General features: G+C 40.4%; 8 protein-coding genes and 3 long non-coding RNA genes across 18 annotated transcripts; 5 read left to right on the forward strand and 6 right to left on the reverse strand.

Moving 5' to 3' along the window:
* The first annotated feature begins 13,800 nt into the window (after positions 1-13,800).
* LOC122042186 (vegetative cell wall protein gp1-like) lies at positions 13,801-14,295 on the forward strand. The gene has a single exon (XM_042602179.1). It carries the CDS (start codon positions 13,801-13,803, stop codon positions 14,293-14,295), a length of 495 nt encoding a protein of 164 aa, XP_042458113.1.
* A 1,727-nt stretch (positions 14,296-16,022) lies between these two features.
* Positions 16,023-18,652, reverse strand: LOC121979446. Of its 4 annotated transcripts, none has more exons than XR_006111400.1 (4): positions 18,476-18,652; positions 17,367-17,513; positions 16,212-16,488; positions 16,023-16,122 (listed from the first exon to the last, which is right to left on the reverse strand). It is a non-coding gene; the product is annotated as an uncharacterized LOC121979446 (long non-coding RNA). The 4 variants fall into 4 exon arrangements; XR_006111403.1 differs by having other exon boundaries at positions 16,212-16,491; XR_006111395.1 differs by having other exon boundaries at positions 17,364-17,513.
* Positions 18,653-50,135: 31,483 nt separating this feature from the next.
* LOC122042194 (sulfated surface glycoprotein 185-like) lies at positions 50,136-50,624 on the forward strand. The gene has a single exon (XM_042602189.1). The coding sequence runs from the start codon at positions 50,136-50,138 to the stop codon at positions 50,622-50,624; it is 489 nt and encodes a 162-aa protein (XP_042458123.1).
* Positions 50,625-52,488: 1,864 nt separating this feature from the next.
* LOC121979458 lies at positions 52,489-59,703 on the reverse strand. The gene is made up of 7 exons (XM_042531452.1): positions 59,396-59,703; positions 55,063-55,131; positions 54,744-54,982; positions 54,465-54,683; positions 54,269-54,361; positions 53,918-54,013; positions 52,489-52,926 (listed from the first exon to the last, which is right to left on the reverse strand). Exons 1-7 carry the CDS (start codon positions 59,487-59,489, stop codon positions 52,615-52,617), a joined length of 1,122 nt encoding a protein of 373 aa, XP_042387386.1. The 5' UTR covers positions 59,490-59,703; the 3' UTR covers positions 52,489-52,614.
* Positions 59,704-62,970: 3,267 nt separating this feature from the next.
* On the forward strand, positions 62,971-64,421 carry LOC121979469 (2-methyl-6-phytyl-1,4-hydroquinone methyltransferase 2, chloroplastic-like). Its single transcript, XM_042531462.1, has 4 exons — positions 62,971-63,059; positions 63,165-63,569; positions 63,649-63,955; positions 64,018-64,421. The coding sequence occupies exons 2-4, from the start codon at positions 63,169-63,171 to the stop codon at positions 64,171-64,173; spliced, it is 864 nt and encodes a 287-aa protein (XP_042387396.1). The 5' UTR covers positions 62,971-63,059; positions 63,165-63,168; the 3' UTR covers positions 64,174-64,421.
* A 9,044-nt stretch (positions 64,422-73,465) lies between these two features.
* On the forward strand, positions 73,466-75,707 carry LOC121979486 (perakine reductase-like). Of its 4 annotated transcripts, none has more exons than XM_042531481.1 (8): positions 73,466-73,649; positions 73,750-73,917; positions 73,993-74,196; positions 74,652-74,824; positions 74,917-75,013; positions 75,093-75,246; positions 75,346-75,541; positions 75,631-75,707. In XM_042531481.1, exons 1-8 carry the CDS (start codon positions 73,482-73,484, stop codon positions 75,674-75,676), a joined length of 1,206 nt encoding a protein of 401 aa, XP_042387415.1. In that variant the 5' UTR covers positions 73,466-73,481; the 3' UTR covers positions 75,677-75,707. The 4 variants fall into 4 exon arrangements, with proteins under 4 accessions (XP_042387415.1, XP_042387422.1, XP_042387410.1 ...); XM_042531488.1 differs by having other exon boundaries at positions 73,467-73,676; positions 75,346-75,593; positions 75,682-75,707; XM_042531476.1 differs by having other exon boundaries at positions 73,467-73,676.
* On the reverse strand, positions 74,979-75,656 carry LOC121979509. Its single transcript, XR_006111408.1, has 2 exons — positions 75,514-75,656; positions 74,979-75,243 (listed from the first exon to the last, which is right to left on the reverse strand). It is a non-coding gene; the product is annotated as an uncharacterized LOC121979509 (long non-coding RNA).
* A 1,890-nt stretch (positions 75,708-77,597) lies between the features above and the next one.
* On the reverse strand, positions 77,598-83,029 carry LOC121979478 (ETO1-like protein 1). Its single transcript, XM_042531468.1, has 5 exons — positions 82,114-83,029; positions 80,290-81,999; positions 79,866-80,157; positions 79,429-79,738; positions 77,598-78,060 (listed from the first exon to the last, which is right to left on the reverse strand). The coding sequence occupies exons 1-5, from the start codon at positions 82,236-82,238 to the stop codon at positions 77,840-77,842; spliced, it is 2,658 nt and encodes an 885-aa protein (XP_042387402.1). The 5' UTR covers positions 82,239-83,029; the 3' UTR covers positions 77,598-77,839.
* A 10,478-nt stretch (positions 83,030-93,507) lies between these two features.
* LOC121979514 (VAN3-binding protein-like) lies at positions 93,508-96,606 on the reverse strand. Its single transcript, XM_042531509.1, has 7 exons — positions 96,245-96,606; positions 95,807-95,920; positions 94,657-95,050; positions 94,333-94,581; positions 94,201-94,250; positions 94,062-94,119; positions 93,508-93,988 (listed from the first exon to the last, which is right to left on the reverse strand). Exons 1-7 carry the CDS (start codon positions 96,521-96,523, stop codon positions 93,780-93,782), a joined length of 1,353 nt encoding a protein of 450 aa, XP_042387443.1. The 5' UTR covers positions 96,524-96,606; the 3' UTR covers positions 93,508-93,779.
* A 34,461-nt stretch (positions 96,607-131,067) lies between these two features.
* LOC121979524 lies at positions 131,068-135,340 on the reverse strand. The gene is made up of 2 exons (XR_006111409.1): positions 135,103-135,340; positions 131,068-131,456 (listed from the first exon to the last, which is right to left on the reverse strand). It is a non-coding gene; the product is annotated as an uncharacterized LOC121979524 (long non-coding RNA).
* Positions 135,341-137,146: 1,806 nt separating this feature from the next.
* LOC121979529 (type IV inositol polyphosphate 5-phosphatase 7-like) lies at positions 137,147-142,167 on the forward strand. Of its 2 annotated transcripts, XM_042531521.1 has the most exons (15): positions 137,147-137,261; positions 137,380-138,157; positions 138,246-138,333; positions 138,686-138,751; positions 138,835-138,919; positions 139,017-139,121; positions 139,228-139,731; positions 139,819-139,960; positions 140,150-140,343; positions 140,436-140,544; positions 140,801-140,949; positions 141,063-141,295; positions 141,411-141,484; positions 141,633-141,675; positions 141,779-142,167. In XM_042531521.1, the coding sequence occupies exons 2-12, from the start codon at positions 138,128-138,130 to the stop codon at positions 141,277-141,279; spliced, it is 1,689 nt and encodes a 562-aa protein (XP_042387455.1). In that variant the 5' UTR covers positions 137,147-137,261; positions 137,380-138,127; the 3' UTR covers positions 141,280-141,295; positions 141,411-141,484; positions 141,633-141,675; positions 141,779-142,167. The 2 variants fall into 2 exon arrangements, with proteins under 2 accessions (XP_042387455.1, XP_042387462.1); XM_042531528.1 differs by lacking the exon at positions 137,147-137,261 and having other exon boundaries at positions 137,344-138,157; positions 141,636-141,675.
* The last annotated feature ends 2,012 nt before the right edge of the window (positions 142,168-144,179 follow it).

Here is a 144,179-nt window from a genome sequence, read left to right on the forward strand (position 1 = left end):
TATATTTTTTTACATTTTTTAAATTTTATTTTTTATTTATTTATTTTATTTTTAAAATTTTAAAATTTTTTTTTTTAAAATTTATATATTTTTAAAAAATTTTATTTTTTAAATTATTTATTTTTAAAATTTTTAAACATTTTTTTATTTTTTTTTACATTTTTTAATTTTTTTTACATTTTTTCTCTTTTTTCCATGTTTTTTCTTATCGGAGGGTATTTTTTAAAAAAAAAAAATCATTAACCCCGGAATCAAGAAAAACCTTAGTTTTCTGAAGTTTTCCGATTCTGGGCTGCATGACCCTTTTGCTGACGTGTCGGGCATGGAACATTACTCGGGAATCATTGAATACCTAAACCAAACAAAGTTTTTGTTGATAATCTTGGTTGGATAACTAAGGTTATCAAGAATAACCCCGAACCAAACGTACCCTTATAGGCATCTTGGTATGCTCCAATTCTGCACGTAATTTCGTTAGATATTAAACTTAAAATTAAACTTATTATCTTTGTGTTTGATTCTGTGTCTTGAGTGGATCGCCTCGGTGTTATGACGCAATCGAAGTCATTCATCATTACGAAGCATTCCATTTGATGCTTCCATACTCTATAGTAGTCCATTTCGTATAGAGGTGGTTCGTTGACATTTCGCCTAATCGTCTCTTTGTGCTCTGATTCGGCGGTAAGAATAGGGGACCCCCTTTCCGAGAAGTCAACACCACGTGGAGGTCAAAAGGTTAAAAGGATTATCGGAGAAGGGTGGGCCAACCGACCGACCGGAAAAGGTGTTGGACCAACCGGCCGACCGGAGTCTAACTGAAAGCAAAGGCACCCTAACGGGAGTCGGGGTTCCGACGCTCATATTGAACAAGGTCGTATGGCCGAGCGGGTGGCTCGCTCGGCCGAAGGCATAAAGTAGCAATACTGCCAATAGTCCACGGAGCACACTACTGGGATTCTCCCGAGCGGACTAACCGGCCGGACGTGATGGAATTGCCGACCGGCCGGACGCTCGGCATGAGGTGAAAAGAGACAAAAGGACAAGGGGACATCTTCTAACAGCGGGTATGTTCGACGAGCAGGCCATACGCAGGATCTTATGACAGAGGGTTCCGATGTCCCATCAAAGACGTGCTCGGACTGTAGCAGTATGGCGTCAGGTAAGCTTTTCTGACAAGCCCATACGGAGGTATGGGCTGAGGACACGTATTAGCCTCGGTGTGTGTGCGTGAGCCCCTTCCCAACTCTATATAAGGAGCCTCACACTTCGCCGGAGGTACGCATTCTAGCATATTCGGAGCCACCTCTTTGTTGTCTAATTACCTGACTTGAGCGTCGGAGGGTCGTCGCCAGGAACCCCTTCCCGGCCCGACTTCTGTGCAGGTTTACTGGAGCTCTATACGACTGGTCGGAGATCTACGTCAGCAACTAGGAGAGCGCCACGTGCCCAGCATCCGTTGACTCATCGATTCGGACAGGATCAATTTGGCGCCGTCTGTGGGAACGCTCCTGCATCCGATCGGAATCAATGGACGAAGTTGGACGACCGCATTCGGTGATGCTCTCCACAGAGGAGCTCGACGCTCTGATCGAGACAAGAGCAGCTAAGCTTGTGGAACAACAGAGACAGAAGTCGCAAGCCGATCGGATTGAGCAGCAGGCGACATCAGTATCAGGGGGCCGAGCGGAAGCACCTCAGGCCACGGTTCCATTTCATCGGGCCTTATTCCGCACACCTCCTGAATCCGCAGCAGTTAATGGGGATCGAGGATCTTCATCAGACGAAGTGCCAATATGAGACAACAGAAAAGGCAAGGCCCCCCGAGCGGACGCTTCTCCCGAGCGGATCAATCGGCAATTCTCAGAGGCCATCTTGCGAGACCCTCTACCAAAGCACTATGTGCCCCTGGCGATCAGTGAATACAATGGAACCACCGACCCGGACGATCATTTGGGTAAGTTCGACAACACAGCTACCCTTCATCAATACATAGATGGAGTGAAGTGTCGGGTTTTCCTAACCACCCTCTCGGGATCGGCTCAACGGTGGTTTCGGAGGTTGTCGGACGGATCCATCACCAGTTTCAAAGACTTCCGCACAGCCTTCCTCCACCACTTTGCAAGCAATCGGCGTTATCAGAAGACAAGCGTCAGCCTGTTCGCCATCAAACAAGAAGCCCGCGAATCGCTCCGAGCCTATATCCAGCGGTTCAACAAGGTGGCTATGGATATTCCAACGGCCACCTCGGAAACCATGATGAATGCCTTCACTCAGGGCTTGGTGGATGGCGACTTCTTCCAATCGCTCATTCGGAAGCCGCCCCGAGATTACGATCATATGCTACACCGGGCCAATGAATACATCAACGTGGAGGAAGCCCAAGCGGCCCGAAGAAAAGAAGGCACAACAGACCGGCCAGCACCTGCCGAGCGGAAGCCTGTCACTCATCCGGAGCCGCCCAGAGGACCGCGGGCCGAAGCAATCCGCTCTCACCATGCGAGGTCCCATGTCCAAGAGGTAGCTGCCGAGCGGCCCAAACCAAAGAAGAAGGTGTGGACCCCTATGTTCTGCTCTTTTCATCGGACCGACATGCACAACACAAGAGATTGCCGAAGCCTCCCTCTGATCGCCCACCCCGTGCCCCGGGGCGGCCAACGCCGATCGCCATCCTCCGACAGACGACAGCGACCTCGGGAGGCCGATCGAATGATATCTGACAGGCGACAGAGACAGACTCCAGAGCGGCATCACACTCCGAGGCGTGAAGACAATCCCCGGATGTCTAAGGAGCGACTCCGACCGTCCGCTCGGGAGGAAGAAAATAGAAGTAACACTTCCCGAGGCGAAATCAACATTATAGCTGGCGGGCCGACCGGAGGTGACTCTAACCGAGCAAGGAAGGCGAGCGTCAGGCAGCTGCAAATCCACGCGATCGGCTGTAGCCAAGAAAGGGCGAGCGGACCCGAAATCAGCTTCGGGCCCAAGGACTTGGAAGGAGTTGAAGTGCCTCATGATGACGCCCTTCTCATCAAAGCGGTAATACCCAACTACACTATTCACCGTGTTTTCATTGATACAGGAAGCTCGGTCAATATTATATTCAAAAAGGCCTTCGACCAACTGCAAATTGAGCGAGCCGAGCTGCTGCCCATGACAACCCCCCTCTATGGGTTTACGGGCAATGAAGTTCTGTCGGTCGGACAGATCCGGCTAGCCATTTCGCTGGGAGAGGAGCCGCTCAAAAGGACGCGGACTGCAAACTTCTTGGTGGTAGACTCTCCATCAGCATACAACGTCATCTTGGGATGACCGGCTCTCAGCGAATTCCGAGCGGCTGTCTCCACCTTTCACCAGAAAATCAAGTTCCCAGTGGAAGATAAAGTGGGAGAAGTACGAGGAGATCAACTGGCGGCTCGGCGATGCTATGTCGAGATGGTCCGTGCTGAAGCTAATGCCGCGCGGAAGACGCCACGGATCGAGGTGAACGCTATAACTGAAAAACCACCCTCTTTGATTTATGAGGAGAAAGAGGAAGTGCAGATTCACCCAACCCGATCGAAGGCCACCACATTCATCGCGGCCGATCTGGAGGTGAGCCATAAGGAGGAAGTGATCAAATGCCTCCAGAAAAACTGTGATGTCTTCGTTTGGTCGACTCATGAGCTGCCCGGAATTTCGCCGAGTATAGCGCAGCACGAGCTCCACGTCCGACCGAACGCTTGGCCCGTGAAGCAAAGGAAGAGGGACTTCAGCGCCAAACAAAATGTCATTATCCGAGCAGAGGTCGAGAGGCTCCTGGAGGCCGGCCACATACGCGATGTCCAGTTCCCGAGCTGGCTGGCGAACGTGGTACTAGTCTCTAAGCCGGGCAACAAGTGGAGAGTGTGCATCGATTTCCGGGATCTCAATAAAGCGTGCCCAAAGGATTTTTATCCTCTACCCCGGATCGATCAACTGGTGGACTCCACAGCCGGCTACGAGCTGATATGCATGCTTGACGCCTATCAGGGCTACCATCAAGTGTCGCTCGCCCGAGAAGATCAAGAAAAGGTTAGCTTCGTTACCGCCGACGGCACATACTGCTACAATGTGATGTCGTTCGGACTGAAGAACGCGGGGGCAACCTACCAACGCTTGATGAACAAGGTTTTCAAGGAGCAGATCGGACGAAATTTGGAAGTGTACGTGGATGATATTCTCATCAAGTCTGTCCGAGCTGCTGATCTCTTAAAAAACATGGAAGAGACTTTCCAAACACTGAGGCAGTATGGAGTTAAGCTGAACCCTCAGAAGTGTCTGTTCGGGGCAAAAGGCGGACGTTTCTTGGGCTATATAGTGATCGAGCGGGGCATCGAAGCAAATCCCAGCAAGGTGAAAGCACTTCAAGATATGCCGCCTCCAATAAATCTGAGGGAAGTACAGCGCTTGACCGGTCGGATAACAGCATTGTCCAGGTTCATTTCGAAGACGGCTAATCGGAGTCTCCCGTTTTTCAAAATCTTGCGTAAGGCTACCAAGTTTCATTGGGATGAAGAATGCGATCGGGCGTTCGAAGAGCTGAAGACGTACTTGAACTCTCTGCCTGTGCTAGCCAAGCCAGCTGTGGGTGAGCCACTCTGTATTTACTTGTCTTCAACTGATCAAGCAGTGGGTTCGGCATTAGTGAAGGCGAGCCGAGAAGAACCTGTATATTTCTTAAATCATATTTTAAAGGACGCTGAATCTCGCTACACTGGGCTTGAGAAGCTGGCTTTTGCTTTGGTCCTCTCCGCTCGGAGACTTCGCCCCTATTTCTTGGCACATACTATCATTGTCCGGACAAATAGCCCCTTGGGAAGAGTGCTGCTGAATCCAGAAGCATCCGGACGGCTCATCAAATGGACCACGGAGTTGAGCGAATTCGACATTCAGTATCAACCCCGTTCGGCGATAAAGGTGCAGTCCTTGGCCGATTTAGTCACTGAAGTACAGAGGCCAGAGCCCGAAGCTATGTGAAAAATATTTGTGGACGGATCGTCCACTCGACTCGGGAGCGGAATTGGCTTACTATTTCTCTCTCCCCATGAAGAAAGGATGCATTTATCCGTCCGGCTGGATTACAGGGCTACAAACAACGAAGCTGAGTACGAGGCCCTTATAGCCGGCTTACAAGCCGCCCGGCATGTGGGCGCCGGTCTGGTGACGCTGCATTCGGATTCTCAGTTGGCCGCGCAGCAGCTCTCTGGCATTTTCGAGATTAACAACGCTCGGCTCAAACTTTACACTGAAGCATTCGAAAAACTCAAGGCCAACTTCAGAGAGGTCATTATCCAGAAGATACCCCGAGCGGAGAACCAGGCTGCGGATGAGTTAGCCAAACTTGCAAGTTCAATATCTCCGGTCGTCATCCAGCAGTCAATTGAACAAGTATCTTTGGTGGCGCACGTCGACCGGATAGAGGGCCTCGCGTTTCCGAGCGATTGGAGGACACCCATTATGGAGTTTCTCCACTCGGGTGTTACACCTTCCGATCGGGATGAAGCCCAGATACTGAGGAGGAGAGCCGGTCGGTTCACGCTCATTGGAGACCAACTCTACAAGAAGGCTTTCTCCCGCCCGCTTTTGAAGTGCGTGAGATCGGAAGATACGGCGTACATCCTCCAAGAAGTGCATCAAGGATCATGCGAAGGGCATCCGGGCAGACAATCGTTGGCTAAGAAAATCCTGTTGGCTGGATACTTTTGGCCAACCCTGCAAGCAGACGCCGCTCGGACCGTCGCGACGTGCCTTTCCTGTCAGAAGTATCATAACTTCTCCCACCGACCGACGGAGGAAATGAAAGCAGCTACCGTGTCCTGTCCATTCGACCAATGGGGAATGGATATTGTGGGCCCGTTTCCTATGGCAACCGGGCAGCGGAAATTTCTACTGGTGGCGGTCGATTATTTTTCCAAATGGGTAGAGGCCGAGCCACTAGCCAAGATCACCGAGCAGATGGTCAAGAAGTTTACCTGGCAACATATCATCTGCCGATTCGGCATCCCCCGTCGACTTGTTTCCGATAACGGGCGGTAGTTCGCGGGAAAGTTGCTCGAAGATTGGTGCAAAAGCTATGGCATCGAGCAGCACTTCACGTCCGTGGCGTACTCCCAAAGCAATGGTCAAGCCGAAGTAGCCAACCGAGAAATTCTTCGCATTCTGCGTGCTCGGCTCGATCATTTGGGAGGAAGCTGGGTGGATGAAGTGTCGGGCGTCCTATGGGTCATCCGAACGACCCCGAAGGAGGGAACGGGCGTGACGCCATTCCACTTGGTATATGGCGGCGAAGCGGTGATCCCGGTTGAAGTTGGTGTCGAGTCCGACCGGATCCAAAATTATGATGACGATAATGCCCAGCGGAGGAACATGGAGCTGGATTTGGTCGACGAGGAGCGAGACAAGGCGTTTATCCGGCTGATGGCGTACCGGCAAAGAATGAAGCAGAACTACAACCGGCGCGTGATCCCTAGAGCATTCCAAGTTGCCGACCTTGTCTGGAAGAAAGTAAATCCGGTCGGCGACGTCGGCAAGCTGGAGGCTCCTTGGGCGGGCCCCTTCAAAGTCATCGAAAAGCTCCGCTCAGGTGCTTATTATTTGGAGGACGAAGACAGACGGCAGCTAGATCGGCCATGGAGCGCGAATCATCTCCAGCCGTACCGAGCTGGGTGAGAGGTGCGCTGATGTAATTTTACATATGTTTTGGTCGCCTATGTCCTTGTAATGCAGGAAGCAAAATGATAAAGGATGGCAAATAGCTTCGCCGAACGGCAGTGTTAAAATTAGCCTTGAAGACCGTCGAGCTCCGACGTTAAAAATCTAGAGACGAGCCGGCGTCTATAAACCCCCCGAGCGGAAGACCGTCGAGCTCCGACGTTAAAAATCGAGAGACGAGCCAGCGTCTATAAAACCTCTGAGCGGAAGACCGTCGAGCTCCGACGTTAAAAATCGAGAGATGAGCCGGCGTCTATAAACCCTCCGAGCGGAAGACCGTCGAGCTTCGACATTAAAAATCGAGAGACGAGCCGGCGTCTATAAACCCTCCGAGCGGAAGACCGTCGAGCTCCGACGTTAAAAATCGAGAGACGAGCCAGCGTCTATAAACCCTCCGAGCGGAAGACCGTCTAGCTCCGACGTTAAAAATCGAGAGACGAGCCGGCGTCTATAAACCCTCCGGCCGGACGGAGGCAATAAAGAGGACTTGGGAGCAAGTACCCAAGGTATTCGCCGCCAATATCGTTCGACCGCCTCTACGTTCCACTCGGTCCAGTAACCAAAGGTACTTAATCAACATCCAGCGAACAACCTCTTCTGTCGAAACAGGACATATTCCCCCAAGCGGAAAAGTTACGCAAAATACTTTTCGATCACAAGGGGTGTGATAAGAGGCGAGCGGACAACACACATATTAACTAACAAAAGGACAAAACAAGCGAAAGGATATCATATTAAAGAGACTATGGCCGAGTGGCCAAATTACAAAAAAAGAGTGTCTTTGGCCGAGCGACCGAATTACATGTGAAACTCCTACTCCAGGTAATCATAGAGGTCCTTCGGGATGTTGTCGAGGAGCGCCACTTGATCTGCTGCCGGGATGACGGCGGACTCAGGAAGTTGTCCCTTGGACTTCAAGTATGTGGTGGTGGCGGCCATGGCAAGGTCAAACGCAGTATACATCCGCTCACAAACTTTCTCCAAAAATTGGGGTGAGCGGATATAATTCTGTCTCAGGGCAGCTACCCGGCTTGGTTCGGCCTCCTGGTACTCTTTAAAGGCTGCTCGGGAAGCATCGGCAGCTGCCTTGTGTTCTTGTAAAGCAGCTTCGAGCTTTGCCACCTCGTCCGTTCGAGCAACCTTCTCGTTGGCCAGTTGGTCCATCAGCTCTTTAACTTTCTCCTCCAGGCCCCGAGCCTCAACATTCTTCTTCTCCAGGTCGGAGATAGCCGTGTTCTTCCGCTCGGTCGCCAGGCTTATCTTGCGATCCAGAGATTTATTCACGTGCTCGAACTCGGCTAAAGCGTGGGCTTGATCGGCCATCTTCTGCTCGGCCGCCAACAAGTCTTGGGCCTTCTTCAGCTCCTTCTGCAGTTCGGCATATGAAGGACCTTGGGAGCCGGACGGACTGCTTGCCGCCTTCAGTTGTCTTAATTCCTCATCCACCATCGCCAGGCGATTGGAGACAGCTATCTCCTCTACTCATCTCTGCAATTAACAAAATCATTAATAGGCCGATCGGAAAGAATGCATAAAAAACTTGCAAGGAAACGAACTTACCCCCGTGGCCTCTTGCATGTGGCTGTTGACCAAATTGCGAAGGGGGATCATCGCGGTGCGCGCTCGAGCGTCGGCCCACATCTCAGCTAGGGGCCCCTTCATGGTGATTGCCTGCTCGGGCGCGGTAGGTCGCTCGGACTCGGGTAGAAGCTCCTCGGTGGGTAGATGCAAGGTAGCTCTAACAGTACGGCCATGGCGGGAGGTCGTCCGAGCGGAGGATGGAAGAGGATCGGAGGCCGGCGCCGAAAATTGGGATAAAATGGCTGAGCGTTGGACTTGGCGGGAAGCGGGCGGAAGGACGCTAACTGGAACGACCTCAAGAGGGTCCGCTGGCGCGTCCAAGTGAGAGGGGGTCCGGTCGGATGAAATAGCCTCAACCTCTGGAGCCTTGCCGAGAAGTCAACGCCACGTGGAGGTCAAAAGGTTAAAAGGATTATCGGAGAAGGGTGGGCCGACCGACCGACCGGAAAAGGTGTTGGACCAACCGGCCGACCGGAGTCTAACTGAAAGCAAAGGCACCCCAGCGGGAGTTGGGGTTCCGACGCTCATATTGAACAAGGTCATATGGCTGAGCGGGTGGCTCGCTCGGCCGAAGGCATAAAGTAGCAATACTGCCAATAGTCCACGGAGCACACTACTGGGATTCTCCCGAGCGGACTGACCGGCCGGACGTGATGGAACTGCCGACCGGCCGGACGCTCGGCATGTGGTGAAAAGAGACAAAAGGACAAGGAGACATCTTCTGACAGTAGGTATGTTCGACGAGCAGGCCATACGCAGGATCTATGACAGAGGGTTCCAATGTCCCATCAAAGATGTGCTCGGACTATAGCAGTATGGCGTCAGGTAAGCTTTTCTGACAAGCCCATACGGAGGTATGGGCTTAGGACACGTATTAGCCTCGGTGTGTGTGCGTGAGCCCCTTCCCAGCTCTATATAAAGAGCCTCACACTTCGCCGGAGGTACGCATTCTAGCATATTCGGAGCCACCTCTTTGTTGTCCAATTACCTGACTTGAGCGTCGGAGGGTCGTCGCCGGGAACCCCTTCCCGGCCTGACTTCTGTGCAGGTTTCCTGGAGCTCTATACGACCGGTCGGAGATCTACGTCAGCAACTAGGAGAGCGCCACGTGCCCAACGTCCATTGACTCATCGATTCAGACAGGATCATGCTCCATTTTTCTTTCACAACACAATTAAAAATAAATTTCAAGACTAGGTCTTGGGATAAGTAGTGTGGGAGGATGATAAGTATAAAAAGAAATTGGATTGGTGTTGCACCAATTTAGAGTATTTTGCAAGGCAAAAAGCTTGTCCAAAAGAGATGATTGTAACAATTTGAACTAGGTCAAAAATCTTAAAATTGAATGAGAAAAAAAGAGAAAAAACAAGAGAACTCCCTTTTGCTTGATTGATTGTTGCAACAATTCAGAGCGGTATCTCGCTCTGATACTACTTGTAGGATCGTAAAGACGCTAGAGGGGGGTGAATAGCATTTTTTGCTTTTTTAAAAATAACGATAATACACAGTGAAAAACAAACAAACTCAACATACTAACACAATAGTTTTTACTTAGTTCGAAGCCTTCGACAACTCTTACTCCAAAGTTTGCACTCACTGAGTGCTTTCGCTGGATAATCACTATAATCAAGAAGCAATTACAGAATTTAAGTACAATTGTAGGAATTAAATTATACCGACAATACAACTTTAAAAACTTGAGCGTGGATTGTCGATGCAACTTTTAGGTATCCCGGAGACCTTTCGGAGCAGGGCGTGAGTACGAAAGTTGTAGCAATTGATGTGTTTAAGTTGCTGGTCGAAGCCTCCTTTTATAGCTCCGTCCAGACGTCTGGATCCTCTCCTGGGTGTCTGGATTGCGCTGACATGGAGAGCTCTCGTCGAAACTTCATCCTCAAAGTTTATCCACCTCCGGGTGTCCGAACCCCCTTCAGGCGCCTGGACTGTTGATGTGGGTTCTGCTAGTCGTCGCACTCTAACTCAGCTTCTGGATGTGTTTTGCTGATCTGGGCGCCTGGAGCATCTCCGAGCTCCCGGACCACAGGGTGTCTGGCCAGGCACCCGCCTATCCCTCATCAAAACTAGTTTGAGCACCCGGAACAACTCTAGGCGCTCGGACTCCGAGGCGCCTAGACCACAATTTCTCGCTTTTCTCTTTCCTGCAAAAAAGAGTTAGTTTAGGTAACCATAATATATTTATCCTGTAAAATAAAGTTAGCATATTAAGAATATAATTAGTTTATGACTTAAATCCTATCTTCCCAAGACCAGGATCTAGTCATGGTTTCAGCTTAGATTTCTCAAATGGCTCTAAGGTGGACTGCACCTATAGTCCCACCGGGACTCGTCCTCACTGGACCTCTCTCCTCCAGTGACTTACCTCACTTACCATTTGTAGACTTTCTTGATGTCAGGTCTCTTGACCCACTAGGACTTCCTGTCAGATTTCAAACAATCTGGATTTCTTCCTATCAGATCTCAATCGATCTAGACTTCGTGCAAGCAATCAACCTAGTTGAACTTTCTTCTGCCAAATCTCAACTAATCTAGACTTCGTGTCAGCTATTAACCTAGCTGAACTTCAGCCTGGTGTTCCGGTCCTCTAGACCTATCAAGTCCTGCACAATTGGTAAAAATTAGATAAAAACACATTTAACTTCAACTTATTTGTCATACATCAAAACATAATTATCAGTACAACATGCACTAACAGAAATATACACCTTGTAAAAGTAATTACATCGAGAACCACTCCCCCCAAGATTCCCAAGATTAAGTTCAAAGACTGAACTTTCTTAGATTCAATAATGAGCTTCTCCTTAACTAAATAAAAAAATAGAACCGAGATCTGTCAAAAATATTCATGGTTACATTAAAGCTTAATATCTAAATTAGAAAAAATAGTAAAATTTTAATAAGCAAAGCATATTAGCATACATAAATTAATTGACGCTATTAATCCAAATCCAAAATCTATTTAAAAGAATATTACAAACGGAGAGGGAGATCAGTTTCTAATCTAACAAGACTCAAAATCTAAAAAACAAGATAAAAAAAATATAGAACTATATAATAAGATAATATCGGGAAAATACCATCTGTTTAAGTAAAATTATAAAATATTTTTACAAGATAGGAAATATGAAAAGAAAAAAAATCTATTTGAGATTTGAAGATGGAACTGATGAAGAAATGAGATTACTCTTTTTGTGTAACGGTAAGTATTATGAAGAGAAAAATGAATTTTCCAGTAACAAGATGAGATAATAGATGAAGAAATGAGATTACTCTTTTTGTGTAACGGTAAGTATTATGAAGAGAGAAATGAATTTTCCAGTAACAAGATGGAACTGATGAAGAAATGAGATTACTCTTTTTGTGTAACGGTAAGTATTATGAAGAGAAAAATGAATTTTCCAGTAACAAGATGAGATAATAGATGAAGAAATGAGATTACTCTTTTTGTGTAACGGTAAGTATTATGAAGAGAGAAATGAATTTTCCAGTAACAAGATGAGATAATAGAGGATAAAGAGCAGTAGAATGAATTAGGGAGAAAAAAAAAGACGTTTAAAGAAATAGGAATAAATTCTAAAATTATCATTTTAATTAGATTTTATCCTTTTTCAAATTATTTAAGAATAATTTTAAAATTATTATTTTCAAACTCATTAACTAAATATTTTATATTTTTATTATGATCCATTCCCTCATTCTGATTTCTAATACCCTAAACTAAAACGTTACCTTAGTATTTGTGATAGAGTTTGCGTGAAAATGTTATTAAATTTTCAACTTCTTTATTATTATAATATATTTATTTTAGTGGATATGCTTTGTGGTAAAAATTTATGATGGTTTTAATTTTCAATTGAATTATACCGTATTTCAGATATTAGTTCGAAGTTTTGGACAGAAATTTTATTACTATTCCTCGTGAGTTGGACAACAGGAGATACATTTGTGCATCTCTGGCCATAGGGCATAGGCCCTATTTGCGATTCTTTCAAAGAGGCAAAAAGACACTGATCTCTAGCGTCCGTCATTCCAGTGGTACGATCGGCTCATGGCCCATAGCCTATTCGCCATGGCGATTGTGAGGAGTTGTGTTTTCTATTTATGTGGTAAAAAATAGTTCATTTATTTTAGTTTTATTTAATTTATCCATAAATCAATACAGAAAAAAAAATAAATCAATAAATAATAGATAATTATTAGTCATTAGTACGAATAATTAAGACATACAGAAAAGTATATTCGAATCGTCGAATTTCGATTCCAAGATTTAATATGATAATATTTCATATTTTAATTATCGCATCGTTCAGTTGAAAGTCTTAAGGAGAATATACCCTATTTTATAGGTAATTCATCCCCCTTTTATCGGCCCCACTGCTCCAACAAGTGGTATCAGAGTCTGACCGTCTCAGAAGGACTAACCGTCAACTGAAGCACAAAGATCAAGACAATAGCCGGAGCGAACATTCATCCCTCGAAGCTAAGTTCGACGGAGACTTCTCTACGTAGAAACGTAAAATGGATGTATTTTTCAAAACATAGTTTGATATTCTTCTTATTATGAAATATGATTTTGCAACACCTAAAGACAAGGAAAAATACAACTGGACGAAGAAAAAGCAAGTAGATTTTGTGACCAACGGAAAGGCGGAATTCCACCTGCTCAGCGTTCTGCCGCCCTAGGAGGTAAGTCGGACCGAAAACTACGACTCCGCCAAAGATCTCTAGGAAAAATTTCTGAAACTTCACGAAGGTACCTCAGAAGCAAAATTGGCAAGGCGGGACATCCTCCGGACTCAGCTAACGAACCTCCGGATAAATAATGGTGAGAAGGTAGTGCAACTTCAAGCGAGGATTAAGGAGCTAATAAATCAACTCAGTAATAACTTCCTAGCAACTTCTATGCTCTCTTATTGTGTAAAAGACTTCTCCGCATTTAGAGAAGGAGACTTTTCTAGTGTGTTTTCCCACCGCCTTAGATTAACAATCCCTGGGTTGTAACCAAGTTAATTGTCAATCCCCCTTTTATTTCTTGTTATTTCTTTTATTATTGTTATTATCTTTTTGAGATAAAAATCTTGAGGAGGATATATACTGTTTTACATACAATTCACCCCGCTGCTCTAACAAGATCAGGTTATGTTTACTAAAGAATTACGATAGAAAAGAAGATAAAACTCGAAAGTTAAGTAAAAATTAATAGAAAAATTAATTTTAAAAAATAATAATCTAGTAATAATATTTCCCTTTGAAAAGGCAAAATGAAATACAAGCAAAAAAAAATCAAGAATTTTAAAAAATAAAAAAATATATATAGAACTTCAAAATAATAATTAATAGTTTTTGTACTCGTGTCTTTTCAGACGCTCAGATAGTCACACGTTTCACAACAACTCTTCCTACGTGTCAGCATGCGCTAACCGACTACGCGCACTTAAAACTATCCAGATATAACCGTCGAATCAAACGGCGATGGCTTCCTGCGCAGCCCACCTTCTCAAGACCTCCACCGTCTCCCTCCGTCTCTGCCGCCGCTCCCCCACCATCACCACCGGAAGGACAACTCATGTGAAACAGCATCACTCTCGAGCCGCCGCGCCACTCCTCTTCTCCTTTGCACCAAAATGCGCAGGCATTCCGCCGGAGGTCCCTCGGCCTCCGCCGCAGGAGCTGCCTCCGTACCCGCCCGACGACCTGCCGGGGATTGACATTCCCCCAGAGATCATCCCACCACCTCCGGCTCAGCCTCCGCTACCTAGAACTCCTCAGCCGGGACCGGATTTACCGCGGCCGCCCATGCCTTCCCCGCCTGATCGTCCCGAGGTGCCGATCCCCAATCCTCATGGGCCGGAGGTACCAACGCCACTGCCGACCATGTTACTAAGGCATCCCTCGCCGGAGGTTGTGCCAGTGACGCCGCAGGAGGTTTGGCCGCCCAGTGCAGTCTCCTTCCCGCACTATCTATAACAATTAATGTCGTTGGCACGGTGACAGAAAATAAATCTTATTTTCGCGAGATAAATAAATTGACTAAGAACATAAAATTGATAAACTGTAAAAACGCAGCAACTAACGAAATTGAACAGTCAAATAAATTAATAAAAAAGTTAGTTTTCATGGAACTTGACGAGATCGGGAAGAAGGCAACACGTGCAATCTTATCTCCAAGCGTAAGTAGGTGTTGAGCCGTCTGTCATTGTAAAATCTGAAGTTCGAATTTAGTTTGAAATTCGAATTTTGATATAGTTAAAGTAAATATTTTTTTTTTTACTGTGTCAATCATTATTCTAAAAATTAATAATTATTCATGATGATTTATCTGTTGATAGAAATATCTTTTACTGATTAATATCGTGCACTGATTGAGATATGAGATGTTATCACTTGAATTTTTGATCAAAACTTAGTGCATATACCTACACAAATGATTAATAGTATTTACTTCCTCTGAGCGAATTATTTTATTTTATTTATTTATTTGACCGTGAGTAGGTGTCGAGCATTTAAAGGGCATGATTTATATTGTAATATGAATATATATTATATATTCCATCGATTTAAATGGGTTATCTATCAATATCAATAAGCTGATTGATTTGCCGGCGATGGCGCAACTACCTTTGTTTTTTTTTTAACTTTAATCATAATTTTAATGAATTCCCAATTTATTTTAAAGGCCGCTCATCTTCGAAATTAATAGGCATAGCAGATAAGGAAATAAGCATTAATAAGAAAAAAGCTGATTAATTGATTAGGTTCGAATTAATTAAATTATATTTTCTACAAATGAGGGTGACAGTGACAAAATAAGCTGGTTGATTAGGTTCAAATTAATTAAATTCGATTTCCTACAAATGAGGGCGACAGGAGATTCTATCAACCTCCACAATTTATTTCACTAATTTCTCAAACTATTTCAAACATCTTTATAAATAGTCTCATAAAATTCATCTTTTAGTAATATTGACTCTGATCTGATGGTAAGGACAGAGGATCCTCATGGGCGCAAGATTAATGACACGTGGAGGTCAAAGGTTAAGAGATTCAACCCTGAGATCCGACCGACCGGACGGAGATGGCCGACCGGCCAAGAATCCCCCGAGCCGAATGAAAGGCAACCCAACTAGAGGTCGGGTTTCCGATGCTCAAGGTAACACTACAAGAAAAAAGCTAATAGACAACGCTTTTAAAGCGTTGTCTTTGTGCCTGAAAAAGCGTTGTTAAAGGCACTGTTGTTAAAAGTCTGTTCAACGACAACACTTTTAAAGCGTTGTCGTTTGTAGCAAAGACAACGCTTTAAAAGCGTTGTGTATTTTTTGCAAAAACATCATTATTACAACGCTTTAAAAGCGTTGTTGTTTTTGGCAAAGACAACACTTATGCAACGCTTTAAAAGCGTTGTCTTTTTGAAAAAAAAATTTAAAAAAAATCTATTTACAAAATCATTTTTTTATATTTACAAAAATATTAATTTTCTTTTACCATGTCCAAATTCGAATTTGACATATAAAATAACATTAATTAGCTCAGCTAATGATTTCAAACTCGTACCAAACAATAGAATTCAACTACAAAGTATTAGTATTTACAGGAAAATTCAACTATACATAAAGACTGAATATTTCTGTTTCAAAGTAGATAGTAACATTCAAATTTAAAACAAAAAAAACACAAAATAGCTAGCTGGCCTCGAAGACAATGATCTGCATGTTTATTTCTACTAGATATATTGATCAAAATGGATTGACGGCTTCACCCTGGTTGCCCAATCCATTACAGGTCTTGTGTTCTTCCCTGAAAATGCAGAGATAAATCAAACAGATCCATTGGTTTTCAATAAAAAAAATGGTAAGACTACTTCAATAAATAAATAATAATTGTACCATGAAGATGAGATTCAAGTGTTCCATTGGGCACAAAATCATACACAAGCAGCCTTTGATCGTATGATATGCAATACCCTACAAGAGAAACCAAATGGCGATGGTGCACACGGCTGATAATCTCCACTTCAGATTTGAACTCACGGTCACCTTGCCTACTTTCAATTTTTAATTGCTTCACGGCCACTTCTCTTCCATCAGGTAAGCACCCTTTGTAAACAGAACAAAATCCACCCTCTCCCAATATATTTTGAGGTGAGAAACACCTATACATGTGCTACTTTGTTTCCACCATGGAAATATAGAAAAAAGAATAGTATAATTGGAGATGCTAGGGAAACCACTGTGAGATGTAAATACATAATTAGAGATGCAGTGCAAAAAGAACAGCATATATTTCATTTGAATTCTTACACATGAACTAAAGTCGAAATCAACATATGTTCTGGTTTCTTTGGTTTGCAGAACTTGTAGCTTTATCAAACACAATTTGACTTGAAATTTTCCAATAGCAAATGTAGTTTTCCGATGTACTAAACTATTCATATAAAATATGGCTTTGATTCTAGAGTGCAAAGAAAGGATTTAAAAATTCAACATGTCAATATGAAGGTAGCAAAAAATCATTTTTGAACCAGTAAACATGGTATTTTCTACAAAATATTACCATGTTTACTGCTATAGCCAATAGTTAGATATGGTTGGTAAGATTTTGACTCTGTATCATAGCCATCCAAAATATAAAAGCAGTGTCGTTAATTTTCATCATGATTATGGTATTGTCTATGGTTAATAAGTAAAGTTATGAATGTAGTACTAATATTTGGATTCGTATTTGATTGAAAACCATTTCTTATCCAACCCACTATCTCCTTTTCCATCAAATCACTAGAAGGAAGTTGATTAACATGCAATTCGGGCCGCAGCCTTGAACAAATTGAAAATCTTAATTATTACTTGAAACTCATGATTCTTTTGCACAAAACAACGTCCATATGCTTGATAAGATGTCGTTCTTCCTTCTTTACACATCAGTACAGCAACCATTTTTGAACCAGTAAACATGGTATTTTTGAACCAGTAAACATGTTAACCGTAGTAAATCATGTGAAATATGATATTATTACCACCTATATACTATTAAATACTCACAACCTTCAGAATTGCCATAGTAGCCCTTTTCAATCTTCAGAATATAAGGTCACCAATGGCGGAAATGACTTGTGCCAATCCTAAGCCATCAGCGGATGCGTGGTTGAACCTTACACCAATGAGGAACCCACCACATGTGAACTTAGTAACCTGTTGTTTTAATGCAAGCACCAAAGTTACTTAGGAGTAGATAACCGCAACATTGCAACATTCAATTGATCCTATTATTCTCTATGATGACGCAGAAGTCATGCTTAAAGCTAAGAGAGCTAGTTACACAAATGGTAATCTCCATGATTGAGGCATAAATAAATTAATGTAAGCATGGTCTGATTTCTTTTCTAGCATCAATGTGGATTCTTGTTGAAGAAGATAAGCATAAATTGGAGACAAGAACAAGACATGAGTTTCAACTACTCGAGCCTGCAATGTTAGTTGGAAATACTCTAGCTCTTGTTCTGGCAAAGAGAATGTCTGAATTTGAATGCAGAAACTAAGTTGATTTAGAGCTAATGTTATTTTTTTCTCTTTTCTAAAAACAAAATTCCAAAACAGGATATATTTATGAGTAAATCTTGATGATAAATTAGAGAAGTTGGATGATTTGGATAATCTCTCAATTAAGACTACAAGGTTGAACTTAGATGGTTCGTTCAACAGAACTAATGGTTCGTTGAAGAAGAAAAGAACAAGCTAGTCATCAAACCAGCTGGGTTCCACTGTTCTTATCATTTCTTCAAAAACCTTACTGCTACAGTTTCAATGTTCAAGCGGTGGATAACCACTATTTCAGTAGATTATCATTAAGGATAAACAATGTAACTTAGATTGAAATTTAGGATGAGTTATGAACTTTGACCCAATCGAAGTCCTTCTTGCTTCCAGATCTAGAACTAAAGATCCAGGGGTTTGAATCTTTCTAGCAACAGATCGATTTGAGAAGCAAACTAGTAATAGATCTGGAGCATTCAAGTGAATCAAACAAAGATTTCAGGTTATTCAATTTCTATTCCGCTTGATCTAGCAAGAATGAAGTAGCGGGTTTGTACAGTCCTAAATTGCATTGGCTCTCTGTTTTTTTTTTCATTTCTAAATACAGTAAAATTGCTTACCTGAATCATCATCAAGGTATTGGCAGGACTGGTCTCGAGTTCGGTGTAGGGTAGGATGTCGTTCTGCTCGAGCATTATGGGGCGCTCCAGATAGTTGACGTCGGCGAGGCTGTAGTTGGCGAAGGCGGCCACGAACCAGACGCCCTCCCCGGTGCACTCGATCCGGGGCTCGCAGCCTTCCATTTGCACGATCCGGCCGGCGATCGGGTAGTACGGGACCAGGGCCTGGGCTAGCGCCTCGCAGATGACCTCGGCGGGGTTCTGGCCGTGCTTGTAAATGTGGAGGGAGTCGACGAGGCGGCGGTGGGTCGGGTATCGTCTGATCCAGTCGAGCGTCAGCGATCCCGAAGGTGTCATCTCCGCCGGCTGGACGTAGCCCTCAGAAGTCTTCGTGACGGTGAAGGTCATGTGCTCCGCCGCGGGCTCTCCGACCTCGGCCATCCCCGCGACCGTGATGGAGAAAGCCCCCTCACAACCTCCTCCCTTAGCACCGAGAAGAATCCTTGCTTCTTCTCCCCGCGACCGTGACTAGGGCATTTGCGTGAAGGAATTCAGAGGAGAGGAGGTTCGCGGAGAGGAGTTCGCCGGAGAGGGGTTTGCTGGAGAGGACGTGAGAGGAGGAGTTGGAAGGAGAGGGCGTGAGAGGGGTTTGGGAAGATAGGCATGAGATGAGGAGTTGTGAGAGGGGTTCGGGAAGATAAGGAGGAGTTGTGAGAGTAAAACCTAAGGGTACTTGATCCAACGGTTTGTATTATCCCAGATTTAGATGAGGGTTTAACAATACACAACGCTTTTTAAAAATCGTTGTCGTAGACGCTAAAAAAAATACTAATAGACAACGCTTTTCAAAAAGCGTTGTGTTTGACCCATAAAAATCACTAATAGACAACGGTTTTTAAAAAAACGTTGTCTATTAGTAAGAAAATAAAGAAATAGACAACGCTTTTCACTAAAAGCGTTGTTAAAAAGAAAAAGACAACGCTTTTTGAAAAAAGCGTTGTCTTTTAAGTGTTGTAAAATCCCAATTTTCTTGTAGTGTAAAAAGGTTTCAAGGCCGAGCGGGATGTCCGTTCGACCGGGACACAAGGCAACAAAGACAGACAGGAGCAATCTCATCCGAGCATACGACCGGGAGTCCTCCCAGTCGGACTGATACCTACAACCGGGGGCAGAAGTGATATGTCTGCCGAGCGGCCGAACCGCTCAGCCCTGGAACAGACAGAGAATGTAAGAGGACAAAGGAGACAAGGGATAACATCATCCTAGAGACATCTGCCGCCTACAGAGAGCAAGGTTGGCGGCCGAGCCGTACGCAGGATCGTACGGCGGAAGCTTCCACCGTCACATCCGGGATATGCTCGAACGATTGCGGAATAGCGTCAGAGGTGCTTTTCTGACATGGGCTCGTTAAGGTATGTTTGGGGAAGCGTGCACGCATAAAAAAGCGTGCCCGCGCCTCCACGGGATCCTATATAAGGGCCCCCAGACGTCGACGAAGGTATGCGCAATCCTCACTGTAGCCACAGTTACGCTGTCTCTCTCATTTCTCATTGCCTGACTTGAGCGTCGGAGGGCCGTCGTCGGGAAACCCCTCCCGACTCGGCTTCTTTGCAGGTCCGTCGGAGATATTCATCGCCGACCAGAGACAGCGGAGCGTGCCACGTCCCCAGCATCCGTCGACTCAGCCCTCTGACAGGATCAAATTGGCGTCGTCTGTGGGAACGCACGAATCCAAGAGGAGACGATGGAAGAAGCTGGACGCCAACTCATGGTGACGCTCTCCCCAGAAGAACTCGACACACTCATCCAAGCGCGAGCAGCAAAAATCGTGGAGCAGCAGCAGAAAGCTCAGGTTGAGCGGGCAGCGTAGCAGGCAACATCAGCATCGAGGGGCCGAGCGGCACCCGAAGAGCGGCCGGAGCAGCTCTCAATGTGGGGGCAAAATAAGGGGCCGACCGGCACCCAGGTGGGGGCGCCGCCCGCCCCGATACCGTTTCATCGGGCTCTATTCCAGACGCCCTCGGAGGTCGCGCAAGCTAATCAGGACAAAGGATCTTCATCGGACGAACCACCCGTCCGAGACGTCAGAAAAGGAAAAGCACCCCGAACGAACGCGTCACCCGAGCGGATCAACCGGCAGTTCTCAGATGCCATCATGCGTGATCCACTGTCGAAGCATTATGTGCCCCCGGCGATCGGGGAATACAACGGGACAACCGACCCAGACGACCATTTGGGTAAGTTCGACAGCACATCCACTCTACATCAATACACAGATGGTGTGAAGTGCCGAGTGTTCCTCACCACCCTTTCGTGATCGGCGCATTGGTGGTTCAGGAGATTGCCGGACGGATCTATCACAAGTTTCAAAGAATTCCGAACGGCGTTCCTCCATCATTTTGCGAGCAACAGGCGCCACCAGAAGACCAGCGTCAATCTGTTCGCCATCAAGCAAGGCTCGAGGGAGTCGCTCCGAGCTTACATCCAACGCTTCAACCAGGTGGCCATGGACATTTCAACGGTCACCTCGGAAACAATGATGAACGCGTTCACGCAAGGGCTCGTGGACGGTGATTTCTGCAGCTCGCTAATCCGGAAGCCGCCCCCGGGACTACGACCACATGTTGCATAAGGCCAACGAGTACATCAATGTGGAGGAAGCCCAGGCGGTGAGAAGAAAGGAAGCCCTGACTAACCAACTAGCTTCCGCCGAGCGGAAGCAGCCCATCAGTCACCAGCCCCCCAGAGGACCGCGAGCCGAAGCAACCCGTTCTCATCAGGATACTCGGTCGCACGCCGTCCAACAAGTCGCGGCCGATCGGTCCAAGCCCAAGCCCAAGGGGAAGGTATAGACCCCGATGTTTTGTTCACTCCATCAGTCAGCTACTCACAACACCCGCGACTGTCGGAGCCTCCCCCCCATCACTCATCCTGCGCCAAAGAGCTACCGTCGCCGATCACCTTCACCAGACCGGCGACATCGACAACGGAGCCCCGTTCAAAGAATAGAAAGGAGATCCCCCGAGCGGCAGCACCGTCAGCAGCCCGGAGCCCACAATCGGGCGTCGCATGAACGACCTCGACCATCCGCTCGAGAGGAGGAGAATATGGGCAACGCATCTCGAGGCGAGATCAACATCATCGCCGGAGGCCCGACCGGAGGAGACTCCAATAGAGCCAGAAAGGCACACGCAAGGCAGCTGAGGATACATGCGGTCGGCTGTAGCCAGGAGAGGGCGAGCGGACCCGAGTTCAGCTTCGGGCCTAGGGACCTCGAGGGAGTCGAAGTCCCACACGATGACGCCCTGATCATTCGAGTGATAATAGCTAACTACATTATTCACCGCATTTTCATTGACACAGGCAGCTCGGTCAACATAATATTCAAGAAGGCCTTCGATCAACTGCAAATCGACCGAGCTGAACTACTGCCAATGACAACCCCCCTCTACGGGTTCACTGGGAACGAAGTCTTACCGGTCGGCCAGGTCTGGCTGGCTATCTCGTTGGGAGAGGAGCCGCTCAGAAGAACAAGGACCACCAGCTTCATTGTGGTTGATGCTCCTTCTGCGTACAACGTTATCTTGGGACGACCTGCTCTCAACGAGTTCCGGACGGTCGTCTCTACCTTCTGCCAGAAGATCAAGTTCCCAGTGGAAGATCAAGTAGGGGAGGTGCGGGGAGACCAGCTGGCAGCTCGAAGATGCTATGTGGAGATGGTCCGAGCCGAAGCCAAGTCCGCTCGGAAAGTGCCGCGAGTCAAGGTAAATGCTATAACTGAAAAATCACCTTCTTTGGTTTACGAAGAAAATGAGGAGGTGCAGATTGACTCTTCCCGACCGGAGGCCACCACCTTCATAGCATCCGACCTGGAGGAGAATCAGAAGGAAAAACTTATCAAATGCCTCCAGTGAAACCGCGACGTCTTCGCTTGGTCGACCCATGAGCTACCAGGGGTCTCGTCAAGCATAGCGCAGCACGAGCTTCACGTTCGACCAGACGCTCGGCCGGTGAAGCAAAAGAAGAGAGACTTTAGCCCTGAGCAGAATGTAATCATCTGGGCGGAGGTAGAGAAGCTTCTGGAGGCCGACCACATAAGGGAAGTGCAATTCCTAAGTTGGCTCGCAAATGTAGTACCGGTCCCCAAGCCGGGCAACAAGTGGAAAGTCTGCATCGATTTCTGGGACCTGAACAAGGCATGCCCGAAGGACTTCTACCCCCTACCCCGGATCGATCAACTGGTAGACTCCATGGCCAGGTGCGAGCTGATATGCATGCTGGATGCATACCAAGGCTACCGTGAAGTGTCGCTCGCCCGAGAAGACCAGCAGAAGGTCAGCTTCGTCACGGCAGACGACACCTACTGCTACAACGTAATGTCGTTCGGGCTGATGAATGCAGGAGCTACCTACCAGCGTCTGATGAACAAGGTATTCAAAGAGCAGATCGGACGCAACTTGGAAGTGTATGTGGATGACATACTTATCAAGTCCTTCCGAGCGGCAGATCTCTATGCGGATATGGAGGAGACTTTCCAAACATTAAGAAGATATGGAGTCAAGCTTAACCCTCAGAAGTGCCTATTCGGAGCAAAAGGCGGGCGCTTCCTGGGTTACATCGTAACCGAGCGGGGCATAGAGGCGAACCCCAGCAAGATAAAGGCATTACAAGACATGTCGCCTCCCAGAAATCTTCGAGAGGTACAGCGCCTCACTGGTCAGATAACGGCGTTGTCAAGGTTTATCTCTAAGACCGCCGACCGGAGCCTGCCGTTCTTCAAGATTCTGTGTAAAGCTACCAAATTTCAATGGGACGAGGAGTGCGATCGGGCATTCGAGGAACTGAAGACTTACCTGAATTCCTTACCTGTGTTGGCAAAACCAGCCGTAGGCGAGCCACTCCGCATTTATTTATCTTCAACTGAGTAGGCTGTGGGCTCGGCATTAGTAAGGTCGAACGGCGAAGAACATCCTGTGTACTTCTTAAGTCATATCTTAAAGGATGTTGAGTCTCGCTACACCGGTCTCGAGAAGTTGGCCTTCACCTTGGTCCTTGCCGCTCGGAGGTTGCGCCCTTACTTTTTGGCGCACACCATTATTGTGATGACGAACAGCCCGTTAGGAAGGGTACTCCTAAACTCTGAAGCATCCGAACGGCTCATCAAGTGGACGACGAAGCTAAGCTAATTTGACATCCAATACCAACCTCGCTCGGCGATCAAGGCACAGTCCTTGGCAGATTTCGTGACGGAGGTACAAAAGCTCGAGCCCGAAGCTACATGGAAAGTATATGTGGATGGATCATCCACTCGGCTCGGAAGCGGAATTGGGATCCTGCTACTTTCGCCTCAGGAAGAGCGGATGCATTTGTCCGTCCGGCTGGACTATCGGACAACAAATAATGAGGCAGAATACGAAGCCCTCATAGCCGAACTGCAGGCCGCACGACATGTTGGAGCTAGCCGGGTGGTGCTCCATTCGGATTTCCAGCTAGCCGCTCAACAACTCTCGGGCGCCTTTGAGATAAACAGCGCAAGACTCAGGCTGTACGCGGAGACCTTTGAAAAACTCAAGACCAGCTTCACCGAGGTGGTGGTCCAGAAGATACCCCGAACGGAGAACCAAGCGGCAGATGAATTAGCCAAGCTCGCAAGTTCGATATCGCCGGTCATCATCCAGCAACCAATCGAGCAAGTATCCTTGGTAGCGCACGTGGACCGGATGGAAGGCCTCACATTCCCGAGCGATTGGAGAATAGCCATCATGGAGTTTCTGTGCTCAGGGGTCATGCCGTCCGATCGGGAGAAAGCCCAACTACTGAGGAGGAGAGCCGGCCGGTTCACGCTCATCAGAGATCAGCTTTACAAAAAGGCATTCTCCCGACCTCTGCTGAAGTGTGTCAGTTCGGAAGACGCCGAGTACATTCTCCAGGAGGTACACCAAGGATCTTGCGGAGGTCATCCGGGCGGCCGTTCTTTGGCTAGGAAGATCCTGCTGGCCGGATACTTCTGGCCAACTCTACACGAGGACGCCGCTCGGACCGTCGCAACATGCCTTTCTTGTCAGAAGTACCACAGTTTCTCTCATAAGCCGACGGAGGAAATGAAAGCGTCCACAGTGTCCTGCCCGTTCGACCAGTGGGGCATGGACATCGTAGGACCTTTCCCTATGGCGACCGGACAACGGAGGTTCCTATTGGTGGCAATCGATTACTTCTCCAAGTGGGTGGCCCGAGACCCGTGGAGGTCAAAGGTTAAGAGATTCAACCCTGAGACCCGACCGACCAGACGGAGATGGCCGACCGGCTAGGAATCCCCCGAGCCGAATGAAAGGCAACCCGACTAGGGGTCGGGTTTCCGATGCTCAAGGTAAAAAGGTTTCAGAGCCGAGCGGGATGTCCGTTCGGCCGGGGCACAAGGCAACAAAGACAGGCAGGAGCAATCTCATCCGAGCATACGACCGAGAGTCCTCCCAATCGGACCGATATTTACAACCGGGGGTAGAAGTGATATGTCTGCCGAGCGGCCGAACCGCTCAGCCCTGGAACAGACAGAGAACGCAAGAGGACAAAGGAGACAGGGGATAACATCATCCTCGAGACATCTGCCGTCGACAGAGAGCAGGGTTGGCGGTCGAGCCGTACGCAGGATCGTACGGTGGAAGCTTCCACCGTCACATCCGGGATATGCTCGGACGATTGCGGAATGACGTCAGAGGTGCTTTTCTAACATGGGCTCGTTAAGGTATGTTTGGGGAAGCGTGCACGCATCAAGAAACGTGCCCGCACCTCCCCGGGGTCCTATATAAGGGCCCCCAGACGTCGACGAAGGTATGCGCAATCCTCACTGTAGTCACAGTTACGCTGCCTCTCTCATTTCTCATTGCCTGACTTGATCGTCGGAGGGCCGTCGTCGGAAAACCCCTCCCGACTCAGCTTCTTTGCAAGTCCGTCGGAGATATTCATCGCCGACCAGAGACAATGGAGCATGCCACGTCTCCAATATCCATCGACTTAGTGTTTGGACAGGATCAGACTCAAAATTTATCTCTAACCTTCATAAAATTGCAAAAACTGGTTTTTACCAGCAAAAGTTTTACTTCTTACAATTTTTGAAAATTTATTTCTATTCTATATGTAATTTTTTTTTAAAAAAACACTATTTCATTCCCTTTTGACCTTTAAGTTCACTCAAAATGAGTTCACTTTTTTGTATCTTCTGCTTTTTTTTTTTTTTAAACTCGCGTTAAAATTTAAGCATTTTATAAAAGCTTTTATTTCAATCTTAGAAGTTTGGTAGAATTTTTTTCTGATAAAAACTTGCTAATTCATCAGGAACTTCAACAAGTGTTTTTCACTTCAGCTTAAAAGTTTGAACTTTGAAATGGATCAGCGAGATCTCAACTATTACAAAATTTCGATATTTAAAAATCAAAGAGATCATTCAGAAGGCTACTCCGAGAAGACAAGTAATAATTGTTCGATCGGCTAATAAATGTCATCCGTGCATTTAAATAAATCAATAAAAAAGATAGTTTTCAAGCGTGAGTAGGTGTCGAGCATTTAAAGGGTATAATTTATATTGTACTATGAATATATTATATATTCCATCGATTTAAATGGGGTTTTCGGACATTTAAAAGTGAATCTTAATTTTAATGAATTAACGAATTGACATAAGAACGATGGTTTATTTTGCTGGCTAGATTGATGATTTATTTTTTGGAAAAATTTGTATACCGTTCTCAATCACAATTTATTTTTTAAAAAAAACAAAAATTATTTCCACTCTCTAACCAACCAAATATAATGAATATCAATTTACCTAATTACCTTTTATATTTTTTAAGGTATAAACAATTTAAAAAATAAGTATAATTCCTCTTAAATTTAATACATTAAATTAGAAGCTAATATATTTTCTATTAAATTAAGCGCGATTCTTTTTCCACCTCAATTAGATAAAAAAAAATATACTAGATTCTCTTCAAATAATGCTCAATTGGATGAAAAATATGTTAGAATCATTTTAAATGGTGTTGAATTTTGGAGGAACTATATTAAAGGAAAAAATTACTCAATTTTACACTTCCTAATCAAACATAATGGATACCAATTTACCTAATGCCCCCTCATATTTTTTAGGTATAAAAAGTCCAAAATGAGTATAATTTCTCTTAAATTTAGCACATTAAACTGGAATTCTAGTATATTTTCTATCAAATTAAGTAATACTCTTTTTATATCTTAATTGGATGAAAAATATACTAGATCAATTGGATGAAAAATATACTAAATTCTCTTTAAATGGTGCTGAATTTAGGAGGAATTATCCTAAGCAGAAGAAAATCATGCTCAATTTCATAAAAAAATATACTATATTCTAGTTTAAAGTGTTGAATTTAAAAGAAATTATACTCATTTTTAGACTTTTGTATTTAAAAAAATGAGGAGTAATTAGGTAACGATGTTTACATGAAGGAGTTGAAACAAATAAAATTTTACATGAAGAGAGTGGAAAAAAAAATCTATTTATTTGTGTGATCAATAAAAAATTATGATCTTGGTGCTCGATAAAGGATAAAAACTATTATCTGGGTGGTCGATAAAGATAAAAATGTTGGGTTTTTTGGATCGCAAAAACCGCTTTTTGCGTTGCGGAAACCCCGAAAACCCCATACCACGGATCCGTGCGAAGTAAAAAGCGATAAAACTTCGAATATGAGTTTTCTAACCTAGATCTACACTAGATCTACGAAGGAGAAGAGTTTACCATTGATGCGATGCCCTTCGCAATCTCGCTCGTCCAAGGTTCACCGGATCTCGAGAGTATCAAAGTAGATACTCCTCTATGTGTATCCACACAAGCAAGAGATGGAGAGGCCAAACAAAAAGGTGTGCTAGCACCTTAGAAGGGTTCGGCCAAGGGAGGAGAGGGAGAAGAAAATTGAGAGCTAGAGGAAGAAGATGAAATCAATTAGCATGAATGAAAAATGAATTCATTCCCCACTAAAAGTGGCCGGCCACTTCAAGGCTTGTAACCCCCATGGAATATCAAGAGTCACCACTCTTGGTAACTCCCATGAGGTGGCATTTGGTCAAGTCAAACTTGACCAAATGAAGAAGCCTTGATGATGTGGCATTGGTCAAGTCAAAACTTGACTCTTCATCTTCCTACTTATGTCAAGTCAAGCTTGACCACTTCTCTCCCTTGGTTGATCTAATCTAACCATTGGTTCAAGTCAATTTTAATTTAATGAATCTCTATTCATTGAATTAAATTAATTAAATGAGTAAGTCCAAATTAGACTCACTTAATACATGAACCAAATTGAGTCCAACTCAATTAGCACAATTTGGATTACTCTTAATCCAATTTGGTTGATCACATGAACCTAATCCTTTAGGTTCATCAAATGAACCTAATCTCCATCTGTGTGACCCTATAGGTTCTTATAACGTTGGCAATGCTCCTAAACCTATTTAGAAGCATAAGTAATGAGCGGTATCTAACAACACATCATTACTACCCAAGTTATAAGAATGTTGAGATCCAACATCACTTTGTGATTACTAATTGTGACTCCTCACAATATATGACATTGTCCTTCTATCCTAGACATCTAGATTGATCAATATGAGGCATAGACCGTGTCATCCTCTAATCAATCTAAATCTTGAATCTCAAGTAGACTCACTCAATCAAATGAGCTCAATATCTCATATTGACTCATTTGGGCATGACCATGCACTTAGTGGTCTCACTCTATCAAGAATATCGATGTCGCTCCCGTCATATAGGAGGGATAGATCCCATCTACATCACTCACATCCCTCCGCATAATTTGTTACATACCCAGTAATCGCATTTATAGTCCACCTAGTTACGGGTGACGTTTGACGAAGCCAAAGTACGTAACTCCTTATGTAGGGAATCATGGTGACTTTAGGTCCAAGGACTAGTAGTCATACTAATAGCCACATGAGAAAGTATATGACACTCATATAACGATCCATGATACTTTCTCATGGCGGGTCATTCAATATACATTCTCCAATGCATATCCATGTGTCAACTTGATATCTCTATATTCATGACTTGTGAGATCAAGTCATCGAGTTGACCTACATGCTAGTCTTGTCGCATTAACATTATCCCTGAATGTTAATACTCGACTAGGAATGATTAAGAGTAGTGTTCCCTATATTATCTCACTATCGATTCAACTAACCGATTGATATAGGTAAGAACCTTCTACTTAAGGACGCTATTATACTTAGTTATTTGGCACCAATACAAGTAAGTATAATAACCAAAACAAATGCCTTTATTTATATACAAGAATATGATACAATGAGTCCATACAACAATCATCAAATGATTGGCTCTAGGGCTCTAACTAACAATCTCCCACTAGCACTAGTGTCAATCAGTGTAGGCTCTAAGGTCTAATGACCTAGTATAACCATCATGCTTTCTCTTGCTCCTTGCACCATCGGAAGACTCAACTTGCACCGGCTACTTCATGCATGTTCCATTGCACGACCGTCAACATTGCTACTTCTAAATAAGTCCTCTCGATGGAACCTTCATCTCCGACGATCACCGCCCCTGTAGAGGACGTTGTTCTGGTGGATCTTCTGTCACGCATAACCATCTCACCTAGCGTAGAATATACACATGCTCGGCAAGGTCGCCTGATTCCATCGCCGACAACCCCGCCCCGATTATCGCTCCACTTCTCTCTTCTGACGTATCCATCCCGGGAGCCCCCGAACGACCAAGTCAACGTCATCTTTCACAGATCATTAGACCTCCTCATGCAGGAGCAAGCATAGGAAAGGGAAGCACGGGTGATGTTGGCGCAAGTGGCAGCCGATTACGTGGAGCATGCTAACCTAGACTTTATCGCACAAGTATTCTGCTGGCACACCTCCTTCTCCATCCGCCGGGTACCCAAGATGGATGTTGTTTCAATGGAGTTATCTTCCACCATTTTTGTCCGCACAAATTATTCGGCCACCATTAGCCTCCTGAACATCAGTGACAATGACGACGACGATGACGACTATGACGATGATGACAACGACGACGATGATGACGATGAGGACAATGACATCGATGATGATGAGGATGATGACGATGAGGATTGTTGGTGCAACATCCCTCAGGTCAAGGTTGACCTGGTTAACCAAGCTGAGTCTTGGTTTGGGTTTAGATGTTTGACAATAAGATATTGATCGAAGAAGAGTCAAGTAGGTCAAGGTTGACCGGATACTTGACTGGGAAGTCCTAGTGAGTGAAGCTAGGCAGAAGGAAATCCTAGTGAGTGAAGCTAGGTGAAAGTCCTGGTGAGTGAAGCCAGGTGAAAGTCCTAGTGAGTGAAGCTAGGCAGAAGGAAATCCTAGTGAGTGAAGCTAGGTGAAAGTCCTGGTGAGTGAAGCCAGGTGAAAGTCCTAGTGAGTGAAACTAGGCAGATGGAAAACCCTAGTGAGTGAAGCTAGGTGAAAGTCCTGGTGAGTGAAGCCAGGCAAGGAAGGAAATCCAGATGGATCAAGGATGATCGGACATCTGGTGTTGGGAAGTCCAAGTAGGTCAAAGGATTGACTGGATACTTGGCAAGGAAGGAAATCCAGATGGATCAAGGATGATCGGACATCTGGTGTTGGGAAGTCCAAGTAGGTCAAGGGAGTGACCGGATACTTGGCACGACGAGTAAAAGTCCAAGTGGGTCAAAGGGATTGACCGGACACTGGTGAGGAAGGCAGGTCAAGGGAGTGACCGATGCCAGGCATGATGTACCAACAGTTCAAGTTTGACCGGATGTTTGTCAGGGTGTTTTTGGACTTGCTTTTGGGCAAAACCAAGTCTGGATCGATCCGTGGATCGATTCAGCTCGATCGATCGGTGGATCGATCCGGATTCTTCCAATCGACAGAGCTCGGATCGATCCGTGGATCGATCCAGAGGTCGCGATCGATCAGTCGATCGATTCGCTGCTTCGCGCGATAAGCGCCGGATCGATCCGTGGATCGATCCAGCGCTTTCCGCGATAAGCGCTCGATCGATCCGTGGATCGATCAAGCCTCCGATCGATTCGGAACATTTGAATCGATCGGGATCCGACCGTTGGCGTCGTTAAAGGGGCGTGCGATGGCTGCGAGCATCTCTCAACCGATTCATTCCAGCTCTTCATCAGCTTCTCCACAGCTCTCTACAAGCACGTGATCGCCAGTTCTTGAAGGTTCTTGGAGGCTTTCCAAGTCAAGAGGCGGATCCATTGCAAGAGGAAGAAGTTAGGGTTAGGGTTTTCACTGCATTTCTTGTAAGCTTGTACTTAATCTTTACTACCCTTTCTTCTTCTTGTACTGAGAGTCTTGTAGGGCTTATCCGCCCTCGGTAGTTACCGAAAAGGAGTGTTTCATAGTGGAGGGTGCGTGCGTGGTGTGGATCCTTGGACTAGTCACCTCCTTTGGAGGTGGATACCAAGTAAAATCCTAGTGTTAGCGTGGTTGTATTTGTTTCTTTATTTTCCGCTGCACATCCAAGAAGAAACAAGCAACGCCAAGCAACGAAGCGCACCAAGCGAACGCGACGAGCTATTCACCCCCCCCTCTAGCTACTTTTGGTCCTAACAAGTGGTATCAGAGCGAGGCCGCTCTTCACCGGAATCATCGCCGGAAGGGTCAAGCATAACAAGAAAAGTTAGAGGGTGAAGAAGTTGAAGCAAATTCTTCAAGTTTAAGATTTTATCAAGCTCAACTTCAAGATGCAATTCCAAGATGGACTTGGATTTGACACAAGGGTGGCTCCACCATACACCTCTACAAGCTTCGATTCTTGGAAATCAAGAATCGAAAACTTTCTTATGATGGAGATAGAGCAATGGTTTGCTCTTACGGAAGGCTTCAAAGCTCCAACAAATTCCAAGGGCAAAGCTCTAAAGAAAAGCAAATGGAGCCCGGAGCAAGTCCAAAGGTGCAAGGCCAATGACAAAGTGACCAAGCTTTTGGTCAACTTATTGCCTAGCCACATCTTGGCTCAAGTTGGAGAATTCGAAGATGCCAAGGAGCTTTGGAGCAAATTGGCCAAGCTTCATGAAGAGATCCCCTCCACTGTACGAGATCAAGAAGAATCCAGAGAGGGTGACTCTTTGGAGCAAGACCAAGAGGAGGATTCCGAGGTTGAGAGATGCTCAACCTCCGAAGAAGAGGAAATCCAAGAAGCTTCATCCTCAAGGGAATGCAACGAAGGGAACAAGGAGGGAGCATACTCCTTGTTTCATATTCAAGATGATGAAGCCTCCACCTCTAGGATTGAGGGGGAGCAATCCTTGGTGACACCGGATCAAGAAGAAGAGGAGGAAGAAGCTTCTACCTCCACAAGTCAAGAAAAATCAAATGGAGGAGAATCAAGGTCCGATCAAGAGGAAGCTTCTACCTCCGGATCCAAAGAAAAAGATGCCGCTCCTATGAGCAAAGGTATAAATATTTCAATTAATAATAAAAATCATATTATATGCTTTGAATGTAGGGAACATGGGCACTACAAGAGCAAGTGCCCTAAATTAGCCAAGAAAAAGGGCCAAGTGGCACAAAAGGGCAAGGTGAAGCCCAAGGAGACCATCCCCAACACAAAGAAGAGCAAGGAGCATATTATATGCTTCTCTTGCAATCAAAAGGGGCATTATCGCAGTCAATGCCCCAAGGGGAAGAAGATGGTCAAGGTTCGAGGAGGCACTAGTCAAGGGGGAGCCTCCAAGGTAAAGAAGAAGGTATCTTTTATTGAGCCTAATCCTTTACATTATGGTAAAAAGCATGCTAGTTCTAACTTATATCATTTTAATGCAATTTACCATAAGAATAGAAAGCATGAGAGCTTTAAGGAAAAGCATGTGGCCCTACATGCTAAGACTACCACACCTAAGGTTAGGGAGGTAGATAGAAATCTAGGCAATCACACTAAGGATTGTAGTTATAAGCCTAGAAACAAAAATGCTCATGGGTGTAATGGAAAATCAAAATCTAAGGATTTAATGATAGAAAATCAAGTCTTGAGATCAAGACTTGATAAAATGGAAAAGACCCTAAAAAGGATGGAAAATATCCTATTAGGGCAAAATGAGCATAACCTAGGTTTAGGGGTACAAAAGCCATCAAATGGCCATAGAGGTTTGGGATACAAACCAAAGGCTAAGAAGGATGTGCCCTCTTACCATAGAGTTTCATATAGTTATGGAACAAACCCTAGGTCTAGTGGTCAAGCCAAAAATACTAGGGAAGTCATCCCTAAGAGTATTTTTGCAATAAATGTGACTAAGGCTTCTAAGAAGTCTAAGAAAGTCACAAACAAGGTCACAAGGGAGGCTATCCCTAGAGTTGACCTAGAAAGTGTGACCAAGGCCTCCAAGAAGCCAAACAAGGTCACTAGGAAGGTATCTAGGGAAGTTATCCCTAGTGAATACCTAGAGCATCCAAGGAGCACCAATAGGTGTTGGGTTCCTAGGAGCATCTTCTCTACCCCATAGATGGGTTAGAGAGTGTCAACTCCGATTAGAAGGGTAGTTAACCCAACTTTGAGGAAATTGACACTCAAGGAGCATTTTCAAGGTTTTTGTTAACCTTTGAAAATGAAATGGAATCATTATTTACTCCTTGAAAGAGTAAAATGTGCCTAATGGTGGAAAATTGATTTTATCTTAAAAAGGCATAAATTGGGAAAATCTAGAGAAATACCAAGTTGGGATTTTGGTATGTTCTTAGGAAATTTAAGGCAATCCGGGCCTTAATTTAAAAGTGCTACTCTTGTGGAAAAATGAAATATGCCAACATTTGAGGATATGCTTACTTTCAATTGGCATACATTAATCAAGGGAATTAGAAATGCCAATTTAGGCTTTGGCATTTTCTTTAAGCACTTTAGGGCAATCTAGGTTTAAGTTTTAGGATTAGCTAAGATTAACGATACTTAGATAGGTAATCTAGGTATATCTTATTTATGCTAAACCTTGCCATGATTGATTGCTCAAAATATGCCATGACATCATATTTTATCTTATGTCTACTTTTGCATTCATGACTTATTATGAAAAATACAAAAATACCATGTCATGACATTCATACATCATGTAGTTATAGGATATTTTCTTTTGAAAATTATTTCCTTTTGATGTATGCCATAACATTATCATGCATTAAGTTTAATTCCTTGTAATCAAGGACAAAAGGCATTTAACAACACTTATTAACAAGTGACATCCTAGGTGGGTGTCTAATATCTCCAAAATGCCTAGATAGTATGCATGATCCCTAGATTAGGGCAAAACCAATCTCTACATCTCACAAAGACCTATAAGATGACTTGTATGTGTTTTAGTGCACATTAGATACAAGTGAGATGTTAGGATGATGAACAAAACTCAAGATGTTGATTTAGTGCATTCTTTTGAGTTTAGTTTCATCAAAACACATAGATATGTGTTTTCCCATCATTGGGAAAGCTAATGTACAAGTCATGTGCATTAAGCCCAAGGAATATGGTGGGATATTGGTTTGAAAAAGTTTTCAAAATGATTTTGGAAAACCTTGGTGAAGGCTATCTTTTGATAGTAATCACCATTGAATAGTTAGACACAAACTTGAAGAAAACACTAAAGTTTTTGCAAGTTTTCAAGTTTGTGTCAATCTTTGAAAATATGATGTATTTTCATAGAAAACTATTTTTCCTTGATAATATATGCCCTAAACAATGTCTACACGAAATTTCATAATTTTTGAATTTTTGTAGAATTTTCTAGGGGTTTCTGAAGTTGACTGAAATGGAATTTCAGCAACTATCAGAGCTCCGATCGATCCATGGATCGATTGGAGTGCCTGAATCGATCCATGGATCGATTCAGAAGGCAAATCTCGCGAGCAGTAGCTCGCTGGATCGATCAGCCGATCGATCCAGGTAGTCTGAATCGATCAGTGGATCGATTCAGAAAGGTTCAATCGATTGGAACCCAACTCCAATCGATCCAGGACGCTGATTTTGGCTGGGAATGTCTGATTTCAGCACTCTAAACCTATTTTAGTCTAGGTAACCATTCCAAACCCTTAAAATATATTTGTATACATAAAAAGGGTGTTTTCGTGTTGAAAACGAGGATGGAATGGTTAAGGAAGACTTCATTGAAGTTTAGGTTGAGGTTTGTTTCAAATTTTGAACATTTGAACCTCAAAACTTCTAAATCTGGGTTTCCTAAAGGTTTAGGGATTCCAAGTCATTGTTGGTGCAATGACAGAAGTTTACCACCATGTCTTTAGGGGGAGGGACTCTTTAAAGGCATGAAAATTATTTTTTTCATGAACCTTGAAAGGTGGTTAACCTTCTTTAAAGAAAATGCTCATGGACGAGCTTTTGAACTTGAAATGGGGAGTGGATATCCTCATTATTTCAAGTGGAAACTCAAGTGGTTAGAAAATGCTCAAGGTTGGGTATTTGTCTACATTGAGGGAGAAGTTAAGGATAAATGAAGGGTATGGGACCTTCATTGTCGTGTTGATCACAACGAGTGATGTTGTGAACAACGATGAGCAACTCTTCAGGGGGAGAGTTTTTCAACAATGGATTTGTTGAAGTGTGCCCAAAATTGGAGCATCGGTTGATGTGTGTCCAAAGATGGGTTGATGTGTTTTATTAGTAAGGGGTTGATGTGTGCCAATAGGGGGAGAATGAAAGGGCTTGTGAAAGGGAGTAAGTTAGGCTTTCATTACCTAGAGGGAGTTTGCCCTCTTAGGGGGAGAATGAAGAGCTTAACTTATGCTTTCATTACCTAGTGGCATGAAGAATGAGGCTATGGGATTAGCCTAACTTACATGTGGTATTGTAAGTATTATTGTGGTATTGTCAAACATCAAAAAGGGGGAGATTGTTGGTGCAACATCCCTCAGGTCAAGGTTGACCTGGTTAACCAAGCTGAGTCTTGGTTTGGGTTTAGATGTTTGACAATAAGATATTGATCGAAGAAGAGTCAAGTAGGTCAAGGTTGACCGGATACTTGACTGGGAAGTCCTAGTGAGTGAAGCTAGGCAGAAGGAAATCCTAGTGAGTGAAGCTAGGTGAAAGTCCTGGTGAGTGAAGCCAGGTGAAAGTCCTAGTGAGTGAAGCTAGGCAGAAGGAAATCCTAGTGAGTGAAGCTAGGTGAAAGTCCTGGTGAGTGAAGCCAGGTGAAAGTCCTAGTGAGTGAAACTAGGCAGATGGAAAACCCTAGTGAGTGAAGCTAGGTGAAAGTCCTGGTGAGTGAAGCCAGGCAAGGAAGGAAATCCAGATGGATCAAGGATGATCGGACATCTGGTGTTGGGAAGTCCAAGTAGGTCAAAGGATTGGCTGGATACTTGGCAAGGAAGGAAATCCAGATGGATCAAGGATGATCGGACATCTGGTGTTGGGAAGTCCAAGTAGGTCAAGGGAGTGACCGGATACTTGGCACGACGAGTAAAAGTCCAAGTGGGTCAAAGGGATTGACCGGACACTTGGTGGGGAGTCCTGGCAGGTCAAGGGAGTGACCAGATGCGAGGCATGATGTACCAACAGGTCAAGGTTGACCGGATGTTGGTTAGGGAGGTTTGGGACTTGGTTTTGGGCAAAAACCAAGTGCTGGATCGATCCGTGGATCGATCCAGGCTGTGGATCGATCAGTGGATCGATCCAGATTCTTCCCAGCGAACAGAGAGCTTCTGGATCGATCCGTGGATCGATCCAGAGGTCCTGATCGATCAGCCGATCGATCGGGACGATGCTGCTTCGCGCGATAAGCGCTGGATCGATCCGTGGATCGATCCAGGCGCGTTTCCAGAGCACAGAGGCGCTCTGGATCGATCCGTGGATCGATCCAAAGCCTCCCCGATCGATCGGGATCCGACCGTTGGCGTCGTTTAAAGCCGCAGGCGAGCGTGGTCTTCGGCATCTCTTCACGAGCTCTTCTCAGATTCATTCCAGCTCCTCCACAGCTCTCTACAAGCACGTGATCGCCAGTTCTTGAAGGTTCTTGGAGGCTTTCCAAGTCAAGAGGCGGATCTATTGCAAGAGGAAGAAGTTAGGGTTAGGGTTTTCACTGCATTTCTTGTAAGCTTGTACTTAATCTTTACTACCCTTTCTTCTTCTTGTACTGAGAGTCTTGTAGGGCTTCTCCGCCCTCGGTAGTTACCGAAAAGGAGTGTTTCATAGTGGAGGGTGCGTGCGTGGTGTGGATCCTTGGACTAGTCACCTCCTTTGGAGGTGGATACCAAGTAAAATCCTAGTGTTAGCGTGGTTGTATTTGTTTCTTTATTTTCCGCTGCACATCCAAGAAGAAACAAGCAACGCCAAGCAACGAAGCGCACCAAGCGAACGCGACGAGCTATTCACCCCCCCCCCCTCTAGCTACTTTTGGTCCTAACAAGGATAACTACATCGACTTAGTCGTCAACGATGACAACTTCGACTTAGTCGTGGACGATGGCTATCGTACCTACTTCGACAGAGGTTCCAGGCCAGCATCTGCAGCGGCGGTGGAGGGCCTCAAGATGATCACCGCTGAGGAACCGGACTCTTGTTCCATATGTCTGGAGGATTTTGGAATGACGGCTCGAGTGTTGGCGATGCCTTGTAGCCATCTCTTCCATCCGGGATGTCTAAAGAATTGGTTGGAACGAAGCTGTTCATGCCCTCTCTGCCGCTTCTCGCTTCCTTAAGAACAGTGGTAGCTTGACAGCTTAATGATCTGCAATTCCTCATCGTTCATTTATCTCATATTCATTCTTCCATTTGCTTTCTTCTGCTTTAGACTCTAGATGCTCTATTTAATTAGGGTTTCATGTGCTCCAATTATGATTAAGAGCATATTGACATTAGGTATGGTGCGAGTATTTTTTACTTCGTGACTAATTAGTAAATTCTTTGTAAAATATGATCTGTTGGATTTTACTCATGGACATGCCAAACTGCATTAATGTCCTGTTGTCGTTTCTTTTCTTCTTTTTTTTGCATATGCTTTATTTCAACTCGAATAATATAAAATTAGATTGAATGCTTCGCGCTTCGTAAGAAAGGGGTGGTGTATGCGCTTTGCCTGTGAAAGATGAAATAATTGAATTAACACTATAAAAAAAATCCCGTTTCAGGATTTCCTGATGGAAATTGAGTTTTCGTATGGAAAATACGGCTAAAATAAAAAAATCAGAGTATTATCGACAGAATCTTGAATCCTCAATACTTCCCACTTATTATCGATGGAATCATGTGATTCCATCGGTATTATGTTAGATTACCAATGGTGATTCTATTGGTAATACAAGATTACCGATAGAATTAAAATTTTGTCAGGAATCCTGAAAATGCACTTCTCTTACTCACGCATACGTGTTTCTAGTCTTCGACGATTCTCTCATTTCCAATGATCTTGGGATAAGTTCTCTCCTTCCCCACTCTTTTCTCCCCTTCCCGATCTCCGTCGGTCGCCAACACCGAGCTGCCGTCTTTGATAGTCGCTAGCACGTGGTTGGCGGCTTTGCCAGCCGCCAGCACGCGACTAGAGGTTTTTATGCTCGCCAGCATGCGGCTGATGGCCAACCACGTGCTGTCAGCTTCCTCGGCCGCTAGTACGTGACTGGCGGCTTTTCATGCAGCCAACCTTGTGCCGGCGGCTTTTCATGCAGCCAACCTTGTGCCGGCGGCTTTTCAGACAGCCAACCTTGTGTTGGCGGCATTGCATGCCACTAACCGCATGCTGGCGGCTTTGTCAGCCGCTAGCATGAGATCAGCGGTTGTGCTGGCCGCCAGCAAACGGTCGACAACTTTGCCGACTGCTGGCAGCGGATGCTTGTAGCATGTTTGGTTGTCAGCTCACAGCCGGTTGCTTGGCCGGTCGTTAGCCGGCAGCGGGGCTAGCTGCAAGCTTAGCAAGACAATATTTTCATCTTGTCCTATCACAAGCTTGCGGCTATGTACAAGCTTGATTCGTCGCATACTCTTTTGTTAAATTTGTTTGTGATAAAATTTCACTAATATTTTTGTTGTAGTATACTGCATTCGTTGCTCTTCTCCGGCTAGACTACTCTTCTTAGGTATAATTTAATAAATAATAAATATGTGATATTTTACATGGTTGAATTTAGATGTAGTCATTTGGTAGTTTTTGTGTTGATATATTTATATTTATGTTAATTTTAAAGCTCATTATCTTTTGGTTGGATCCAAAAAGATAGCATTGTTTGTTGTTTGTTTGATATGAAATCTTGTTTTTTATTATTTAGGTTGACAGATACCACAAGTTTAATATATAAAAAAATAATCTAGGTTTCTTTTGATTCACTAAATTGAATGTTCAATAGAAAGTAAACATTATGTCCGATCTAATCTATTAGATTGTTAAATTGTTTTGTACTGTTTTGCTTTGTAGATTTGATGAATGCCTACAAACACTAATTGAAAGAACGAAAAAAAAAAGAGTTTAATTATTGTATTTACGTTATCAAAGATTATTGATGATGCTTCTATTTGTTCGAGTTTTTTGTTCTTTCTATTTTTAGGTCTACACGAAGAATCAATGTTTAGACATCCAAAATTAAAACAGAGTTCCTAGCTGATCATTTGAGATAAAAAGTTGATGTATAAAATCATAACATATGATTAATTCTTTAGGAAAGCTCGACAAAGTAGATGCCATAGAGGTTGTTAAACAGAGTTCCTGTCAACATGGAACAAAATATTTGTTGAGATTTTTTTTTTTTATGTTTTAAAGTTTTTACACATTTAGTAAACTGATGTCTGTTAAATTTTTTAGGATATTGAAATCTGATTACCGTTAAAATTCTTTAACTACAGCTGTCTTTTTCTAATTATACGGAAGATAGGAATCCAACGGTCAATAGAATTCAGCACAGAAATGATTTCATTTGATTTCGTCACGTGACACTAGACCTAGCCTTATATACATCGCACAAACCCGCCGATCGATAACTCGATCATTCGTCACTTGTCTCAGAGCTTTCCACCGCTTCTTGCGTCTTCTTCTTCTTCATGGATCCTTTCGCTTGGAGCATCAACGCAGACAGCTCCGACCCGTCGACGGTGATTCCCGGGTGGGAAGCCGACGCAGGCGGCGTTATTCTTAGCATTGAGGCGCGGGTGGTGTTACGACTCTTGGAGGGTGACCAAGACATGATGCCGCCCCAATTGATCTCACACTTTTGCCGGCGGAGGATTCCTTCTTCCGACGACGTCGCCGCCGAGCACTCCCACTTCACCATCCCCCAGCCCTACTACCACATCAACAATGAGCCCGCCTGGGAGGTGCAGACGCAGGGGATGCTCTACCGCGTCGCGGCGAATCACGTGCGCCCTGCCGACCTCGACCTTCTCGCTCGTGCTTTCCGCACATACACCTACGCGGTGCTCGACCTATTTCCGATCACGGATTTGGTCGTTATGGAGTTCTTCTCCGTCATTGAAATCCCCGACGCTCCTTCCTCTTCTGACAGCCACCTTCGCTATTTGATTCCTCTGGAGACCTATGAATACTTTTTCGAGGACGACGACGATGTCGACGTCGTCCAGTTCGGCAGAGGGCCGTGGCAGGCGTCCGCAGAGGCGGTGGAGGGGCTTCGGATGGTGACTACGACGAGAGAAGATACCTCGTGTCCCATATGCCTCGATGACTTGGAGGAGATGAGTCAGGTTCTGGCGATGCCTTGCGGCCATCCGTTTCACGAAGGGTGTCTGCTGGAGTGGCTGAAGCGTAGCAGTTCTTGCCCCCTCTGCAGATTCTCGCTTCCGGACCCGGAGTAGTCTCTGGATCTATTGCAATTGAGGAAAGAAATTTCTGATCAATTCAACTATTTGTTGGTTTGATGAGGATTGTAGTTATGTTCTGCTTTAGATTACTATATGATTGTTGTTGTTTGTTTGATCACCAAGACGGTCAATTTGATCATGTAAATGTCAACTATATTTTTTGATCGATCAGTAAATTCTTAGTTACAATTTGATTAAATTTATAAATTAGTTTAATTGATGAAAAATTAATAATGTATTCTCATTTAAATCTAATCGTTTGAGTGTTTTAAAGCTCGAAAGAAAAAACTTGACCTAATAAATTAACAATGGATTTTGTGGACTAAATGTATATATGATGTACGATCATTTATTATATAAAAATACACTAATTCTAAATACGCCTATTTGACTTATTTATCCGATTTAGTTTAATTACCTAATTTGATTATTGACAACATTTAGCATGTTAAATTTTATTTTAATCAGTAAAGTTACCTAATTCGGTTACTGATAACATAATTATTTTGTTGACCAAACAATAATCAGTAACTGAATCATCATGATAATGTATAATTTGTCACAATCTAATCAATATATCTTATTTAATTTCGAAGTTAAAGTTGTTGAAAAATTATCGGAAAAATAGATGGAAGAACAAAAATTTTATTTAAATAAAATGAATTTAACGGTTTAATCGAAAATATCACAGATTAATTGTTTATATATATATATATATATATATATATATATATAATACCACCGGAAGATTGAACTTGCACCGGCTACTTCATGCATGTTCCATTGCACGACCGTCAACATTGCTGCTTCTAATCTGTCCTCCCGATGGAACCTTCTTCTTCGACAGTCGCCGCCCCTGTAGAGGACATTGTTCTGGTGGATCTTCTGTCACGCATAACCATCTTACGGAGCGTAGAACATACACATGCTCTGCAAGGTCGCTTGATTCCAACGCCGACAACCCCGCCCCGATTATCCATCCACTTCTCTCTTCTGACGTATCCATCTCAGGAGCCTCCGAACGACCAAGCCAATGTCACCTTTCATAGATCATTCGACCTCCTCATGCAGGAGCAGGCATGGGAAAGGGAAGCACAGGCGATGTTGGCTCATGTGGCAGCCGATTACGTAGAGCCTGTCAACCTAGACTTTATCGCACAAGTATTCTGTTGGTACACCACCTTCTCTGTCCGTCGGCTACGCATGACGGATGTTGTTTCGATGGAGGTATCTTCCATCATTTTTGTCCGCACAAATTATCCGGCTACCATTGGTCCCCTGAACATCAGTGACGACGACTATGATGATGACGACGAAGACGATGACGACGACGACGACGATGATGAGGACAATGACGACGATGATGATGAGGACGATGACGATGAGGATGATTACTTCGACTTAGTTGTCGACGATGACAACTTTGACTTAGTCGTGGACGATGACTATCATGCCTACTTCGACAGAGGTTCCAGGCCAGCATCTGCAGTAGCGGTGGAGGGCCTCGAGATGGTCACTGCTGAGGAATCGGACTCTTGTTCCATATGTCTGGAGGATTTGGGGATGATGGCTCCAGTGTTGGCGATGCCTTGCAGTCATCTCTTCCATCCGAGATGTCTAAAGAAATGGCTGGAACGGAGTTGTTCATGCCCTCTCTGCCGCTTCTCGCTTCCTCAAGAAAAGTGGTAGCTTGACAGCTCAAAGATCTACAATTCCTCATCGTTCATTTATCTCATATTCATTCTTCCATTTGCATTCTTCTGCTTTAGACTCTAGATGCTCTGTTTAATTAGGGTTTCATGTGCTCCAATTATGATTGAGAGCATATTGATATTAGGTATGGTGCAAAAAAATTTTACTTCGTGACTAATTAGTAAATTCTTTGTAAAATATGATCTGTTGGATTTTACTCATAGTCATGTCAAACTACTTTAATTTCCTGTTGTGGTTTCATTTTTTCTTTTTTGCATATGCTTTATTTCAACTCGAATAACATAAAATTAGATTAAATGCTTCGCGCTTCGCAAGAAAGGGGTGGTGCATGCACTGTGTCCGTGAAAAATGAAATAATTGAATTAACACTATAAAAAAAAACCTCGTTTTAGAATTTCCAGATGGAAATTGAGTTTTCGTTTTGAAAATACGGTTAAAATAAAAAAAAATTAGAGTATTATCGACAGAATTTTGAATCCTCGATAATTCCCACTTATTATCGATGGAATGACGTGATTCAATCGGTAATATGTTAGATTACCAATGGTGATTCTATTGGTAATACAAGATTACCGATAGAATTAAGATTCCGTCAGGAATTTTGAAAATAATTATGGCATGAACCTGTGCACTTCTCCTCCTCGTGCGTGTTTCTGGTCTTCGGCGATTCTCTCATTTCCAGCGATCTTCGCGTAAGTTCTCTCCTTCCCCACTCTTTTCTCCCATTCCCGATCTCCGCCGGTCGCCATCACCGAGTTGCCGGCTTTGCTAGCCGCTAGCACGCGGTTGGTGGCTTTGCCAGCCTCTAGCACGTGGATCTATTTTAAAATTTTAATTTTAAACCAAATTAACTTTTTTCCTTTCTTTAATTTCACCCAAATAAACATAGCATTGTTCCCAACAAGTTGATCTGTACTTCGCTAGCTAAACAGTAGACTTATTTATTGAACCAAACTTGTTGAAAACTTTCAACTAAATTCATTTAAAAAATTTGCAAAATGGAGTTAAATTGATATATTTTTATAAAGATAACAAAAAATCAAAAGTACATCATAAATTACATAAATACTTTTTTTTTTCAAAAAAATCAAAAGGATATTCAATTATATTATTTATCTTGAAAATATCCTTATTTCTAGTATTATTATAACAACAATGATAAGTTGTTAAAATATGTAGCAACTACTATATAATTATTACAATATATTAATCCAACACTAATAGTACGGTAAATCTAAGATTTTTTATTTGGATTGGGGGCTCTTAGTTGTACGATGACTTGCTCCATAAAAATATCATCGTAGGTCAACGTAATCAACCTGTCGACAATCGACAGCCCAAATTCTTAGCTTCCTCAGTCCTAGGTAGGGGTGAGCCGACTAATAACAACTGTAATTGCTATAACTATTTAATAATTACTTAGGTAATTTTTATATAATGTAATAGCTAATATACCATTGTATCAGTTACTACTATTTAGGATTTAGTATTTAGAATTTAAAATTTAGAGTTCAAATGTAAAATTTAGAGTTTTGTAATTTTAACCCACTAAAAATAATTTTGATTAAATTTAAGTAATTTTATTCCAATAAAGTATTTTGACATAATAATATTATATATATATAGTAATTTCAATTAAAATAAAAATAATCAATGATCCCTCAAAATATAATGATGTAATAGTTAGATCTTCCAATAGATAATTAAGTGATGTAAGATTCGAATATGATCGCTTACTGTATAGAAATTTCACTCTAATAAAAATTAGATTTAAAAATACTAAAAACACAATTTTCATGGAGCCAAACTAATTACTCCTAAAATTAATTAGTCAACTGGAGACATAATATCAATTTTAAAAAAACTATAGAGTGGCTGTGACGATCACATACAAAAATATATGGGGAAGAGGTTCTTTTTTCACATCTATGTAATTTACTTATGCTCCTTGCATCATCAAATTTTTTACTTATGCTCCTTGCTTACTTACTTATGCTCCTATTTCTTGTTAGAAATTTTCATAATTGCTGTTATATTTTACTTAACTTTGAACTATGTTGTCATAATTAAAAAGGAGGAGATTGTTGGTGCGAGAAGCATCCGACAATCGAAGCTATGTTTTAATTATGTCAAAAGGTTCAAAGTTAAGATGTTTTGTTTACTAATATGTTGAATGAGCGTGGTAGGAAAAGTCCTAAGTGTACTTAGGCAAAAGTCCTAACTGCGGTTAGGCAGGTGGAAAATCCTAGGGGTGGTAACCCTAGGTCCTAGGGGGTGATAACCCTAGGCGGAAAGTCTTAGCGAGTTAGAGCTTCGGGTAAAATTCTAGGGGGAGGTAACCCTAGGTTGAAATCCTGGTGTCGCGAACCGGGTAGAAGTCTGGACGGGTCGTGGATCAGACGTCCAGCATGAAAATCGGAAGCATCGGACGCTGAGCAAAAGTCCAGTTGGTCTGGAGGACCGAACTGGCAAAAGGTAAACTCTCCTGAGTGGAGTAGATGAGGACGCGTTCCCTGGAAGAGGGAACAGTAGGCGTTGGTTCGACCTACGGTTTTCGATAGGAAATCTGAAGTCAGAACCGGACAGCCCAAAGACTGTCAAACATTTCAGTTATTATGTTTACTATGTACTAACTTTGTGTTGCAGGATATTTTGGGACTAACATATCTTGCAGGGACTAAAACACAAAGTTTGTCTCGGATGAACAGTACCCGAGGCGCCCTCCATGGAGCTTGGAGGCGCCTCGAGTACAAGGCAGAAGCTGGCTGCGAAGAAAAACTAGAGGCGCCTTGGATTGCTTCTTGGAGGCGCCTCCATGGGGCATTGGAGGTGCCCTCAGGCGGATAAGTTGCAGCAGCAGAAGCTTATCGACAGCGACGAAGTCAGGATAAAAGTTTGGGTTTGAGGCGCCTCCATGGGGAATTGGAGACGCCCTCAACAAGCTATTTAAGAAGAGTTCGACCAGCAACTAGAGGCATCAGATTCCAAGCAACCTTTCTGCAATCGACTGCTAACGAGAAGTTCCGACGAAGCTATAACTTGACGCCGACGACCTAGAGTTTTATTTCTGCCATTTCTTTTGTCGTCGGTATATTTATTTGTTATTAATTGTACTTCATTTGTAAATCTTTTACGATATTATAGTTGTTGCCCACCGAAAGCGATCAACGATCGCGTGCCTTGGAGTAGGAGTCGCCCTAGGCTCCGAACCAAGTAAACCCTTGGTGTCTCTCTGTGTTTGTGCTTATTTCATTTCCGCTGCTTTAACTCGAACGTTTTCCGAATACGAAACAAGTGAAAGCCACAAGCGCTATTCACCCCCCCCCCTCTAGCGCGATCTCGATCCAACATAGCGCAGGCTATCGATGCAACTTTTAGGTATCTCGGAGATCTTTCTGAAGCAGCGTGTGAGTTCGAAAGTTGTAGCAATTGATGTGTTTAAGTTACTGGTCGAAGCCTCCTTTTATAGCCCCGTCCGGGCATCTAGATCCTCTCTTGGGCGCCTGGACTATGCCGACGTGGTGAGCTCTCGTCGAAACTTCATCCTCAAAGTTTATCCACCTCCAGGTGCCCCGACCCCGTTCGGGCGTCTGGACCATTGACGTGAGTTTGGCTAGTCATCGCACTCCAACTCAGCTTCTAGATGAGTTTTGCTGGTCTGGGCACCTGGAGCATCTCCGGGCTCCTGAACCGATCTTCGGGCTCTCGAACCGTAGGGTGTCTGGCCAGGCACTTGCCTAGCCCTCATCAAAACTGATTCGAGTGCCCGTATCAACTCCAGGCGCCCGGAGTCCGGGCGCCTAGACCACTCTTTCTCTCCTTTCTCTTTCCTACAAAAAAGAGTTAGTGTAGGCAACCATCATATATTTATCCTACAAAATAAAGTTAGCACATTAAGAATATAATCAATTTATGACTTAAATCATGTCTTCCCAAGACCAGGAACTAGTCATGGTCTCAGCTTAGACTTCTCAAATGGCTCTAAGGTGGACTGCACCTATAGTCCCATCGGGACTCGTCCTCACTGGACCTCTCTCCTCCAGTAACTTACCTCACTTACCATTTGTAGACTTTCTTGATATCAGGTCCCTTGACACACTAGGACTTCTTGCCATATTTCAACCAATATGGATTTCCTCTTGTCAGATCTAAACTGATCTAGACTTCGTGCAAGCTATCAACCTAGCTAGACTTTCTTCTGCCAAATCTCAACTAATCTGGACTTCGTGTCAGCTATCAACCTAGCTGGACTTCATCCTGGTGTTCTGGTCCTCTAGACCTATCAAGTCATGCACACTTGGTAAAAAGGTTAGACAAAACACATCTAACTTCAACTTATTTGTCATACATCAAAACATAATTATCAGTGCAACATGCACCAATAGAAACATATACCTTGTAAAAGTAATTACATCGAGAACCACTCCTCCAAAGATTCCCAAGGTTAAGTTTAAAGATTGAACTTTCTTAGGTTAAATAAAAAAACAGAATCGAGGTGTGTCAAAAATATTCATGGTTACATTAAAGCTTAGTTTCTAAATTAGAAAAAATAGTAAAATTTCAATAAGCAGAGTATTGGGGTTAAATCAAAGTCTCACATTAAAAAGATTTGGTAAAAATCATAGGGTTAAAAGGATGCAAGATATCTCCATTGGCATGAGGCTTTTTGGGTAGAGCCCAAGAGCAAAGCCATGAGTGCCTAAGCCCAAAGTGGACAATATCATGCTATTGTGGAGATATGTGGACATCCTTCGGACCCAACAAATGGTATTAGAGTCATGGTTCGGACCAGATGTCGAGTGGGGTGACCTTGAACGAAGTTGAGGGTGGGCCCGGAGTAGGTCGGGTGAGCGAATGTTCGTGGGAGGCCTGGAGCAAGGTCACGGTGATCGGATACTTGTGCGGAAGCAAGTAGGTCAGGGGTGACCAGATGCTCACAGGGAGGCCCGAAGCAAGTCAGGGTGACCAGATACTCGCGGGGAGCCCTGGAGCAGGTCAAGGTGACCGGGTACTTGCGGTGAAGTGAGTAGGTCAGGGTGGCCGAATGCTCGCAGGTAGGCCCGGAGCAGGTCAATGTGATCGAATACTTGCAGAGGCAAGTAGGTCAGGGTGACCGGATGCTCACGGGGAGGCCCGAAGCAGGTCAGGATGACCGAGTACTTGCGCGGGGGGGGGGGGCGCTGGAGCAGTCAGGGTGACCGAATACTTGCGGTGAGGCAAGTAGGTCAGGGTGGCCAGATGCTCGCAGGTAGGCCCGAAGCAGGTTAAGGTGACCGGGCGCGGATGCTTGCGGGGAGGCCCAGAGCAGGTCAAGGTGACCGGGCGTGGATACTTGCGGGGATTGTTGGGGTTCAATCAAAGTCCCACATTGGAAAGATTTCGTAAAGATCATGGGGTTATAAGGATGCAAGATATCTCCATTGGCATGAGACCTTTTCGATAGAACCCAAGAGTAAAGTCATGAGGATCTATGCTCAAAGTGCATAATATCATGTCATTATGGAGATATATAAATATCCTTTAAACACAACACAGAGCATATTAATATACATAAATTAACTGATGCTATTAATCCAAATCTAAAATCTATTTAAAAGAATATTGCAAAGGGAGGTCAGTTTCTAATCTAATTACGGTACGAGGATAGATACGTTAGTTAAAATAAGACCCGAAATCTAGAAAGCAAGATTAAAAAAACATAAGACTATATAATAAGATAAAATCAGGAAAATACCATCTTTTTTTAGAAAAAATGTAAAATATTTTTACAAGATAGGAAATATGAAAGGGAAAAAAATCTATTTGAGATTTGAAGATGGAGAAGAAATGAGATTGCTCTTTAAAAACTGTTGTGAAGTGAAAAATGAGTTTTCCAATAATCAGATAAGATAATAGAGGATAAAGAGGACTAGAATGAATTAGGGGGGGAAAAAGACGTTTAAAGAAATGGGAATAAATTCTAAAATTATCAATTTAATTAGATTTTATCCATTTCAACTTATTTAAGAATAATTTTAAAATTATTATTTTCAAACTCATTAACTACATATTTTATATTTTTATTATGATCCATTCCGTCATTCTGATTATACCCTAAACTAAAACGTTACCTTAGTATTTGTGATAGAGTTTGCATGAAAATGTTATTAAATTTTCAACTTCTTTATTATTATAATATATTTATTTTAGTGGATATGCTTTGTGGTAAAAATTTATGATGGTTTTAATTTTCAATTGAATTATACCGTATTTCAGATATTAGTTCGAAGTTTTGGACAGAAATTTTATTACTATTCCTCGTGAGTTGGACAACAGGAGATACATTTGTGCATCTCTGGCCGTCCGTCACTCCAGTAGTACGATTGGCCCATAGCCCATTGGCCATGGCCATTGTTAGGAGTTGTGTTTTCTATTTTAGGGGACGTTTGGTTTAGGGTAATAGGAGTGGAGAAGGGGAAGGAGAATGAGAATGAGAATCATTGATTCCCATTGTTAATGTTTGGATTATAGGAATAGGAATACAAATAAGGGAATGAATCCTTGAAATTGGTTAATAACTCATTCCCATGTACCCCCCTTCAATGAGTCATTACCCTATTTTCATCAATCAAAATATTCCCTTATTCTAAAAATACTCTTGACTTAAAACTAAAATTTTCTCCATTAATATCAAATATCAAAATATATTTATTTATTTTTTCTTTCATATCACTTATCTCTCCTTATTCTCTCTCATTATATTTTCTCTCTCATCATTTTATCACACACTTTCTCTCTCCTATCACACTCTCTTTCCTCTTTTTTCTCATTACACTTTCTCTCTCATCATACTTTCTCTCTCCTCAATCTCTTCCATCGCATTCTCTTCCTTTTTTTCCCTCATCATACTTTCTCTCTCCTCAATCTCTTCCATCGCATTCTCTTCCTTCTTTTTTTCCTCATCACAATTTCTCTCTCATCATGCTTTCTCTCTCCTCAATCTCTCCCATCACACTCTTTTTTTTTCTCATCACACTTTCTCTCTCATCATACTTTCTCTCTCCTCAATCTCTCTTATCACACTTACTCCTTTTTTCCTCAACACACTTTCTCTCTCATCATACTTTCTCTCTCCTCAATCTCTCCCATCATATTCACTGTTCTCTTTTTCTCTCACTATACTTTATCTCTCCTCAATCTCTCTCATGACACACTCTCTCCTCATTTTTTTCTCACTATATTTTCTCTCTCTTCATCCTCTCCTATCATACTTTCTCTCACATCATATTTTCTCTCATCATGCTCTCTCCAATCACACTCTTTTTTTCATTTTCTCTCATCACACTTTCTCTCTCTTCATTCTTTCTTATCACACTTTCTCTCTCATAATACATTCTCTCTCATCATTCTCTTTCATCATATTTTTCTCTCACATTCATCTTTCTCTCACATCTAATTTTTTCTCTTATTTTCCTTTAAGGGTAAAAAAGGAAACTTTGATTTATTCCGATAGAAGATATACAATTAACCAAACATTGCTTTTAAGAGTGATATCCATGCTCATACCCATTCCCATTCCACAATACAATGATTCCCATTCCGATTTCTATTCCTAGGAAAGAACCAAACGCCCCCTTAATTTTCTCATTAATCCATCACTAAATTAATACGAAAGAAATAAATCAGTAAATTATAAATAATTATTAATTATTAGTATAAGTGGCTAAAACACTGAGAAGAGCAGGTTCGAAATTTCGATTCCAATACTTAATATGATAACATTCCATATCTTAATTACTGCACGGTCATGATTGGATCAGTTTATGTTTCCTAAAAATTATGAGAGAAAAGGATATCAAGTTCGAAAGTTAAGTAAAATTTAATAGAAAAAATAATTTTAAAATATAATAATCTAGTAATAAGATTTTTCTTTGAAAAGGCGAAAAGAAATAGAAGCAACAAAAAATCAAGAATTTTAAAAAAATAAAAAATATATATATAGAACTTCAAAATAATAATTAATAATTTTCGTACGCGTGTCTTTTAAGACGCTCAGATAGTTACACGTTTCATAACAACTCTTCCTACGTGTCAGCCTGCGCTAACCCTCGAGAACTTAAAACAATCCAGCTATAACCGTCTAATCAAACGGCGATGGCTTCCTGCGCGGCCCGCCTTCTCATGACCTCCACCGTCTCCCTCCGTCTCTGCCGCCGCTCCATCACCACCGGAAGGACAACTCATGTGAAACCGCATCACCCTCGAGCCGCCGCGCCACTCCTCTTCTCCTCTGCACCAAAATGCGCAGGCATTCCGCCGGAGGTCCCTCGGCCTCCGCCGCAGGAGCTGCCTCCGTACCCGCCCGACGACCTGCCGGGGATTGACATTCCCCCAGAGATCATCCCACCGCCTCCGGCTCAGCCTCCGCTACCTAGAACTCCTCAGCCGGGACCGGATTTACCGCGGCCGCCCATGCCTCCCCCGCCTGATCATCCCGAGGTGCCGATCCCCCCTTCTCATGGGCCGGAGGTACCAACGCCACTGCCGACCGTGTTACTAAGGCATCCCTCGCCGGAGGTTGTGCCAGTGACGCCGCAGGAGGTTTGGCCGCCCAGTGCAGTTTCCTTCCCGCACTATCTGTAACAATTAATGTCGTTGGCACGGTGACAGAAAATAAATCTTATTTTCGCGAGACAAATAAATTGACTAAGAACATAAAATTGATAAACTGTAAAAACGCAGCAACTAACGAAATTGAACAGTCAATAAATCAATAAAAAAGTTAGTTTTCATGGAACTTGACGAGATCGGGAAGAAGCAACACGTGCAATCTTATCTCCAAGCGTAAGTAGGTGTTGAGCCGTCTGTCAATTGTAAAATCAGGAGTTCGAATTTAGTCTGAAATTCGAATTTTGATATGGTTAAGTTAAATATTTTTTGTATGTGTCAATTATTATTTTAAAAATTAATAGTTACTCATAATTTATTTGTTCCTTGATTTTGGGACGAATTGATAGAGGTATTGAGAGTGAACATAGTCACTTTTTACCGATTACTATCGAGTAGGTGCACTGGTTACTATCGAGTAGGTACACTGATTGAGATATGAGATCTGTTCGTTGATCTTGGGACGAATTGACAGATGTACTAAGAGTGAACATAATCATTTTTTACAGGTTACTAACGAATAGATACACTAATTATTATCGAGTAGCTGTACTGATTAAGATATGAAATGTTACCATTTGAATTTTTAGATCGAAACTTAGTGCATATGAACATGTCTTATCACCTACCCAATGATTTATAGCATTTACTTCCTCTGAGCGAATTATTTTATTTTATTTTATTTATTTATTTGACCGTGAGTAGGTGTCGAGCATTTAAAGGGCATAATTTATATTGTAATATGAATATATATTATATATTCCATTGATTTAAATGGGTTATCTATCAATATCAATAAGCTGATTGATTTGCCGGCAATGGCGCAACTACCTTTGTTTCGAAATTAACAGGCATAGCAGATAAGGAAATAAGCATTAATAAGAAAAAAGCTGATTAATTGATTAGGTTCGAATTAATTAAATTATATTTTCTACAAATGAGGGTGACAGTGACAAAATAAGCTGGTTGATTAGGTTCAAATTAATTAAATTCGATTTCCTACAAATGAGGGCGACAGGAGATTCTATCAACCTCCTCAATTTATTTCGCTAATTTCTAAAACTATTTCAAGCATCTTTATAAATAGTCTCATAAAATTCATCTTTTCAGCTTAGTAACATTGACTCAAAATTCATCTCTAAGCTTCATAAAATTGCAAACACTAGTTTTTACCAGAAAAAGTTTTACTTCTTACAACTTTTGAAAATTTATTTCTATTCTATATGTAATTTTTTTAAAAAAAATAATTTGGCGTCATTTAAAAAAAAAACTATTTCATTCCCTTTTACGTTTAAGTTCCACTACAAGAAAATAGATATTTTACGACGATTTTTCTCATCACTAATACTTTTTTCCGTCGCTAAAAAATATTCGAGACGATAAAATTTCGTCGTTAAAGTCGTCGTTATAAGCTTGTCGTAAGCTTACATTAGCGACGAAATTTCATGTATCGCAGCAAAAATATTTGCGACGTTAAATAATGCGTAGCTAAAGTAAATTACTTCGCCGTAAAATATTTAACGACGATTTAACTAGCAACGTTGCTAAAGTTATAATTAACGACGAATTTATCCATTTCGTCGCTACCATATTCCCTACGATTTTATATATATTCGCGCTAAACACTGTTTTCCGAAATGCAGGGTGGTTAGTTAGCGACGAATATTCTTAATTCGTCGCTAACCACTAGTTTTATTAAAAAAAAAAATTATTTGTTTCCTGTGTACAGATTTATATACATACAAATCAATCATCACAACTAAAACAAAATATAACAACAGATTCAAAAATACTCTAACAATTAACTTATACATACTTCATCACAAATATAATAACAATATTCACAAACCAAATTCAAAATATGTTCACAACCAACAATCCAAACAAATTCACAACAAAAAATCCAAACCAGTTAAAAACAAGTCAGAACATCATGTTTCTATCCAAAAGTCTACAACATCAAAGCCTAAGACGGAGGAGGAGGAGGAGGAGGTGGAGTTGAAGAAGAAGCATGGATCAAGGAATCTAATGCTCCAGGTGCCAATCGGTTAAGTATTTGTTCAAACTTATCTTGTCTTGATTTAATTGATGCTAACTCATCTTGCGTGTTTGCTAGCTGAATTTTGGTGCTCGCTAACTCATCTTGGGTCGATTCAAGTCTTTCACGCAATGCAGCATTAGTTGATCTGGATGAGGATGTGGCATCTGAAGAAGTAGACCTAACTGGCTTCGGCCCACTTCCAAGTCCTCTGATGTATCCAGACCGAGTACCGAGGACCTAATACAAAATTTTGAAGATAATAAAACATATGATATGATGATATATTGAGCATGTGGATAAGAGTTTAACTCAACAGTGCATAACAACCAAATATAACAATCTAATCACTAGTTTATATGAAATACTTTAAATAGAACACTACTATCAGTGGGAGCTTGAAAGAAGGTGAGTGACAAGCATCAACATTATAGCTCACGACATGATCCAACTGAAATATTTGTCTTTTTTACTAGTTTTCCTCTTTCTTTTTCACAAATCACAATTAACCATTTTTCAATTATTTTCCCTATTCTGTCCACCTCTGAGGTAAATGGACCGTCAAAGAAGTGGCATGATTTAACTACAATAATAAGCTAAAAGCATGGGACTGCTAGTATGGCCAATGTGAAGCAAACATGACACGAATAGCACCAATTCATCTATTGCCACCAGAACTTCAACATAGAAACACTTAATTAACATAACAATCCATATCGCTGATGACTTTGCAGCTACTAGTATTTATGAAGATAAGAAGAAATATCACAAGCAAAGCCACAGAAAGCGTGCCAAAATCGTGTTAAGTATCAAAACATGTTCTTGTCTGGACTGAAATGTGTCAAGCCATCACTGTCTAGAATTTGTAACCTATCATCATTCTAAATGTTTTCTCAACTTCTTGTGATTCAAAAATTTGAGAATTCAGAGAGTTAATTATTGGAGCCATGTGTGTCATTGATTAGTGTGTATTCAAAAAGGCTTTATTATATTTGTTCCTGCCGAGTAGTGGAGTTATTGCTTGGCTTTGCTTTCTCTTTGTGCAGTGAGCAATATAAGTGTGTTGCAAACAAATTGGTTATCATCATGGATTCGAGACAGCCTTAACTAACAGGAATCCTATGTGCTATTTATTATTGGAATTAGTTATTAAATTATCATAAATTTGACACTGAGGGCAACATTTCATATAAAAATATCGAGACGACATGTCATATATATTTTCACAGACCTGATCATAAACTGTATCTGCAATTTGGAATACATCGATGACATCTTCTGAATTTTGTGATAGAATACACTCATCACGTAGTCTCACCATATCATCCTAGAAAAAGCAAATATGTTAAAAATAGTGTAAAAAATAATTTTGCACAGTTCAAAACAAATCCATTAAATAAGATCATAATATATATATGCAGTTTTTGCCGTGTCCCCAATCCACCCTTTCTTCGAGCTATAATGAGTTTCATTAAAGAGAGTAATCCGATCTTTTCTTTGTGACTGATCAGTCTAAAAAAAAATAATGTGTTAATATTTTAATCTACAAACAATATAAGATAATTATAAAATTAACACTTACACCGTCGTAACTATACTGGATGAATGATTTAGAACCTCCACGATGGTTATATGAGAGTTTTCCTCGATTTTCGACATTTATTGCAGATCGTTTCTACAACACAGAATTTTGTATAAACAAAACAATAGTTATGGAACAAATAATTAAATTTTTATATAAATAAGACATTTGTTATAGAATGAGTTATCTGAAATGCCTCAGATTCAAACAGAGTACACATGTAGTCCCAATCGTCTTGAGTCTCACAGAACTCAATCGGAATATGCTGTCGACGCTCAGCAGGAGGAAGGTGAGATAACTTCTTATAATGGTTATGCATTTTAGATCTATTGTCTCTATATCGTGCGCTCATCAATCGGTCGGTCTCCTTCATGACCGACGATGAGCCCTCCTGAAAACTTATATCAAAAGCAGCCTGAAAAAATGGTTAGTAATAAAGGAGTCATTATAAATATGTTGAATTACTTATACTTACTGATATTCGATCGTATATCATCTTTTTATTCTCAGCGGGGATGTGTTTCCAACTCTTAGCTTGTAATGGTGCAAACTTCTTTACCGAGAGGCCTAACTCGGTCATAAATGAAGCTGCATTAGGGCCAATGGGATGTCCATCGCTCTGACGAAAAGTAACGGGCAATCTACCCCGAGCACTGATCTGGCGTCGCAGTCGATCAGAATGTGTGTCACGTGTCTCCCTACATAGCGGTCGGCCTGTAAATGCAATAGTGTTAACAATCAACAGATGAAATAGCTAAATATAATTTTTCTAAATTAAATACAAAACAACTAACCACTGGAAGAACAATCATCTACAGGTGTCTCCAAAACTGGTAAATGCTCAATCCTCTTAGGCTGCATAGCTGTCACATATTCATCATATATAGATCAACAAATATGTATCAACATATATAGATATCTACAAGTAATGAATTAAAAATAAAGGAAAACATATTTACCATGTTCATAAAAATTAATCACCACTATCATCTGAAAGAGATAATTGATCATCTGTGTCACTATCAATTTTAGTATCTTCATCCTCATCATTAAGAAAACTTTGAGCATCCCTAGTTAGCTCCACTTGTGCATTTGACATATTTATATGTTGATGCTCAACATCTAATCTACAAAGTTTGGGATATCTCTAATTCTTCACCAACTACTAAAGTTGCTTCATTAGAAGAATTATCTTGGTTAGTCTCAATATTGAAATTATTTCCGGATTCAATCTCTTCTGATACTTCATCAACTTCAGTTACTTCATATATTTCTCGGTGTTGAACCTTTTGCACTACCTTCCAATGGCCTCCACGCTTTAGATCATTTAAATAATAAACTTGGTTTGCTTTGTTGGCCAAAATGAATGGGTCATCAACGTACCATGTTTTAGAAGTGTCAATAGATAACATACCAAACTCTTCAACTATTGATTTTTTTTTCGGATTACATTGGAACCATTCACACCAAAATAATTATACTTTATATCTGAAAGAGTAAAATAGTTGAACAACATCCTTCAACACTCCAAAAAAATCTAAATTGTCACCATCATTGGATGATGGTACGCTAACCCCGCTATTCTGAGTAGTTCTGCGAGCATCACGAGATCTTGTATGGTATCGAATACCATTCACAATGCAGGCATCATACAGTTGAACTTCAACATCAGGTCCCATTGCTAAATAATATAACTCATTTGTGATTTCTGAATTTGTTAAATTCTTTAACTTTATCATTCTATCCCTAAACCATTGTGGAAAATCTCGCTCATGGTATTGGAGAAGTTGATTTGAATGAACTTTATGTGACAGAAGTTGTAGATGTTCACTGCAGAAACAAATAATTATTTTACAATTGTATAATGAAATATAAACCATAAAATTACATAATGTAAAAACTTACTTCCTATATTGGTCAAATTCCTTACAATTGTTGAGAATATACCAATGTGCTTTCTTATACAAAGTCAAAGGCAATTTCAGATTATGTGGATTGCCAAATACTCTTGTTTGTTGTGAGAAAACACTTAAGTTGCATGTTACTGGTTGAACATCTTGGTTTCATTCTGGCCTACTAATCTTGTCTCAATTTGACTCATATATAAGGAACTGAAAGTCAATGCCTCATTTACAATATAGCCTTCTGCAATAGATCCTTCAGGCCTTGCTTTATTACGTACATACTTTTTTAGTCTGCCCAAATATCGTTCAAAAGGATACATCCATCGTGAAGAAACAGGTCCAGCTAACATAGCTTCACGAGGTAAATGAACTGCCAAATGAACCATAATGTCAAAAAATGCTGGAGGAAATATTTGTTCCATCTTACATAATATGAAGATTATTTCCTCCTCCATTTTACATAAGTCCACTAAGTGTAAAGTTCTTGCAGTTAGCTTTTTGAAAAAATCACATAACTCAATTAGTGTGCCGCATATGTCTTTTGGAAAGAATTTTCGTACAGCCACTGGAAGTATTCTTTGCAACAAAACATGACAATCATGTGATTTTAGTCTATGTAACTTTCCATCATTTGTATTCACATTTCTAGATATATTAGCAGCATATCCATCAGGAAACTTCACGAATTTTAAGAATTGACAAAATTCACGTCTTTCTTCTAATGTCAATGTATAACTTGCATATGGTTTACTAAATTTGTCTCCAACTTTCTTTAAAAGCAATTCACTTCTAATTCCCATATCCTGCAAGTCCAACCTTGCTTTAAATGTATCCTTTGATTTTCCATCTATATTAAATAATGTGCCAACCAAAGCGTCGCAGGTGTTTTTTCTATGTGCATCACATCTAAATTGTGTCTCAACTTTAAATCTGGCCAATATTTTAACTCAAAAAATATAGACTTTTTTACCCAATTGGTCTCATCCAAAGATCGTTGCCGCTTTTTACTTAATGTAGGATCCTTACTGAATGTCACTTGGGGTAATGCATTTAACTGTGCTAAAATCTCATAACCATTAAGTCTTCGTGGTGGTCCTTCTTGTTCAACTTTTCCATTGAAATTCTTATTTCTACGCCATGGGTGTTGTACATTCAAGAATCGACGGTGACATATATAGCATATTTTACTCCGTAATCTTTGGGATTTAGTTTCATCAAGACATACTGGACATGCTTTATAACCCTTTGTGCTCCACCCAGATACTGTTCCATATGTTGGAAAGTCATGAATGGTCCACATCACAGCAGCATGTAATTGAAATACTTGTTCAGTCGATGCATCATATGTTTCCACCCCATCATCCCATAGCTCCTTTAGTTCGTTGATCAAAGGTCGTAAGTACACATCTATCTCTTTCCCAGGTGATTTAGGACCAGGAATTAAAAGAGACATTATCAAATATGATGGCTTCATCATTTTCCATGGTGGTAAATTATAATTTACAAGTATAACAGGCCACATACTATAAGCATTTGACATGTTTCCAAGTGGATTAAAACCATCAGTAGCCAACCCTAAGCGAATATTTCGTGGATCACTAGCAAATATTTCATGTGATGTGTCAAATTATTTCCATGATTCACTATCTGCTGGATGTCTTAATACACCATCTGTTTCAACCCGTTTTTCTTTATGTCATCTCATATCTTTTGCTGTATGTTTGGCAATAAACAACCGCTTAAGTCTGGCCTTCAAAGGAAAATATCGAATAATTTTCTGAGCATTCTTTTTCTTATTCATCCCTTCATACTTGTATCTGGTCTCCTTGCACACTGGACATATATCTTTATTCTCGTGCTCACCCCAAAATAATATACAATCATTCTTACATGCATGTATCTTCTCATATGTTAATCCTAACTCTTTTAACATTTTTTTTGCTTCATAATGAGAGTTTGGAATCGCATTCAGTTTTGGAAATGCCTCTTGCAATAACTGAAGTAACATATCAAAAGATTTATTGCTCCACCCATTTAACACCTTCACATGCATTAACTTGACCAAAAAACTGAATGCAGAAAAATTAGTACAAGTGTGATACAACTCTTTTTGTGCTTCTTTAAACATTGAGGTATAACTTCCTCTAATATCATCTGCATTAATATCATCTAATTGAGGTCCACTGGTATTGATATTTTCTGCATTTCTTAAATCAGTAAACATATCTTCAAAATCATCCTCTTGATCATGTTCCTCTTCATTGACAATATTTATATTAATAGATGATGTAGTAGCTTCTCCGTGAAAGTTTCAAACTTTGTATAATTTATCAAATCCCCACCTATAAAGATGTCCGCAAACATAATCCAACTCATATTTAAACAAATTGCCACACCTTCGACATGGACAACGAATTTTAGATAAATTCAAACTTATCATATAATTCTCTGCCACCTTTAAAAACTGATTTAGTCCATTTATATATTCAGGCTCAATCCGATTCTCAATCATTATACAACTTTTATCCATATTTATAACCTGATTAATAATATAAAAAAAATCATATTATTCAATAAAATAATCCTAAAATTAATTAATAGCATCACAAGAACCCTAAAATTATCATCTAAGCATTAAAATAAAAAATTATCATTATATTTAAAGATAGGCTGGATGATTAAGAAATTTTATACACATGTGGCCTAAAATGACTATATTATCATTATCATTATCATCTATACTATAAAGAAGTAAACTAGATATTATCATCTATATTATAAATGACTATATTACCAAAAAAAAATATTACAATTCTAAACTAGGTAGGCAAGATTTGACACAAAGCTAAGATTAATTTTAATTACCAAGCTAAGATTTGACACAAACAAGAGGAGTGGACGAGGATAACAAAAATGTAGACAAGAGATCACCAAGGACTAAAGAACTAAACTAGACAGAAGCACATAAAGATGAATAAAAATGAAAAACACAACTGACAGAAGGTTTCGAGTTTCATGTCTCCTTCTGCGAAATTAACATTATCTTCTATACTATGTCCTCCTTCTGCGAAACCAGATGAACCGAGATGTTTCATGTCTACTATGTAGTTTTGAATCAAATCAAAAACTAAAGGAACAAGAAGCAGAACAGTGCAGGCTTGAATGAAAAAGAGCAAGCTTTGACACAAATGGGCACGAGTATAATAAACACTACATTACAAACCTATTTGGTGGAAAGAACTTATGTGAAGCACGTTCAAGAGGAAGAACACAAATCCACAGCAATAATAGGAGCAGGAAGGAGGGAAGATTCGCATCGCCGGAAGGAAGGAAGAGTCGGGGCGTTCTGTGCAGCGTCGAGGGAGTCTCGCCGGAGGAGGGAGGGTGCAGGAATGAGGGAGGAAGAATCGCGTGCGACGGGAGAAAGAAAGGGTCGGGAGGAGGAAGAAATGGTCGGGGCTCGCTCGGGAGAAAGAAAGGGTTGGGGGAGAAAGAAAGGGTCGGGGCTCGCACGGGAGAAAAGAAAGGGTCGATTAGGGATTATAACGAGTATTAGCGATGACATTTTAATTTTCGTCTCTAAGTTTACTGTTAGCGACGAATATTTATTTTCGCCGCAATAATCTTAGCGACGAAATTTTAACTTTCGTCGCTAAGATTTATTTTAGCGACGAATTTAATTGTTTCGTCGCTAAAATCTTAGCAGCAAACCAATTAAATTCGTTGCTATTTTTTTATTCTCGCCGCAAACTTCTTAGCGGCAAAACCATTAAATTCGTCACTACCCAAATACTTAGCCACTAAATAAACAATTTCATCGCAAATATTTTAGCGGCGAATTAATTCGCCGCTCGATTCGTCGCAAACATATATTTTTTATTTTAAAAAAACCATTTGCGGCGAAAACAAACACTTGTCGTCACAAACATTTTAGCGGCGACTTAATTCGCCGCTAGATTCGTCTCAAACATATATTTTTTTAAGAAAAGGAAAACGTTTGCGTCGATACTATATTTAGTCGCAAATATCCTTATTTAGCTACGATATATATTTCGTCGCTATTAATTCGTCGCTATTTCCCTAATTTTTTGTAGTGTTCACTCAAAATGAGTTCACTTTTTTATATCTTCTGCTTTTTTTTTTAACTCGTGTTAAAATTTAAGCCTTTTATAAAAGCTTTTATTTCAATCTTAGAAGTTTGGTAGAATTTTTTTCTGATAAAAACTTGCTAATTCATCAGGAACTTCAACAAGTGTTTTTCACTTCAGCTTAAAAATTTGAAATGGATCAGCGTGATCTCAACTATTACAAAATTTCGATATTTAAAAATCGAAGAGATCATTCAGAAGGCTACCCCGAGAAGACAAGTCATAATTGTTCTATGGGCTAATAAATGTCATCCGTGCATTTAAATAAATCAATAAAAAAGTTAGTTTTCAAGCGTGAGTAGGTGTCGAGCATTTAAAGGGTATAATTTATATTGTAATCTGAATATATTATATATTCCATCGATTTAAATGGGTTTTCGGACATTTAAAAGTGAGTCTTAATTTTAATGAATTAACGAATTGACATAAGAATGATGGTTTATCTTTGCTGGCTAGATTGATGATATATTTTTTGGAAAAATTTGTATACCGTTCTCAATCAGAATTTAAATTTTATATACAGTGTTCATTGTAAAAAATAATAATAATAATAATAATAATAATAATAATAATAAATAAATAAATAAATATTTTATTTTCACTTTCTAATCCAATATAATGGATGTTAATTTACCTAATTACCCTTTATATTTTATAATTCCTTTTAAATTTAACATATTAAACTAGAATTTAATATATTTTTCGATAAAATTGAGCACGATTATTTTCCATCTCAATTAGATAAAAAATATACTAGATTCTCTTTAAATAGTGCTCAATTGGATGGAAAATATACTAAAATCACATTAAATGGCGTTGAATTTTAGAAAAATTATATCAAGCAGGAAAAAGATCGTACTCAATTTTACACTCCCTAACCAAATATAATGAATACTAATTTAACTAATTGCTCCTCATATTTTTTAGGTATAAGAAGTTTAAAATGAGTATAATTTCTCTTAAATTTAGCACATTAAGCTATAATCTAGTATATTTTTTTCTGGAATTAAGCATGACTTTTTTTCTACCTCAATTGGATAAAAAATATACTAGATATATTATCTTTAAATAGTGCTCAATTAGATGAAAAATATACTAAATTCTCTTTAAATGGTACTTAATTTAAGAGGAATTATACTAAGTGAAAAAAAATCGTGCTCAATTTAATAGAAAATAAACTCGATTTTAGTTTAAAGTATTGAATTTAAGAGGAATTATACTCATTTGTAGACCTTTTGTACCTAAAATATATTAGGGGTAATTAGATAACGATTTTAGCATGAAGAAGTTGAAGCAAACACAATTTTACACGTAGAATATGAAAATAATTTTTTTTAATGGAAACTACCTACAAAGTTAAAGTTATATTTAAGGAAAATTATTACCTTGGTGCTCGATAAAGGATAAAAAAAATTATCTTGGTGGACGATAAAGATAAAAAATTATTATCAGTCGGCATAGCAGATAAAAAAAAGTATTAACTAAAAAAAAATAAGCTGATTAACTAGGTTTGGATTAATTAAATTAGATTTTTTTCGGATAAGGTTATGACTCAAGCGTATAAATAGAAGAAAAAGTTGCAGAGATAAGGATGTTAAGATAAATTTATAGACTTACAAGAATGAACAGAATAAAAAATTAAAACATTAGAAAAAAAGTCAAAGTTATATTTATTGAAGGAAAACTCTGAGAGACATATTTAAGATAGTACAAGTATGTACTTATATGACGAATAAATACTTCACGATGTGAAACTATAACAAATACGCATATTTAACAAAAAAAAAGGTGAAGATCAAAATATAAACTTAGTTAGTAACAGTAAAATAAGATAAAATTTATTTAATTAGAGTTGATAATATAATAAAAGATAAAATTTAATGACGTAACGAGATTCATATAGCGGATCTCATCTAGCCATAAGACTGAATTATTGTTATAGATTTCAGATCGAGTGACAAAATAAGCTGATTGATTAGTTTCAAATTAATTAAATTAGATTTCCTACAAATGAGGGCGACAATAGATTCTATCAACGTTCTCAATATATCTGGCTTTCTAAAACTATTTCACAACACCTTTATAAATAGCCTCATAAAATTCATCTTTTAAGCTTATTAAAATTGACTCAAAATTCATCTCTAAGCTTCATAAAATTGCAAAAACTAGTTTTTACCAGCAAAAGTTTTACTTCTTACACTTTTTGAAAACTTATTTCTATCCTATATGTAATTTTTTTAAAATTAAATTTGGCATCATTAAAAAAAAAACACTATTTCTACTTTTTTTAACCTCACATTAAAATTTAAGCATTTTATAAAATCTTTTATTTCAATCGTATAAGTTTGGTAGATTAAACTTTTAAAAACTTGCTAATTCATCAGGAACGTCAACAAGTGTTGTTCACTCCACCTTAAAAAATTTGAAATGGATCAGCGAGATCTCACCTATTACAAAAATTTTTGATATTTAAAAATCAAAGAGATCAGATTCAGAAGTCTTCTCCGAAAAGACGAGTAATAATTGTTCGATCGGGTAATAAATGTTCAGTTTGACTTATGAATAGATCGAGGTGTCTCTGATATCTAGAGCTTTAAATCGGTAAACGCCAAATTAGTGAATTACTACTCAGTAAAAACCATCACTGGACGGCTATAAATCAATCTCCGTTCCTCTTGCTGAAGCACAGTGCCAGAAATTGATCTCTTCTTCTTCTTCTTCATCTTCATCACAGGCTTTGTAATTAGCAAAATCAATTAAAAACACATTTAGGAGCTACTTTAACTAGTAAAAATTCGACCTTTCTCTGTCTGTAACTGGAATCCTTGGTCTTTTTTGCTTCAGATCAATGGCCTCCTCTTCCGCTGGCTCTAGGCGAGCATCGCAGCCAAGGTTCATCCAGCACAAGAAGGAGGCCTTGTGGTTCTATCGGTTAATCTCCATCGCGTACGATCAGATATTAAACCCGCCGCACTGGAATGAGGACATGCGGGACGACGCCCTGGAGCCAGCCGATCTCCACCACCCGGAGCTGAAGGTCGTCGACGTCGGCGGCGGAACCGGGTTCGCCACCCTGGGCATCGTCAAGCACGTCCATCCCGAGAACGTTACCATCCTCGACCAGTCGCCGGAGCAGCTCGCCAAGGCGAGGCAGAAGGAAGCCCTCAAGGACTGCACCATCATCGAGGGGGACGCCGAGGACCTCCCTTTCCCGACGGACTCCGTCGATCGCTATGTCTCGGCGGGAAGGTAGGCATTTACCAATTACTCCATAAAGTAATTTTTTTGTTTATTATATGTTTAATCTCTGCTGTCGATGGACGTGCAGTATCGAGTATTGGCCTGATCCACAGCGCGGAATCATGGAGGCATACAGAGTGCTGAAGGCCGGAGGGATCGCCTGCATCATCGGCCCTGTTTACCCGACCTTCTGGCTCTCGCGCTTCTTCGCCAACGCGTGGATGCTCTTCCCCAAGGAGGAAGAATACGTGGAGTGGTTCGAGAAGGCCGGTTTCAAGGATGTGAAGCTGAAGAGGATCGGCCCGAAATGGTATCGCGGCGTGCGGCGCTTCGGCCTCATCATCGGCTGCTCTGTGACAGGGGTCAAGACAGAATCCGGCGAGTCTCCTTTGCAGGTGCGTAATTAGCTTCTTCTTCTTAATTCCAAACAGAATTACAAGTGCGTTTCTTGCTGCAGCTCGGTCCGAAGGCTGAAGACGTGAACAGGGCAGTGAATCCCTTCGTCGTCCTCGTGCGCTTCGTTCTAGGTACGACTGCGGCAGCATACTACGTGTTGGTGCCTGTCTACATGTGGATCAAGGACAAAATTGTGCCTCGAGGGCAGCCCTTATAAAGGGGGAAGACTCATCCTGATCATCGATCGAATTTGAAGTTCATCATCTCAGTTTGTGAGGAAAATAAGTTGTTGTGTTTCTTTTCTGTTCATCTCCGTTGCTACTTTCGGCAGAGCACTGGTTGGCTTTGTGACAGTATGAACTGTGGTTGGATCATCATGTTTTAATTGTAGCTTTTATGAAATATTTGTCGAAAATTATTCAATTAATCATGGGAAAACACATGATGTGATGTTGATTATAATAACATATTTTGAGCATAAGCCTGATTTTACGCAACTATTAATCCTTTATTTTTAGCATTCTTCGTAGTAAAATAAAATGGTGCATTAAATGTTTCCGATGTTCAGTTAAATGTTTTTATTGAATGTAGAGCTTTTCCGAGAAAAGAGACGACCAGATATCAAAGATAATATGTCTGCATACTTACAAAACCTGGTGGAAGATGTTGTTAGCTATTGTGGTAGAAAGATGAATATGTTCGTTTTTAATATCTTTGTCAATTTGTTCCAAGGTCAACAACACAGAGGAGGTAAATCATGGACGGTTATTAGTTTTTAGAATAGTAATTAGCACATAAGAGAGGTATTTATCTTGATTTTGTCCAGATTCAAATTCCAAATCTTATTATGATAATACCTCATGCGTTAATCATTAAATCCATCTAAGGGAACTAGGAAGGTGGTGTTAACTATGTTTGTAGGCATGGTGGAATTATGGTGCCGCAACACTTTGACTAAACGAAGCATTAAACGAGACTTCGACTTTATTGTAACCACATGTAACCACATGACTGTTGCGTTTTGTAAAACAAGACAAAGACATGTCCTTTTCATAATTTGGTGCCACTAGAATTTAATTTCTAAGAGCATTGAAGTAAATATTTAACTTGGTAATTGATACCATATATTATAAGTAGATATAGATGTGATGTATCAATTAAAGTGCATGACAGTCAAGCTGAAAGTGAGGTAGTAAACAGGATTAGATGAACAGGTCAATCTTAGTGAGATTTAGCATTTCACTCCCTAATATAAGGTCTTCAGTATGAATTATGAAATAGGTCGATCAAAAAGTCGATAAAATTTAAGGGGCCTAGTGTTCTACTTATTGACATCCAATGTAAGTAGGCTGGCTCATTTTTTGATCTTCTCAAGTAATTTTTCATTTTGACTTTTCATTCCTTTAAAACATCGCACGTCTCCTTTTTATTTGTCATTGTACTCTTCCGTAGTATCTTGACCTTCGGATACACCAAGCACATCGACTCTCTCCCGTACTGTTCTTCTCGCTAGCTATGTCCTTTGCTCAACTTTCTGTGCTTCTAAATTCCTGCACACTTAGATACAAGATATCAAACTAATATAGGATCTAACTTGACTCGATTAACCATATCAAAACTATCTCGGGGTATCAATAATCTCTTTTTTTTTTATGTGCATCAACCCAAGTTAAAGGAAAAATATAGAGATAAAAGAAACAGTTAATACTAAAATTTTGCAATTTATAAAATTAACCCCCCATACTTAAGTTCTCATCTCTCATTCTCCCTTTTTTATCACAGTAAAAATAAACTCGGGGAAAAGTTTAAAAAATAAATAAATTTGAAACTGTTTCTAAAATTTAAAAATAAAATCTGAATTTTTCAAGTTTTAAGACTCATATTTACAAATTTAATGTTAAAAGTAATTTAACATTTGAAATATTTTTTTAAATGCAATAGAAGTATTTACATATGCAATTTTTTAAATTTTTTAAAAGTTAAATTATAAAATTAGATTTTTATACCAAATGTACAATAAATGAAATTTTAAATATTTAAAAAAACAAATTTTCAATATTTTTTAGCTTTAAAAAATTAATCCAGACAATTCGCTGTTTATTTAAAATTTAAAAAAGAATATTTTCAAACAGAATTTCAAAAGATCTATTACTATAAAAAAAAATTGGATAAAGGTTTTAAAAAGAAAGATTGGAAAAAAATGTTTAAAACAGATTTGATTCTTTTTTAAAATAACTATTTAAAAATAATTTTATTAAAAAATCATGCTCATTTTTCTCGTTATTCGAAATATAACTGTAATATTTTGAAAAATCAGGTTTGCCAAAGACATATCTGAAATATTTTAAATTTTAAATTATGCCTTTTAAGGGAATCATAAAGTAATTATTATATTTTTCTAATTGAGCTCCTATGATATTTAAGATATCAATTTATGCTTCTATAATTTTTTTCAAGTATTTTAATTATCACATGTAAAGTTTATTAATTTTTCAATTTAGTATTTTAATTTTTCATTTTCATCTTTTAATTTATCATATATTTCTAAGGGACATGTATTTGTTAAGATTATTTTTAATTCAAAAACTTCCTTTTTTAAATTATTATTTTTAGTTTTTAGCTTACATAACGATCTACTCATAGATTTAATACCTGGATATAACTGGTCTGGGGTGGTAAATTTACCTCAGTTATCAAATCTGTTCTGAAGTTTGCTTCTTTCTCCTCGCTGCAACTTTCTTCTGAGGAGCCCCTCCTTCGTCTATGCTCTCCTCCTGGTGACTTACCATTGATGAAAGTCCAGCGTACTCCAAATCAAATTTTGAGGACAACTCATCCCAAGTCGCCTTCAGGTTTTTGTATTTTGTTATTGTACTTGGTCCTTTCTTGTCGTCCTTCTTCATCTTTAGGCAGTCCTCCTTGATGTGTCATTCTTCATTACAGTTATAGTATCTTATCTTCCTTGCTTTTCTTTTCTTTTCTTTACTTGTACTTGATTAAACTTATTAGTTCTAAAAAATTTCTTAAATATTCTTACTATATATGTTGTTTCATCATTGTCGAAGGTGATGTCGGCGTCTGATTCGTCTTTCTTGGTTTTTAGAGTAATATTGTTTAATTTTTCTACTTCCTGAGAATATATATAGTGAGACTTGTGAAGTTCAAAAGTTAAAAATAAATTTTCAAGAGTACATATCTCGAGGTCCTTAGAGATGTAGTAAACATCTACTAAGGCTAACCACTCTTGAGTTATCAGGAAAAAGTTAAATGCATTCCTTAAAGAGTCACGATTTGTTACATTTTCTCGAAGGTTATTGAGCTGGTAATAAGGTCTTTGATCTTTGTGTGGAGTTGGGCTACCTTCTCTCCCTTGTTCATCCGGAGGTTTGTCAATTGGTTTTGGAGGATATCCCTCTTTGCCAATTTGGCTTCCGAAGTACCTTCGTGAAGCTCCAGGAATTTCTCCCAGAGATCTTTCGCGGAGTCGTAACTTCCGATCCAATTGACTTTCTAGGGTGGAAAGATGGAACTCTGCTTTTTTATTAGCCACGAAGTCGGCTTGCTTTTTCTTCATCCATGTGTACTCTTCTTTCTCGGCTCTGTGCTGATCCGTAGGTGCTACAAACAATTTAGCAGGTTGGGTTAAAATTTTATTAACCCAAGCTCGCCGCGGGCCGACCCACCTAGGTCCGCGATCCACGCGGTTCGGCCCGCGATTGAGAAACTTATATAAGCTAAGTTTTATACCAATTTATTATCTTTCTTTGTTATAATTTTGAAATAAAAATAGTACTTTTCAACTACGTGAGTATTCTTTTATGTCCATTTATATTTAAAATACATGTTTATGGATATATTTGATTGATGAAATTTTTTCAAACTAAAACGTTGAATATATGAAATATTTTTTAAATTTTTTTTAAAAAATTGATGGGCCTGCGGATTGGCCCACTAAACCTACAACCCGCCTTGGATTAATATTGGGTTAGAAATTTCTCAACCCGCCAAGTAATTAATCGGCCCATCCCGTCCCACTCTGTCAAATGATTGACCCATCATGGACCGATCCATCCTGTCACAAATTGATCCGTCTGACAGTCCTATTCTGACCTCTATTTGGTAGGACCCTCATCAATAATAAAACATAATAAAGATTAATCTTAGATGCAATCGCAGCCTTAGTCAATATCTAAAAATTTCTAATACGTATTTATTAATTATGAAATTAGAATAAGTATTATATTTCGTACCAAGGGAAGCTTGTAATTCGTTGTCGACTTGTCGTGTGCAGGAATCCCTTGCGTTGCGTATGGCAGCACGACACCATTTATGTATGTTAGCAATTGAACGGGGAAAAACGACAATTTACCAAATATAGCGCACCGAATTAATAAAATACGTAAGTTGATTTGACGTTTATAAACAATTACATTTTATTCTCGTTCTATCCCTTCCCTTCAATTTAATCAATTCTCTATCCTGTTTCTCTTCCTTTAGTTTTTTTCTTTTTCCTTTTTTTCCTTTTTACCTTTTTCCCATCTATATAAAATCTTCTCTCTTATTTTTTTTCATACATATATAAATATTCATATTAGTTTCACAATGGATCACACATGTGATGAACATAATATATTCATATCATATTTACTTATGGTTAAATTTATTAATGGATCTATACATATTTGATTAGATGAATTTTAGATCACATAAATTTCTGATTAACTATTTCCTTTATTATTTATTTCAACTTATTTAAATATGTTAAGATTTTATTGAAAGAATCAATACTAAATTCATTATCAAATCAACATTAAAATTTAGAGTCGATGGTTGCTTATTACATTTTTAACCGAGGCCAGAAAAAAAAAAAGAAAATTCGATAAATTCCTATAACCGTTTAAGGTAGTTTGTATCTTCTATCTTTTTTTTTTTTTCTTTTTTTTACTTCACATTAAAATTTAAGCATTTTCTAAAAGCTTTTATTTCGATCTTAGAAGTTTGGTAGATTTTTTTTTTTCAGATAAAAACTTTTAAAAAGTTGCGTCAGTAACTTGACGCAGGGATTTAATTTTTCAAAGAGCATAATTTTTAATTCGAGATTTGGAATCAGATTTTATTAGTGCTCACGCCGAATTTAAAAATTGTTTAATTTTAGGTCCAAAATTAACCATCAAACTAGTTTTAATAAGTTTTATTTTTATGATAATAAGAATATTTTTAATCATCCTATTTTGATAAATTCATTTGGTTATGAATTGTTTTTGATAAGATTTCTTTTAAGATCCATATATTAAAAATTCTTTCTTTAGTAGTACAGTCTAAAGTTTATATAAATAGTTGAAAAAAATTATAATAGATAATTATGTATTTCGATTTTTTTGATATTTTTTTTTATAATATTAAGAGGAAAAAATATATTAAATTGATATGAAAAATAATTACATATGTTTTAGTCGATGGTGTATACAAGAAAAATCTCATGTATGCTTTCTTTGCCTTGCTATGTTCAGTTGAATGTAGATCTTTTACGAGAAAAGAGCAAAGATAATATGCATACTTACAAAAACTGGTGGCAGATGTTTGTAGGCATGTTGGAATTATGGTGCCGCAAAACTTTGACTCAACAAAGCATTAAACGAGACTTCGACTTTATTACAACCACATGACTGATGCGTTTTGTGAAACAAGACAAAGACACCTGTTCATAATTTGGTGCCACTAGAATTTAATTTCTAAGAAGCATATATTTAACTTGCTAATTTAAATCGACAAGTATTAAATTATATATCAAATCAACAATTATGATAAAACATAACAAAGATTCGTACCACAGGAACCTTGTAATCCATTGTCGACTTGTCGTGTGCGAGGTCGGATTCTCTGGATTGTAAAATATGGTCTAAAGAATAGATCATTTCACTTATAGATAGAAATTCATGGACCCTACCTGTTATACAAGTAGGATCCATGAGATTCCACCTATCAATAACCCCTAGTCCAGGAATGGACCAGGGATTACAGTCCAGAAGATCTCATCCCGTCGTGTGCAGTCATCATTTGCATTGCGTGTGGCAGTACCACACCATTTAGGATGGTAAAAAAGACGAATACATTTATCTCAGCGCCCCCGTCAATCTGTCTTAAGATCAACACGAAAAAGGTAAATCATGGACAGCTACTAGTCTTTGGAATAGTGATTAATAAATAAAGAAGGTATTTATCTCGACTTTACATAGATTCAGACCCTAAATTTCATGATGACAATATCTCATACGTTAGACACTAGATCCATCCGAATAGACAACACGACACCATTTATGTACGTTAGCAATTGAATTAAAAAAACGACAATTTACCAAATATAGCGCACCCAATTAATCAAAACACGTACGCTACTACATTTACAAGACCGCTTAATTATATTCTCGATCGTTCTATCCCTTCAGTAGTCAAATTTCACGTGTTTTTTCTTTGATTTACTTAGAAACTTTCCTCGTTTTTCTTCTCCGTATTTTACATACATATATAAATATTTATATTAGATTCGCGTTAAACCTGATATGAGCTATTCATAACAAGGTCACTTTAGATTTTAAAATTATTTCTTTCAATAATATTTTAAGATGCAGAAGTGGAGGAACAAATATAGCGAAAAAGGAGAAATGGTCGATACGATTGAAATGATTCCTCTTTGATTGGTGGGTACAATAATTGATATTCTTATAATCGGTTTAATAGGTATTTTTTTTATGGTTCATATTATGGGTTGAGTTTATCTCTCTAGTAATTAGATGAATCATATTATAGGCATGAAAGAGTGTTGGAATTCTTACTGTCTCATATGATCTAAAATGAATCTAATCGAATATATCTAAGTCCAATTGAATTTATTTTAGGTCCTTTGGATTTTTAAGGAGGTAAGAAGTCCAACAATGTCTTTCATTACTTATTTCATATCAAGCCCATGTTAGAGTTTAAAGCTGATTCTCTCTTATTATATTTTAACATCTACGGGGAAGTTGAAATAAACAATAGAAGACACTTTTGGACTCCTTACAATTTCAGAAATTCACAGAATCTAAAATGAGTCTAATCAGACTTATCTAGCTCCATCAATAGATTTTGGTCAAAATTTATTGATAGACTTAATTAAGTCCGATTGAACCTATTTTAGGTCTTTTGAATTTCTGATAGTTTAACGGTGCTCTCCATTACTTATTTTGACTTATTCGAAGATATTAAAATATTATTAGAAGAGTCGGATCTAAATCCTCTTATGAACCTAATATGGTCTATTCTTTTTTCTTATATTTTAACACCTCCACGATATATAACTCCACGTATTATACCGAGTAGGATCGGATACAGGTCATTTGATAAATATACAAAAGTAAAAACTAAAAAAAGGAATTCCATAAATTCTTATAACCTTTGTAGGTAGTTTGTATGGTTATTCAAAACCACCATGTGATGGTTTTAGAATATCATTTGGATTTTCTCCTTACTTGTAGTTTGAAATTTGAATGGGGTTAGTGAAGACATTCTTATAAAATTATCATTTGATTTTTTTTTAATATTGCATTTGTAAATTGATGTTTGGTCAAGTAAAACATTCTTATAAAATGGGATAGACTGACTGTATAGCCTCTTTTATTGATCATGGAAGAAACTTGTGTACAAACTGTTGACAAAAGATCTTGGAATATCAAAATTCCCATGCAACTAAGTGCCATTATATCATGGGATAAAGTTTTATTGAAAAGTACACCAATTACTATTTACATTAATTAAGTTAACTCCATTTATATTAACATATTATTATAATTTTTTTAAAAAATAATAATCTTCTGATGATATTAATATATATGATTACTTGGTGCAATCATGCAAGTTAGAGGTACGTGCATTTATGATACCGTCAGAACCATAGCCGGAGTTGCTTTGATTAAATATTATGACTATGGAAATTTGGCATCATTGTTCATTTTAGGGCTCCACGGGATGGCAGTGGCAATTTTACGATAATGGAATAAGGAATTTTGATAGACTGATATTTTTATGATTGATTATAAGTTAATTTTATAATTTATTTTTTTCATATAATTTATAGACAGATTCTGAGACAATGTGGGAGTCTAATTACCTTTGCTTTAATAATAATAATAAAAAAAAGGGAATGCGGGGAGATGGAAGTTAGACGTCATTGTCCATACATTAGATGATGCCCAAACAAAACAAAAGTGGTTGTAAATGAATAACTCTTTAATTATCCCTTCGACAAATGTCTTACAAATCGGGCTGCCGTAAAGAACCCAACAGTCAATTGGTCTCATGCTGGACAAAATTTTCTCATAAAGACTGAAATCGGATCGTCTTGGTTAGTTGGCACTGTGTTGGACTTAATCATTGGCACTGAAATCATTTGAGTTAGAAAGATTTAGAACTTTTTGTTGTTTGGATTTGGTATAGGGTTTAAGGCGCCATAGAAAATGAAGTCAAGTTTAGAGGAGAAGACTGAAGAGGACAACATTATCCTTTACCCCATACGAGTTACAACAAGTTTGCAACTAAAACTAAAATTAAGATGATAAGATCCTGATAACACGCAATAAATCTTGCTGCATAAAGAGATGAAATTCATAATCAGTACCTGAGCAATTCTTTTCTGAGAAGGCTGAGCTCCAAAGAAATGAGCACACATCAAATACATTGTTACGGCTAAGAACAGGTGCTAGAATAACAAGTGGAAAAAAAGATATGGAAATTAAGCAGATTATCCAAGAACAAAGTCAGAATCAGTGTAGGAAATATGTACAACAAATAAAAGCAAGACATGACAATGAAACTATTGGATGTTTCCAAGTTGAGTGATTTTCTTTTCTCTCCTTGCGTGTCTATAGTTAGAACAGCATGAAAGGGGACCGTCATGGTGTCAACTGGAGAGGATCCATACAGTGCATGAAAGGGGACCGTCGCTGTGGCTCCTTAACTTTTCTTTTTCGTACCATGTCTATAATGAGAACAAATCTAGCATGGGTCGCCACTTCACTCAGACAGTCCTTGAAGGGGGACCGTCATGCTGTCCACTAGAGTAGAATTTGATCCAAACAGAACAGCAACTTGCTGCTGCTGCTCCACGGGTCATTTGCTAATCGAGGGGCAGCTGCATCTATGCTTTGTTTTCTTTATAATTATTTGCAGTAAACAAATAAACATTGGTGGACTTTTACTGAGTACTAAATCTTTTGAGTCGAAGATTTGAGTGACTTATACACTGGAAAGACAAAAAGTGACGCACTCGGGCCAAGTCCGAAACATCATCCATCCCACGGTGACATTGTGAAATTTCTCTTGTTAGTGTTGATTGAATGCGATGCAGCGAGTGAGACAAGGCTTCATCACCTTTTTTCATCTATTCCATCGCCATCACATCGTCACCAGCGTGCGTTGTCTGCAACAGCAAAGTAGAGGCAAGTTGCTTATAGAATTTCTCATCCTTTTCAAATTCCATTATTCGCTAAACTAATGGATGCTTACAGAAGCCATGAGCTCTGCGGTGTGGCAACACAATGGAATCAATCCTTCGGCCTTATCGTTCCCTTATATATACAGTTGGAGATAGCTGGCTCAGGCTCACCATTAATGCTGTGCCAAGAACAAATGGAGAAGCAGGACAACTTCCTCGTCCCTAAGGTGAAGCTAGGGTCCCAAGGCTTAGAGGTCCAGTGCTCTTCTCCTTGAAACTTCTTAAATTGTTGATCAAATGATTGAATGAGATTATAATACTTTACAGGTATCCAAGCTAGGCTACGGTTGCATGGGTCTCAGTGGAGTATACAATGATCCAGTGAGTGATGAAGTTGGAGTGTCCATCATCAAGCATGCCTTTGACAGGGGCATCACCTTCTTCGACACCTCAAACATTTATGGGCCTTGCACCAATGAGATATTGCTGGGGAAGGTTTGATTTTATTAATCCACCTCTTTGGGATGGATTTGAAAATTGTGTGATAAGAAATTGGTTTCTTTAGTTTAGGCCTTGAAGGATTTGCCAAGGGAGAAGGTTCAGTTGGCTACAAAGTTTGGCGTTCAGAGCTTCAGCAAGGATGCTATAGTCATCAATGGCGAGCCGGAATATGTTCGGGCTAGTTGTGAGGAGAGCCTCAAGAGGCTTGGTGTCGACTGTATTGATCTTTATTATCAACACCGGGTTGATACAACCGTGCCAATAGAGGAGACTGTAAGAAGCAATTCCAGTTATTAGGGATGAGCAAAAGTTCGATTAAAATTTAAAAATTCGATTCAGTTTATTCATAAATTTAATTTTTTATTTCTAAAAAATTGATTAATTCGATTCGAATTCGGTTTTGAATTTTTTTATTCGGTTAAACCGAATAGATCAAATTTTTGAACCAAATCAATTTTTTAAATTATAAATTTTAAATCGAACCAAATTTTTATTAAGCCAAATTAAATTTTTAAAAAAAAATGATTTATTAGATTTGTTCAGTTCGATTTGTTCAATTTTATTGAAAATTCGATTCGGTTCGATTTTTATTGAAAATCAGTTTGATTTGATTTATTCGAAAAAAATCGATTCGATTTTAACTGAATACTCATCCCTACCAATTACCCATAATTCTTTGAATATATAAAATTGAATCCTTTTGAAATTACATTTTTTGGCTATGTTAGGTCGGTGAGCTCAAGAAGCTAGTGGAAGAAGGAAAAGTGAAGTACCTAGGGCTTTCAGAGGCAAGTGCTAACACAATCAGGCGTGCTCATGCTATTCATCCAATTAGTGCAGTGCAGCTCGAGTGGTCGCTATGGACTCAAGATAGCGAGGATGAGATCATTCCAGTTTGCAGGTATAAATAGCTCAACTCTGTGGAGATGATGAATGCATGAATTGAATTCTTTCTTGGCAGCTCAGAATTTAACTTTACGCTATGATTTCTAGGGAGCTTGGCATTGGAATAGTCGCTTACAGCCCTGTTGGTCGGGGTTTTTTTGCAGGAAAAGGAGTCACAGAAATCTTGCCTGAGAGTTCTTTCCTGGTGAAAGAATTGACAGAACTTTAGCTTTTCACAACTATGTATTTGCACTGCACATATCTAAAAGATGTTTTCTTTTCAGCATGCACATCCAAGGTTTACTGGAGAAAATCTGGAGAAGAACAAGACTCTTTATTCAAGGTTGAAGATGTTGTCTTCCAAGCATCATTGCACACCTGCTCAATTAGCTCTCGCTTGGGTTCTTCATCAAGGAGATGATGTGGTTCCAATTCCTGGTAATCAAGCAATGCCCATATTAACACACCATAACCCAATTAATTTTTTATTTTTTATTGTTATTGATGGAATTTATTTTTTTTTGAGAACATTACTAGGTACAACTAAGACCAAGAATTTGGATGAGAACATTAAATCATTAAAAGTTAAGCTCGATCATGAAGACATGAAAGAAATATCTGAAGCAGTGTCCAAAGATGAAGTGGCAGGTTATAGAAGCAATGCCTTTATTGAGTCATTTAGTTGGAAGCATGCAGACACCCCACCTTTAAACAGGACTACTCTTTCAGCAAAGTAATCCCCCTTCATATGCTCTTGAATTCACTGGAAACGAGATGCATATTATGTAAGATTGTATGTAAGTTTCTTTTCTTTACTTGCAGTGTCATGTGTCTGTTCATCCAACTTCATGCCAAGGGTTCTTGCTAATGCAGATGCCAGTGATTGGCTTACACAATAAGATACAGTAAGCACGGGAATGATTCAACAAATACAAACTGACATGAATATGCATGAAACTGGATTGATATTGACCATTCCGTCTGCAAGAAGACCATGAAATTATTATGAAAAATGCAGAGAGAAAATATGTCTGAGTCGAACAAATTCTAATAGGTGAGACCGTTATTGAATGATCTTTCCAAATACGGGTTTAGGCTGTTCTATTGTATTGTATTCATGATGTGGTTCTTAGGAAGAATAGGCTTACAAATTCCATCCTCCTCTTTGGTTCCTACATTTAGCAGATCCTCACAAAATTCCATCATCAGATCACCATCTAACTTGATTTCTGGCAGCCTGACTTCTTGTTAATCCTCATTCACAAATCACAAATCCCTGCATCTTAACGGTCAAATTCTTAAAACATAAGGCATCTATCCTTCTCATTCACAAATCCCTGCATCTTAACGGCCAAATTCTCAAAATCTAAAGCTTCTATCCTTCTCATTCACAAATCACTGCATCTTAACGGCCAAATTCTCAAAATCTAAGGCCTCTATCCTTCTCATTCACAAATCCCTGCATCTTAACGACCAAATTCTCAAAATCTAAGGCCTCTTAAACATGGAAAGCTTGTGAATTGTGTTCAATTTAGCGGGAATGTCAAGCTTTTAAATACCTCTGCCATGGACATAGTTGGACAGTTGTGAGATCAATAACTTAAATAGTGCGAATATAAGCATGAAGATGGTCACATTACCTGTCTTTGATGCCCAGTTGTGTCATCTGTCTGATGAAGATTATCTTTCCTCATCTGATGAAGACTTATCTTTCCTCATCTGCTAACATGGACAAGAATGGGTTGAAAACAAATGCAATCCTCAGGCTAGATCAGACTGGGACTAGAACTTTATATGCATCCTGATGGTTTACATTCTAATCACATGACATGGAAAAGCTATATATATAACCCACAAGCAAGATAAGAGTGTAGCAAACATTTTACCATCAACAACTTACTCTGATCAAAACTATACCTCCTTAACTCATAACATTAGTAGTGAATCGGATGAAAAATTTATAATCCATGAGTGATACCTTCCTTTTGGATTGCACTGGATCTCAATATGTATGTGCATATGTGCTGTTCATCTTGTCTCACCTCACCTTTTATGTATGGCAAGCAAGGATAGAAGTTTAAATCATTGCTCTTGCATTGCCGTCCCTAGATATGAATAAATTTGTGACTCTTCCTGTCCCACTGCGAGTGTGAGAGTGTGCACATGCTAACAAAGATTGTATATTTGGTACAATGAAAGGTGAGTTTACCAAATAACAGTGTTTGCACAAGAATACAAGAGCAAAGATAAAGTTCAATTGGCTGCTGTCTTCAATTGTCATACCTAGATAGGACTGGAAATGCATATAAAGAGACTGAGAGATTTATGCAATGCCCATTTCAAGAATACAGTTGCAATTATTAAGATATGGTTTAGAAAAATAAAGCTAGATCGCAATGCATCAAACTTTCCATATTACTTTCCAAAACTTAAACTCATTTTTTATAGCCATTATTTGAGCTTATGAAGGTATTAACACCCAGCTAATATCAATAGTAAATTGGAACCATCATATTAAAACTACCACAAAGTTAACGTCCAATTTAATGCACATTTTTATTATAGATTATATCTAGATACACGGTGGGTCCTCAATTATACATAGATTATATAACCTTTGAGACTATAGAGGCTAAGTCCCTAGGTCACTTCACCCTTATATGTTCAACAAATCTAAAGCCCTGTCAATAGAAAGAGGTTAATGGATCTTGTTTACCTGAATCTTTGAGCATGTACTTGCTAAGGCATCACCTACACATGCCAAATAAGATTTACATTTATGTAAAAAATAGATAAAAATGTAGATCCATGTCTACTATGGATTGCCTCTGAACTTTCATCTCATTTGGACATACCAAAATTTGAGTAGCAGCTACAATTCTACATCCATGCACAGAATAACTTATCCTAGAGCGCAATGATTGTACCGAACTACTGCAAGGAAGAAGAGAAAAATACAGATTGATCCAGGCTGTAGTTCAGGAGCAGCTGCATGGATCTGGTATATCATGTGGTATGGTGTGACATAATATCACGGTTCTTGGCTGTTCACGCGCTTATGGAGCTCCAGCATTTCCTGGTGATTTGGATCTAATGACAGTGCAGCACGGCAGTCTCTGAGAGCACTTCCAATATCCCCAACGTGTTCATAAAATGCAGCACGGAGGTGTAACAGATGAAGGTCAGACTTGAAAGCTATAGCCCTCGTCAGCTCAGCTATTGCTTCTTTTTCCTTGTGGTTGTCCATCAGCACTGGAAACAATTCAGATAAGAGATTTGTGTGAGCAGAATGAGTTAATGCTGTCTGGACATGAGAAAGTTGGTGATAAACTCAGAGCACTATCAACTAAATTGTTAAACTGGCACTAGCATGAGTACAACAAAAGTATTTGAAAGAAATGGAAGGAGGATAGAACCATGCTGAGAATCTTAGATCCAAGCACAGAATTTAACATGGTAATCAAATCCTACATCCACTAAAAGAGCTTTATGTCGGGAAGCAAAATAGCAATATTTTTCTCACCTATGCTTATTTGTTCTTTAATATAAATCAAACAAATATAATGTTTTTCTTTCTAAACCTAAGTCCGTTAATAATCACTTGTAAGAATAGTCTTAGGGTTAAAAAATTCTCTACAAAAAAACTACTTTCAGATATGATCTGATGGTATTTATCTAAATAACAGTTGTGTACCAAAACAATGATCATTTAAATAAACACAAAATTTTGATTGTACTTAAATAAAAAATAATGATGTATGCACACATGCTGGGCACTTGGTTTAAGGTCATTGCACAACAATCTACTGCAGTTCATGGGTATCTCCTTTTATAACAGCACCATCAGGCCACCTACATCATGTGAGATGGGATAGGAATCCACCTGAAGTCATGATCATCAGTGCCCACATCACAGTAAATGCTATCTTTCCTATCCAGAAATAAGATTGAATTGCACAATGCATCCTTCGATATTTTCATTATTCATCTTGAACCAATAATGTGTTAAAAGTCTCCAACCCAAATAGGTTCAAGGTGCCTTGATAATTGTGATCAAAACATGTCCTTCCCTTGTAAATCTCTATGAAGCCTTCTTTAAGAACATCAATACCTCTCGGTATCGAGAGCTAAATTAGAAGGATGCCACAATTATGAGGCATGTCAGGCCCAATCACAGTTCACATGATGATAAGTAGCTTGAATCCACATGGTATCATCAATAAACTCAAAAAGGTATAATGAACCAACAAATGCAACTGCTTCAAAGATCAACATATGCCAGCAAAAATAATAACTGTGAACTATCAATTTATTTATTAGCCTAAATTTAAGAGTTAATGGTTCTTTGGGACACCATTTAGCACTATTCTTTCACTGAAGAACACTTATTTACAATTCCTTTAGCATCTTTCTTTAGATACTAATACTCAAAAAGATTCAAGATAGTGATACTAATTACAAAGTTGCAAATTCTTATGAATAAATTTTGTTATTGATTTTGTCATATGAAGATAAAGAAAATGTTAACAAAAATTTTCTTTTCCTTGATGAATATCTACAGTGCTAAATATAAATATTTTGTAAAAAGGAAAGGAAAAAAGTGGAAGGAAAGGATCTAACCTGCTGCTCTGTATCTATATGGATAAACACGCAAAGGATCCAATTGAGTCACCATTTGTAGATCATCTTTAGTATGTTCACGTTCACAGTATTCAGACCTTTTCTCATATGCTGGCGCGTTGTTTCTAGCCTTCTCTATTAATTTGGTCATTTCCTCATATGCGGCCTTTCTATCATTCTTAAGGAAATGGACTCGAGCAAGGCCTTGATGCGCCCGAGTGTGCTGGATTTTAAGGGCACTGATGTAACAATCAGCCGCCATATCTATATTCCCAGAGTCAACATATACACTGCCAAGATTGTTCAATGCCTGCAAAATGAATAGAGAAAATGAAAAGAGACTATATTTAAACCCTGAACACCTAAAATTGTTAAAACCATTAATTGAACAGTTTGTTATAAAAATATTTAGATAATTCAAAATTCAATATGGTTACCTGACCCTTCCGAAGCCTATCTGAAGGGCATTTTAAAGCATCTTCAAGAAGTGAAACAACAGTAGCAGAAGATGAAGGATCAAGACTTGAATCTGCCAACGCATAGGCTTTCAGAAAGAAAGCCTCAAATGATCTTTGAATGGAGATTGACTCCTCCACTTTACGAAGTCCTTCTTCACAGTGACCAGTATCATATAATATCCAACCTTCATAAACCAAGCGTTCATGTTCAGTTGCGGCATGTTGGCGAGCTAGCTGCAGGCTGCGCATTGCAGCCTCAGGGCAGTTCAACCTGAATGACCAGAAACATGAGTTCTTTTTTACTGTATTAAAGAAAACAAGTTCAAGAGTTATAGAAAAGATTGGTGAAAGCTTGAATTATAAAGCTTGAATTCTCATATAAGACGAGGATAATAAAATTTACCTAAGCAGAAGCAAAGACTGCCTGAAGTATAACACTCCTTTTGCAGCATCAGATTCAAGCATCTGATAGATTACTGAAAGGGAGCCTATGTCATCTACAGATAGCCATCGATCATATAATTGAAGCCAACAATCTGCAGTAGTCCACTGATCCACATGCTCTCTGACAAGCGTCCGCAACTGGCATGCAGTAACACGTCCTTCAAACATTCGATACTCAGGGGACAGTGTCAGGATGGCTTGGACATCACAAAGTGCAACTTTGTAATCTTCAAGTGCAAGATAGAAGCAAAATCGCAGTTCTAAACATTCCAAAGAAAGCTTGAACCCTAACAGTCGATTAATTTCTGCCAGAGCAAGTTTGGCATCTTGTTTTCTCATGAAAGAAGCTGCTCGATACATGTATGGGAAAGTGATAGTAGGATCCAACTCCGTTGCCTTATCAAGATCCTCAAGCTTCTTATCACCTTCACAATATAGAGCTCTCTCCTGGTACATCCATCCTAGTGGTTGATAGGAAGATATCACAGAGCTAAGTTTCTCATATGAAAAAAGCTTGTCACCTCTGATGCAAGCCAACCTAGCCAAACCAGCAACTGAATATACATGACCAGCAGTAAAAGCAGCACTAAAGTAGTGTTCTGCTTCACTGTATTCCTTTCTCAGCAGCTTCGCACAACCAAGCTGATGAAAGGCGACTTGCTTCTGCCCAGTACTTTCTGCCGATTCCACCAACTTCTCTAAGAAACATACTGTGTCATCTGACTTTGGATTGATGTTCATTGTGACTTCACTTAGCAAACAATATAGTGCAAATGAAGCATGACTTGCCATGGTTGCCCTTTGTTGCTTGTTGACATTCAAGAAGGTTTTTATAACTTGCTCGTCATTCAAACATTCAGGAAGCTCTCTTAAGAAGACTTGCAAGCATGAAGCAGCAAGCACAGGAGCATTCTCTTCCATTGCACATTCAATGAGTTCTACAGCATCTTGCCGTGAAGAAACTAATGATGCCAAGTGCCTATCACAAGCATCTTTAAGTCTTTCACAACAGAATGTATTGGCAAATACCATAATTTCCAACAAAATTTCAACTGACAAATCATCTAAGCGCCCTACAACACTGAATTTAGAGACTGCCCTCATTCCCACTGGTGAGATACCATTCTCAGACAAGTCAATAACTTCAAGATTTGACTCTGTGAAGGATCCATTCAGCATTGTATTAAATGGAACAGACAAAGCTGCAATCTTTTGTCTTTCACAGGTTATAATCTCACCCTTAATCTGAAAGAAAACTTTAGTTGAAATCTGTTCAATTTCATAACTAGATTGATTGATTGTCTCAACAGATTCAGTAAGAAACTGAGAAGCAACATTAAGAAGTCCAAATTCTTGCGAGCACTTCCCACAGGAAGCAAGGAGGTCAGAAATAACTTCTTCCCCTTGTTTCTCATACCGTAGCCATGACCCATATATAAGTTTTTCGTGAACTGTACTAGCATTCTGCCAAGCAGAATGAAGACTTCTTTGGAGCAATTTAGTTTCCCCAAGTCCACGGAATACCTGAAATTGGAGCAAATACAGATTTGACCTTTCTTGTAGAGTACACGTCTCAAGTTCTTCATGGATCTGAGCTAAAACTTCAACATAATCTACTGGCTTGAATAGACTGAGAACTGGAGGCTCAGCAACCTTGATAAGAGATTCACTGTGTTGAAAACAACAATCAGGCATGTTTTGTGTTAAACTGAAAATAGAATTAATCTAAAAAGAAATATATATATATATATAGAGAGAGAGAGAGAGATAAACATATTCTTACATGGAAGAAGGGGAATATGAAGTAGATTTGCAGTGTTTGCCTCTCTCCACCTGAAGCCATGACTGGGGATTAAGAGCATGAAGTTGTATCTCTTTGTAGGAGTCCGAGAGGAAGAAATTCCTCATTGCATAAGTGAGAAAATAGTTCCCAAATCTCCACACTACGCGGATTGCATAACTGACCAAAAAGATCAGGGAAGAGTGAAATAGGTAAAAGAAAAACAGACCCACTCACAACAAGCTCTATCAAAGAGGGCCTCTGTCCGACACTCAAGGAGATCCAAAAATGGAACACCAACGGATGCAATAAAAAAATCAAAAAGGATTCACAAAAAGGGAACCCGAGAATTTACAGAATCGAAAAGAGAAAAGAGGCAAGAAGCAAACTTTCCCCCAATCCCAATTACAAACCGCCTCGGATCCTGCACACGAAACGGAAGACTTCCCCAAGGTATAACAAAACGAGCCAAGGCGCTTCCTAGTCGATCTAATTCCCAGCAAAAGAAGAAGAACGAGAGCTTGAATAAAGGAGACCGAGTAGAACAGACGGAGAAGGACCCCGACCACCGACCCTCCTAAGAAGCTAAACAGGAACAAGGATTTTGCGAGATCAAGACCCAAAAATGAAAGCTCTGTTACGGGCAAACAGAGGCGAATGAAGAGGGGAACCCCACAGACCTTGTTAGGTTCTAACAGCTCCGAGGGCACCCTCACGCGCGCCCAGACCCACAAAAATCGAGATCAACACGAAGACGAAGACGAAGACGAAGACGAAGACGAACAAGGCGACGCTGGGTAGTGAGCGAAGGGATCCAACGCCAACGTGCAGATCCCCGATCTGAGCTGAGATTCTGTGGCTTCTTGGGGAACGAAGGAAAGGAACCGGCGGCCAGAGAGAGATCAAGGGAAGAAATAAATTGCCTGTTTTTTATAGGCAAAAAAAACAATAAAAAGAGAGAGAGATTTGCCTTTTTACATATCTAACCTTGTAATAGTTTATAATCACGTATTTAACCTTTCCGAGGATCTATAAGCTTTCCAAATTCTAAATCACCATTAAAAAAATACAATTTCAATAAACAATAGCTTTAGTAATTATCATCTAACAAAAGTTTTAACATTTAAACTTGCAAACATTAAGAATAAATTAATTTGTTAAATTGTTATTGTTTAAAAGATATTAAATGATTCAAAGGGTGTATATAATGCAATTATATTATATAGTTTTTAAGATTATATTACTAATAATTTCTTTTCATTCAAGTTGCTATGTTAGTTTTTTTTTAATTAATTCAAGTCTAAGTCCAACTAGTTCTCAAGATGATCAGTGGCACTCTAGTGGTTCTAACTCCGCGAGCATAAAATATGGAACCTAAAATTTAAATCCTTATTATACAAAAATATAATTTTTTTTTGACAATCCATATATCCTGTGCCAAGATTAGAGGTTAGTTACTTGAATAAAAAATAAAATGTCATCTTAATATTTTTTTTCCAAACTGTTTCACACATTTTGAAAGAGAATAAATTACGAAGGGTATTTATCTGACAGTCTCTTTGAATTATTAAATATACAACACATGGATGATTGACTTTTAGTAAGTGATCCTTTTTATCATCTTTATTCCCCAATAGAATAATAATGTGCTTTATTCTTAAAATTTATACTAAATTATTTTGCTACGTTCTTTTTGCAATTTATTCTTGATCAGAAAGCATTTTGAAAAGCCAAATAGTATCATCAAAAATCACCTTTTTAATTTATTTCTATCTCGTTTAAATTGGCATTTAGTAGATGTTAATTTCTTTCTATTTTTTTCTAGTTTTGTTTGTTTGTTTTCTTTCTTAATTATTTCCTTTCTCTATTATACATGGATAAAATTTAAAGAGTATTCATTATGTTTCATCATCAAAATATTAAAATAACACTATATTATTTTTTTAATTTTAAAAATATTCATATATCAATATTATTAGCAAAATTGTAAAAAAATTACTTCATATCAAAAATATTCTAGCTTAATTAAAATTATTTTTAGTAATTTAATAAACGTTGTGATCGACAACTTAATATGAATATTTTTGAAATAACAAATATATATATATATATATATATATATATATATATATATATATATATATATTCTAAAATGACGGTGGCTCTTTTAATTTGTTTTCATTGACCACGACCTGAATATAATATCTAAATGGATACAAAGTCTACAGCCCACTGCAAAGCTACTTATTTCCATGTCAATGAGCTGGAAACCATGTTACCTCCTCTTGTTTTCTTTTTCATTAAAAGAACAAAAAAGATGCCGTTGTTTTAAAAAAAAATAAGAAACAAAAAAAAAACAAATAATTTCGCTAAACCGTAGAAATCTAAATCGATCTGATTTTTGTTGTCCCTTTAATTTTTTTTTTATAAAAAAGGGGCCGTCCTTGATAAAATGATACAATCATCCTTAGTACTATTCGTACTTATTATCTCATCTATATCCAAGGGCGTAGCTAGATAGAATTTTGGGGATGCGATCGCACCCTCTGAAATTTGAGAAAAAAAATTATATATTGAGATAAAAATAAAAAGACTTAATCATAAATTTTAAAATTTTATGGAATTTTACATAAAAACTCCAATGAAAATTGGGTCATGTTTTATTTTTGTTCTCTCCCTTGATTTCTTTTTCCCCTCTCTCCTATTTTTTTTTTATTTGTCTTCAATATCTTGTTTTATTTTTTCTTTATGTTTTCCTCTCTGCAACTATCACCCACATTTTTATCACTATACGATATTATTGCCAGCGCTGTCATTGTTTGCTACGAGTATCATCATCGTCACTACACCAATTCTCCATATCAAACACCTTTTAATTATGGTGAAATTTTCTTGTTTGATCTTTTTCGTTACAGATTTAAGTGCTAAAAAAAATATAGTGTCAATTTTCCAAATTTATATTTTTATTTGTTAGTCAAGTATGTTATTTGTTTACTATCAATTTATTATTATTTTTGAATGATTGGAAAAAATCTAGTCATTAAATTAAGTAATTATATGTCTAAAATATTATGCTAATAATAAATTAAGTGAAATATGAATGTTGAGTATTTTAAGAAAATATGAGATATATCTACTTCAAATAGGGCATCTCCCCCTCCACTACATCTTTCTTCTTACCTTTTCCACCTAAATGATTCTTTGACTTTGAGTCATAAATAAGGTATGAGGATCGACAGATTGTTGTTTCAACTAAAATCAAGGGCTAAACTAAAAACAAAATTAAATTTAAGTTCATTTTTAACTCATTGAATTCGAAATTTATACTTTTAGAGAGTGAAAATTGATCTATACTGATATTTAGAATTTTAAAAATCGCTCCTCCTGATCTAAAATTCTAACTACGCCACTGTCTATATCTCATGTTTAAATCTTAAATCGATCGAGCGTGTTATAGTAATCATGAAATAGTAAATACTATACATATTATAGTTTATAAATATAGAAGCTATAGTTTCATAATTGTTCCAATACAAATAAAAAAAATTTAATATAGAGGGTTAAAACTCTCCAGAGCCTTTAAAAGAACTTTAAACAATATATTTAGATCTAAAATTGAGATGTTACGAATTACATCCGATAATAAATATAGATCAATAAATAAATTTTAATTTGATATATTATGTATCTTATAGTTCAACCCAAATTAAAAGTTACGGTCTTTCAAAATTTATCTAACATTCACCGTGTAGTAGTTATGAGTTTGTAGTAATTATAACACATCTCTAGTTCAAAATTTAGATGAGAAATATAAATACAAGATAATAATGAGAATAGTTTAATAGAATTTAGTTAAGTAATTATATATGGAATGGAATGAATAAAATGTGCTTTTGATAAAAATAAATTAAAATAGATAGACTATAAATTAATTTATAATTGACCTGTTTTAATATACTTTAGAAACGAAACGAATTATGAGATATGTCTGATTATTACTTAAAAAAACAATTACTTTTTAAGTTTTTTCTAATTAATCATAAAAAAAACACCTCGATAACGTCTTTTTAGTTGACTGGCTGGATTACCAACAGCTCACATGCATCCTTTATTTTGTTCTATTAAATTTCTCTAAAGTCCGCGTCATTGATTTAATTTGATTCTCTCAAATTTCAATAAATTTTTTAATCATTAATTTTTGGTCGAAATAGTTGTTATGAAATAAATTGGTAATAAATAGTTTTTAAAAATGTTTTTTTTAATTTTTATAATTAGAAAAAATGTGAACGGATCAAGCAGAAAGTACACTAACTAGCCGTTGGCAGTAATGGTAAAACGACAAAGATTTCAAATTTGCTTCGAATTGGTCGATCGAACTAAATAAAAAATAATAATTCTAATATTTTTACAGACTGATTTATAGTTTCAGTGTTTCAGGTAAATATTGTAAAATCGAAAGATTTAGAATTTTAAAAAAAATAAAAGAAATGGGATAAATATAATGCTTAGTAAAAGAATAATGCAGGGACCAAACTTTAATTAAAGACATTAAGTGCTTGCAATGACTCCACTTGAAAATTTTTAAATAATCCTTGCAACATTTTCCACTGAAGTAGATTTTTAGTGACACTAAGAATCATGATATCGACTTTTATATTGGAAAGTGATCTCCTTTTTTAAGCCATGACCACAATTTCGCTAGCTAGTTCTAGGGTTATATGCTTAAAAGCAACCTTTATCAAGCAAATAAAATAAATTTGAAGTCGTCAAAAGTTTTAATGGTTGGACCTATGTTAAATTAGGTAGAACAAAACCCTGACTAACATGGAAAATAAGAAGAGTTGTAGTTGGTGACCAAAATCTAGTTTGTGCTATCTTAGGAGATGAGAGATCATATTTATCTTTATGTACCAATTTAATTGACAATAATATTGATTTGATTGAACTTTATGAAAAGTCAAGTAAAATTAAAAATAAACTAAGTACTGCTAAGGTTGATCTTGAGCTACTCTACTAGATAGTTGAGTAACATAGAAAGAAACTTGTACACAATTAACCTTGAGACAGTAAATTGACGTTAAGAACTCAGGCACAACAGTCTGCACATCCTGGGCTGCAAGTAGAGGCCATGACTTATAACTTTCCTGGCCCTTTCCTTTTTTCTGCTCTCATGTTTTATTTTTATAATTGCACTTTGGAGGTGATGGGTCGGTCTATGCAAATTTTGTACCAACTAAGGTTACACTCGTCAAATTGATTTCGTAGGATCTGTGCATATGGGGGTGATGAATCACGTATATTTTAAAAAATTTCTTTTCGATTTTAGAAATATGAATGCGTAGTGGAAAAATAACCGAACAAGTAAAAAGGGACATAACTATTTTTATTTAGTTCAGAGCCTTTGTCGACTCCTACTCCAAAATTCACGATCCCTCAGACCGTATTGATGGACAATCCACTAAAAAATTTCTTCTGGAACTATCGAAAAAGTGAATCAAGTACAAGAATAAAGGACAGTATAACAACCTATACTGCCTTTTGAGTAATAATAATGTAACTGAATTTAATTAAAAGTTACCAATACGGGATTGTCGAAGTTGAGAGCTAGTGTGTTGGTGTCGGTCTACCTGCAGTGGGCGTCTATTTGCAAAAAAACAAATAAATATGCAGAGGAAAAATGGAGATATCTCCAGAGATCCATGCAAAAACAGTATACACGTTTTCTTTTCTACTCTATCATGATAGAATAGTTACCTTTGTTACATAAACGCGAACTCTCGATGACAACTTTGTCCTCGGTAGATCTCAGCGTGATCAAAACATTTGCGCCTCTACGGTATCCACACGAACATGTTTCCTCATTCGTCGTACAAACTTAGATTCGGAGAAGAACAACCTTCATCGTGCTAGCGACTACCCAAGGTTGTTTGTTTGGCCAAGAGAATAAGAGGAAGAAGAAGCAAAAAACCAAATTGATAACCATCACCCAAAAGGTTACTTTACCTATATAAGGTTATTTCACAAAAAAAATTACTTTACCAAAAGGGTTACTCCAACAAAATGTTACTTTACCAAAAAGATTATTTCACCTAAAGGTTACTTTTACAAATGATTTATGTACTCATTCAATGAATATAAAAAAAATTTGTCTCTTGATCTTCCTTTTGATTAATGATGTATTAATCTCTATTAATATTTATTAATCTTAATGAGTTAAATTTAGTGTATTGGATTAATCATTAACCCAATATGACATTAACTCTATAAACTAATGAGTCTAACCCATTACTCAATGTAACGACCCGCCTCCTACTAACTAGGCTGCAAGGCCGGACCGTCACATTATGCTGTGCTAACTTACTCCCTGACCATCTCTAAAGTCTAGGTGCGGAAAACTGCACTAATTAAAAACTTTGCTAATTGCTACCACAAATATGGAACTAATACTCAAATCACTATTTTTATCATCAATCATATGCTAAGGGGTATAATCTAGGATGTACCTGTCATATCCTACATCCCTTATTGTCAACGAACTGAACTACAAGGTTTCGTGGTCGAAACCTAGCTTCCCAATCGATTGGGATCGAACTCAATCGATTGAAAGCGATTGGATCGATCCACTGATCAATCCAACTCGCAACTGTGCACGGGGTAATTTCTGGATCGATCGGTTGATCGATCCAAGCTTTCCAATCGATTCCAAAGCTCTCTGTTCGCGAGGCTAATTCCCCGATCGATCGATTGATCGATCCATTAACTCTCTGTTCGCGACGACACACTACCGGATCGATTAACTGATCGACCCAGAAGCTTACTGTTCGCGACGATAGCTCCGATCGATCGGCTGATCGATCCAGGAGCTTTCTGTTCACGAAATAAGCTTCCCAATCGATTAGTTGATCGATTGAGGAGCCTCCAATCGATCGGCTGATCGATTGAGGTTTCTGATTTCGTATCATATGTCTGATTTCAGCACTGTTTCGTGCCCAAATCATATATATCAACTCTATGAGCAAAACAAAGCTACTAGACCTATCATTATTCATGGCTAGCTAACTAAAATCATGACAATCAGTAATCTAAGCATAACTATCGCAATTCAAGATACTTAATTAACTAAAAGTGCAGAAAAGTAACACTACAAGAAATACTAAGTTCTTAAATTGCTTGTTTCTCCAAAGATCTTTATTCCAAGTTCCTATCCGCACACATCTTCATTGCATTGTCCTCCAGCCTCCACTAATTCATCTTTCCTTTACCTTTATCTGCAGTATAAGGAAAAGAAGTATCCGTAAGCTTGGAAGCTTAGTAAGAAACCATCTACCTCACAAAACATGCATACGATGCAATTTATGCTTTTAAAACATGTTATTTGAAATATATACTGAACATGTTAGAGCATGGCATGACATACTATCATACAAAACATAGAAATCAAAAGTTGATCGTGGCAATATCTTCTAGTATCAATAAGATAGAACTAAACTGATACAATAGCTAACTAAACTAATATTAAGCTGATACAAATTCTGAACTGTAATCACATAACTAAATTGTGAAGTTTTGAAAAACTATTTATCATAAATAGATAAAAGTACTAATCATGCTGCTGTTGGGCCCGGCAACTGTACTTGCTATGCGCGCATCCCTAACTAAACTCGGGGTTGCAAATCCCGATTCTAGTAGGGTTTACTAGGTTATCTAAACCTAGGGACGACTGTGGGAGCCCAACCCAAGGACAACTGAAGTCCAGTACAGTGCCACTGAAAAGTAAAATACTGATTTGTAGCTAATATACCTTACCTTGCTCTTACTAGGTTATCTGAACCTGGAACTAGGTTATCTGAACCTAGAACTAGGTTATCTGAACCTGGAGGCGACTGTGGGAGCCCACCCATTGGACCATAATCCCATATAAGCTGAAGCAAGGCTAAGTATGCTATAAAATGCTCCTATTGCATTTATCTAAACTATTACAAATGTCTATGTTGCATTTAACTGAGCTAAACATTTTATCAAACATTTGGTGTGCACTAATTCACACCCTATGTGCTGAAAATCTGTATACAACTAAACTAAGGCATAAACTGTGAAAAGAGCTACTTATACTGCATGTGAGGGGTTTCTTACCTCCTGCGCTAGTTTTTCTTACAATCCAATCGCTAGGTTTTCCGGATAAGGGATCTTTTCGACGATCTTCTCGCGTCTTTGCGTTCTTCTCGCGGAGAGGAGCGTCCTCGTACCTTTGATGTTACCAGAAGATACTCCTATGTCCCTAGGGATGTAACCCTAGGTTCTTCCTTGGACTTGGGCGCCGAGAGGTGAGGAAGGGAGAGGGGTCGGCGGGTGAGGGTTTGAGGGAGAGAAACTATCGATCAAAAATAATCCCCCCCCCCACTTAAATCTCCTATTTATATTAAGTGATTAATTTCACCCCAACTCAACCTTAAATATAATTGTTTCCCTCTTCTTTTAGTACACCCCTACTGGGGCCACATGGTTACTAAGTCATCCGTAAGACATAAAGTTCACTAGGTCTCGGGTTCGATTCCCGCTTAAGCTGTTTTACGGTTTTATTTATTTTTACTACTTCTACTACTCCAAAAATTACGTAAAAATATTCTAAAATTCCAGAAAAATCATAGAATATTTCTAAAATTGATTTGAGAATTTTCGGGCGTTACACTCAATTAGTCTAAACTGAATTCATTTGATTATAACTCAATGTGTCTAATTCGGATTAGACTTAACTCTATTATTCATCTCCAAATCAATATGTTCTTTACCCAATAGGCTCTCGTAACATTGACAATGTATCTAAAATCATTATAGATAAAATAAGTAATGAGTGGCATCTAGCAATACATCATTGCTATCTAAGTGACGAGAATGTCGAGATCCGACCTAATCTTTATATGTCTATTATCTTATATGACTTGATCCTTCTATCCAAGATATCTAGATTGATCTATGAGACATAGATTATATCATATCCTTATCAATCTTTGTGTTTCTTGATTCTTAAGTAAATACACTCAATCAAATAAGCTCAATATCTCATATTAACTAATTTGAGCATGGTCATGCATTCTTGTGTCCTACTTAATCAAAGGACCCACAGATATCACTCCCGTCATATGAAAGTGATATCTCTTATCTACATCACTCACATCCCTCTGTATAACTTATCGCATACTCAGTAATCGACTTTATAGTTCACCTTGTTACAGGTAACATTTACTGATACTAAAGTACACAACTCTTTATATAGAGAACCATAGTGACTTCAAGTCTAAGGATTATTTATACCAATAGTCATTATAAGAATATTTATGACATTTGTATAATAATTCATGAAACATTCTCATAACGGGTCAATTCAGTACATATTCTCTAATATATACCCATGTGTCATATCCATGACTCGTGGGATTAAGTCATCAATTGACCTGCATATTAGTGTTAATGTATTAATATTATTCTTGTATATATATATTCATATGACACAGATCTAAAGTAAATAATCATTGTCTTTTATTAATGAAATATGATACAATATATCTTAAGTCAATCAACTCTTGATTAGCTCTTAGGGCTTACACTAACATGTGACAGTAGCATGGAGTAGCAAGGCACCAATGCGAAGACGTAGCAGTAGAAAGGTTCTCGTACCTCGAATATCAATTCTATCTACTCTGCTGACCGAACAACTCTTATAAGGAGCGTTGAGGGCATGCCTCCAACCTCATCTAAGGCGCCTCCAGGTGTAAATCTAATCCCTTAAGCCTCGGTCGCAATAAGTCGTGTGGACTGTAGCTTCTATCCACTTGAAGGTGCCTTCCAGATGCTTAGGTGCCTTTGTACAACTCTGAGGCGCCTCCAATGCACTCCAGGGCGCCTCCTCACCGCGAGAACTTTATCTTCAAAGTTCATTCGCACGAGGACGCCTCTGCGCAGCTCCGAGGTGCCTTCTTGACCCTCCGAGGCATCTAAGACATAGTTTATCCGAGACTTTACTTTATTTTTGCTCCTGTAAAAATCCGTTAGTCTAATAAAAAAATATTTAACCTACAAAACAGAGTTAGCATAATTTAATAAGATTATTAATTAGATCATGTCTTTCCGAGACCGAGATTTAGTCATGGTCTCAGCTTAAATTTCCAAAATGGATCTAAACTGGACTAGCGCCTGAAGTTCCTTATTGAGATTCATCCTCACTGGATCACTTTCTTCCAGTGACTTACTTTATTTACCTTGAAGAATCACTTGACTCTTTTTTGGCCCACTAAAAAAAAGGTAGATCTGCTACCTTAGCGGCCCCCTAGTGCCGGCCCCATGGATATGGAGGGAGGTTCATGCAGGTACACAGGCCATAGGCGCATGGCGGGGTAAACCCCAGGTCGTCAGTTCCTGAGAATCGACCCCTGGCCATTACGCCAGAGATACCATGCGCCCACCGTCTGCGCTACGCCCTAGGGGCCCACTAGGTCTTCCTGCTAATTGTCAGGTTCGCAGACTCAACTGGACTTCGACCAACTATCAGATCTTGCAGACCCAGCTGCACTTCCTGCTATATATCAGGTCCTCCAGATCTATCTGGACTTCCCACCAGCTACTAGGTCCAACAGACCTAGCTAAATTTCAGCCTGGTGTCAAGTCCTTCAAACCCGTTAAGTCATACATACTTGGTAATAAGATTAGATAATACAACATCTAACTTTAATACATTTGTCATTTATCAAAATCTAAATTTGACTATTAATACTAATTGTATCAATATATTCATCCCACCAAATAATTTAAATGGATTGAATTATAATTTTATCAACTTATTGCAAAATAATCTAGGCGCTCGCTCAGATTGGCTCGTGGCGGACTAGCTCACGGATTGAGATTTTTTTTTTTAAAAAAAATAAAAACTAAAATAAAAAAACTCAATAAACTTATAAATTTAATATACTTCATCTAAAATTCAAACTTAAGAAGTTGGTCGTTTAATTTACAAGCCGCCAATTGAAAAAATTTTAATCTGTCAGGATGGCGGGCCAGCGTACCCTAACCCACGCATCTTTGATGAGTTAACGGCCCCGTTTGACCCGTCACCCGTTTAACAGCATCGACCAATATCAACTAATATGAAATAAGTCAAAAGAGTAATACCATTTTTAAGGGTAGTTTAAATATTTACTTTCAGGTCATTTGGATAGCGATTTAATAACTTTCGGTTTTAAAGGGATTTTACACATAGAATTCCCTTTAAAAGAATTACAAAGAAAAACTCATTGGATACGCTTTTCATCATCAAATGCACTGCACTGCACTGCAAGCTATTGAAGGTTTCTAACTATTATCACCCGTGTCACGTTCTCTTTGTGACTTCGAAGCAGCTTCAAATATAAATAAACAAAGGAATTACGTGGGATTCTTTGCTTCTTTAGTGTCGGTCAAAAGCTCCTTCTCACAAATGACACTACAATAATGGCAGACCACAGTTGACTTCATCCACTTAGTAGATTGTAGCAGCAGAAGCTATAATAATCTCACAAACAACAGACAAGAAGAACCAAATGGGCAACACCAACGACCACTTAGCTTGGATAATTATACAATCTTAATTCCCAGCTGGTAGGAATCTACAGGTAGCAATTTGAGTTCATCATTCATGTTCATGAGAGTTGCTTCTTCTCATTGGCGATGTTGAGCAAGCGAGACACACCCCGAGTCCACATCTCGTGCTCCCTCAAGCTCCGGCATTCAAATTCTATGACCCGTTGCTCAGCCGTCCGCAGTCCGAAGTAGCGGCGGAGTTCACCGCCCTCGAGCAAGTGCCGGCCAGGCCAGGCTTGGATGTCCTTGCACACATCCACGATAACATCTGCAGGCCAAAAACAGTTCACTGTGAACCGAACAGAGGAAGATGTATAACTAGAACTGTGTGTGGTGCTCACTTTTCTTCTTCTTGGTGATAGTCGCCGCGACATGCTTGCTCTTCGTCTTAAGCATAACCTGCAGCACGTACGAATGAGATTAACCAACAAGGAATTGGTTGGATTATGAACTACTACCGGCTAAGAATGATCGAATTACTTGACCCATTTTGTTGATGTAAACTGAGACGATCTTCCAATGAAGCGCGCCTGCAATTTGACAAAACTTGCAGATTAGACATGGAGTGTTGGAAATGAAAGCTACAATGGCAGATAAGTGACGAAGGCTGACCTTTCCGTGTCCGTTTGAGGAGCTCAGTCCCTCGCGCAAGGAGCTCTTGGCTACAGAGGCCCAAGAAGTTCTCCTCGAGGACGATCTCATCGCTAAAGCTGCTGTTGTTGCTGTCTACTTCCTTCTCTTGCTTGCGGTGGCGATGGTTGTGGTGGTTAGCAACCCCGCTCTTCTCGACTGGTATCACGGCCGCAATGTTCCAGACCTCCTTCAGCGCTCTCGCCTTCAGCGTAGCTGCGCCCCTCAACGCTGCAGAAGAGCAAGATCCTCCATTGAAATATGTGATCTTTTTTTCAAGGCGCGGTAAGTCTTAGGATACTTCACCAGTCGCAGCGGCGGCCGTTAGAGTGACTACATCGCCTGGAGTCCTGACATTGACGGCGGAGCTCACCACGGACGCCAGTTGCTCGCGCTCTGCCCCCAAGCTCTCGGCGGCCTCGACGCACTGGGCGGCGACGAGTGTAGCCGCGGAGGCCACCGCCATGTCAGTTCTAGCGGCGCGGTCGTCCTTGCTGGAACCAGAGGATGCGGCGGTGGCAGCGGCAATTGCAGCGACGGCCGCGGCCACCCCGGCCACCGAAATTGCAGCGTGGAGTTGCGCACTGTGGGCTCGGGTTTCCTCTTTTTTCTTCTCCTTCCTGTCCTTCAGCCACCTCCCCACTGTCTTGCTTGTGCCTCTGTAAGGTTGGGGCTTGAGCGCGTTGCCGGTAGCGCCATACTGCAAGGATCCATCCAAAATTATTATTCCAAGAATCTTTAGATCACACGAAATGTGCTACCACACAAACAACAAATTATAATTGAAGTGTTAGGTGATGGCGCTTTGGCAACGACGATAAGAATGTAATCTGCACAGTGGTAATCATGGATGATGGATGACAGGAGGCAAACCCTGCGAAGCTGTTCGTTTTAGTCTTTTCCTGAGTGGAGCAGCTTTAACCAGAACAAAGAGCAGACAAACTCTGCAGAGAGGAGCCTAACCTTCCCTGATCTCCAACAAAACTCCAGCACAGGCTCAGCAGAGAGCAAGACAAAAGGAGTTAACAACTTAAAGCAGTAGAACAAGCAGGCAAGCAGTCCAAGTTTATGTTCCCTAATCTACTTTTAACTCAAATAACCCCTGATCAACCAATCAACTTGCTAATTGTGTGCAATTAAGAATGGCACCACGCAAATTGTGTGCAACTCGTGTCAGTCGCGGTTAATGTTTACGCATGGAGTTGGATGTGTCAGTGACCGTATTGGGCAGGGACGAGAACTCTTTCCTCTCGCATTTTTCTCTCGACGCCGGGGCAGAACGCACAGGTTTGGCAACCGGTCATAGACTGCCGGCACTTACTATCTCTGCAGTTTCCGAGGAAATCATTGATTTCTACTTCAAAACATGAACTGGAGTGATGGCAGTCGCAGTAAAAGAGTTATAACTAAGTCAACAATTTCTGAAGAAAGGGAGAGAGAGAGAATGAGGGTCGACCTTGACGTCGTCCGTGTCGGAGGGGGAGACGGGAGGGCTATCAGAAAGCGATCCACCGCCGTTCAGAGGCCCGCTGCTGTGGGATAGTCGACCTGACGTGAGAGGCGACACTTCCTGCCAGGGAAACAAAAATACAGGAGATAAAAGAGCAGAATCAAAGCTTGGACTTCAGCCAAGAGGTGGAACAAATCCACTCTTTCGAGTTCGAGAATGAGACATTAAGAATTAAAAAAAATATACATATCAACAATCAAGAAATTAGACGAAAAATCGAAGAAATGTTTTGAAAACAATTCCAATTTGATTGACAGACAATGAGCTGCGACTCAAAACATCCGAATTCCGGAAAGCAAGCGACAAACCGAACGGAAAAAAAAGGAGTACGGACCGAGTTCGGCGACATTGGACATCAGGGGACGAAAAGACGGGGAAACTCACCGACTGCGACATGATCCGCTCCATGACGAGCTGCGAGGTAGCGGAGGAAGCGAAGGAAGCGAAGGAGAAAGGGTTCCCTGTGACGGCCGCCGCAGGAGCGCCACCATCGTCCACCTCCCCTGCAGCGTCCTCGGGGATCGTGAGGGTCGGCAGGAGGGGAGCCGGCGCCGGGGGAGCTGGCCCAAGGGCCTTGGAGACCTCAAGCGAGGAGGCGCTCCACGAGCTGGACAGGAACTCCATAGGAAGCTCCGGCAGCCTGGGATCGCCAGCTTCTTCCATGGCGGCAGTGAGGGCGAGTGGAGGAGCTGCCAGTGCCGGCGATCAGGCAGTTGCAGGAGCGTGGCCTGTTTTCAAAGATCCAGTCTTTCGGAGGAGCGCTTTTATAGAAAAAAAAACAAAAGGAGAACAAGCGTTTTAATTTTTATTTAGGTTCTAAAGAAATGTAATAATAATAATAATATCTAATGAAAATGTGTAAAATGTCATGATGGAGGCTAGAAATTATGTAATTATTAGAAGAATATTAAATCGTATATTAAATAAAGATATAGTGCAGAAGGAATGAATAGAGTGTGATAATTGAAGAGAGAATGAAGGGGAAGCAACCCACCACAGCACACTAGTTGCTTTGATTGTCCTATGAATTGATTCTTTAGCGCTGATTAGAATTCCGATGCCTCAACCGCAGCATTAAAATTGACTAGAATTGGTCCACTCAAGACAAAAACAAGACAAGGATCACGTTCGAGGAATGCCATCGGCTATCACAAAACGGGTCCAGCTCATCTGTCTCAACAATTGTGTCAAATTGGTGCGTGCGCACATTGGTGCGTGTTGCAAGCTCAATGTGTGGCGCCATGCATCCTTCCAGGCCTCCACTGGTCGTGCGTTTGTCATCCACCGCTCACCTTGCTGCCGATCAAACATCGTGTGGGAGCACTCATTGTGCTCCAGGCACATTCGGACATTTCATCGTGTGTGAGTTTTTTGCTTTTCTTTGAAAAATCTCTTGATGGCACCTCCCTTTTCTAGGAAAGGAGGGAATCCATTGAAATTCGAGGGGGCACTGGATGATGGCGACGAGCCACAGCAATTCAGTATGGAAACAGTTCGGAGTCAGAAGGTCAGGCTTTTTCTTACCTCGGCTCGTATGTGTACCGCCTCTGTCATGATTTGCTGATCCTCATGTCTCCAACCCCGGTATTCTCACTTGCAAGCCACGGGTGTCAGGTGGCCATCATTCCTTGCTGCTCCAGAAAAATGTCCAGAATATATTATTGTTCTGATTCGTGAAACATAATCAAATAGCAACAGTAAGGCCAATAAAGTATCAGTATCGGTAGTTTCGATGCTGACATAAAAAAAACTAGTAGTATCTCCGTCGAGATCTCTGGAGTCCCACTGGCAATACATTTATCAAACTGTGTATTAATAAATAAGTTGCCTATCTAGATAATAACCATCAAAGGGAACTCTCTCTTACATCCTTAGCCTTTGTTTACTCCAACTGTCACTCCAATCCTTGCTCCTCTTGTCCTCACTGCATGTCAATGTCACTTCCATCGTGCTACTAGATTGTGTGTACTGATTTTGAATGGATCCAATTTTAGAGAAAAAACGATCAGGGAAAGGAATTGAAATTCCACTTTATAGTATTTTCGTCAGTGTAAATACAGAACTATAAATTAAAACTCCTCGCTACAGGGGATTTTCCAGGAGTAAATGGGGCCTTAAAGCAGAGATCTCTTATATGTTTAGACAGTGGGTGATTGGTCAAAAGAGATTGGGGAGACAAAAGTATCTGGTGATCATGATGGACCTGGTATAGGTAGGTCCTGTTTGACTTCTAAATTATATGCCGAGCAAAAAAAAGAATCACAGGCTCCACTTGTGTACAAAACACAGAATGTTGCAACAGGATCGCGACTGTCTTATCTGTTGGCTGGAGCCATCAAATCGTGGTCAATTCTTTAATGATGCCAAGGTATTTCGCTCGCAGCACAAGGGATGCTTCAACGAGCATAGTTAAAAAGAATGATCGAGATAAATTCTGACTATCTGATGAATAGTTGTAAAACTCTTACTTATGGATGGATGAACAAGAGCTTGAAAAAAAAAATTGGAGATCTCAGTCAGGTGGTCCATTTAGGATGACAAAAGCATTTCAATACAGTGTTATCATATGCTAAAATAAAGTGCAAATTTAAATAAATCCTCCATGACAGCAAGTTATATTCCCAAATTCCTTGGAAGCAAAATCCATAAGAGTTTTTTATTATTATCAACTTGAGATTGAAACCTAAAGTCAATGACAGCTCGACCCAGTTTAATTGAGAGTGCTTTCAGCTGCTTTTTAACTCAACCTGATTACTGCTAGAAGAATGTGTTATATGATTATATCAAACTATTGTATATTGAATACTATAGTTCAATGCATTCCCACATACTAGAGTTTTCAAATACTGTATAAAAGAATATCTCAAATTTATAATAGTATAACTTCGGGATTAGTGCCCCTATACTATAAGATTATTCGTGGAGAGCTTAAAAACTTTATGTCCTGGATGAGAAATATAACGATGTAAGCTTGAAGAGCGACTAGCACCCCCAAGTTGAAGCAGACCTGTACTTGTATGATAACAGCACAAAAGCAGAACAAATAAGATGGAATTTATACGAAGCAATCATCATATGCACAGAAAAGACGATTAATAGTGACTCAAATCCATGCTAAAGTTGTGGAGAACAAAGAATCTAATAAAAGAAGAAAAGAAAAAGGGCAAACCAGTGCGGCATCGGAAGCTGCGACTGGAACAATGATCATGGCGAGATCCCATCAAGATCAAAAGTGGCCAGGTTCTGAGTCTCGGTTGCGCTTTACTCTCTTTCACTCTTTTACCTTTTCAGAGTGTTGAAGACCGATTTGATCCGATCCTAAAAATAACGAGAAAGGAATGGCCTTTATTACAACAAAAACATATTACTAAGTATATTGTGAATATTAATTTAAAATATTTGTAATTTGGAAGATTGCAACAGCTAAGATATTCATATACTGAGTTACCCACATGATTGAAAACTCTATATGGTTGCTGCATGCTGGCTTGCCACCGATTAGAACTCCCACTAAAACCTTGTAATAACATTTTCATTTTTCTCCTTGAGGAAAAAAGGGAAAAACACTACCGGTTCACTGCCATGTATTTGACTGTCACATTAATTCGGGGACAATTACATTCCTAAGCAAACAGTAATTAGAGTAATAACAGGTAAAATGAACGTAAGAGTAATATACACACACAAGATAAAACATTGTGTTAAAAGTTAACAATTACTCAGATTATCCAAGTCAAAAAATTATCCAGGGAGAATTAAAAAGTTATCAGCAAAATTATCCACCTTAAATAGTGTATTCTACTATTCTCATGTATTTTATTGACATCTACATTTATTATTTTGTTTTATATAAATTCATCAAGTCCCGACCCTTTGCCGACCAACAGCTCTTGTCATCCATCATCCACCCACAGCAATGTTTTTTTTTTTAAATAAATAAATCTACAATCAATTAATGCACTATAAAATGATAATAATGTTGCAATAATTTTAAAACTATCTTAACTATGAGAATAATTTTTTAATATAATATCAACTTATGACATGCATACCGTGCGACGAACATCATTACAAGACAAAAACTGAATGAAATTGTTGCAATAGACTCGTTGATTAAAATTTTGGTGATGCAATTAAACAAGTGTTCATGAAGCAACAAGACCACAACAAAGGATCACATCACGGTCATGTGATCCTGTCCAACCACACTGATCTGTGAACCAGCTCTCCCAATTCAACATAAACAGCTGATAGCAATCAGTCACAGATGGCCCATCATTCTGGACATCAATTCATCTCCATTAAGAACGTTAATGCTAGCTACCGAAAGAAGGAGATGGCGTCCAGTAAACCAAGAGTAGGGCCGAGTGCCATGTAAAAGCTTCAAGATAGGATAAAAAAGCAGCAGCAGGACATGGGAAGAAAAGGAGAAAGAAGAAAGCAAAGCAAGCACGAAGCAGCAGCAGATGTCACTGATCAAGCTATGCCATTTGAAAGTTTCCACCGCCCTTTGAATACGCCGTCACAAACACCGATAAAGCAAAAGGGTGGAAGAAAAAGGAGCGGAGAGGACTGAACAAAGAAGAGAGACAAATAACAAGGCAGCTATTGGTCTGCAGTAATGACGCAAGGGCGTAGATCCCGTCAAGAATATAGAACGGAGTGGTAAATGGGAATTCAAATACAGTGATGGGCATCGGGTCACAATCCTCTTCACGAAGGACGTACCCACCGCACAGTTAGGATTCTTGATGCTGGACAGGATAGAGTAATATTGAGGAGACCAGAAAAGGAATCTTTAAAATAAAACTTTTCATTAAAATTAAATGTTCAGCTACGTGTAAATAAAATTCTTATACATAGATCACAACCTAAAATCTAAACAAGCAAAAAATTTCAATTAATAAATTTTAATTTCAATTTTATAGAAAAAGAATAGATCTTTTATCCCAAAAAAAATTACAATTAATAAATTTTAATTTCAATCTACAAAAGAAATAAATTTTCATAAAAAAAATAATTAACTCAATGATCTTAAACAAATCCTCTCTAATAAATATACGAAAATTATACTAAATACTTATTCCTGTCAGGAAGTTGAGAAGACGAATTTGCCGGAATGATGTGTCTGGAATGTTGACACACAGGCCGCAGGTCGGCACACGACACACAGGCCGGATAATACCAATAACTCACAAGCATAATAACGAAGCGAAAAGTGAAACACGTCGGCTCCATGGCTGGGACCACATCGGCTCGCAAGCCGAACATCATCTCGACTCGCAGGTCGAAATATACGAACCTGAGCACTCAAGCGATGGCTACCCGGAGGGTGACGGCGACCGCTAGAGGTGGCAGCGGCTGTCGCCGGAGGCGACACCCGCTATAAGCGTCGGCGGCAACCGCGGGAGGCACCGACGCACCCGCTAGAAGAAGTGTCAACGCCCGCTGGGGGCGCCCGCGATGGCATCCGTAGCCACCGGAGGAGGCGGTGGTGGTGGTGATGGCTGGACGAGGCGTCGGCACCCGCTGGGGGTCGCAGATCCTGTCGAAGGCTGGCGCCGGCTGGAGGCGGTAGCGGCCGTGGGAGAAGGCGGCAGCGTTGGCGAGGGGCTAGCGTAGCCAGCGATGGGGGCAGCCCAAGTAGCATCCTCCTCTACTAGACATGCTGGAGGCGGAGAGAATCATGAGGAGGGGAGGAGATGGCGTCGAGGAGAAGGAAAGGGATGGCCCAGAGGCGGTCGTCGCCGACGGATCTCCCCGATGACAGTGGCGAAGGAAGAAGAAGACCCTCTTCGGGTCATGGAGGTGGCGGCGGAAAACCCATGCACCAAACTCCTGGTGGTGGCGCTGGAATGAAGAGGTTGGAGGAGAGGAGATAGAGGAGAGGACGGGAGTGCCTACTGCTTCGTCGACGCCGATGAAGGGCGTGAGAGGGTGATGGCCCCTCCTTGGCTGGCGGCGAAAGAATTGGCCTCCTTTTTCCCCCGCGTGAATAGTGTTCCTTATGAACACTAAAACCCTTATTGTGTCAAAAGACGTAACTGCCCCCTTCCTTCTCCCTAATTCCTCCTGTGCCCTAACCTACATCCGGATCACAAGTCTCCCCTTCAAGTCTAGTCGAAGGAGGCGTGAGTCCGACTGACTGGACAGTCTATTCACCAAAGCTGAATCACTCTCGGTAACAGAGTCAAATCTTTAAACCCCTCGTATAATGACACGTCAACAATCGCTATAGTAATGGGGTCGCATGAGATGGTAACGACATCGAGCGAACTACGAGAAATAATACCAAGTCGATAATCGAGCCGACGCTGACCAAATGGCAAAACGGTAAGCGAGCGACGAGTATAATGATAATAGACCGAGCGACATGTGCGACAACGAGTAGACCGAGCAGACGAGCGATGCTGAGTGTGCGACTACGAAGATGCCGACCGGGCGATCGGAAGGATTTTGATCGGGTAGATAGACGCCGGGCGGACGATGTCGGGCGTGCGATTGCGAAGATGTCGACCGGGCGATCGGAAGGATGTCGATCGAATAGATAGACGTCGGGCGGACGATGCCGGGCGCACGACTACGAAGATGTCGACCGGGCGATCGGAAGGATGTCGATCGGGTGATCTCGAAATGCAGACAGGGTGATCGTAAAATGCAGACCGGGCGACCACAAGGGTGCTAAATGAGCGACCCGGAGAGTGCTGACCGGACGATCGTAAAATGCCGACTAGACCATCTGGAGAATGTCGATCGTTTAACCGAGTTGTTCAAACGTGTGGCCGAGCGATTGACCGAGCGATACCGGTCGGACGGCTATGAGACCGCTGACCGAGCAACCCCGAGAAAGGTCAACGGGCAATCGTAAAATGCTAGCCCGACAATCGAGTAGCGCTGAGTGGGCGATGTCGAACAGGCGCATGCGTTGAGTGGGCGATGCCAAACGAGCGCATCACATGTAAACTGAACTGGAGTGTAGCCCGTGAGCCGGAAGCGCATGGAAGCGAAAGTCATAAGCCGAATGGGCGCAGGGCTTATGAGATATCCTGGTCCGACACCAGTGGAGATACTCTTGTCCATGACCATCGGCGATAGCTCGACCCCGAATGGGGGAGATAAGATGCTCCGATATGCTCCATGACCCGTGAAGACCTCTCGACCTCGAACGGGGGAGATATGGGATCCGATGAGCTGGTCCGAGATCAGTGAAGATCACTCAACTACGAATGGGGGAGATAAGGAAATATGAATTTACGATCCAATATGTGACGATCGCTCGACCCCGAATGGGGGTGATAGAAGATCCAATAAGACTGGTCCGAGACCAATGACGACCGCTCGACCCCGAATAGGGGGAGATAAGGAAATATGAATTTACGGTCCGATATGTGACGATCGCTCGACCCCGAATAGGGGAGATAAGGAAATATGAATTTACGGTCCGATATGTGACGATCGCTCGACCCTGAATGGGGGAAATAGAAGATCCGATGGTGACAATCGCTCGACCCCGAATGAGGGAGATAGAAGATTCGCTAAGATTGGTCTGAGACTAGTGACGACCGCTCGACCCCGAACGGGGGAAATAGATGCTCTGATAAGCTAGTCTGAGACCAGTGAAGACCACTCCACCCCAAACGGGGGAAATAGATGCTCTGATAAGCTGGTCCGAGATCAGTGAAGACCACTCGACCCCAAATGGGGGAGATAGTGTTGGATCGTGACACACGTGAGAGGGGGGGGTGAATCACGTGGTTTTGAAAAACACTTCTTCTCGATTTTTAAAACACGAGTGTACGCAGCGGAAAGTAAATACGAAAAGCAACACCAAAAATAACACAGGCGATTTTTACTTGGTTTGGAGCCTTCGGCGACTCCTACTCCAAAGCCCAGGTCCCGCGGACCTATCGATGGGCAATCCACTAAAAACATCTTTCGATACCCCCAGAAGAGAGAATCGAGTACAATAAGAATGAAGCCAAGTGCAACACACTACACTTGCCTTTTATAATAATTAAGTACAATAAAGGAAATTTTACCAACACTTTTAAGGATCAGAAGATGAAGCAATTTGTGTTGATGTCTGTCTACCGAGCGCGATCGGAACTCCTCGGAGCAGTCGTCGAGCGCAGCAGCTTCGTAGCAGGAGCCCAAAGCAGTCGGAAAGTCGTTTGGATACGTTGAAGCACGTATAAGGGTTCTGTTAGAATGTATACTAAAAGCCTAGCTTTTGGTATAAAACATTTATCTAGAAATAAGAATCACATTGGTCAAATGTCTACATTTGTGATAAATGTAGTTGTTCAATTAATTTATATTGTAGATAACATGGTATGTGGTGTCACACACAGAAGATCATGTTATCAGTACCTTATAAATTATAAACAGTAGCTCACGACCATGATGGAAAGAACAAACCATTGGAAGGTCGTAGTGTAATTAGGTGTTAGTTTATCTTAACTATATAATTACACTAGTACACTAAGAGTGTATTGAGTAGGACCATTAGAGGTCGTTTCTTTTATACTGACTTTATAAAGGAACAAAGACCTCAGTTATTATGGAAGTGTGTGCTCTTAATCCTAATATAATAACAAGCACATATATTTGATATTTATTTCTTTAATTTATCAATGGGTGAGATTTAGTTCGATGAATCAATAAGCCCGATAAGTTGGGAAATGATATCACTTATAGTGTGTGTTGTTGATTTTAGAAGGAAACTGTGTCCTAGTAATCTAGGTTGAGAATGTCCCCAAGAGGAGCTCATAAGGATTGTCATGTTAAACCCTGCAGGTGGACTTAAGTCCGACATGATGATGAAGTTGAGTGGTACTAGTCTTGGAGCTAGATATTAATTAAGTAAGTTGTCAGTAACTTACTTAATTAGTGGACATTTGTTATCTTAAACACAGGGAGACTAACACACTCATGATAAGAAGGAGCCCAAAATGTAATTTGGGATTGGTGCGGTAGTTCAATAATAGTTCTCTAGAGGAATGAATTATTATTGATAAAATTAAGTTGTGTGTTCGGGGCAAGCACGGGATGCTTAATTTTATCAGGAGACCAAAACCAATTCCTCCTCTCGGTCCCTATCGTAGCCTCTAGTATATAGAGATTTATACCCACCGCATACCCACCTTCTTACCCATCCAATGGGGCCGGCCAAGCTAGCTTGGAACCCAAGCTAGGGCCGGCCAAGACCAAGTGGATGAGCCAAGTTGGTGGCCGGCTTGGGTCCCAAGCTTAGGTGGCCGACCACTAGAATATTAAAAGAAGAATTTTTATTAAAATTATTTCTTATGTGGATATCATGATTTTAAAAGAGAGTTTAAAAATTAAAATTTCCTTTTATAGCTTTCTACAAAAGATTAAGAGAAGAGATTAATCTCTTTCCTTATTTGTAGTTTAAAAGGATGGTTTTAATTTTTGGTAAAAACTTTCCTAATTTGTAAATTATCTACATGTTTAAAAAAGAGTTTAAAATTTGAAATCTTTCCTTATTTGTTGATTAAAGGAGGATTTTAAATTTTAAGAAAACTTTCCTTTTTAACCATGTTCATGATTTAAAGAGAGTTTAAAAATTAAATATTCTCTTTTATAAGTTTCTACAAGAGATTAAGAAAAGATTTGATATCTTTCCTTATTTGTAGATTAAAAGAGATTTTAATTTTTAGAGATAACTTTCTTTTTATCCACATGTTTAAAAGAAAGATTTTAATTTATAAAATTTCCTTTTTATTAACCAATCATGAAGGGATGGAAATTATTGGAGAAATTTTTTATAAATCTCTAGAGACAAATTAGGAAGTTTTAATTAATTATAACTCTCCTTGTTTGTAGCTTTAATATGACCGGCCATATGAATTGATGAGAAGAAAATTATTTTTAATTAAATAAATTTTATTTTTCAATGGCAAAAGAATTAAGAAGTTTTTTATTAAATTTTCCTTATTTGCCAAGACCAAGGATTATAAAAGAGGGGGTAGAGGAGGCTTTATTGAAAAGAACTCTATTCTATTATTCCTCTCTTTTCTCCTTGGGTGTGGCCGGCCCTTTCTTTCCTCTCCTCTCCTTTGTGTGGCCGAAACCTTCTCATGGTGGAGATAGCTTTGGTGGCCGGATCTAAGAAGGAGATGAAGGAGAGAAAAGAAGCCTCTTTTCTAGCATCCCTTGGAGCATGGTGGTAGTGGCCGAACCTCTTCATCCTAGGAGAAGTTTTGATGGCCGAAACTTGTAAGGAAGAAGAAGGTGCTTGGTGGTTCTCATCTCGGAAGATCGTTGCCCACACAACGTCCGAGGTTAGAAGAGGAATACGGTAGAAGATCAAGAGGTTTTCTAAAAGGTATAACTAGTAATTTTTCTTTCCGCATCATATTAGTTATTTTTGGAAATAATACTAAATACAAGAGGCATACGATTCTAGTGTTTCGAATTTGTTTTTGATATAGTGTTCTTTTGTTTTTCTTTTCCTTATGATTTGATTGTTCTTTTCGGTTGAGCTAAAGTTATTTTAGGAAATTAAATATTAGCTTTCCTTAAAAGGTTTGTCTAGTCGGTGGTGGTTGCTCCCATATCCAAGAAGGTCATGTGCCTCGCCACGTCACTACTGGGAACCAATTTTGGAAATTAATATTTAATAAAATTAATAACTTAGGTGATTTGGATCAAACGTATTAAGTTCCGCAGGAGATCCAAGTCAAAACCTAAAAGAACAAATAGATTAAGTTTTGGATCAAACGTGTTAAGTTTCACAGGCGATCCAAAATTTAATTTAAAAGAACACATGGTAGCTAGGAAAAGGTTCGGACCTTTGTAAAAAATTTTTGTACAGTGGAACCTCTAGGTTTTCCGAGTAGCAACCAACAGGTTCTATATTTGAAGCTTGCTCAACCCCTCCTTTTATAGCCCTTTGGAGGAGTCTCCAGAGCTTATCAGATCCCAAAAATTCGGATAAGATGAGGAGAGTTCGAATCTGGCTGATCCCAGGCGCGTCCAACTACTTGTTTGACACAGTAATCTTCTGAGGACTATAACTTTTGACTCCGAACTCAGAATCAAGCTCTGTTAGTTGCTACGTGTGCAGAATTCGAAGGTCTACATTTGTATCTACAATAAAGAGTTATAAAAATATATGCATAAACAGTTTATATAGATTTATGATTTAGGTCCTGTCTTCCCGAGACCAGAACCTAGTCAGAGTCTCAATTTAGGGATCCAAAATGGACCTAAGCTGGACCGACGCCTACTGTCCCTTAACTTGGACGCATCTTCACAGTCACTCTCCTCCAGTGACTTACCTTTACTTACCTGCCAGACGTTCGGTCAGCGTTCGACCCGTCTGAACTTCTCGCCAGCTATCCGATCAGCCCATCGACCTAGCTGGACTTCGTGTCAAACGTCCGGTCAGCCCGTCGACCCGTTTGGACTTCTCGCCAGCTATTCGATCAGCCCGTTAACCTAGCTAGACTTCGTGCCAAACGTCCAGTTAGCCCGTCGATCCATTTGGACTTCGTGCCAGTTATCCGGTCGACCTGTTAACCTAGCTGGGTTTCGTACCAGACATCCGGTCAGCCCGTCGACCTGTCTAGGCTTCTCCTGCACACTCGGTCAGAGTGTTAGATTAACAACAAAACTAATTTAACCTATTTTGTCATTTATCAAAACCTGGGTTAGACCGTTAGTGCTAACTGCACCAACAGATAGATGCTCTGATAAGCTGGCCCGAGACCAATGAAGACCACTCGACCCCGAACATGGAAAATAGATGCTCTGATAAGCTGGTCGGTGAAGACACGGGTTTAACATCGCCGCTTGACAGTCTTCACATAGGTTTATCGCCGCTCGACTCTGGGGTTTAACGTCGCCGCTCGACGATCTTCTAAGGCGGGGGTTTATAGTCGCTCGTTCGACTCTGGGGTTTAACGTCGCCGCTCGACGGTTTTCAAGGCGGGGTTTTATAGTCGCCGCTTCGACTCTGGGGTTTAACGTTGCCGCTCGATGGTCTTCAAGGCGGGATTTTTATAGTCGCCGCTTCGACTCTGGGTTTAACATCGCCGCTCGACGGGCTTTAAGGCGGGGTTTTATAGTCGCCGCTTCGACTCTATGGTTTAACGTCGCCGCTTAACGGATCTTCAAGGCGGGGTTTTTATAGTCGCCGCTTCGACTCTGGGGGTTAACGTCGTCGCTCGACGATCTTCGAGGCGGGGTTTCTGTAGTCGCCACTTCGACTCTCGGATTTAACGTCGCCGCTCGACAGGCTCTAATATGATATAAAACCCGACCGATCGACACAGTGTCTTCGACAAGAAGTCTGTGACTCAAATATGATATAAACCTGGCCGATTGGCACGGGGTCTTCGACAACGAGCTTGTGGCTCAAATATGATATAAACCCGGTCGATCGACATGGGGTCTTCGACAATGAGCTTGTGGCTCAAATATGATATAAACTCGGCCGATCAGCGCGGGGTATTCGATAATAAGCATGTGGCTCAAATATAATATAGACCCGGCCGATCAGCATGGGGTCTTCGACAATGAGCCTGTGGCTCTAATATGATATAAACTCGGTCGATCGGCACGGGAGTCTTTGCAAATATAATCCCGGCTGATCGGCTCGGGAGTCTTCGCAAATATAATCCCGACCGATCGGCGCGGGAGTCTTCGCAAATATAATCTCGGTCGATCGCCTCGGGAGTCTTCGCAAATATAATCCCGACCGATCGGCTCAGGAGTCTTCGCAAATACAATCCCGGCCGATCGGCACGGAAGTCTTCGAGATCGAGCTTGTGGCTCTAATATAGGACAAGGCCGGTCGATCAGCATGGGAGTATTCAACCGGAGAACTATGACAGATCCAATGACCGAAAGAGAAAATATAACGGAAAAACTGACCTGCCGTCCAACGGAGGATCTGACTCAATTCCTCGACTCCCGAATATCCATGGAGTGAGGAGAATATGATATACTCGTCGAAATCCAACAAGGTCATGAGTATGGTAGAATTTTTCGGCGTCGTCCATCTTCATGTTCCAGATCAGATGAATTCCCACAGACAACGCCAAATATGTTCCTGTCGGGAAGCTGAGAAGATGAACCTGTCGGAATGACGTATCTAAAATGTTGACCGCAACTCCATGACCCGGATGGTGAACTATCCTCTGTGTTGACCAAGTCATCGGAAGACCTCCAGTCAACACTACTTGCAGCCAACGACCGGATCGCCCCGATCTCTAGTACCCCGATGCTCGAAGCGGGTCCCACGAATATATAAGTAGCCGAATAGTGATAGCACAACTAAATGAATACAAAACGAGTATAGTGACGTACCCTGCCCCCCGGGGGCGCCCTCAAATGGGTCAGCGAGCTAGTCGCGATGCTGGTCGAGTCGTCGCGGTCCGGACGAGTAGATGGATGTGAGTTAACTAAGGAGCTTGATCTGAGGGTGGCGACGTGAAATCCGGTGCATCAAAGATCTAAAAAGACGACGCGTAGGCCGAGTATGATAGCGGCTTGTAGGCCGGCACACGGCACACAGGTCGGATAATACCAATAACTCACAAGCATAATAACGGTGCGAATAGAGAAACACGTCGGCTCCATGGCCGGGACCACATTATCGGTAATAAATATATCATAAATAATAAAAAGATCATGAAAAAGATTTAAATGGTTAAATTTAAGGATAAAATTTGACAGTTACAGTTTGATCGGTAATAAATATAAGATTTTAAATTCTGACTAAAGAAAATCTAATTCCAAATTTTGAATGAGTTGGACATGCATCAATTATGCAATGACAATGAGGGATGGAGAGACAGATTAAAAATGCTGTGTTCAACTGTTCATTCCAGACCGATAATGCTGGAACTAGTGTGAAAAGATTCTACAAGTCAGAGGAAAAAAAATTAACAAAATATGCACCAATTTAATATTTATAAAATATCATATTTTTTTTATAAAGTGTGATGACAAATTACGTGCAAAACCATCAACAAACCCTTCCATCGTTGAAATCGTGAAGAAACCCATACTCAACCAACCATCGTTCTTTCTCAGATTGAAGTCCTATTCTCTCTCTCTCTCTCTCTCTCTCTCTCTCTCTCTCTGAAGGTATTTGCTTCCTTTGTGCTGGTTTTGTTATCCGCCCCTACTGCCAAAAGTGCATATAAAAAGGTTAAGCCATAAAAGCCACAACTGAAGTTTCCTTCTGTTGAATCCGTTCTTCCCATCTCATTTGTTGTTTTTTCTACCAGTGATTTGACGTCACTATGCAAACTTTGCAGTTCAAGAGCTTGATCATTTGAGGTACATTGTAGTAGGCAGCGCCAGAGTGTCGTTTTGTTATTGGAGCAATGTACAAGTCACCGAAGCTAAGATGTCAAGATGTTTATCCTAGACGACTTCGATAATCTAAAACTCTAAATTGAGTTATCAAGTCACCATTGAGTCAAGAATACTTCAATCCTTAATAATCAATTGTTTTTTTTATAGCTATCAACATGATTTGCTTATAGCATCTTGACAAATTTAGGGGGCGTTTGGTTCTTTGTTAAGAATAGTAATCAGAATGGGAATCATTGTATTGTGGAATGAGAATAGGTATGAGCATGGATATCACTTTTAAAAATAATATTTGGTTAGTTGCATATTTTCTATCGGAATAAATCAAAATTTCCTTTTTTACCCTTAAAAAAATAAGAGAAAAAATTAGATATGAGAGAAAGATGAATGTGAGAGAAAAATATGATGAAAGAAAATGATGAGAGAGAAAGTATGATGAGAGAGAAAGTGTGATGAGAAAGAATGAAAAGAGAGAAAGTGTGATGTGAAAGAATGAAGAGAGAGGAAGTGTGACGAGAGAAAATGAGAAAAGAGAGTATGATAGGAGAGAACATGATGAGAGAAGATGAGAGAGAAAATATGATGTGAGAGAAAGTACGATGGGAGAGGATGAAGAGAGAAAAAATGTAATGAGAAAAAATGAGGAGAGAGAGTGTGATGAGAGAGATTGAGGAGAGAGAAAGTATGGTGAGAGATAAAGTATGAAGAGAGAGAAAGTGTGATGAAAACAAGAGAACATTGCGTGTGATGTGAGAGATTGAGGAGAGAGAAAATATGATGAGAGAGAAAGTGTGTTGAGGAAAAAAAGGAGGGAGTGTGACAAGAGATATTGAGGAGAGAGAAAGTGTGATGAGAGCGAAAGTGTAATGAGAAAAAAAAAAAAAAAAAAAGGGAGTGTGATGGAAGAGATTGAGGAAAGAGAAAATATGATGAGAAAAAAGAAGGAAGAGAGTATGATAGAAGAGATTGAGGAGAGAGAAAATATGATGAGAGAGATAATGTAATGATAAAAAAAAGGAAAGAGAGTGTGATAGGAGAGAGAAAGTATGTGATAAAATGATGAGAGAGAAAATATGATGAGAACAAGGAGAGAGAAGTGTTATGAAAGAAAAAATAAATAAATAAATATATTTTGATATTTAATATTAAGGGAGAAAATTTTAGTTTTAGCTCAAGGGTATTTTTGGAATAAGGGAATATTTTGATTGATGAAAATAGGGTAATGGCTCATTGAAGAGGAGATACATGGGAATGAGTTATTACCCAATTTCAAGAATTCATTCCCTTATTTGCATTCCTATTCCTATAATCAAACATTAACAATGACAATCAATGATTCTCATTCCCATTCCCCACTCTTATTCCCCTAAACCAAACGCCCCCTTAGATTATTTACATTGACCATGATGTCACTATTAAGTCCCACATGCAGGACGTATTAGAATTTTAAATTGGAGGTTGACATACTAAGTAATAAAAATAATTATTATATTTTATATTGGATCATCCTTTCTTTAGAAAATCTATAAAAACTTTATTCAAAAATATGACTATAACTAATAAACCAATTTAAATCTATGCAAATCTATGCAGATAAAAAAAGATTTTTGAATCATCAAACAAAATGCATCTCCAAAAGTTACCCAGAATTGTAAGGGTAATCTATATACCTTTTCTCATAATATGTATGATATGGTACATGCAGGGCCGACCTTGAGACATGTTGCCGGGAGCGACGGCCAAGGGTCCTCAAATTTTTGGGGGCCCTGAATTTGACATACATATATAATATATATTATATATAATTAGATTGTTTTAATAAAACTCCCCCCAAAAATTATTGGAATATTTTAATAAAGGTCCAAGAAAAAAAGAAGATAAATGATCATTTTTTTCTCTTTCCAAGATTTTATTGTTTGTACAACTCTTTCTTCGTTAATTTGTTTATAGAAGTCATAAGACTCCAAAAAGTAAAGTATGAATCATGAACGTTAATTTTCTCCTTTCTTCTCCTTTGAATCTCTTCTAATTAAATTAGAAAAGTTTATTCTCCAATTGAAATTTTAGTTTCATCAATATCATCATTGATCAATATATAGACTTACAACGTAAGTTCCCTACTTATCTATATTTTTTTTTCTTATTGTCAATATTCAATATTGATTTTTCATATTGTATTGAAGCCAATATTTTATAAATTTTCTTACATATTTAAAAGACTTAAAATAAATCATCTCAATTTTAATTATCATAGAATAGATTATATCGATTGCTTCAAGCATAAACCAAGCTTTATTGTTCTTCAGCTATTATTTCCACTACTTGTGTTTATTTCATTATCAGCTTTATTGTTGGTTTTGTGTGTTTTATTTTTACACTTGAAATTGGTAGTACAAACATGTTTTCAAAGAAATATTAACCTTGGAGTCAAAAAAGAAACAAAAGATAAAGAGTGGAACAGATTATTAAAACTCACAAAGATATTCTTTGTAAGTTTTTTAAAGCTAACTCTTCAATTGAAGATTTAATTGATAAATTACAAGAAAAAAATTAAGAAGAACTAAATGATTATACAACAAATGAACAGCAATTGAGTAATCAAGAAGAACTAAATGATAATACAATCAATGAACGAGAAGAATTGAGAGAAAATGATGATCATAATCATGCAACGAATGAGCAAGAAGAATTAAGAGAAGATGATGATAATGATTTGCATATAAATGGCTTGACAATTTTATGTATCGAAAATGAGGTGTTAGAAAATTTTGATTTTGAAAATCTTATTGACGATTTTACTTCTCAAAATGCAAGAAGATAACGATTTTTCAATGATTATTTGATACTTATTTTTTTGTATTCATAGGTATTACACTTTTTGGAGAAACATAGGAAATATATTTTGTACGATATTGTACTTTTTGAAAAATCTTGAGAAATATATTTGTATGGAGTTTATCATATTTTAAATGAAATATATTAATTTTCAAGTTTTTCTATTAAACTGTATTCAAATTGTACGTTAGTATATATATATATATATATATATATATATATATATATATATATATATATATATATATATTTCTATAGAAGTCTCTTTTCTCTTTTAATTTCGCCTAAGGGCATCGAAAAATCAGGGTCGGCCCTGGGTACATGATAGGGGGGTCGGATAGCTGACGTGGTCCGAGGTCAAGCCGAAGGAGCGATCAGAGATCAAGCCCACGTGGTGGTCAAAAGTCAAGCTCATGTAGCGGTCAGAAGTCAAGCTCACGTAGCGGTCAGAAGTCAAGCTTACGTGGTGGTCAAAAGTTTGACCTGCGTGGAGGTCAAAAGTCCGGCCTACGTGGGGTTCAAAGGGCCAGGTTACAGGATGGTCCTGGTCGAGCACAAGTGGCATTCCGGAGTTAGGCCTACATGTCAAGTAGGAACTCGAAAGGTAGGATTACAGGTCAGGACTTATAGATTTACGACACAAAATACAAGGATCAAGGCGTACAGGTCGGGATATGCAAACCAAGGATTACAGATCAGGACTTATAGACTTGCGACACAGGATACAAGGACCAACGCATACAGGTCGGGATATGCAAACCAAGGATTATAGATCAGGACTTATAGACTTGCGGAACAAGATACAAAGACCAAGGTGTACAGGTCGGGATATGCAAACCAAGGATTACAGAATACAAGGACCAACGCATACAGGTCGGGATATGAAAACCAAGGATTACAGGTCAGGACTTATAGACTTGCGGAACAGGATACACGGATTAAAGACATACAGGTCGAGATATGAGGACTAAGGCTCACAGCTCAGGACTTACAGGATAAGACTTGCGAAACAGGATACACGGACCAAGGCGTACATGTCAGGATATGCAAACCAAGGATTACAGGTCAGGACTTATAGACTTGCGGAACAGGATTGCGGAACAGGATTGCGGAACAGGATACACAGATCAACGACATATAAGTCGAGATATGAGGACTAAGGCTTACAGGTCGGGATCTACAGGACAAGATATACAGAACAAGATACACAGACCAAAGAAGTACAGGTCAGGATACGTGGATGAAGGTTTCAGGATAAGATACAGAACAGGGTCGTGCGTACGGGATGAGATTTGAGGACGATAAGTGAAGGCCTCGAATGGCAGGGCGGTAAGCGCAGGTCTGGATCTACCGGGATAGACCGAATGGCAAATGCAGGGTGGGACATACAACAAACAAGCCAGGGAATGCACCAGGAAAGGCATGTCTGTGTATACAGGTCAAGATTTGTAGGTACGAGGACCCAGTCGAGGGTTAACAGACCGGGGCGAGCCTACACTATACGACAAGTAAGCCAGGGAATCGTAACAACCCGTCAGAGAATAATCACTGCATGTCGGGGAATATGCTAACGATCTAGGACTCATTGCCCACTGATTCCTCCTTAAACCTATAGGAAGATGTCATGTGTCATTCACCGCCAGACAAATCCTGACACCCGATATTCCCTGACACCCATCAGACTCTAGAAGTACCCACAACCATATAAAAAGGGGGCTTTGTCTCTATGCAGGTACGCTCACTCGTCTTTTAGGCACTCGTCTTTTACTTTTCTTCCTATCACTGTGCTTCTGGGGAAAAAGTACCTGACTTGAGCGTCAGAGGGCTTGACCCGGGGACTTTTTTCGTGGTTCTTGGTCTCTAATGCGTAGGCGGCTTGTTGGAGTGTGTGCAGAACCCTCGTGTCGTCGTCCCCGTCATCACTCTTCCTCATCCACCCATGGGAACTTTTCTTGGAGGCACCAGGTCACCCAAGCGTCTCGGCGACTTTCCGTCAGCACCAGCCACAGCGCGGCCAGCCTCTGTCCGACTTAGCTTCCGGATGGGATCAAATTTGGCCTCGTCTGTGGGAATCCTCTCCACCTATTCCAGAACGTGAAGACGGAGGATTCTGGCAGAATCAATGTAACCATTACAGTGGGAGAGTACGAACTCTTCAAAGAGGTCAAGAAGCGGGCAGCCTCTGAAAATTAACAAACTACTTACTGCCTCCCGACCACAAAAGTTACCTGAAGTTTCAAAAGAACTGGCTCACACCTCAGATCGAGGCTCTAAGAGAAAGCAGCCCATGGAGTTTCCCCCTGCCTTTTATAGGGAGCCAGGCCAGGGTTATTATCAACCAGAGTCTGGATGCTACAACCACAAGGAGCAACCCCAAGTTTCTGTGGCTGAAAGTTCTTTGACTAAAGATTCGAAGAAGGGGAAGGCTACCGTTCTTCGCGAAGAGCGTCGGGGGGAGCCGTAAGAGAAAGTGTCCTTCTCTCCCAAAATATTGGAGGAAAAGCTGCCCAAGGGATACCAGCCCCCAACTATTGGGGAATATGGTGGCAGTAAGGCCCCTGAAGATCATCTCCGTAAATTCAGAAATGCGGCTCTGTTACACCAGTACAGTGATACTATTAAATGTCGGGTATTCCTGAATACCTTATCGGGCTCTGCCTAGAAGTGGTTCGATGGACTACCGCATGGGTCCATCACCTGCTTCTCCGATTTCAAGATCGCGTTCCTGCGCCACTTCGCCAACAGCAGGAAATATCAAAAAGTTGACCACTGTCTGTTTACTCTCAAGCAAGGGTCCTCTGAGCCGTTAAGAAGCTATATCAAACGCTTCAACCAAGTGGCCTAGGACGTCCCCGCGGCCACATCGAAAATACTCATGAGCGCGTTCTCTCATGGTCTAACAGAAGGGAACTTCTTTAGGGACCTCATCAGGAATCCCGTACGAAATTTTGATGAGATGCTGGAGAAGGCCGCCAGCTACATCAACGTGGAAGAAGCGCAGGCGGCTCGAAGGAAGGCAGACAAACCGCCTTCTTCTGCCAATAAGCCAGAAAGAAGAGTACCCCAACCGCCTGCTTAACCTCTCCCGTGCCCTCGGGACGCCCGACCTACTTTCCACCCCGGTCAGGATGTTCAACCGATCCCGCGCGTAGCTGCAGTTCATGCCCCCCTGACCTAGGCCTTGGGGACTGTGCTATTGCACTTATCATCGGTCGCACACACATGCCACCAACGATTGTTTTCAATTTACTCATGACTCTCATCGTGCTGCTGAGCTGGGCCAGCCACCCCCCGAGCTGGCTCCTCAGGTCCAAAGAATGATGGAGCAACGCAATGCAGCGGGACAAGCCAGCAGACCCCAGGCAGATCAGGGGGCCGAGCATGCAACAACAAGGACGCGTTAGGGAGCAAGGAGAAGCTCGCGAAGTTGAGAATCGAGGCAATGCAGTCATCCGGGACATAGCATGATCTCCGGAGGACCTACTGATGGAGATTCAGGAAGGGCCCGCAAATCCCATGAACGTCGATTGGAAATCCATGCTGTTGGATGCAGTCAGGAGCAGGCTGCTAGCCCTGTCATCAGCTTTGGGCCACTGGACTTGGAAGGACTGGAGTTGACTCATGATGACGCCCTCATCATCAAAGCCATCATAGTCAATAGCCACGTGACTAGGGTCTTCGTTGACACTGCGAGCTCTATCAACGTATTATTTAGAACTGCTTTTGAAGAAATGCAGATCGACGCCAGCGAGCTCCAGCCAGTGGCTACTTCTTTATATGGCTTTACTGGTAACGAGGTAAAACCCATGGGCTAGATCAAGTTGGTCATATCCTTAGGGAACGAGATATTAGTAAAAAACAGGAGGATCACCTTCATTGTAGTAGACTCACCCTCTTCTTACAATGTCATTTTGGGTCGACCGGCTCTACATGAGTTCCGAGTTGCTGTCTCTACCTTCCACCAGAAAATCAAGTTCCCCGTGGGAGAGCAGGTCGGGAAAGTTAAGGGAGAGCAGCGGGTTTCCCGGCGATGCTATATTGACATGGTCAAAGTGGAAGTTCGCAAGGCACAAATTACTCAAGATGGGGTTGTGCATGCCATTCAAGAAGAACCTCTGCCTATAGCAGAAGAACTCATTTCCTTGGAAGAAGTTCAGCTATATCCTGAACGCCCAGAAAGTCTTACTCGTGTAGCCGGTGACTTGCCGCCTGAGCTTAAAGAGAAATTGATCTAGTGCTTAACCCGCAACAGGGATGTCTTCTCTTGGTCTGCGACAGAATTATCAGGGGGCAGACCCGAAATAGCAGAGCATAAGTTACATCTCTTGTCTGATGCCCAGCCGGTCCAGCAGAAGAAGCGAAATTTTTCAGCCGATCCAAATAAAATTATCCGAGCTGAAGTGGACTTGCTCAGGAAAGCAGGTCACGTTAGAGAAATACAATTCCCGTCCTGACTCTCTAATGTGGTCTTGGTGGCAAAACCCAACAACAAGTGGAGAGTTTGTATAGACTTCCGGGATCTCAACCCTGAAGAATGTTATCCTCTACCCAAAATTGATCAGCTGATAGATTCAACCGCTGGCTGTCAGAGGATTTGCATGCTGGATGCTTATCAGGGGTACCATCAGATCCCCCTAGCCCTAAAAGATTAGGAGAAGGTCAGTTTTATTACGGCTGATGATACTTTCTGTTACACTGTCATGCCCTTCGGACTCAAGAATGCTGGCGTAACATACCAACGGATGATGGATAAATCTTCCGGGAGAGGTCTATGTAGACGATATACTTATCAAATCTCCCTCAGTCGCAAATCTGATAGCTGATGTGGAGGAGACTTGTGGCACCCTCCAACAGTATGGGTTAAAATTAAATCCCCTGAAATATTTGTTTGGAGCCAAAGGTGGGAAGTTCTTGGGATATTTAATGACTGAGCGAGGAATCAAGCCAATCCTGAGAAGGTCCAAGCACTCCGTGATATGAAGGCTCCCCAAAATCTGAAAGAGGCACAAAAGTTGGTGGGCAGGATAACAGCCCTGTCCAGATTTATCTCCCGATCAGCAGACAAAGGGGCACCCTTCTTTAAAGTACTCAGGAAAGCCTCCAAATTCCAGTGGGATGAGGAATGCACGCAGGCTTTTGAAGAGTTAAAAAAGTATCTGGAGACTTTGCCTTCTTTATTCAAGCCTATTACGGGAGAGTCGCTTTGGGTTTACCTGTCAGCTACCCCTGAGGTCGTAGGGGCAATGCTGGTAAAAGAACAAGACAATATACAGCGGCCAGTGTACTTTTTCAGTCATTTACTAAAGGGAGCTGAGTCCAGATACACAACTTTAGAAAAATTAGTTTACAGACTGGTACTCATGGCCCGACGCCTAAGGCCTTATTTTCTGGCTTATCCCATCACAGTCTTGACCAATAGCACCATGGGTAAAGTCCTCACCAATGTAGAAGTTGCGGGTCGACTTATCAAGTGGGCGACAGAATTGGGAGAGTATAATATAGTTTATCAGCCTCGCACAACTATTAAACACAGGCCTTGGCTGATTTCTTGACTGAGATTAATCAAACTGATTCCGAAGAAACCTGGAAGGTATACGTGGATGGATCAGCCACACAGCAGGGAAGTGTCGTCGGAGTTCTTCTGATATCCCCTCAAGAAGACATCTTCCAGCTAGCCATGCGGTTGAACTTCAGAGCCACTAATAACGAAGCAGAGTATGAGACTTTATTGGCAGGGCTGCAAGCAGTCTAGCATGTGGGAGCTGCCCGAGTAATCATATACTCGGATTCTCAATTAGTAACCCAGTAGGTAGCGGGCAACTTTGGGATCAATAGTGACAAGCTGCTGGTATATCGAGAGTCTTATGAGAAAATGAAAGAAGAATTCAAGGAGGTCACGGTGAGCAAGATTTCTAGAACAGAGAATGGCCGAGCTGACGAGTTAGCCAAAATGACCAGTTCTCTAACCATATGGGTTTTGGACAAGTCAATAGCGCAGACCTTTCTCATAGCTCAAATAGATCTTCAGAATAACATGGACGAGCCTATTGATTGGAGAGCACCAATGATCAATTATCTTCAGCGAGGTCTCCTGCCAACCGACCTTAAGGGAGCACGGCTGATCAGGAAAAAGGCTCATGCTTACACCATGATAGGAGATCAGTTATATAAGCGGACATTTTCCAGGCCTTTACTCAAGTGTTTAAACATAGAAGAGGCGGAGCATGCGTTACAAGAAATACATCGAGGGTGTTGCGGTAGTCATACTGGAGGCAGAACATTAGCTCGCAGAGTGCTGTTGGCCGACTATTTCTGGCCTACCTTACAGAAGGATGCTCAGCAGTTGGTAAATATCTGTTTATCTTGCCAGAAGCATCAGAATCTGACGCATACACCCACCTCGGTGCTAAGGGTGTCTATAGTTTCTTGCCCATTCGATCAATGGGGTATGGATATTGTCGGACCATTCCCTATGACACCCGGTCAAAATCGATTTTTGCTGGTGGCAGTGGACAACTTTTCCAAATGAGTGGAAACCAAAGCCCTGGACAGAATTACAGAAGGAACGATTATTAAGATTTTGTGGAAAAATATTTTGTGCAGATTCGGCATACCTCATAAGCTGGTATCAGATAACGAAAGATAATTTCAAGGATGAAAGATCCAGACCTGGTGTCAAGGGTTCGACATTACTCAGGCCTTCACATCCGTAGCATACCCACAAAGTAATGAGAAAACAGAAGTTATCAACCGAGAGATTGTGCGGGGATTGAAAGTTAAGCTAGATCACATTGGAGGAGATTGGGTAGACGAATTGCAAAGTATTCTCTAGACCTACCGTACAACGCCTCGGGAGAGCACAGGATTCACTCCCGCTCATCTAATCTACGACAATGAAGCGGTGGTGCCTATAGAGATTAGGGTGCCTTCCACTAGAAGGATGCTGTATGACGAAGAGAATGTCGAACGGAGACTTGCAAAGCTGAATCTCATTAGTGAAATCTGTGAACGGACGACGGCCAGACTAGAAGCATATCGACAAAGGATGAAGCAGAGTTATGATAGGAAGGTGGTTCCTTGTTTCTTCGGAGAAAGGGACCTGGTCTGGAAGTGAATGAAACCTATGGGGGGCGTGGCCAAATTAGCACCCAATGGGATGAACCCTATAAAGTTATTAGAAAGTTGGCGTCAGGTGCTTACTACTTGTAGGACGACCGAGAAAGGAATCTAGACCGGCCCTGGAGCACTAACTATCTTCGGTCTTACCGCACATAACCTTATCTTTTGTAAAACCCGGCCTTGATAAGTGTAAGTCTGAGGGAGGTAGGATAGATCAGGTCGGGAATACTTACTCGACCGGTCAGTAAGAATGTCCGCCTGGTTAGGATTGTTACCTCCTTACTCTTTGAAAATCATCTAACTCATTGCGGACTCATACTCAGAGAGCGGATGACAAGAAGTGAGATAGAACATTAATAAAGTGAGATAGAACATTAACAAAGTAAGATAGAACATCAAGCATGGAATAGTTCGGTTTACACAATGTACAAATACAAATGATTGAAAAGCAGCAAAGACTTCGTCAGGTATTTCGTTCAAAATACGACAATGATCTAAGAAATCTTCAGAAGGAGCAACGGTAAGATACCCTTGCTCATATAATTGCCGAAGAGCCCCTGCTGCGCCATAAGCTATGGAGATCACGAAGCGGTCTCCAACCTGGACACCAAACTTCCGAGAATGAAGGTAGGCTTCCCGACTTAGCCTGCAACGTTCATTTTCTCCCGCCCTATATATTTCTAGAGTTGAGGTAACTCCAGCCAGGCCAAAATGGGCTTGCGACAGTTCAGCTTTCATGGCGAGCAGTTCTGCGGCTTGGGATTCCAAAGTCCTGTTCTGCTCTTCTAGGAGGGCTTCTTTAGATCTCAGCTACTGGGTCAGCTGATCTACAATCTGTTTATGGAGACTCTCGACCTGACTTTTCTCCTCAAGAAGGCCTTGGAGCTCTTGGGCAGCTGCCCACAGAGATTGGTGATGTTGAGCGTTAGCCCTCTTCAAGACCCCTATTTTAGCCCTTTGTGCGCGGCCGACCGTTGCAGGATCATTTAGTTACAATTCCACCTCAGCTACCTTATCTGATAACACCTTATTACGGTGGCAATAGAGATAAAGCGTTTGATTCACCACCATAGATTCAGCATAAGCCTGAGCCAAAAAGGTAAAGTATTTGAGAAGAGTGGAAGGAGTTTTATTGCACGAATGGGTGAAACTCACCAGGACATATAACTCAGAGAACCTATCCATCCGAGCAGGTATAGACAGACCCTCCATCTACTAAATGCTTTCCTTCCAACAGGTAACTAGTTGACCCCTTAGTATAAGGCGACTAGTGGGAGCATCTTGTTGGTGCCTTAGCCCTTGCTCAGAAGGTTTGGTGGAACAATACTGGTGATAGGAGGGGCTCGGCGGCTGTGAAACCGCCGCTGTAGCTTCAAGAGGATTAAGAGGGGTCGAGTGAGATGACCCCGGTTGTGATTCATCAGGCAGGAGATTAGCTGATGGACCTGTTGTATTGCCTGGTACTCTTGGAGGGGCATTGACATGCAAAGAGGAAGAAGCAGGTCGGGAGGGAGCTCTGAGAGGCACATCGAGAGTAAAAGACACTAGGGGCAACGGAGGAAAGGATGGGAGGTTCCCCCTCTTAGAAGTTGGAACTTGCCCCCGTGAACGTGTGGAAGGGGGATCCGCGGTGGTCGCAGGAGGACTATTGGCAGGTACAGGGGTATCCTGGACGTGCAAGGCTAGAGGTTGAATGGAAGACCTGATGACTGGTTCGGCGGACAGACCGTCGGCACTTAGGTCGAGTCCAATATACCTTCAGCAGAATCTGTGAACCAAGGGCTGGTTGTCCGAGTCCGAATCTTCAGGGGAAGGTCGGGATCGTCGAGCCGAAGGAGATGCAGTAGTTCTACTAGTAGGATCGATAGCGAGACGCGCCTACCGGGCTGCCCGGGAAGCCGCTCTGAAAGAAGGGCTGGCAGGGGGAATGCCCATTGACCCTGAAGGAGGTCGGGGGGGGTCGGTCGGACAAAAGGTTCAAGAACTGTTTGGGGGACGGACGGGGGAGTTGGTCAAGGAGCTGACCGAGGAATTACAGTGGTAGGCGCTCCTAGCCGGGTAGGGGCAGAATGTGGGAGGGGTCTCCTGTCCAATATGATTTCGCCTCTCCGCATTATTTCCTGGTCACTAAAGGGGGGAGGTTGGACGTCTGATGCACGGAGCAGGGTGTTGGCTGCACGGGGAAAGTAAAGTTGTAGTAACCATATCAAAAAATAGAGCGAAGAAATTCAAGGGCAGACAAGACTCACCCAAGGAGCGAGGCAGCTTAGCAGAGGAGATGCGACTCAGCCTGAAGAAGGACAGCACGTCCTTCAATAACAATCTCGTTAAGTCCAGCCGCCAGCATTTCAGTTGAGCTAGAGCTTCCGTGAAGAGGGGATTAGTGCTGAAGTCCCCCACGTAGGGTGCCACAGGGAGGATTCGCTGCCAGCGAGTAGGCCACTCCACAGTGGAAGGAAACTTAAGGAAATAGTATTTATCCTTCCAAGTAGGTTCGGATGAGGGAATAGGACAAAAGAAGGTGGTCCGAGTACGGGCCTGGAAGCGAAACAAGCCCTCACTGTGCTAGTGAGGAGTGAAGAAATAATGGAATAGGTGGGTAGACCAGGAGAGTTCGCAAACTTCACACAGGACCACAAACCCATATAGGATTCTTATGGAATTGGGGGTTAATTGGCCCTAGGAGGGTAAACAATATTAGGAAAAGCTATAGGAAAGAGTCAGGTGTGAGGCAGAGGACAAGAAGGTGAAGCAGGAGGCAAGAGGAGGCGAGAGGCCAGGAACAGCATAGCAAATCATTCGATCGATAAGATTGCCTATCTATGCCCCGAACTCTTTCGAGGCTAGGTAGGCGGCCTTGTGAGTTACCAGACGAGAGCTCTCACCCTCCTGATATTCTTTCAGCTCTTCCTCAACTTTGAGGGCTTTAGCCTGTGCCTCAGTTAATTCTAGGCGGGTGGCCATGATCTCTGCGTTAGCTGCTAAGAGTTCATCTCGTAAAGACTTGAAAGCAGCCTCAGACGCCTCCCACTGCTTCCAAAAGGCAACTTCCCAGTCAGCGTCAGCTGACAGATCTATCTTTTTGACCGCCAGGTCCCTCTCCAGAGCGTTGTGCGCCTCTTGAAGCTCCTGCAACCGCGAAGAGAGGGTGGTCACTTCTGCTTCCCTCTCTTCTAGATCGGCTAAGATTTGGGCACGCCGCAGTCCCTCAAACTTAAGTTTGGACTCGCTAGTCTTCAGGGAGGTCTATAGGGACTGTACTTTCTTTGACTCCACATGAGTCAGGCCTCTGGCGGCTCGGGTTTTCTCCTCCGCAGTTTGTAGATAGGACTGGATCGGGCTATCGATAGTGGTCAGGCCAAAAATGTGACTGGCGACCGTAGGAGATGTCGTCTCCTGAAGACGAGCCCTCAAGGCCTTGTTCTCTCGATGCAGACCGACCACATACTGTGAGAGGCTTAGCCCCATGACATACGTTTGTCAAAAGCGGAAGAAGGATTAGCAGTATTTCAAAGGCACGAAAAGGAAACACATAAAACTCACCGACACCAACCGTTGAGAAAATAGGTCAGCCAACTCTAGCTAAGGGCATTCCAAAACCTGATCGGCGGTGCTTTTCCACGAGTCAGCCAGAGCCCATTGGAGTTGCACCTGACCACAATTGGGAGATGTGCTGGCGGAAGGAATGGAGCCCAACACTTGTAAGGAGGGCAATTAGAAGGCAGAGGTGAAGGCGTACCGACTCTTGAAGCTCTCCTTAAGACGAGGAGCAGGAGTCGAAGTAGGTAGCTGGCTCGAGGATGGTAAAGTAGAAGGCGCAGAAGCCTCAGACTGGTCTCCCGCTCGGGAGATTATCTGTTCCTGGGCGAGGACTTGAGCCAGGGAGGAGGCCGTGACCTCTGTGCTAAGAGTGGCTGCCCGGACAGGGGTTTTGGCTTTGGAGAACGCCCGGGACGCAGGCAGCCTCTGAGGTGAAGACTGGATTGATGGGGTAACGCCCCGCCTTTTGCTCTAAAAGCGTAATCGCTGCTCGGGAGCTGGAGAAGGGACCCTCTCACTAACAGCTGCCTCAGTGGGGAGGCATTCAGTGCTAGGGGCCTCAGGGTCCGTAGATTGTTGAGAGGAAGCCTCCGCTGAGGCGCTTGCATGAGGAACCTCCTGACCTGCCAAAATCTCTCGACCCCACTTCCGCAGGATGTCGTTGGGCATCGCGAACGAGTCAAGAGCGAAGGCTCGAAACATAACGACTTTTGCAAGCAAAAAAGAATACCTTAATTAGTGGAAATGTACAAAGAGAGTCAAGTAATCTTACCAAAAGGTGCACTCAATGGTGTCTGGATGGGGTTTAGTCTGAAGGTATATAGCACACTCTCCCACAGTAAATAAGGGAGCAACAATTGCACTCCTTCCAGTTTTTTGGAGGCGGTCAAGCAAGTAGGTTGGTTTTGATGATCCCGCAGCTCAAAGGGAGAAGGAAGACAGAGGTGCCATTCTATAGGCCAGTTCACGACGTCAGGCAATTGGACGTAGAAAAAGTGAGATTTCCCGCCTTTATTGGAAAATGCATGCTTTCAGAAAACTTATACCCAATCCTAGATTGCACCATAAAGACACCGGGTTCAGAACGCTTAAAGGAATAAAAGTGGTGGAAAAGTTAAGGAGTCAAAGAAACTTGATACAAGCGACAAAGAATCGTCATTCCACACATGGCGCGGAAGGCGTTGGGAGTGAATTGGGACAAAGGGACACCAAAATACTGACTCAAGGATAAGAAAAAGGAATGGGAAGTCGCAAACCGCCAAGAAGCTGATCTTTGAAGAAGGTCACGAAGCCAGTGGGGGGAGGATATGGATGGTCATCAGGCCCAGGGAGGCGTAATTGATATGCTTCGGAGAGCCTTAAGCTGGATCGTACAGATTTAATGTCACTCTTGTCCAAATCTGAATGAAAATAGGCATACCAGGGCACTATCGTATATGCGGCCATTATCTAATCAACAAACAAAGGTGTAATGAAGGAAGAAGAAGAAGTACTTACACGAAAGGGAAGATTAGCAAACAGAGATGAGCAAGGGAAGAGAGGTTGGAGGAAGACGATGCGCTAATAAGCTATTACGAGAGGCCTTTAGAGTTTTAAACTAAAGCCCTTAAGGAGCATCGGGAGTCGAACCGAACAATCGAAACAGCGGAGCATAATATGACCGTCAGATCAAGGGACAGAAGCGCCTTGGGGTCATGTACAGAAAATGTGCATCAAACATCATCACAAGTAAAGTTCCGAGGGCACGTGTCAACTCCGTATGAAAGAGCATTTATGATGGATATGATAAGGAAATCATGGAGGTGATATGCAAATAGGAGCACCCTACCTCATGAAGACCATGCCTCGAGAACTGAAAATTCCAAGCGGCATTCTCGGGAAACGAAGTAAGAGAAACATTGATTAAAATTTGGCACCTCCACTCATCCTTGGAATCAGAGTAAAGTTAAAATCTGACTAAAGTCTTATGTAATGCACTTTGTGATCGCATGAGCATTAGGCTAAGTCCACCAGCTCAATTCCCTCTGAGCCACAAGTGCTGCCCTTCCAGACCAATTCTTAGTCAAGCTTCCAGACCAATTCCTGGTCCGGCTTCCAGGCCAATTCCCGATCAACATTGTAAATCAATTTCTGGTCGAGATTCTAGACTCTCGCCCCAATCGCGAGTTATAAGTGAGCATGCTCTCACGCCTCCAGACTCTCGCCCCAGTGCGAGTTATAAGTGAGCATGCTCTCACGACCAACGACCTCTCGATCGGGATTCCAGACTCTTAGTCCAACGCGACTTATAACTGAGCATGCTCTCACGCCTACAGACTCTCGCCCCAAGGTGAGTTATAAGTGAGTCTGTTCTCACGACCAACGATCTCTCGATCAGGATTCCAGACTCGCTCCAACGCGAGTTATAAGTGGGCATGCTCTCACGCCTCCAGACTCTCGCCTCAGTGCGAGTTATAAGTAAGTCTGCTCTCATGACCAACGACCTCTCGGTCGGGATTCCAGACTCCCGCTCCAACGCAAGTTATAAGTGAGCATGCTCTCACGTCTTCAGATTCTCGCTCCAGCATGAGTTATAAGTAAGTCTGCTCTCACGACCAACGACCTCTCAGTTGGGATTCCAGACTCTCGCCCCAGCATGAGTTATAAGTGAGCATGCTCTCACGCCTCTAGACTCTCACCCCAGCACGTGTTATAAGTGAGCATGCTCTTACGACCAACGACTTCTCGATCGGAATTTCAGACTCTCGCCCTAGCATAAGTTATAAGCAAGCATACCCCCGCATTTAATAACTCATAGGTCAGCTTTCTACGCACTTGTTCCCGGGCGGGTGATCAGCAAGCAGAGACTTCACTAACCCTCCTTCAGGGTCTGCATAAAGTAAGAAAGTGCCAGGGAGGAAAGGAAAAAAGAAACATGAACAAAGACCGAAACCCAACCAAATTTGTATTTATTTGATAAAATACAGGAGGCACCTCTCAAAATCTCATTTTTACATTAAAGACATCTAAGTGATCAGAGTTCTCTTCTAGTATCAGCAGTCGGTCAACACCTCAGGCAAAAGTGTTCCGCTTGACCTGCCTGCTGCAGATAAGCTCGCGCATGAATCAGCCCTGCCCTAATGGACTGAATAATATGACGTTGTTGAACAATGGTTTCATCTTTAAGCCAGTTTTCTTCTTGAAAAAGGGCTATGGAAGAGGCGTATTTCTCTTTCAAATAGAAGAGGAATTGGGCTTGGCTCTCCAGGTATGAATAAGCTTTCTGTTTCAACGCTACTTCAATCCGGGTCCGAGATGTAGCGGCTAACCAAAATTCCTCAAATTCGCGACGAAGAGAAGATTGAAGATCTCTATCCTGCATCATCTCGGCTAAGGCCATACCCCTTTAGGTAAGCAATTGAGTTGGCTAATCCAATTGTTGACGGAGACGCTGCAATTCATTCGACTCGAATTCACATCCATGGGCAAAGGGTGTCAGTAGAAAGAAAGTACACCTCTATGGATGGTGATCGACCTCCTTTTAAACAAGAGGGGAAGGGGAAAGCAACTTATGCAGAAGTTAAAATGAACCTTCTTCCTAGGTTGATTGAGTAGTTAAACAGGTTATACGATCGAGAATCTGAGAAAAGGAGCAGCATTTAAGATCATAATGGCAAAATAAATGAAACCAGAGTCTGAGTCTAGTCAGTCAGACCTGAGTATCCTTCGACTAGAGTTGGGGGAGGCTTGTGATATAATGCATAATGGTAGGGCCCGATCGTCGGGAGTTAAGGAGACATGACAGTCAGAAGTCAAGGGTAAGTGGCAATCAACGGTCAGGAGGACGTGATAGTCATCAATTAGGGAAAGAAGAGATAGGACCGCCTGGTGTCATCAGTCGCATGATGCCCGATCGGGTGCCTACATATAAGGATCCCAGATCTGAAATAGGATGTGCAATCGGGGTGATGCCTAACCTGCTCCGACTTGTCAAGTTTTCACAGCTCGATTATATCCAGGCCTGGTTCTCTTAGTAGGTCAACTTCTGGTCAGCTCTTGAGCTGAGTGATCTCCCCATAGCTCTCCCTGCCCCTCAAGACTTTGGCCAGGTGTTATACCTGGCAGATCATCCCGAGCTACCCCTAGTCATACCTGGGCGAGACAGAAGGTGCTACGCAACAACAAGATCAAGGAATCGTAACCGCCTGTCAGAGAATAACTGTTGTATGTCAGGGAATATTTCAATGGTCTATGGTCATCTGCGAATGGAATCTTCTTCCAGTCCACAAGAGGGTGTCACGCGTCCTCCATCACTAGACAGATCATGACACCCGACATTCCCTGACATCGGTCAGGCTCCAGAGGTACGCACTATCATATAAAAAGGAGGTCCTCTCCCTTGAGCAAGTACGCTCTCTCGCACATTCGTACTTGTCTTCTACTTTTCTTTCTCCTTCGTACACTGTTCTTCTGGAGAAAAAGTACCTGACTTGAGCGTCGGAGGGCCTGCTCCGGGGACTTTTTTCCTGCTTTCTGACCTCTAACGTTTTGTGTGCTTGTCTGAGTGTGCGCAGAGCTCAAGTACCGGAGACTTAGTTATCGCCATCCGTCAACGCCACGTGGAAGTCCATTCTCTAGGGCACATACGATAAGAGTGTCATAGTCGCCTCTCCGTCAACACCAGCGACAGCTCATCCGACCTTCGTCTGACTCAGATTCCGGACAGGAACAAATGTCTTACTGAGCATAACACCGAGAACATATTGCATTCCATCCCCATACTACTAGTTTATTGCCTTAATGTATACATGCAAGTAAATAGAACCTAGAAAAGTAAGAAGGCACAACATCTTGTATGCATCCATAAAGCATGAGTTCAAGCGAAAAAAAAATTGTACCTATTTAAAAAGCTTGAATTTCTAGTCTTGGAACTTGAAAATGCTTATAATCAATGAGAGATTTAGTATGATCATCGCTAGAATCCACGGGAAAGATCATTCCTTCACGTCCTCACTAACATTGTGCCAAAAATAAACCGATATAAAATTGATGGTTGCCAAAAAGCGCACAAGTACAACACCATCCATCGCATTGCTAGCTTCCTACACGTGCCGTCAAATCGATTTGGGGGTCGAGAAGTCACAAAGCAAAAACAATCGCTAATAAAAAGGATGATCAAGAAAAATTACGATTTATAGAACTCGAATCCGCGGGAGGAAGAGAGGGCAGGGGATTTAGGGATGGAAGCGTTGATGAGGAAGGCATGAGCGAGACTTTGGCACATAGTAGATAGTTGAGGCCCCAATAAGAGAAGTTGTTTGCAACGATATTACAGTACCACTTGACGATCGTCATGTGGAGAGTGATCTCCATCTAAGCCTCTGGACCTTATAGTCCCGGAACATGGGTGGCATACCTTGGCGAAATCAAAACTTAATGGGAGAACAAATAGAACCTTCAGGTTCCTTGCTGTGGAGTGCTGAGAGAGGAGGGTAGAGGATATAGTTGTTAAAAGAGAAGGAGACCAATGTTTAGGGTTTTTTCATGTGAGCTCCGCCTGGCCCCATGTAAATCCGTCCTTGGGCCATAAGTTGGCTCCTCCCTTGTGATTATCAATAATAACAAAAATTTAATATTTGATCAACATATTTAAATTAAAATTGTGATTTAACAGGTGAATTTTTAAGTGTGCAATGATTAATAGGTCTCATTATATGTGTGATAATTTAAACTTGACATCAAATTTGAATTAACGAAGCAATCTAGCAACCTCCTAACTTGCAAAATTAATATCCATTCTAATCCAAGCATGGAACTAAGCAAGTCTAAACACGTGAGTGTTAGCGAAGTTGAAGGCATAACCTCAAGTTGACAATCTAATTGGCCCATAAGGCTTGGTGGTTTTACATCAGTCCTCCCCAACGGACGACCGACATGGTCACTCCATGTTGCGATGGCTGCGAAGGATAATTCTATATGGGTAATTTTACATGTAGTCACTATTGGTAAATAAATCTTTGCATGTAGTTCCTATCCATGAAAATTTTTGTTTTCACTCCCCAGTCAAATATTTTTACCTAATTGCCCATGATATTTTTAGGTACAAAAAGTCTAAAAATCAATATAAATCCTTTTAAATTGAGTATATTAACTTAGAATCTAGTATATTTTCTATCAAATTGAGTACGATTCTTTTTTCACCTCAAAATATACTCGATTTTAGTTTAATGTGCTGAATTTAATAGAAATTATACTCATTTTTAGACTATTTGTACCGAAAAATATGAAGGTTAATTTCGATAGAAAATATACTCGATCATAGTATAGAGTACTAGATTATAGTGTAAAGTGCTGAATTTAACATGAATTATACTTATTTTTAGGCTTTTTATACCTAAAAAATAAGAGGGACAATTTTGATAGAAAATATACTCGATTTTTAATATAAAGTACTAACTTTAAAAAGAATTATACTCATTTTTGAACTTTTTGTATTCAATTTTGAAATTTTTATACCTAAAAAATTTGAGAGACAATTTAGGTATCAATATTTACATGAGGGAGTTGAAACAAATAATACTTTACATGCAAGGAATGGAAATAAAAATTTTTAGATATGAAGATTACATGCAAAATTAACATTGTGATTAGAAATTTTTCTCTAATTTACCGATTCTATATCCTTGTCTGACAGGTATATTTAAAGTAATGGGGAGACCATATTAAATATAAAATGACCAAATATATCAATGCACCATGCGTCTCTAAATCTCTAATAGTTTGTTTATGCATGTCATCCATTAAGTCTCCACAGATCGGCATAGATAAGATATAAGAAGTTTATGAAATGAAAAAGGCAAAACAAAAAAGTTCTAACAATTATGGAAGTAAGATTTGAAGGTTATAGTTCAAAAATAATAGTGAAATTTAAAATCTATTTTTTTGCCAATGTAATATGCATGAATTCATGCAACTATAAACTATGAATTAGATTTAAAAAAATCATCTAAAGCTCTAATCCTGAGAAATATTTCAATAAATTTTTATAATGTTCATGTGACATATTAAGATCATAAAAAACTCATTTAAAGCTCTAACAATTGAAGATGCCTTTAATATCTATATAAATATTTGCTCTTACAAATCTAGAGGTCAATTTTCATAATTTACCTACTTGTATCTTGTTATGGGACCAACAAAACTAACAAAACTGACCACTTGATATGAACGATATCACCTCTTGCTCTAACGTATAACATCAATTAAACCCCTCATAACGAAACATAATGTCAAGAGGCCAAATATTTATCTCAAATGCCATGGATTCAATTCTCACGCAAAATGCACTTGCAACGGTCGAACTTGCATGGGTGTCATATCAAGAGTTACAATGTTTCTTGAATTTATTTGATGAATGAAATATGAGATCAAATCGTTTACTCGAGATTAATAGGGTTGTAAGATTTAAATACCTAGTATTAAAAAAAATGTATGTCATCAATTAAGGTGTTCTTATCTACAACGATCTCATCCGTCAATGCTTTCGATGTAAGCAGGGGATGGGGAGCGGGATACTCTGTTTTGCCGAGGGAGAAGAAGACCACTAACGTTGTAAGTAAAATTGAGTGTGCCTCTCCAACCGAGGCCACATGGGCCAAGACGAGAGCCTAGTGCATGGCCTTGATCAATCAGTGCTTCATCGAGCATTACTTTGAATCCCAACTTGACTGAACCCAGTCACCAGACTCCCAGAAGTACTTGGCAAAATCATGAGCTGCAATCAAACCCAAAGTGGGTATGCTTAGAGGTAAAAATTCAAAGAATTAGCAGAACCGTAATTTACAACTGATGGTGACATCATGGACACCAAACTCTTCCTTCACTGGAGTAACACTAATTGATAAGTGAAATTAAGAAAAGAAATGCCACTAACTTGATCGTGAAAGATCTGGTGGATTTTGGAAGTTCAGTTGCTTTTGGCCTAACTCGAACTATACAGAAAACGTTCTAGGGTTTTTAGAATTTTACAGATTTTGTTCTTGCTTATAACCACCGGTATACAGGCCAAATCAAAGGTGGAAGAGGAGCCGTTTGTAGGACGGCTGGAATATTAAAATATGGTAGAATAACTCAATAGGCTATTAAACGATGCATGAACCAAGCCACAGAAAATTTTCTCACAGAAACCAATAGTTCAACAAGATTCTTAGGTTGATATTACAGCATAGCTATAATTGTCCTAGAATGGGTACAATCAAACCAAAAAGGCTCTCTATTGGCATTGAATAAACAAAAAAACATGGAGACAAAAAACCAAAAATATGACCCAAAATCATTAACTTTTTTTAAAACATGCTCTCAAATTTAAAAATAAGAAAAACTTGTCAAAATATCCCTTCCCATTCATATGTCATGGAGAAATCAAATCAATTACCAAATCACAAATTCAGCTGAAATTTTGAAAGCAAACTTGGTATTAATCTTTTTTCTTAAAGGGCGACCCTAGAGCTGTGGCATTATATCAAAAACTTTGATCAGCTTCGATACAATCACAGTTTGCACCTGTTGTGATGCATCCAGTGTCCTTTGGGCTTTCACTTGGAATGTCGCCGTAGCACTTTTAAGATGACTGGTCTACCACTGTGTTGAACTCTCTTGCACATGAACAATTTCAACTTGTTAGTCCCTGTTACACAATTCCTTTGTCTTGTCCAAGTTTTCCTTCAAAAGTGGGTTCCTTTAACTCACCATTAACCCAGATAATTCCCTTTCTGAACTCCCAATCCATCATCCTAAACCAACTGCACAACGTTGGTCTTGGTACTTCATTGTTGTGAAGTTTACTTTAACTTCTTGTTTGCCCTCCCTTTACCTCTTTGCTCCTCCTAAGCGTCCATATACATGCAAGTTTCTTTGTTGAAAATACTTTGGTTCTGCCAAAAACCACATGCTCTACCAGGTTACCACAGACACCCGCCTACATTCTACTCCCACGGAAGGTGTAGTCCTTTCAAGGTTATTCACTAGCCAACATTTCGAACTTGGCATGCCCAGATAAAGCCGAGCCATGCTGAGCTCTATGGCATGAGTGCAGACAAACTGTGCTAGCTCAACACTGCATTTAAGTGAATGAATATATACTAAGATGGTTGATAGCTGAGGATGATGGCACGTAGGTTCCTCAATACTCTAACTCCTGAAAGTAGGTGTCCTAATACTCGATTCATCATAATTCTTTGACATCCACACATCCTTTACAACGTACTCATGCCATAGTACCCATGAATAAATAAAATATACGAAAATAGAGGGGAAAAACAGTTACAAATTTGATATGTAGAAAAGTATAATATAGTTGAGAAATTGGAAAATAAAAGAAAAAGGGATTGGGAATTTTGATTAAGAGCACGAGAATATTTATAGGAGAATCTTAATTAATTTAACATTTTCAAATTTTGAATTATTTTAATGAAAAGTGGTATTTGAAAGGAAGCGTTAACTTAACACTAAAATTGCTACCATGTGACCTAGTGGTTAAGGATTTAAGTTGCAGAAACAAGTTCTTGCAATGCAAGATAAAGCTGAGTACAATAGACCCTTCCCGAGACTCCGTATTAACAAGAGCTTTATACATCGGGCTACCCTTAATGAAAAAGTGATACATGGTGGGAAATTTAGAATGAAAAAGACACTAGTTTAAGCATGATTCTAGCGCAACCTGCAAGCAAGAGGGTGGGGAATGATCTAATATCAATTTGGTAAAACAATTGAAACCAAATAGATTTATATTGAGAACAACAATAGAAATGTGTTGTGATCTAAAACTTATATTGATTAGTGAACATAAAAAGTAAATGAGTAAAAAACATACTAATTAATATACTAACTTCCATACATATATAGATAGATACCTACAAGTATTATAAAACCTAAATATACTTAGTTTGATGATTGTTCATAGTTCAACAATTTGTATAGGCTCAAATCAAAACTGAAACATGTCCCATTTTACTTAGTTTGCAAGACAAAACTAAACCAATAAATTGTTTAACTTATTAACTAAATTTAAAATTTTGAATTAATGGAAGTTGGCCAGGTTTATCGCTGCCCATGGGATGAGCTTTGAGATAAGGGTCCTCATTTTTCAAATATCCCACCATGCCAACGGTATGAGATGCAATTTTTAGATCATATTTGGCCAAATCTCCAAAAACAAAATATGCTACTGATTTCAAAAAATGAGTCTAGTCCACGTCAAATAAAATCTTTTTTCATTTTTCCTTTGTTAAGCAGTCAGACCAAACAAAGAATTGCCAATGCAAGCCTCTTTTTCCTACATTTTGGTAGGTCATATTCTTTGACAAATAATCAACACTTAGAGACAAATTACAAGAAGCTAATCCAAGTAGTAAAAGGTAAGCTATACTATATTTATGCTGAACCATCAGTCCATCAGTTCAATCTGAACAACAGAACTAATTTTGTGTGCCACTGCATCATAAACCCCACATAACAAACCAATTAATCGCAATTTGGCAATTTAATTAATTCTTCTTACTAAACTAACATGATTTTGTAGCCACATTGTCCTGCTTAATTTTACTTATTTTCTGTTGACTACCACTTGACTTCCTCAGTAGAAATACATGCTCTGCAGGGAAGCAGACCCAATAGAATATTCTATGGTCACGACACAAAAATCCCTCTCCTAAAATTTCAATGATCCCACATCCTTTCGACTATACAGTTGGATAATATCCAACTAAGCTACTTATGAGTTTGTTGAAGATCACTTTATCTGAGCAATATATTGTACTTCTAAATCTCGCTAGCAAAGTTTATTCATGTTATATCAAGGTGATTTAACCAACCATGAGGAAATACGACAATGCATTGGAATCAGGTACCCCCACTCAAATATATATTAATCATCCAACTAAAGACTTACCCTCTTATCATAAAGCATTATCATGATGCCATTGTACTGGATTTAATCTAAGCTCATATTCCTACCCTTTCTTATACCAGCTCTCGAATCATCCCTTGAAATAGATAGTTAAAAATCATTCTCTCCGTGAGATATTTTCTTATGCTAGAGAGTGTCGTGTCCAACGAAAGTAAACCCTACCTCTACTAGTCCAGTAATTCTCTCAGGGAAATCCAACAAAAATCTAACGGCATAATATTACCTTCCGATGCAGTGACGGAAAAGGAACACTCTATGCTTCTTGAGGATGTTCAAGAAAATCTAAACGTCAAACATGTTATGCAAAAATCCATAATAACAAATGGAATGGCAACAAAAAAAATGAAAGACAAGGGGGATAAAAATGTCATAGTCCGCTTCATGTCTCTGCTCCTCGACAACAACTCAATCCTAAAACGAATAACAAAATTAAAAGAATACAAAAACTGCTAACCTAGCATTGGTCGGTGAAGTACATCAGATTCCGCTCATCGTCTTCCGATAGAAATCTTTGCAGTATCAACGAACCCTAAATGCAGAACGCCGCGGGTGACGACGAATAACCTGGTCAAAACAGCGGCGAGCCGATTGACCATCGACCTCTCACGAAGCCCTACCTCGACTTCGCTCGCAATCGACGACGCCCTCCGCGACGAAAAGCGACGAGCCAGGGCGACACTTCGAGCCAGCATTACCAACTTCGAGCGGTCGCAGGGATTATAAGGAATCACCAGTGCCTTATGGGCCTCAAAAGGCCGATCCAGTTAAAGCCCAATTTGGCCAGTGAACTGCTTTAATCCAATTGTATAATTTGTATTGCATTAATTTTAAACATCATGTTAAATTTAAAATAACATGTAAAAAATTGTACTGCATTAATTAATGAATATAAATATATTATAGCTGAGGTTTTTATTTTCTCCAGAAAATCAAAACAAATCTCAGTCAACAGATTAAAGCCCACTCATCTACAACAGTACGTGGAGTGCATCGTAAATTAAAGTCGCTTTGTCCTTCTTTTCTTTTCTTTTTTCTCCCTCACGTAATTGCTCTTTCGGTTTTAAGAGCTTCGAGAAAATGACACTAGCAAAAGGCCAAGCCCTAGCAAATCGTTTGTGAAAGTATACAAAGCTAAATGAGAGCATATTAAAGCTGAAAAAGAGAAGAGTATGAGGAAGATACTTTGCTAAAGTCTGGAAATCGAGAGCTCTCCTTTGACTGTCCTTTCTCTCTATGTACCCAAACTATTTTTTTACTCGTATATATTTATATATACTATTCACGAGATCTGATTCAGGTCCTTAAAAAAAAATTGAATTCCAGTTAAGTGCTGTTTGATATCAAGGATTGAGAAAGGCTGTTAATCGATATAATAATCCTAAACTTGAACTGTAGTGAAGCTGCTGTATGGTTGTGCATGTGGCAATTTGGCACTAAGCGCCAGTCGAGATTGAACAGAGAGCCACTTAATGTCCTTTTGCCAACAATTTGCCATTGACCTTCCCATTGTCCTCTGTGCTTCTAATGCTGAACAAAGAGCCACTTGGTGTCCTGTTTCAGATAAGATCCAACTCCACCCTTGAATTAATAATGCGCTCATCATGCCTCCTCCATGGAATTCATCCTTATTTTGTCCTTGTGCTTCAATGAGTGGAGAAGAAAAGGGTTGGAACGAGAGGGTCTCTCTTTCTCACACGCACACTCAACATTCCACATGTGTGTCATTTAGTGTGTAGAGATATCGCATTGTGAGCTTTTTATTCAGGTGCCCCACAGCGAGAACTTAATGGAACATTACAAGGCAGGACCTTGCATGGCACTGCATTCCTCATTCATGCTGATGCAAATGATATATGTTGGTCAGCTTCACGTGTTATTATTAAGAGGGATGGTCTTTGTTAATGCAAGAACTTTAAAATAAATTTATGTGTGAATTTTAACACACTAAATTAGAATATAGAGATGTGAATACAACTCACACCTTGATCTTTGGCCTTAAATTAAATCAAGCACACAGTGTCTTTCTGTTGGCTTAGTGCACCCCAGCCAAAAGCCTAATTCTAAACAATGCATGACCAATCTTGTCACCAAAAACACTTGATTTCCATCATTTACAAGGACCTATTCCCTGATATCCTGCATTCAAGCGCAGGGGAGGCTAGAGCAATGAGCATCCTCAACGTGGACATGGATCGGCATTTGATGCAGCATTAGCCACGCGTAGCCCCAAAGGTCTAGGAGGATCACAGCCAAACCCCCACTCGATTGTAGGACCTCTAAGAGGCTAACACCTAAGCGCTCTCCCCTATGCATTCCATTACCCAAGCAGAATAGTGGAGTTGCATTACAAAATAATTTTAATAATACTAGCTCAGGGATTTGTTCGGAGAATTGACATGCCCTTAACATTTCTTCAGTCTCTCTTTTATGGTTTTTTCAGATATTTGGCAACGGTATACATTGAGAATTTTAAAAGGAAAAAATCATGTATTTTTGGTTTGAATAACTATGTTTCGTCTTTCTTTGCTGCAAAACTCTGATTTTTAAGCTTTGATCATGTGATGAAGCAATGTTCTGCATTCGAATTGATGATGAAAACTGAAATTTTTATTGGTAAAAAAAAACACGCTTTCTCTATCTCTATTGAGCAAGTCTTTTATCTCTTGTGCCTCCTTAGTGTTTGTTTCTCTCATATTCCCTTCCTCTGTTTTCTCTTCAACGCATTGTGCAGGGAACACAAGGCTGACCGGGGCAGCATGTGAGAATGCACTGCAGAACGACTGAAAGCCGGGACTGGCGAGGCGGGGCAGATGCTGCCATGCTGGTTAGTTATTTATTATTCTAAGTTTTAATCTTTCTCTTACAAGTTTTGCCCTGGTAAAGGCCTCGAGATGAGTGGGGGTAGTGAGGGCGAGAGAGAGAGAGAGAGAGAGAGGCTATAAGGCTTCTTGCGCTTTATTCTCCTCTCTTCCAAGTTGGACACTTTGCTGTGCTCTGAGAACGAGGCTTAGGAATTGGGAGTAAGAGTGGCGGTGTCTTTGAGTGTGCGTGCTCTGTGCTCAACTCCAGTGCCTCCCCATTTCGCTGTTGCTCTGTGTACGCAATCTCCTCTTTTTTTTTCCCCCACCGCTCCATTGAGCTTGGCCGGTATCCTGCGACTTTGGATCGAGTTGTCGTTGCGGAGACGAAGTTGCTCATCCCCCTTGGGCTTCCTTTTGGCGTCTATCTTCTGCGGCTTCCGGTTCGTCTCCACTGAACGTGATCTACCTTGTCGAAGGAGATACAAGCTTTCCCCTTATTTTCCTGGAAAAAAAAAATCTTCTTTAATCGGCATCTTGTGGATCCGAAGTGGGATTGTCTTTCCTCCTTCCTCTACTTCCGTTAAGGAATACCAACAAGAAAGGTCGGTTTTGCCGTCTCCGACATTTTGGTGGGAAAGGGAACCATCTGTGGCGTGTGCATGAAGGACTGCTGAAACAATGAAAGATGAGAACTTGAAGAAAAGCAAGGTTTTCTTACTGTCACATTTGAGTTTGAGCACTGTCTTTTGGTCTTCCAGATTTCTGAGTTAGTCTTTTCTAATCTTGTTGGGAGAAGTCATCATGGTCGAAGACTGTTCGAAAATGGTTCAACATCAAAAACAACCCTCGAGACTTCCATGCTGATGATGATGTATTTGGAAGAGGTAGGTTTTGATTGTTTCTTTTCTGGACAGCTTCCTTCCTTCTGTATTGCTTAAGCTACCTCTTTTGGTATTGATTCTCTTATCCATAACTTGGATATATGCTCTTCCGTTATAATACCATTCATATCATGCACATGTTAGTGAATAGACTTCTGCTCAACTACCCTTTGGTTTTTCCCGAATCTGAAATAAACTATAAACTGCTTGTCAGGTAAACAAAGCTTCCATTAGTGTTACTTCAGCTATGCATAAACACAAAAAAATCATGATGATAATAGCACAAATTTTGCATCCTCTTTTTTTATTATTATATACTTTTTCTTTATTCATTATTCTGCAAGTTCATCACCAGGCGATGGAGAAAGGAGGACCAGCTTCATGGAGAGGAAGACAAGCACAGTGAAGAAAAGCAGGACAGGTATAAAGTGTATGGAAACTTTGGATAAAATAGAGCTGGTTTTTAAAGTTCCTTTCTCAAAATTTTTTTATCTTGGTTTTCAGAGCGTTTGTATAAGAACTCAGATCGGGTTCGGCAAGGAAGATTTGATGGCGATGCTGCTCAAGTTACAGATATGCAGGACTACAAGTATTATATTTTTTTCTCCTTGCAGAATTTGTTTTCCTGTTTTGGCCTCTTGTTTTAGGAACTTCAATATGACTAGTGATTATAAATTTGGTTGTAGGATTTTTGTATCAACATGGAATGTAGGTGGGAAATCCCCAACAAAAAAATTGAATCTTGAGGAATGGATCCATGCATCTCCTCCTGCACATATATATGTTTTGGGGTCGGCTTCTGCACTTTTCTCTCGACTAAATTTTATAACTTTTTTTAATATCATGCATGATATATAGAGGTAGGTCTGATCAATTTTGTTCAATTTTTTTTTTCAGATTTCAAGAGATTGTACCTCTCAATGCTGGAAATGTTCTTGGTTCAGAAGACAATATCCCAGCAAAGAAATGGTTAGCACTCATTAGAAAGACACTAAACACTCTTCCTGGCATGGATGGCTGTGGTGGAGGTTATGGTTTACCATCCCCCATTGCCAATCCTGTTGTGGAGTTGGATGCTGATTTTGAGGGGTATTCGACAAGGCAGATGAATTCGTCATTCTTCCATCGACGATCATTCCATTCCATAAGTCATAGTTCAAGAATGGACAACGATATCATGGCAATGCAACCAAGGCTGGATCGAAGATTCAGTGTTTGTGACCGGGTGAGCATCGAGAGTGCACAAAGTAACTTTGATCCATATTTTAACTTTGGAGCTTCACCCTATGATGAGGTTGTTGGGGGAGAAATATCTTACACTGGTTTTTACTCGCCGATGTCATATTCATATGGTGCTCCACATTATATGGAAGGAAGGGATAGACTTTCTGGCTGCTCTAGGTAATTGTTTCAACAATTTCATTTGGCTTGGTTCTCAGTGGTAGAAATCTTGTGCCTTTCATATGCTCTAATTCCGCTATGCTGCAGTTCTAGGTATTGCTTGGTTGCAAGTAAGCAGATGGTAGGCATATTTCTAACAGTTTGGGTGCGAAGTGAAATTAGAAGCGAAATAAAGAACTTGAAGGTATCCTGTGTTGGCAGGGGATTAATGGGTTACCTTGGAAACAAGGTATGTAAATATTGTTCTATTTCACATTTAATTTCATATTTTACAAGATATGGATGCTACATTCTTTTTGCTTAAAGTCTTGTTAAATCTCTACCTACCTAAAAATCATTAATATTATTTGCTTTTGTTTCTTGCAAACCTTTGTGAGCTGGTCTTGAATAGATCGAATGTTCCCTTCTCTGTCTGTAGGGCTCAATAGCAATCAGCATGTCGTTGCACCGCACAAGCTTTTGCTTCATCTGTACTCACCTAACCTCAGGAGAGAAAGAAGGGGATGAACTGCGGAGGAACGCAGATGTGATTGAGATCTTAAGGAAAACAAAGTTTCCTAGGGTGCGCAAAGTATTCAATGAAATGTCTCCCGAAACAATCCTTGATCATGAGTAAGACTACCTTCACAATTTACTATTTTATGACTGCAATAGGATGAATTTTATGATCACAACTCTCTTGCTCTTTTTTGTTCTTGCATTAGTCGCATCATATGGCTTGGTGACTTGAACTACCGTATTGCTCTTTCATATCAGTCCGCAAAAGCACTAGTTGAGATGCACAACTGGAGAGCATTGTTGGAAAAGGATCAGGTAGTTTGCTCATCTTTTTCCAAGTGTTACTTTAACTGTTAGTGTTTTTCGGTTTTGCTTTTGACTGATTTGATCTTTCAAAAGTATGGAAATATCTTGGGCAATTAAGAATGTAATGCTTTTCTAGATGCTCCCCTGAGAAGGCAAAAAATGAAAATTATTGTGGCATAGGGAAAAGCCGAGATTCTTCGATTCTTCTCTCTCTGAGTGCTACTACCATGCCCAACTCTAATTATTCTGTTTCCTTCATGAACAGCTTCGGAGGGAGCAAAGGTGTGGACATGTTTTTGAAGGATGGAAGGAAGGAGGGATATCCTTTCCTCCCACCTACAAATATTCAAACAACTCCGACAGATATGCTGGCGAAGACATGCACCGAAAAGAGAAGAGGCGAACACCTGCATGGTACTCTTAACTAATATTTTTGGCGCACTTTTTTTAAATGTGCCTTCCTTAAATTGGTGTAGTTTCTAGAATTTAGTACCAAATCTAAATAAGATATTCTTGTATCAATGTAGGTGTGACCGTATCTTGTGGTATGGCCGAGGTCTTACGCAGTTGGCTTATCTACACGGAGAGTCTAGGTTTTCCGATCATAGACCGGTATACAGTGTCTTCAACGCAGAGGTCGAAATCATAAATCGCAACAGAATCAGGAGCATGGGCTCTAGCTCTCGAATAGAGGTCGAAGAGCTACTACCATACTCTCATGGTTTCACAGAGACTTACTATTGAAGTGGCTGCACAAATTGTAAAGCCAAGGCCCTAAGCCTTTTTCTTTATTCAAAAAACTGTCTCCTGTGCATAAATCAGAGAGAATTATAATGAACACTTTGAAGAATTGATTTTATCTTCAACTAATGCAGGTTATTCTGCACTTATTGGCCCCAACAACGAGCTTCAGAATCTCTGTGGACCCGGTGTCAAGCAAAGAAAGCAGGTGCTTATTTTGTATTTCAGTTACTGGATAAACATCTTTTCCCCCAAATTCCTTTCTCCAATCCTGTTCTTGTTGCTGAAAGTAAGGACTCCACTATGATTTCTTTTGTTTAAATTATATAACTTGATGTTGCTGTTCTTCGTTGCAGAAGCCTCCCTCGGTCAACCATATTTTACTAAATGACTGTAAAGGTAACTGTCTGGTACCTTTCGTTTGATCTTGCTCTTAAAAAAAAAAAAACTAGTGTCGAAGTTGGATTACAACTGAGTTCATTTTTGCTTGTGTGATAACCAGGAAAGATCAAGAAACATGTTTCAGACTTCCACACCAGAATTCTTTAGCTGCTAGCAACACGAGGTAACCAGTTTTAGCTCGTATACAGCTAATTTTGTCGATCAAGAAGGTGCCCGCCTTTAGCAAGGGACATCAATGAGTCAGGAAACATCATCAAGAAGTTTGATGTCTGGAAGAGTGTAGGGAATTCTTTTTTTATATATAGAATGAGAGGATTAAGACTCCCAATTGTGCATAGAGCTAGTTCGGTCGTATATGTTGAGGAAAAGATAGGTAAACTCCTAGCGCACTCATTGTCACTGTGAATCTGTGATAAAGAAATGTATCAATCATGTTCAGTGAGCATACGTAAGGAGTTTGCTGGAAAAGTTTCTGGCATTGATGACCAATGGTGGTTGCTTGCTTTTTCTGCTGCTTTCGTTAATTGGAATTAGCAAAAGTATGAGGCTGAAGATGACAGATTTGGCTGGCATAGTTGGGACAGCAGCTTTGGGAAGCTTTAAAAAATAGCCAGGAGGAATGGACCGGGGCGAAGATGACAGATTTAATTTGAGCCAGAAGCTTTTTGACCTGGCCTCATGATCTATGGTTGAATGATCAAAAGTGGGGCACTCGAAGGATTGTCCAAAAATTCTTTTGTTTTTTGTTTTTTGTTTTTCCTTTTTCCCTTTCCCCGAAGAGCAAAGAGACGGTATTTAGTAAATTGATCTTAAACGTCAACAATGACATCGATCCGGTGATGTTTCTCGCATGCCTCCTGTCAATATTGTTATCGACGTCTGGTACATCACAGTATCTGGTACACACACAAACTGTGTGCAAAACTTGGCGTCAAATTCAAACAGATCAATTAAGACGCGCATGACCCAGAACGATCTCTTCACTTTCCATTATTGTCCAAACAGCAGTACCTTATATCCTTACGCAAGATTACGCAAATGGCCGAGAAAGTCTCTTCTCGTGAGCCACTGCAGTACTGCTCTCTATTCAATTCATCAAAAATCTGCATGCCCTCCGAATTAATTGGCAAATTAACCTCGGACGACTACCAAGTTGCAAACTCTGCAAGTTATACAAAAAAAGGCAACGTGACGCGCATTGCGCGTCATGCATGGTTTCCATGTGCATCCAGTGGTCACGTTCGCAGTTAATTACGGGTGCGCAAAGCGACGACGTCAATGAAGAACTCAGCGGGCGAGGGTCGGGGCACGTACGTACCGTCCAGGGTCTTCGCTTGACAAAGAGATGATTGAAATGAAGTGATGATCGATTTGGGGTGCAAGACTGCAACTGTTGCATGTCCAATGTATTCACTTACACACGTAACTGTGAAAGGTATCAGTCAGGGCCTCAGGGGCTTCATGAAATGCATGTGAAGCCAGTACGGAGGATTTGAAAGAGAGTCATAGACGTTGGTAAGTAGCAGTTTCCACTTTTAAGTTTTGAATTTAGTAATTTCATCTAAGATTTGAATTTAAGATAATTTGTTTTAGAATATATGATTTACTAGTGGGGGTGTGGTCTATCGTATCCTAAATGAGTTATAGATAAAATTTAAATGTAAAATGACTCAACCACGTTAATTGTGATAAACTTGTTAATGCATCTAGAAAACTTAATACATTTTTTACCTTCCTGTGCATTTTTTCGTACAAAAGATCCTGTATAAAATTGTAATTGAAAACAGAAAAAAAAAATGCCTTTTATCTCTTTGCACATATGAAAACAGCATTAATTGAAACGCTCGTGAATTGAATTTGCGAAGTGCCTGCCCAGCCACGCAATACATCATCTATGTGGCGTGCGTATCAAGCTGTCAGACACATCGTTCGGTGACACCTTTTACTTTTGTGAGAAAAATACCTAACAGACAGAATTGATGATCCCTCAAACTCCGCGTCTTAGCAAGAATCAGGTCGAACATGGAAACGCATGGCACGCGTCATAACTTCGTCCAACAGATCTGTTCATTGGACGAGGATTTTATTTTTAGCAACGTAGGCACGCATGCTTTTTGCAGCATGTGACAAGTGGATTTATGGCACGAATGCAGTAAGGCAGTCGAGGTAAATAGAATCAAACGTTCCTATATAAATTTCATGTTCGACTTGAAAATTTATTTATGCTCATTCAAAAAAAAAAAAAAATATATATATATATATATATATATATATATATATATATATATAATTAATTAAATAAATAAATTTGAACAACTTGTTAAGCTAAATAAATAAATTTGAATACACGTGTTCAATTTATTAACGTTCATGAACAACGTTCATGAACAACGTTCATGAATAATATTCACGAATCATATTCATTAATAAAACTCATATCAATATGATAAATAAATAATAAAATTAAATAAAATAGATAAATAAATTTAAATTATCAAACT

Source organism: Zingiber officinale, chromosome 1B, assembly GCF_018446385.1.
Source record: "Zingiber officinale cultivar Zhangliang chromosome 1B, Zo_v1.1, whole genome shotgun sequence".
In the NCBI taxonomy this organism is placed as follows: domain Eukaryota; kingdom Viridiplantae; phylum Streptophyta; class Magnoliopsida; order Zingiberales; family Zingiberaceae; genus Zingiber; species Zingiber officinale.

Excerpts from the sequence above, each read along its gene's own strand:
- LOC122042186 (XM_042602179.1), top strand. The coding sequence starts at position 13,801 with ATGGCTTCCTGCGCAGCCCACCTTCTCAAGACCTCCACCGTCTCCCTC.
- LOC122042194 (XM_042602189.1), top strand. The coding sequence starts at position 50,136 with ATGGCTTCCTGCGCGGCCCGCCTTCTCATGACCTCCACCGTCTCCCTC.
- LOC121979458 (XM_042531452.1), bottom strand. The coding sequence starts at position 59,489 with ATGCGAATCTTCCCTCCTTCCTGCTCCTATTATTGCTGTGGATTTGTG. Across the intron at positions 54,684-54,743 it reads TGATATACGATCGAATATCA|GCTGCTTTTGATATAAGTTT; the intron begins GTAAGTATAAGT and ends CCATTTTTTCAG. Across the intron at positions 54,014-54,268 it reads TCCAGTATAGTTACGACGGT|GATGATATGGTGAGACTACG; the intron begins GTAAGTGTTAAT and ends TGCTTTTTCTAG.
- LOC121979469 (XM_042531462.1), top strand. The coding sequence starts at position 63,169 with ATGGCCTCCTCTTCCGCTGGCTCTAGGCGAGCATCGCAGCCAAGGTTC. Across the intron at positions 63,570-63,648 it reads CGCTATGTCTCGGCGGGAAG|TATCGAGTATTGGCCTGATC; the intron begins GTAGGCATTTAC and ends ATGGACGTGCAG. Across the intron at positions 63,956-64,017 it reads CCGGCGAGTCTCCTTTGCAG|CTCGGTCCGAAGGCTGAAGA; the intron begins GTGCGTAATTAG and ends TTCTTGCTGCAG.
- LOC121979486 (XM_042531476.1), top strand. The coding sequence starts at position 73,482 with ATGGATGCTTACAGAAGCCATGAGCTCTGCGGTGTGGCAACACAATGG. Across the intron at positions 73,677-73,749 it reads TAGGGTCCCAAGGCTTAGAG|GTATCCAAGCTAGGCTACGG; the intron begins GTCCAGTGCTCT and ends AATACTTTACAG. Across the intron at positions 75,014-75,092 it reads TGCCTGAGAGTTCTTTCCTG|CATGCACATCCAAGGTTTAC; the intron begins GTGAAAGAATTG and ends TTTTCTTTTCAG.
- LOC121979478 (XM_042531468.1), bottom strand. The coding sequence starts at position 82,238 with ATGAGGAATTTCTTCCTCTCGGACTCCTACAAAGAGATACAACTTCAT. Across the intron at positions 82,000-82,113 it reads TCATATTCCCCTTCTTCCAT|TGAATCTCTTATCAAGGTTG; the intron begins GTAAGAATATGT and ends TTTTCAACACAG. Across the intron at positions 80,158-80,289 it reads CAGTCTTTGCTTCTGCTTAG|GTTGAACTGCCCTGAGGCTG; the intron begins GTAAATTTTATT and ends CTGGTCATTCAG.
- LOC121979514 (XM_042531509.1), bottom strand. The coding sequence starts at position 96,523 with ATGGAAGAAGCTGGCGATCCCAGGCTGCCGGAGCTTCCTATGGAGTTC. Across the intron at positions 95,051-95,806 it reads CCGACACGGACGACGTCAAG|TATGGCGCTACCGGCAACGC; the intron begins GTCGACCCTCAT and ends GGATCCTTGCAG. Across the intron at positions 94,582-94,656 it reads AACGGCCGCCGCTGCGACTG|CGTTGAGGGGCGCAGCTACG; the intron begins GTGAAGTATCCT and ends GCTCTTCTGCAG.
- LOC121979529 (XM_042531521.1), top strand. The coding sequence starts at position 138,128 with ATGAAAGATGAGAACTTGAAGAAAAGCAAG. Across the intron at positions 138,920-139,016 it reads ACAGATATGCAGGACTACAA|GATTTTTGTATCAACATGGA; the intron begins GTATTATATTTT and ends ATTTGGTTGTAG. Across the intron at positions 139,961-140,149 it reads TGGGTTACCTTGGAAACAAG|GGCTCAATAGCAATCAGCAT; the intron begins GTATGTAAATAT and ends CTCTGTCTGTAG.